The sequence below is a fragment of the Plecotus auritus genome (genome assembly GCF_963455305.1).
Source record: "Plecotus auritus genome assembly, chromosome: 15".
NCBI lineage: Eukaryota > Metazoa > Chordata > Mammalia > Chiroptera > Vespertilionidae > Plecotus > Plecotus auritus.
In genome coordinates, this window is record NC_137781.1 from 1,871,898 (window position 1) to 1,973,319 (window position 101,422).

At 62.6% G+C, this 101,422-nt stretch overlaps 4 protein-coding genes across 6 annotated transcripts; 2 read left to right on the plus strand and 2 right to left on the minus strand.

Moving 5' to 3' along the window:
* Positions 1–7,297: 7,297 nt before the first annotated feature.
* SH2D7 (SH2 domain containing 7) lies at positions 7,298–17,106 on the plus strand (the record flags this gene model as incomplete). The annotated part of the gene is made up of 6 exons (XM_080651688.1): positions 7,298–7,473; positions 8,539–8,628; positions 10,155–10,320; positions 11,590–11,763; positions 12,213–12,884; positions 16,507–17,106. 6 exons carry the CDS (start codon positions 7,298–7,300, stop codon positions 16,555–16,557), a joined length of 1,329 nt encoding a protein of 442 aa, XP_080507814.1. The 3' UTR covers positions 16,558–17,106.
* Positions 17,107–18,093: 987 nt separating this feature from the next.
* CIB2 (calcium and integrin binding family member 2) lies at positions 18,094–34,593 on the minus strand. The gene is made up of 6 exons (XM_080651528.1): positions 34,464–34,593; positions 30,611–30,645; positions 27,086–27,197; positions 20,660–20,807; positions 19,622–19,817; positions 18,094–18,934 (listed from the first exon to the last, which is right to left on the minus strand). The coding sequence occupies exons 1-6, from the start codon at positions 34,512–34,514 to the stop codon at positions 18,913–18,915; spliced, it is 564 nt and encodes a 187-aa protein (XP_080507654.1). The 5' UTR covers positions 34,515–34,593; the 3' UTR covers positions 18,094–18,912.
* A 4,760-nt stretch (positions 34,594–39,353) lies between these two features.
* Positions 39,354–57,162, plus strand: IDH3A (isocitrate dehydrogenase (NAD(+)) 3 catalytic subunit alpha). 2 transcript variants are annotated; one of them, XM_080651779.1, is made up of 11 exons: positions 39,354–39,480; positions 42,295–42,357; positions 45,130–45,213; positions 46,688–46,802; positions 48,375–48,562; positions 48,883–49,016; positions 50,208–50,310; positions 50,402–50,466; positions 53,149–53,233; positions 53,639–53,791; positions 55,926–57,162. In XM_080651779.1, the coding sequence occupies exons 1-11, from the start codon at positions 39,454–39,456 to the stop codon at positions 56,007–56,009; spliced, it is 1,101 nt and encodes a 366-aa protein (XP_080507905.1). In that variant the 5' UTR covers positions 39,354–39,453; the 3' UTR covers positions 56,010–57,162. The 2 variants fall into 2 exon arrangements, with proteins under 2 accessions (XP_080507905.1, XP_080507906.1); XM_080651780.1 differs by having other exon boundaries at positions 39,357–39,480; positions 42,295–42,333.
* A 232-nt stretch (positions 57,163–57,394) lies between these two features.
* Positions 57,395–90,556, minus strand: ACSBG1 (acyl-CoA synthetase bubblegum family member 1). Of its 2 annotated transcripts, XM_080651795.1 has the most exons (15): positions 80,460–80,578; positions 76,820–76,918; positions 76,138–76,238; positions 70,062–70,288; positions 69,630–69,718; positions 69,263–69,383; positions 65,764–65,844; positions 65,520–65,669; positions 65,138–65,314; positions 63,803–63,984; positions 61,845–62,075; positions 61,005–61,222; positions 59,962–60,101; positions 59,349–59,595; positions 57,395–57,899 (listed from the first exon to the last, which is right to left on the minus strand). In XM_080651795.1, exons 1-15 carry the CDS (start codon positions 80,507–80,509, stop codon positions 57,823–57,825), a joined length of 2,190 nt encoding a protein of 729 aa, XP_080507921.1. In that variant the 5' UTR covers positions 80,510–80,578; the 3' UTR covers positions 57,395–57,822. The 2 variants fall into 2 exon arrangements, with proteins under 2 accessions (XP_080507921.1, XP_080507922.1); XM_080651796.1 differs by lacking the exons at positions 76,820–76,918; positions 80,460–80,578 and adding an exon at positions 90,281–90,556.
* Between the last annotated feature and the right edge of the window lie 10,866 nt (positions 90,557–101,422).

Below are 101,422 nucleotides of genomic sequence, written 5' to 3' on the forward strand. Positions count from 1 at the left end.
CAGGTGAGGTCTGGGTAGGCCACTCCGTGCTCGCTGCCCTCTTGTGCGGCCCTGTTGCACCTCTACCTGGGAGTGGGTATATGGGGGTGCGCAGGGCTCGGAGTCCACCAGGGTGTCCCAACACCTTGGGCACAAAAGTGTTTTAGAAAAATACATTTATTTATTTTGTATTGGCTTCGGTGAGGAAGGGAGAGGGAGAGGGGGATAGAAATGTCCATGATGAGAGAGAATCATCAATCAGCTGCCTCCTGCACGCCCCCCACTGGGGATGGAGCCCACAACCGGGGTATGAGCCCTGACCTCTGGTTCCTAGGTTGATGCTCAACCACTGAGCCGCCTTGGCTGGGCTCCACGTGTTTGCTTTTTAAAAGTTAACCCTCACTAGTGTGGCTCAGTGGATAGAGCCTCGGCCTGTGGACTGAAGGGTCCCGGGTTCGATTCCGGTCAAGGGCATGTACCTTGGTTGCGGGCACATCCCCAGTGGGGGGTGTGCAGGAGGCAGCTGATCGATGTTTCTCTCTCATCGATGTTTCTAACTCTCTCTCCCTCTCCCTTCCTCTCTGTAAAAAATCAATAAAGTATATTTAAGATAAAAAAAAGTGAGCGCTGACTATCCGAGAGAGCCACCACCTGCCTCCCCAAGCAGAGGGAGAGCGGGTACCTTCCTGGGGAAGGAAGGTCTCTTAGGTGAAACGCCAGCGTCCTGTGGCCAGGAACCCGCTGTATACCGCCCGCCTGGGTCCCGCCTGGGCCCCGTGAGGGTGCGCTGGGTGCCAGAGGGCCAGCCCTGCACGGCCACTGCTCACATGAGCCCCTGCCCCCTCGGCCTCCAGAAAACCCAGTGACCAGAAGGAAACGGCCAACCGGGGAGGAAGTGGCTGCGTTTGCTGAAAAGGGGAAATTTGGGCTGCCGACTTGCTTTTCGCATTTCCTGCCCTCATAGAGGGGTGCGTGTGAGGGGCATGGACTGGGCCCTGGAGGCCAGCGGAGGGTTCCACGTGAAGGGAGGGGCTGTGTGATCCCCAGTTTCCTCGCCTGTAGAATGGCACAGTGATAGCACTGACCTCCGGGAGCTGTGGTGAGGCGTAGACGAGATGATAAGTGCAGGGTATTTGGCGCAGCCCGTAATGTCCCGTAAGGCCTCCGTCCCGTAGCCAATTCCTCCACCACACACACACAGCCCCAGCCCTGCTCCCTGCCTCTGCCTGCTGTGGGTGATGTCCAAACTCAGACAGGGACTGGACACCTGGCTCTTGCTCCAAGAAGCTCTCAGCCCCCGCCCGGCAAGGCTCGGTGGTTGAGCGTCGACCTAGGAACCAGGAGGTCACAGTTCGATTCCCGGTCAGGGCACATGCCCTGGTTGTGGGCTCGATCCCCAATAGGAGGCATGCAGGAGGCAGTTGATCCACGATTCTCTCTCCTCATTGATGTTTCTCTCTCTCTCTTTCTCTCTCTCTCTCTTCTCCCTTTCTCTCTGAAATCAATTAAAAAAAAATATATATATATATATATATATATATATATATATATATATATATATATATATATATACATACACACTAGAGGCCCGGTGCACAAAATTCATGCATGGGTAGGGTCCCTAGGCCTGGCTGGCGATCAGGGCCCATCTGTGGGGCGACCAGCGGGTTAATTGGGGCCCCCCCACTGGCACCCGCCTTGGCTGGCCTGGGGCCTGCGGACTGGGGGCAGCTCCTGCATTGAGCGTCTGCCTCCTGGTGGCCAGTGTGCATCATAGCAACCGGTTGTTCCACCGTTCAGTCGATTTGCATATTAGCCTTTTATTATATAGGATTAGAGGCCCGGTGCACGATATTCGTGCGAGAATAGGCCTCCCTTCCCCTGGCTTCACTCCCAGACGCCCGGGAGCCGGCCAGTCCTCGCTTCTGTCCGGAACACCTCTCCTGTAGCTGCCTCCACTGCCCGCCTTCCCCTCATAGCAGGAGTCCTGCCCCTCCCGGCCGCTCCACACCTGTGTATGCAAATTAACCCCATCTTTAGTGTGTTAATTTGCATACTCACTCTGATTGGCTGTGGGCATAGCGGAGTGATGGTTAATTTGCATGTTTCTCTTTTATTAGGTAAGATATACTGTATATATCAGGGGTCCTCAAACTACGGCCCGCGGGCCACATGCGGCCCGCCGAGGACATGGATCCGGCCCGCCGGGTGCTGCTGCCTGTCCTGCTTAGCAGCTGACGCATCCCGGGCCCGCAGTGCGCATAGGAATTTGTTCATAGTTTTTTTTTTAAACTATAGTCCGGCCCTCCCACGGTCTGAGGGACAGTGAACTGGCCCCCTGTTTAAAAAGTTTGAGGACCCCTGGTGTGTGTGTGTGTGTGTGTGTGTGTGTGTGTATATATATATATATATATATATATTTTTTTTTTTTTTTTTTTTTAAGAGAAGCTCTCAGCCTAGGCAGGTGATGGAGCTTCAGAGAGAGGAGCCCACCAGGGGCCCTCTTGGCGGGAAGGCACAGAGCCAGCTCCCAGGAGGCCTCATTTCCCTACCAAAGTGGCAGGCAAATAGATGCACCTCGGGGTTCTCTTTCCTAGAGTTCAGGCATCAGAGGTGCTGACCAGGCTCCCAGCCCGGGGGCCGGGGGGCAGGGGACCAGGGCTGGGACAGGCGGGGGCCTGGGCGCCCCTGGGCGCTGAGGGGTGGAGGGTTGGCCGTCAGTTCCTCTGCACGCTGCGGGGTTCTTGTGCGTCCAGCTGCCCGGACCTCCACACCGTGTTCAGAGAGGATGGAACTTTTATGATTTTAAATTTATTTTTAAATATATTTTTATGGGTTTCAGAGAGGAGGGGAGAGGGAGAGAGAGAGAGAGAAACATCCACGATGAGAGAGAATCATGGATCGGCTGCCTCCTGCACGTCCCCCACAGGGGATCCAGCCCGAAACCCGGGCATGTGCCCTTGACCGGGAATTGAACCCTGACCTCCTGGTTCCTAGGTCAGTGCCCAACTATTGAGCCACACTGGCCGGACTGATGGAAGTTTTTTGTTTTGTTTTGTTTTTAAATATTTTTATTGATTTCAGAGAGGAAGGGAGAGGGAGAGAGATAGAAACATCCACGAGGAGAGAGAATCATGGATCAGCTGCCTCCTGCACGCCCCCCACTGGGGATCGAGCCCGCAACCCAGGCATGTTCCCTTGACCGGAATCGAACCCGGGACCCTTCAGTCCACAGGCCGACCCTCTATCCACTGAGCCACACCAGCTAGGGCTGATGGAAGTTTTATGAAGACGAAATGAAGCTGCTGCCGTATTCCATGGTGTAGACGGTTACGTATTCATTTATTCATTTCCATTTTGTGCTTTTCTCGTTTTAGATTTTGGAGCCGGTGTGGGGCGTGCAGGAGGCAGCCGGTCGATGATTCTCTCTCATCATGGATGTTTCTCTCTCCCTCTCCCTCTCCCTTCCTCTCTGAAATCAATCAACATATATTAAAAACAAAACAAACTCTAGCCGGTGTGGCTCAATGAATAGGGCATCGGCCTGTGGACTGAAGGGTCCCGGGTTCGATTCCAGTCAAGGGCACCTGCCCGGGTGGTGGGCTCGATCCCCAGGAGGGGGCGTGCAGGAGGCAGCTGGTCCATGATTCTCTCTCCTCATGGATGTTTCTCTCTCTCTCTCTCTCCCTCTCCCTTCCTCTCTGACATCAATAAACATATATTTAAAAAAAACAAAAACCAATAACAACAAGTGGCTGACGACATGACCTGCGAGCGTCTTTCTGGGTGACCTTTTTCGGGGTTTCTCCCGCGAGGGGGGGCCAGACGCAGCACCCACAGGAGAAGGTAACGTTCGGAGGATCCGTGACCATCCCCTGGTCTTGCGGGAGGAGCATGACCTTGAGAGAGGACGGCCCAGGACAAGGAAGTTTCGAGGCGACAGACGGAAACTTAGAATTCTGGGGACTTCCCAGCCCCGGGCTGACGTGGAGCGGGGCTGAGTGTACGGCACGTGCTCGGTGACTCCCAGCCGCTGTCCCCAACCCCCAGAGCCTACGGGGTGGAGGGGGGGTCCTTTCTCTCCGCTCTGTTTTTGTTTGTTTTTTAATATATTTTTATTGATTTCAGAGAGGAAGGGAGAGGGAGAGAGAGAGAGAAACATCCATGAGGAGAGAGGCCTGGCTGGCATGGCTCAGTGGTTGTGCATCGACCTAGGAACCAGGAAGGAGGTCAGGGTTCGATTCCCGGTCAGGGCACAGGCCCGGGTTGCGGCCTCGATCCCCAGTGGGGGGCGTGCAGGAGGCAGCCGGTCGATGATTCTCTCTCATCATGGATGTCTCTCTCTCTCTCTCTCCCTCTCCCTTCCTCTCTGACATCAATAAAAAATATATTTTTTATTTTTTTATTTTTATTAAATATATTCTTTATTGATGTCAAAGAGGAAGGGAGAGGAAGAGAGAGATAGAAACATCTATGATGAGAGAGAATCATGGATCGGCTGCCTCCTGCACGCCCCCCGCTGGGGATCGAGCCCGCAACCCGGGCATGTGACCTTGACTGGGAATCGAACCCGGGACCCTTCAGTCTGCAGGCTGACACTCTATCCACTGAGACACACCGGCCAGGGCGGAAAAAAAAAATATTTTTTTAAAAAGATGATGATCCCTCGCTGGTTTGACTCAGTGGATAGCGTGTCGGCCTGCAGACTGAAGGGTCCCGGGTTCGATTCTGGTCTAAGGGCACAGGCCCGGGTTGCAGGCTCCAGTGGGGGGCATGCAGGAGGCAGCTGATCCCTGATTCTCTCTCATCATTGATGTTTTCTCTCTCTCTCCCTCCCTCTCCCTTCCTCTCTGAAATCAATAAAAATATATTTTTTTAAAAAAGATGGTGAGAGAGAATCTGGATGGGTTGCCTCCTGCACGCCCCCCACTGGGGATCGAGCCCGCAACCCAGGCCTGTGCCCTGAGCGGGAATCGAACCCTGACCTCCTGGTTCCTAGGTCGACGCTCAACCACGGAGCCGCGCTGGCCGGACCCCCTTCCGTTTTCACAAATGAAACAGCCACAGTGAGGTTACTGCCTCACGGAAGGCCACGGAAGGCCACGGAAGGCCACGGAGCCAGCAGATGGGATGATTCTAAACCCATTTATCAGACTGCAGCGCCCCCCAGAGGCCACCCAGGGGGGGGGGAGGAGCTGAACAGAGGATGCAGAGGGGACTCAGTCAACCCGCAGACCTTCAGGGAGCTCAGGAGATGCCCCAGATCAGGGCCTCACCCGCCCCCCTCCACCCCCTCCACCCCCCCCCCTCCACTCCCCTCCTGCCCCATGTCTTTTTTTTTTTTTTTTTAATATATTTTATTGATTTTTTACAGAGAGGAAGGGAGAGGGATAGAGAGCTAGAAACATCGATGAGAGAGAAACATCCATCAGCTGCCTCCTGCACACCTCCCACTGGGGATGTGCCCGCAACCAAGGTACATGCCCTTGACCGGAATCGAACCCGGGACCCTTCAGTCCGCAGGCCGACGCTCTATCCACTGAGCCACACCGGCCAGGGCCCGCCCCACGTCTTCTGAGGGTAAACACAGACCCCTCTCCGGGCCTGCCTTAGGCATCCCCATCGTCACCCAGGCCCCAGGTTGTCCAGGCCCTGCCCCCTCTCCGGGACACAAAGCCTTTGCTTCCAATGCAAATGCCCGGGTTGCCTCTGAAAAGCCTCTGCCTCAGAGGGAGGTGAGAAGCGAAGGCGAAGGCGTCATGGAAAATGATGGAGGTGGAGACCATCTCTCCGCATTTGAATACTTCCAGGCCTCAAGGTCGGCAGCGGCCCCACTCACCCAGAACGGCTCGGAATCGCGGTTCTATTTTTATTTTATTTTTCCATTGATTTTTAGAGAGAGTCGTAGGGCGGGAGAGGGAAAGAGAGGGAGAGAGAGAGAGGGAATCCATCAGTGAGGAGAGAGCATCATGGATCGTCTGCCTCCTGCACGCCCGCCTCCCCCCCACGGGGGATCCAGCCTGCCACCCGGGCAGGTGCCCTGACCGGGAATTGAACCCTGACCTCCTGGTTCATAAGTCGACGCTCAGCCCCTGAGTCACACCCGCCAGGCCTTAGCCCCTCATTCTTTTTTAAACACATTTTATTGATTTTTCACAGAGAGGAAGGGAGAGGGAGAGAGAGTTAGAAACATCGATGAGAGAGAAACATCCATCAGCTGCCTCCTGCACACCTCCCACTGGGGATGTGCCCACAACCAAGGTACATGCCCTTGACCGGAATCGAACCCGGGACCCTTCCGTCCGCAGGCCGACGCTCTATCCACTGAGCCACACCGGCTGGGCCTTAGCCCCTCATTCTTAAACATTATGCGGTCAAATGTGGTCCCCATAATGACCCTCGAATCTAGACGATACATTGTGAGTGGAAAGTGGAATTAATCAGCCCAGAACTGTACCACAATGCAGGCGGACTTCATTCAGGGCTGGTCTTTATTTTATTTTTTAAATATATTTTTTATTGATATTTTACAGAGAGGACGGGAGAGGGAGAGAGAGTCAGAAACATCAATGAGAGAGAAACATCCATCAGCTGCCTCCTGCACACCTCCCACTGGGGATGTGCCCGCAACCAAGGTCCATGCCCTTGACCGGAATCGAACCTGGGACCCTTCAGTCCGCAGGCCGATGCTCTATCCACTGAGCCACACCGGTTAGGGCAGGGCTATTTTATTTTTTAAAAAATATATTTGTATTGATTTCAGAGAAGAAGGGAGAGGGAGAGAGAGAAAAACATCCATGAGGAGAGAGAATCATGGATCGGCTGCCTCCTGCCCCCCTCTCCCCCCACGGGGGATGGAGCCTGCAACCCGGGCCTGTGCCCTGACCGGGAATCGAACCCGGACCTCCTGGTTCCTAGGTCGACGCTCAGCCACAGAGCCAAGCCGGCCGGGCCGTGCATGGAAGTTAAACCCCCTGCTTTGTCCCAGCGGCCTTGCTGTGGACATCCCTCAGGGCTGGTCTTGAGCTGAGAGAAAGGCTGAAGGTTAAGGAAAGAGGTCAAGGCCGGCGGGTGGGGGGGCAGCTCACCTGCTGGGTGCCACTCGGGGATCCCCTCCCCTCCCTCTCTGGGTGCAGGGGCGACCCTCCCCCAGTGTCTGCAGCCAGCCACGCCCCCCCCCCCCCCAGAGGTGACAATGGGCCCCTGTGTGTGGCTGGTGGTTGGGGCGGCGTGGACTCGGGGACGCAGGCAAATGAGCTGGGGTGCACGCAGATATAGGGGCTCCTGGGCTCTGCTCCCGCCTCCGAGCTCTGCCAGCATGCAGGGCAGCCCGGAGCCGCTCGGCGGGGGGCGGGGGCCCGCGGGGCCGGGGAACAGCCAGGCGGGGGCCGAGCTGCGGGAGCTGGCCCTGAGGTGGTTCATGGAGACGCAGGCCCCCCTCGTTCTGCAGGACGGGGCCCTGCCCCCTTGGTTCCACGGATTCATCACCCGCAAGTAAGGGCAGGCGCCCCCATCCCCCCCCACACACCCCGTCTACATGTCCCAACCTGGCTCCCAGCCCTTTGGGGAGGAAGAGATGGTCTGATCTGGGGCCTTTAGGACAAAGCTGGTTCCCACTTTCTCCCTGGGCTGGGCAGGGACCCGGGGGGCTGTGGGCAGGCGAGCAGACATGGGGCGGGGGGGGCACCCCGTTCCCTGGGGCATCGGCTCCACTCTGCACACAGACTGGGTCCCGGACGGGCAGCAGGGCCAGGATGGCTCTAAAGAACTTGATGAGCCTGGCCGGTGTGGCTCAGCGGTTACGAGTCGACCTAGGAACCAGGAGGTCAGGGTTTGGTTCCCGATCAGGGCACAGGCCCGGGTGGCGGGCTCGATCCCCAGTGGGGGGCGTGCAGGAGGCGGCCGATCCGTGATTCTCTCCCATCATTGGTGTTTCTCTCTCTCTCCCTCTCCCTTCCTCTCTGACATCCATAAAAATATGTGTTTGTTTTTTTCTTTTAAACTGGATGAACACCCGGGGGCTGAGCGTTGTTAGCCACGAGGCGACAGCCTTTTTTTTTTTTTTTAAATGTATTTTATTGATATTTCACAGAGAGGAAGGGAGAGGGAGAGAGAGTTAGAAACATCGATGAGAGAGAAACATCGATCAGCTGCCTCCTCCACACCTCCCACTGGGGATGTGCCCGCAACCAAGGTACATGCCCTTGACCGGAATCGAACCCGGGACCTTTCAGTCCACAGGCTGACGCTCTATCCACTGAGCCAAACCGGTTTTGGCGCGACAGCCTTTTTAAGCAGGGACTGTCCCAGGAAAACCTGGGGGGCCCAGGCACCCCAGACACAAAGGCCAAGTCCAGCCGGCGTGGCTCAGGGGTTGAGCATTGACCCATGACCCCACGAATCATGGACCGGCTGCCTCCTGCCCGGTTCGGTGTGCGGTCAGGGCACATGCCCGGGTTGCACAGGCTCGGACGGAGGTGGGGGCCCCCGGGGGCACGGCCAGGGCCCCTCAGCGGCTGGAAGGGCACGGGTCCAGCTCACGGCGTGCCCCCTGGGCAGGCAGGCGGAGCAGCGGCTCAGGGACCAAGCTCTGGGCTCCTTCCTCGTCCGCCTCAGTGACCGGGCCACCGGCTACATCTTGTCCTACAGGTAAGAGAGGAGGTCTGTGTGTGTGGGGGGGAGGTTGGGGGGTGCAGGGGGGAGAAGGGGGAGATGTCCAGGCTCCGGCTCCATTACCAGGCCTTGCAGGTAAGCACAGGCCTGTGGTCCCTCATCCCTCCCTCCCTCCCTGACCACCTAGGATGAAGCCCAGCGGGGAAGGGGTGGGTGGGGACAGGGAGAAGGCCCCCTGGTGGGAGGCGGGAGGTTCGGGGGGAACTCTGAGCCCAGGAGAGAAGGAAGAACAGCAAGATTTCCCCTTTTTCTTTTCTTTCTTTTTTAAAAATATTTTTTTATTGATGTCAGAGAGGAAGGGAGAGCGAGCGAGAGAGAGAAACATCCATGATGAGAGAGAATCACGAATCAGCTGCCTCCTGCACACCCCCCACTGGGGACCGAGCCTGCAACCCGGGCATGTGCCCTGACCGGGAATCGAACCCGGGACCCTTTGGTCCGCAGGCCGACGCTCTATCCACTGAGCCACACTGGTTAGGGCTCTTTTTATTTTTTTAAAATATATTTTTATTGCCCACCCTGACCGGTGTGGCTCAGTGGATAGAGCGTCGGCCTGCGGACTGAAGGGTCCCGGGTTCGATTCCGGTCAAGGGCATGGACCTTGGTTGCGGGCACATCCCCAGTGGGGGGCTTGCAGGAGGCAGCTGATCGATGTTTCTCTCTCATCGATGTTTCTAACTCTCTATCCCTCTCCCTTCCTCTCTGTAAAAAATCAATAAAACATATTTTAACAACAACAACAACAACAACAACAACAAAAAAAAAAATATATATATATATATATATATATATATATATATATATATATATATACTGTATACTTATTTATTTCAGAGGAAGCGGGGGAGAGAGAGAGAAACATCCATGATGAGAGAGAACCATGGATTGGCTGCCTCCTGCACACCCCCCACTGGGGATGGAGCCCGCAACCCTGGGCCTGTGCCCTGATCGGGAATCGAACCCTGACCTCCTGGTTCCTAGGTCAGCCCTCAGCCCCTGAGTTATGCTGGCCGGGCTGACCTCCACTCTAGAAAGACTTTGATATTTGTTTGTGATGGATTTCTCAGTGTTCATTTTGATTTTCTAAAACATTAGATCCTTCGTCTTCCTTTTATTTTATTTTTCCGTGGATTTTTTTTAGAGAGAGTGGAAGGGAGCGGGGGAGAGACAGAGGGAAACACACCCATGGGTGGCCTCCTGCACGCGCCCCGACCAGGGCCCGGGTCGAACCCGGGACCCTCCGGTCCGCAGGCAGGCGCTCTACCCACTGAGCCACACCAGCCCGGGCTTTTGTCACCCTTTAAACGCTGCACCCAGATGAGTGGGTCCCTCCTGCCCCGGGCCCCCCGCCCCCCCCCCCCGCCCTGACCCTCCCGGGGACAGGCTTTGGACCTCCGGGACCCTGGCTCCCGACCCTGCACCTCCACCCACAGGGGACACAGCACCCCGCGGCCCGGCCCGAGGCCCGAGGGGAGGAGTGTCAGCCGCCTGTCCTGTTGCAGGGGCAGCGACCGGTGCCGGCACTTCGTCATCACTCAGCTCCCCGACCGGCGCTACCTGGTCTCGGGGGACACCCGCAGCCACCGCAGCCTGGCCGCGCTCCTGTGCCACCACCAGGGGGCACCGTTCGAGCCCTTTGGGGAGACCCTGGCTGCGGCCTGTCCCCGGGTAGGCGGCGCCCCTCTTCCCCGGGGTGAGGGGGGCGGGCGGGGGGCTGCCCAGGTCTGGGGTGCCCACCACTCTCTCCAGGCCACATACACGCCTTTTCCTCCCTATGTCCTGTCGGTGCGGGCTCTCCGCACCCGCCCATGGCTCCAATTTGTGTGTTTTTTAACATTTTCAATTTTTTATTATTTTTTGCTAATCCTCACCCGAGGATATTTTTCCATTGATTTTTTTTTAAGTTTATCTTTATTTTATTTTTATTTTTTTAAATGAAGGAGGTGGTCTAATGTCTGTCCTTCATGTTTTTTTTTAAATATATATATATATATTAATATATTTTATTGACATTTTACAGAGAGGAAGGAAGAGGGAAAGCGAGTTAGAAACATCGATGAGAGAGAAACATCCATCAGCTGCCTCCTGCACACCTCCCACTGGGGATGTGCCCGCAACCAAGGTGCATGCCCTTGACCGGAATCGAACCCGGGACCCTTCAGTCCGCAGGCCGACGCTCTATCCACTGAGCCACACCGGTCAGGGCTTAAATATATTTTTATTGATTTCAGAGAGGAAGGGAGAGAGAAACATCCATGATGATAGAGAATCACAGGTCGGCTGCCTCCTGCACGCCCCGCACTGGGGATCGAGCCCACCACCCGGCCTGTGCCCTTGACTAGAATCGAACCCGGGTCCTGTCACTCCACAGGCTGAAGCTCTATCCACTGAGCCACACCAGCCAGCACTATTTTATTTTATTTATTAATTAATTAAATTGATTTCAGAGAGGGAGGGAGAGGGAGAGAGAGAAACATCCGTGATGAGAGAGAATCCTGGATCGGCTGCCTCCTGCACAGCCCCCATTGGGGATCGAGCCTGCAACCTGGGCCTGTGCCCTGACCGGGAATCGAGCCCGGGACCCTTCAGTTCATAGGTCGAGGCTCTATCCACTGAGCCACACCGGCCAGGGTCCATTGATGTTTAGAGAGAGTGGGAGGGAAGGGGAGAGACAGAGAGAGAAACATCGATGTGAGAGAGACACATGGATTGGGCTGGGGATCGAGCCTGCTGCCGAGGTCCGTGCCCTTGACCGGAATCGAACCCGGGACCCTTCAGTCCGAGGGCCCGACGCTCTGTCCACGGAGCCACGCTGTGAGGGCCCATGGTCGCTATTTGCAAAGGAGAACCTGAGGCAGCGCCCCCCCCAAGCTCAGGGACTGGGGTGGGGGGCACTCAGGGACCTCAGACACCCCCCTGCCGTGTCCCCGCCCCCAGCCACGGGACGAGGACCCCTACGACGCCACCACCCTGGGCCCCCACGGGGACCCCCCGGGCCAGGGAGACCCACCTGCCGGACCGTCCCCCTGGGGGGGCCCAGACCAGGCCGGCAGCCTCCGCCCCCCGCCCAGACCTCGGGACCCCTTCCTCCACGGGGAGCAGAGCCCAGAGGTGGGTCCCTGGAGCCCAGGGGAGGAGGAGGGAGGCGGGGCGGCGGGCTGGTGCCCTGGCTGCCTCTGTGGCCCCTCATCTCCCCTGAGGCCTTCCCCGGCCCCAGGAACAGAGGGGTGATGCTGAGGGGAGGAAGCAGGGAGTGTGTGTGGGGGGGTGCAAGGGGCTGGGAGGGGGAGCAGGGACCACCCTGGAGGCAGGATGAGCTAGGGTGGGAGGGAAGCCTGGTGGCCCCGACTTTGAGTCACGGTGCAGACTGTGGTCAGGGTCCCGCGTGGCCGCTGGCGGGGTCCCGAGCCCACACGACCAGCCCTGGGTGCAGGTCGGGGAAACTGAGGCCGGGTGGGGTGGGGTGGGGTGGGGTGGGGCGGGGGGGGTCTCTGCTCATCCCGGAGCCTCAGTTTCCCCACTGGCGACCTTTACGGGGTCCTCTGTCCCTCGCTCCCCAGCCCCCCAGCCAGGTGCCCCCCGTCCCCGAGAGGAGGGCCTCGCTTCTGGACCCGTCGGATGGGGGCTCCCCCGACATCGTCTACGCAGAACTGAGGCTGGGCCTGGGCACCGAGGCCACCGGCAGGCCCGGGCCAGGGCCAGCGGGCAGCCAGGCCTGCTCCCCGGACACCGGGGCCCAGAGGCCAGCCTGGGACGGAGGCCAGCACGGGCCCGATGGCCGGGGGCCCCCCCTCGCCGCGGGGACCCCAGCCCCCAGCCCCGTGGCATCTCCGGCTCCCTGGGGCCGCCCCCTGTCACCCGAGGCTCCGGGGCCCTCAGCTGCCCCCTGGAGCCAGCGGTCCCCGCAGCCCAGCCCCCGGGCTCAGCCCTGCTCCCCGGACAGCGCTGCCCACACCTACGCGCTCCTCCGGACGGCGGGCTCCCTGGGGGAGGAGGAGGGGGGTGAGCCGGACCCGGAGGGAGGCAGCGCCTACGAGCAGATCCCAGCCTGCTGGGGGGGGCCCGCCAGGCCCCCGGTTCCCGGGCCGGTGCCTGGGCCGGGTCTCATGCCCGGCAGGCTGTCGGGGCCCACGGACTGGGGCCACCAGGGGATCCCGGGGGCCCCCGAGGCCAGGAGCCCCTGTGAGCAAAGGCCAGCAGCCAAGAGCAAGGATGCCGGGCGGACACATAAGGTGGGCTCCTCCCCCCCTCCCTCCCTCTGTCCCTCTTCTCTCCTCCCTCCCTCCCTCCCTCCCTTCTTTTTCTCTCCTTCCCTCCTTCCTTCCTTCCTTCCCTCCTTCCTTCCTTCCTTCCCTCCTTCCTTCTTTCCTTCCCTCCTTCCTTCCTCCTTCCTTCCCTCCTTCCTTCCTTCTTTCCTTCCCTCCTTCCTTCCTTCCTTCCTTCCTTCCTTCCTTCCTCTTTCCTCCTTCCTTCCTTCCTTCCTTCCTCTTTCCTCCTTCCTTCCCTCCTTCCTTCTTTCCTTCCCTCCTTCCTTCCTCCTTCCTTCCCTCCTTCCTTCCTTCCCTCCTTCCTTCCTTCCCTCCTTCCTTCCTTCTTTCCTTCCCTCCTTCCTTCCTCTTTCCTCCTTCCTTCCTTCCTTCCTTCCTTCCTCCTTCCTTCCTCCTTCCTTCCTCTTTCCTCCTTCCTTCCTTCCTTCCTTCCCTCCTTCCTTCTTTCCTTCCCTCCTTCCTTCCTCCTTCCTTCCCTCCTTCCTTCCTTCCTTCTTTCCTTCCCTCCTTCCTTCCTTCCTTCCTTCCTTCCTTCCTTCCTTCCTTCCTTCCTCTTTCCTCCTTCCTTCCTTCCTCCTTCCTTCCTTCCTCCTTCCTTCCTCCTTCCTTCCTCCTTCCTTCCGTCCTTCCCTCCTCCTTCCTTCCCTCCTCCTTCCTTCCCTCCTCCTTCCTTCCTTCCTTCCTCCTTCCTTTCTTCCTTCCTTCCTCCTTCCTTCCTTCCTCCTTCCTTTCTTCCTTCCTTCCTCCTTCCTTCCTCCTTCCTTCCCTCCTTTCTCCTTCCTTCCTTCCTTCCTTCCTTCCCTCCCTCCCTCCCTCCCTCCCTCCCTCCCTCCCTCCTTCCTTCCTTCCTTCCTTCCTTTCTTCTTCTCCTCACTGGAGGATATTTTCCCATGTATTTTTTTTTTAATTTTTAAATATATTTTTATTGATTTCAGAGAGGAAGGGAGAGGGAGAGAGAGTGTTAGAAACATCCATGATGAGAGAGAATCATGGACCAGCTGCCTCCTGCACACCCCCCTACTGGGGATCGAGCCCACAACCCGGGCATGTGCCCTGACCGGAATCGAACCCGGGACCCTTCAGTCCGCAGGCCGACGCTCTATCCACTGAGCCACACCAGCGGGGGCTCCCATGTATTTTTAGAGAGAGAGTGGGAGGGATGGAGACAGAGAGAGAGAAACGTCGATGTGAGAGAGACACATCCATCGGTTGCCTCCCGCACGCACCCCGACAAGGGACCGGGGATCGAGCCTGCCACGGAGGGACGTGCCCTTGTGACCGGAATCGAACCGGGGACCCTTCAGTCCGCAGGCGCCGACGCGCTATCCGCTGAGCCACACCGGCCAGGGTCTGAGGTCTTTCTCTGGAGCCGACCAACCGGGGCTCCCTGTCCCCACTCTGGGCCGCTCCAGGGGGTCCCAGAGCCCCTGAGAGGCGGAGAAGGGGCTTCCGGCCGGCCGCCGTGTCCCCGGGCGGCCACTCCCTGCCACGTGACGTTGGGCAAGGAGGTTTCCCTGGCAACGAAGGGTGACCAGAGGTAGCAAGACAGATTACAGGAAGCCCAGTTACTCTAAATGCCAGAGAAACTAGTCCTTTTTTAAAATAATTTTTTTTGGCATAAGTGAATTCCTAATCCTGCCATTATTCACTACTTATGTGAAATGTAAATGGGCATTCTGTACTCTTTTTTTTTAATATATTATATTTTATTGATATTTTACAGAGAGGAAGGGAGAGGGATAGAGAGTTAGAAACATCGATGAGAGAGAAACATCGATCCGCTGCCTCCTGCACACCCCCCACTGGGGATGTGCCCGCAACCAAGGTACATGCCCTTGACCGGAATCGAACCCGGGACCCTTCAGTCCGCAGGCCGACGCTCTATCCACTGAGCCACACCGGTTAGGGCTTCTTTTTTTTTTTTTCAATATGTTTTTTATTGATTTTCAGAGAGAGATGAAGAGAGAGGGAGAGAGAGAGAAACATCCATGATGAGAGAGAATCCTGGACCAGCTGCCTCCTGCACGCCCCCCACTGGGGACCGAGCCTGCCACCCGGGCCTGTGCCCTGACCGGGAATCGAACCCTGACCTCCTGGTTCCTAGGTCGACGCTCAACCACGGAGCCACGCCGGCCGGATGGGCTTCCTCATTCAGCAACCCTCCCCTGGGCCCTGCGTCCCCTCATCTACGGGAGGGGTTGTCCCCGGGGGCAGCATGTAGAGCAGCGATTTGCAACCGGGGTGCCCCGGGAATTTTTAAAACACTAGAGGCCCGGTGCACGAATTCGTGCACTGGTGGGGTCCCTCGGCCTGGCCTGTGGGGATCGGGCTGAAACCAGGTCTCCGACATCCCCAGAGGGGTCCTGGGTTGAGAGGGCAGTTCCCGGGTGACGCACCCCGGAATCAAGCTCCCTCCTCTCTGGTTCTGGGTGCGTCACCTGAGAACCGCAGCTGCCAAGGCATTGCAGCTCGGCAGCTCCTTCATGGAGCGTCTGCCCCCTGGTGGACAGCGCACGTCATAGCTACCGGTTGGAGCGTCTGCCCCCCTGGTGGTCATTGTGTGTCATAGCTACCGGCTGGTCAGCCAAGTCTCTTAGGCTTTTATATACACTGAGTGGCCAGATGATGATGATCTCTGAACGCATAGTCATCTGGCCACTCAGTGTACATCCTATATAATAAAAGGCTAATATGCAAATTGTCCCCTCGACCAGGAGTTCGACCAGCAGGCAGGCCAGCCGACCGCCCATGTCCCCTCCCCCTGGCCAGGCTGGCTGGACCACACCCATGCACAAATTCATGCACTGGGCCTCATATATATATATATATATATATATATACACATACATACACTGAGTGGCCAGATTATTATGCGTTCAGAGATCATCATAATCTGGCCACTCAGTGTATATAGATTCTCTACCTATTTAGTCAGGGGCACTGACCTCTTTTCCCTTAAATTATCAAAAAATAAATAAATAAAAAAATAAAAATGACAACAGCTTGCTTGGCTGGCGTGGCCCAGGGGTTGAGACTCGACCTGTGAACCAGGAGGTTGGGGTTCGATTCCCGGTCAGGGCACAGGCCCGGGTTGCGGGCTCCATCCCCAGTGTGGGGCGTGCAGGAGGCAGCCGATCCATGATTCTCTCCTCATGGGTGTTTCTCTCTCCTTCTCCCATCCTCTCTAAAGTCAATAAGAGTGTATTTTTTAAAAATGACAACAGCCAACACCACAAGAGCCATCTGGAGTGAAGGAACCGAAGTCACACCTATTTTGGGGGTCACATTAGCACGCAGTATCCCTTTTGCCGTGCCGCTTCTGAGCCGGGGGACAGAGAAGGTTCAACGTCGCTGGCCCAGAAGGTCATGCCGGGCGGCTCCGCACGCTCAGCACGCGGCCTCCTGAGCCAGGAGAGGGGGGGCCGATCCTGCACCCCGCGCTGGGGGCCGATGGCAGAGCTCCATGGGGGAAGGGCCTGACCCTGCCCCCGGTCCAGCCCAGGCTGTGTGTGACCCTGATGGGGGGGGCCTGGGGGTGCCCTCCCTGTCTGGGACCCCAGACTCAGCATCTCCTCCCTCCTCGCAGCCCCACAAGTCCCGGCGGCTCTTCTTTGCGGACAAGAAGCCCAGACCCTGAGGCCTGGCCTCCGGCTGCCCCGCCTCCGGCCTCCTGGGAGGCCCTCAGCCCCACCCAGCCTGTGAGGGAGCCAGGCTCAGAGACACACCCAGGAGGGACCTGCCAGCCGCCCGCTGCTCCCGGCTACATCCTCTCTCCCAGGGCCTCCCACCCGTCCCGAGAAGGAGACCAGCCCTGGCCAGTGTGGCTCAGTGGCTAGAGCATCGTCCTGTGGACCAAAGGGTCCCGGGTTCGATTCTGGTCAAGGGCACGTACCTGGGTTGCAGGCTCCTCCCCGGCCCGGGCCCTGGTTGGGGCACATGCAGGAGGCAACCCATCGATGTGTCTCTCTCTCCTCCCTTTCTCTCTGAAATCAATAAAGAATACCCTATAGAATAAAGAGGTAATATGCAAATTGATCATCACTCCAACGCAAAAGATGGCCGCCCCCATGTGGACACAAGATGGCCTGCAGGGGAGGGTAGTTGGGGGCGATCAGGCCTGCAGGGGAGGGCAGTTGGGGGCGCTCAGACCTGCATGGAGGGGAGGGCAGTTGGGGGGGACCCAGGCCTGCAGGAGAGGGCAGTTGCGGGGGGACCAGGCCTGCAGGGGAGGGCAGTTGGGGGTGATCAGGCCTGCAGGGAGGGGAGGGCAGTTGGAGGGGACCAGGCCAGCAGGGGAGGGTAGTTGGGGGTGACCAGGCCTGCAGGGGAGGGCAGTTGCGGGGGACAAGGCCTGCAGGGGAGGGCAGTTAGGGGTGACCAGGCCTGCAGGGGAGGGCAGTTAAGGGTGACCAGGCCTGCAGGGGAAGGCAGTTAGGGGCAAACAGGCTGGCAGGGGAGCAGTTAGACATCAATCAGGCTGGCAGGGGAGCAGTTAGGCATCAATCAGGCTGGCAGGGGAGCAGTTAGGCATCAATCAGGCTGGCAGGGGAGCAGTTAGGCATCAAACAGGCTGGCAGGGGAGTGGTTAGGGGTGATCAGGCTGGCAGGGGAGTGGTTAGGGGGTGATTAGGCTGGCAGGGGAGTGGTTAGGGGGTGATCAGGCTGGCAGGCAGAAGCAGTTAGGGGCAATCAGGCAGGCAGGTAGGTGAGCGGTTGGGAGCCAGCAGTCCTGGATTGTGAGAGGGATGTCCGACTGCCCGTGTAGGCCCGATCCCACTGGGGTCCCAGATTGGAGAGGGTGCAGGCCGGGCTGAAGGACACCCCCACCCCATGCACGAATCTTGTGCGCCGGGCCTCTAGTGTTTAAATAAAGAAATGGGCGTTGTCGGGACTGAGCACGGCCACGAGCCGGTGCCTGTCACACGGGGAGCCCCGTCAGTGTCCACGGCAACCGCTGCCGTCAGGAAGGAAACGGACAGGACACGATCCTCATCGAGCGAGCGCCCCGCGTGGGGCTCCCCTGGAGATGGGGGGAGGGTGCGCCCCCCTCCTGCTGACCTAGGCGCTGAACCCCACTCAGGCGGGCAGGCAGGGCCCAGCCTGGAGGTGAGGGGCCGACGGAGGGAGGATGGGGGGTGAGGAGGGAAGCGACGTACAGACCAGACGGCACGGGGACGGGACAGCCTTTTACTCTCAGTTCACAGACTTGTGGGCAGCGCACGCCCGTGAGGACGCCGGGACAGGGCCCTGGGGCCCACGGTTCACACGGCTTCACACGGGAAGGGCAGGGGGGCGGGGAGACCAGACGGGGCGGGCGGCAGCACAGCCCTGGGGTTGGGGAAAGATTGCATAGTTTGTGAAAATCTCATCTTCGCCCGGCCGGCCGGCGTGGCTCCGTGGCTGAGCGTCGACCTAGGAACCAGGAGGTCAGGATTCGATTCCCGGTCAGGGCACAGGCCCGGGTGGCGGGCTCCATCCCCAGTGGGGGGCGTGCAGGAGGCAGCCGATCCGTGATTCTCTCCCATCATCGATGTTTCTCTCTCTCTCTCTCCCCCTCCCTTTCTCTCTGAAATCAATAAAAATATATTTTTAAAAAATTTCGTGCCCTGGGTAGCTAGGGGGTGTGTTTCCAACACGTGGACAGGTCAGCCCCCCCTCCCCACCTCCCGCCTGCCCCCCTCAGGTGCCCGGCCTTCCCTGGGGGTGCGGGGCATTTTGAGGGGGGGACCAGGCACAGGGGCGGTCAGGGGCAGAGGGAGGGCCTGAGAGGGGCCGGCTGGGGGCTGGGCCGGACCACAGGGGCCTGGAGACCCCGGCTCCTCCCGCCCGCCCCTTGCCCGGTGGAGGGTTTTTTGCTGAAAGGGCCGAGGACATGTCGGTGGGGGTCGGCCCCGGAGGCCGCAGCTCCCGTCCTGCGAGCTGGGAGGTCAGAGCTGTGCAGACAGCAGAGGTGGACGGCGGTGGGCGTCGGGCCCGGACCTCGGCCGTGTCCTCAGATCCGCACGTGGAAGGTGCTGGAGAGAGAGAGACGAGGGCGGGAGAGGGTGAGGCCTGGGCTGTGGGGGGAGAGGCCTGGGCTGTGGGGGGAGAGGCCTGGGCTGTGGGGGAGAGGCCTGGGCTGGGGGGGGAGGGTCCTGGGCTGTGGGGGGAGAGGCCTGGGGTTGTGGGGGGAGAGGCCTGGGCTGTGGGGGGAGAGGCCTGGGCTGGTGGGGGGAGAGGCCTGGGCTGTGGGGGGGAGAGGCCTCGGCTTGGGGGGAGAGGACTGGGCTGGGGGGGGAGAGGCCTGGGCTGGTGGGGGGAGAGGACTGGGCTGTGGGGGGAGAGGCCTGGGCTGTGTGGGAGAGGCCTGGGCTGTGGGGGAGAGGCCTGGGTTGGGGGGGAGAGGCCTGGGCTTGGGGGAGAGGCCTGGGCTGTGGGGGAGAGGCCTGGGCTGGAGGAGAGGGGCTGGGGGGGAGAGGCCTGGGCTGTGGGGGGAGAGGCCTGGGCTGTGGGGGAGAGGCCTGGGCTGGAGGAGAGGGGCTGGGGGGGAGAGGCCTGGGCTGTGGGGGGAGAGGCCTGGGCTGTGGGGGAGAGGCACGGGCGGACGCTCTACCCACTGAGACACACTGGCCGGGCGCGGACACCACCGTGGTTATGAGCAGTGGCAGGGCCCCAGCCCAGGGGCCCCGGAGGCGCCCCCCCCCCCCCCCCCCCCCCCGCACCTGAGGAAGTCGGGCGCCTTGGCGATCATGTCCTCGAAGTCGGAGAAGCCCAGCTTGCCGTCGCCGTCCAGGTCGGCCTCCTCGATGACCTTGTCGCACACCAGCACCACCTCGTCCTCCTCCAGCTCCGACTTGGTGAGCCGGGCCAGCGTCATCTCCAGGTCCTCCTTGCAGATGAAGTTGTCCGTGTTGAAGTCTGGGGGGGGGGGGAAGGGGGGGAGGGGGGGCCAGGGTGCGGGGGGAGGGGGTGCTCAGAGGAGAGCGGGCCACGCCGAGCACCGCCCCCGGCCTCTCCGCATACACGCCCGGGACCCCGGGTCCCTGTCCCCAAAGGGGGGTTGGGGGACCAAGGGGCTCGCCCCCGGGCAGCTCTGTACACCCCGTGCGACCCCCCGCAGCCCCACAAACACACACAGCGATGGAGACACGTCCAACGGCCACACCCGAGCCCGGCCAGCGGGGCTCCGTGGCGGAGTGTCCGCCTGGGAACCAGGAGGTCAGGGTTCGGTTCCCGGTCGGGGCACCTGCCCGGTTTGCAGGCTCCGATGCCCAGTGGGGGGCGTGCGGGAGGCAGCTGATCCGTGATTCTCATCATGGATGTTTCTCTCTCTCCCTCCCTCTCCGAAATCAATTTAAAAATAAAAGGTGGCCGGGGACAGGTGGGTCTGTGGGCCTCAGCCCCTCCCTGGGCCTCGGCGTCGCCCCCCTTCCCCGCCCCCCTGAGGACCCCCTGAAGCACCGGTCAGCACCCGTGTCCTGGGCTGGGCGGTGCACAGCGCCCCCTGGTGGCCGGCGGGGACGGGACGGAGGGCTGGGCCGGCCTCACCCTGGCAGCCCCGCCGCCCCCCCGGAGCTCACGGCCCCCCCGGAGCTCACCCCCCCCCCTCCCCCCGGGCTCACCGCCCCCCCCCCAGCTCACGGTCCCCCCCCGGAGCTCGCCACCCACCCGGGAGCTCACGGTCCCCCCGGAGCTCACGCCCCACCCCCCCCGCCCCGAGTCACCGCCCCCCCCAGCTCACGGCCCCCGGGGCTCCTCACCGTAGATCTTGAAGGCGTAGTTGGCCTTGAGGTCGCGGGGCGCCGACTCGCAGAGCACGGAGAACATGTCCACGAAGTCGTCGAAGGTGAGGTTGCCCTCGCCGTCCTCCGAGAAGGACTCCACGATCCGCTCCTTGAAGGGGTTCTCCTGGGGGGGCCACCGTGTCACTGGGGGGGGGTCGCCCGGGAGGACCCCAGGCCGGACAGCTCACAGCCCACGGGACCCTGGAGGGTGGCTGAGCCCCAAGGGCCTCGGTCTCCCCATCACCCCAGGCCTCACTCTCCCATCACCCCCAGACCTCACTCTCCCCATCACCCCCAGGCCTCACTCTCCCCATCACCCCCCCAGGCCTCACTCTCCCCATCACCCCCAGGCCTCACTCTCCCATCACCCCCAGGCCTCACACTCCCATCACCCCCAGGCCTCACTCTCCCATCACCCCCAGGCCTCACTCTCCCCATCACCCCCAGGCCTCACTCTCCCCATCACCCCCCCCAGGCCTCACTCTCCCATCACCCCCAGACCTCACTCTCCCATCACCCCCAGACCTCACTCTCCCCATCACCCCCAGGCCTCACTCTCCCATCACCCCCAGACCTCACTCTATCCAGCACCCCCAGGCCTCAGTCTCCCCAGCACCCCCAGGCCTCACTCTCCCACCACCCCCAGGCTTCACTCTCCCATCACCCCCCGGGCCTCGGTCTAACCATCACCCCCTGGGCCTCGGTCTCCCCATCACCCCCGGGCCTCAGTCCAGGCAGCGTGGCTAGAGCGTGGCAGGTGCACCAGGCCGGTGCCTGGCCGAGCCTCCATGACGTCCCGTCACGTGGTGGCATTCGGGTGAGCACAGGGCGCCCTGCCCCGTGTGGCTCAGCGGTTAGAGCGTCGGCCTGCACACCGAAGGGTCGTGGGTTCGACTCCCAGTCAAGGGCACACGCCCGGGTTGGGGGCTCAATCCCCAGGTGTGGGAGTCTGGGAAGTAACCAATAGATGTGTCTCTCTCACATCAATGTTTCTCTCTCTCCCCCTCCCTTCCACTCTCTCTAAAAAATCAATGGAAAAATATCCTTGGGTGAGGATTAACCAAAAAAAAAACAAAAAAAAGAATGAGGGAGAGATCAACCAAAGGACTTGTATGCACACATATAAGCCCAACCAATGGACACGGACACGGGGTGGGGGGGCGGTGAGGGCATGAGTGGGGGGGATGGGGGGTAACGGGGGGATAAGAACACACATGTAACACCTTAATCAATAAAGAAATTAAAAAAAAAAAAAAGAATGAATGGAGCCTGGCCGGTGTGACTCAGTGGTTGAGCATCGACCTACAAACCAGGAGGTCAGGGTTCGATTCCCGGTCAGGGCACCTGCCTGGGTTGTGGGCTCGATCCCTAGTGTGAGGCGTGCAGGAGGCAGCCGATCCGTGGTTCTCTCTCATCATTGATGTTTCTCTCTCTCACTCCCTTCCTCTCTAAAATCAATAAAAAAAATATACAGAGTGGCCAGATGATGATGATCTCTGAATGCATAATAATCTGGCCACTCAGTATATATATATATACATACATTAGAGGCCCGGTGCATGAATTCGTGCATGGGTGGGGTCCGGCCAGCCTGGCCAGGGGGAGGGGACATGGGCGGTTGGCCGGCCTGCCTGCTGGTCGAACTCCTGGTCGAGGGGACCATTTGCATATTAGCCTTTTATTCTATAGGATGGACACGGAGTGGCCAGATGATTATGTGTTCAGAGATCATCATCATCTGGCCACTCGGTGTGTATATATATTTTTACAAAATCAACGGGAATAAATACCGTTGGGTGAGGATGAACCAAATAAAACCCCGAAAAACAAAAAACAGACAAAAAGGGGTGAGCAGAGGCGAACAGAGCGGTCAGGGCACTTGCCCCAGGTGCTCCCTGGAGGAGGCGCTGGGCGGGCGAGGCCGGGGCAGGCAGGGAGCAGGCCCTGAGCCGTGGAGCCCGCGGGGGTGGGGGGTGGGGGTGGGGGGAGCCTCCTGCCGTGACGTGTGGGGGGGGGACGACACCCTCGAGCGTGGGCAGCCGTCCGCTCAGCCCGGCCGGGCCCGGGAGGCAGCGAAGGGGCAGTGGACGGGCCGAGCAGGAAGACCAGGGAGCCGGTCAGGCCCGGTCCGGCCATCGCCCGGCCGCTGGACCGCTCCCCGCCGGCGCAGGGGCCGCCGAGTCCTTCCTCCGGCCCCGGCCACTCAGGGACAACCTCGTGGCTCCCGCCCGAGTGGCCTCCTCCAGTGACCCCGACCCCGGGCTCCGTGCCCGCTCCAGCCAGGCCGGGCGACTGTCCAGGGCCGCGACGGCCTCACGGTCCCTCGGGTATGAGGTCACAGGCCCCGAGGGGATGCCGTGGGGTGACCCCCCGTCGCGTGTCCCCCTGTGAGGGGCTGTTTGACAAGACCCTGGGCCCCAGGGAGTCTCATGGGTGGAGGGCACTTCGGGGTGAAGGAAACACGGATGAAACTTTTTTTTTTGCTGTTTTCTTAATCCTCACGGGAGGGTATTTTTCTTTTCTGTTTTCTGTGGTTTTTTTTAAAAATGTATTTTATTGATTTTTTACAGAGAGGAAGGGAGAGGGATGAAGAGTTAGAAACATCCATCAGCTGCCTCCTGCACGCCCCCCACTGGGGATGTGTCCGCAACCAAGGTACATGCCCTTGACCGGAATCGAACCCGGGACCCTTCAGTCCTCAGGCCGATGCACTATCCACTGAACCACACCGGTCAGGGCTCCTTTTCTGTTTTAAATGAAGCTTTTAATAGAATTTTATTGATTTCAGAGAGGAAGGGAGAGGGAGAGGGAGAGAGAGAGAGAGAGAGAGAGAGAAACATCCAGGATGAGAAGAAATCATGGATCGGCTGCCTCCTGCACGCCCCCTCCTGGGGACGGAGCCCACAACCCGGGCCAGTGCCCTGATCGGGAATCGAACCCTGACCTCCTGATTCCTAGGTGGACGCTCAATTACGGAGGCATGCCAGCCGGGTAGGATATGTTTCCACTGATTTTTTATTTTATTTATTTATTTAAAAAATATATTTTATTGATTTTTACAGAGAGGAAGGGAGAGGGAGAGAGAGTTAGAAACATCAATGAGAGAGAAACATCGATCAGCTGCCTCCTGCATGCCCCCCACTGGGGATGTGCCCGCAACCAAGGTACATGCCCTTGACCGGAATCGAACCTGGGACCCTTCCGTCCGCAGGCCGATGCTCTATCCACTGAGCCACACCGGCTAGAGCCATTGATTAATTTTTTTAGAGAGTGGAAGAAACAGAGAGAGAGAGAGAAACATCGATGGGTCGCCTCCCACACAGCCCCCGACCAGGGCCCGGGATCGAACCTGCTACCGAGGGATGTGCCCTTGACCGGAATCGAACCCGGGACCCTTCCGTCCGCGGGCCGACGCTCTATCCACGGAGCCACACGGGCCGGGGCTGGGTGACACTTTTATGTCAAACACAGACGTGGTCTGAGGACCAGAGGCATCGGCCCCGCCCCGGAGCTGGTTAGGAAAACGCAACCTTGGCCCTGACCGGGTGGCTAGGTGGTTAGAAAGTTGGCCCTCAGGCCTGAGGCCACGTATCTGGGCTGCGGGCTTGATCTCCCAGCCCCGCCGGGGCACGTGCGGGAGGCAACTAATCAATGTGTGTGTATGTGTGTGTGTGTGTGCGTGTGTGTGTCTGTCTGCCTGCCTCCCTCTTTCTGTCTCTCACCCTCCCTTCTGCTCTCTCTAAAAAAATCGATGGACCTGCCGAAACCGGTTTGACTCAGTGGATAGAGCGTCGGCCTGCGGACTGAAGGGTCCCGGGTTCGATTCCGGTTAAGGGCATGTACCTTGGTTGTGGGCACATCCCCAGTGGTGGGTGTGCAGGAGGCAGCTGATCGATGTTTCTCTCTCATCGATGTTTCTAACTCTCTATGCCTCTCCCTTTCTCTCTGTAAACAATCAATAAAATATATTTTTTTTTAAAATCGATGGACCTAAGAAACTAGAAACACCCATCAGAAAGGATATATGCACCCCTATGTTCACAGCAGCACAATGTACAACAGCTAAGATTTGGAAACAGCCTAGGTGCCCGTCAGCAGATGACTGGATCAGAAAACTATGGTACATCTACACAATGGAATACTATGCTGCCATAAAAAAAAAGGAATTATTACCATTTGTAGGCACCTGGATGGAACTGGAGAACATGATGCTGAGTGAAATAAGCCAGTCAATGAAAGAAAAATACCACATGATCCCACTCATTTGGGGATAATGAAAAACATTATAAACTGATGAACAAAAAGATAGATACAGAGGCAGTAAAGCATCAAACAGACTATCCAATTACAGCGGGAAGGTTAGGGAGAGGCGGGGGAAATAAGAGATCAACCGAAGGACTTGTATGCATGCATAGAAAAGTAACCAACGGATGCAAAACATTGGGGGGCGAGGGCATGTATGGGAGTGGGGTGGGGGGGCAATGGTAAGATATGTACACATATAACACCTTAATTTAAAAAAATGTAAAAAATAATAATAATAAAAAAAAATAAAGGAAGAAAAAAAAATCGATGGAAAAAACACCCTCGGACGAGGATGAACAAAAAGAAACAAACAGGAACCACACCCGTGGGGCTCCCCGACCGACCTCCTGAACCCGAGCGGGCGTTTTCACACGATCCATCCCCACGTGGGGCTTCCTTGGAAGTTAAAAACCTGGAAGTGACGCGTCGGAGGACCATGCAGCGAGAGGCCGCAGCCAGACGAGGAGGGGAGAGAGAAAAAGTATGGAAAAAAGCAGACGCGGCCCGGCCGGCGTGGCTCGGGCGGGGGGGGGGGGGGGGAGCGTCGACCTAGGAACCAGGAGGTCAGGGTTCGATTCCCGGTCAAGGGCACAGGCCCGGGTGGCGGGCTGGATCCCCAGGAGGGGGGCGTGCAGGAGGCAGCCGATCGATGATGCTCTCTCCTCATGGATGTTTCTCTCTCGCTCCCTCTCCCTTCCTCTCTGAGATCAATTTAAATATATTTAAAAAATAGCCCTGGTCGGTGTGGCTCAGTGGATAGAGCGTCGGCCTGCGGACTGAAGGGTCCCGGGTTCGATTCTGGTCAAGGGCATGGACCTTGGTTGCGGGCACATCCCCAGTGGGGGGTGTGCAGGAGGCAGCGGATGGATGTTTCTCTCTCATCGATGTTTCTAACTCTCTATCCCTCTCCTTCCTCTCTGTAAAATATCAATAAAATATATTAAAAAAATAAAAAATCAATGGAAAAATATCATTAGGGGAGGATTAAAAAAATAAAATAAAATAAAAATAAAACGAAAAAGCAGACGGAAGGGCTGTCAAGCACGGCCGACCGGCCACGGAACGCAGGGGCGGGCGGGTGAGTGCGGCCCCGAGCAGCCTTCCGGAGCCCCCCACGCGGCTCGCTGACTCGCAGGGCAGTGAGGAAACTGAGGCAGAGGGAGGCGACGCGTGGAGCCCCCCAGAGGGGCAGGGTCCCTGTGCCCAGCCCGCCTGTCCCCCCTTCCTGCTGCCCCCCCATGCTTCCCCTGCTCCACCCGAGGCAACGGCCCCCTTCACCTACCCTGTCCCCCCCCCCCGCCCGCCCGCCCCCCTGATGCTTCCCCTGCTCCACCCGAGGCAGCGGCCCCCCTCACCTACCTGTCCCCCTCTCACCCGCCCGCCCCCCTGATGCTCCCCCTGCTCCACCCGAGGCAGCGGCCCCCCTCACCTACCCTGTCCCCCCGCCCGCCCGCCCCCCTGATGCTCCCCCTGCTCCACCCGAGGCAGCGGCCCCCCTCACCTACCTGTCCCCCTCTCACCCGCCCGCCCCCCTGATGCTCCCCCTGCTCCACCCGAGGCAGCGGCCCCCCTCACCTACCCTGTCCCCCCGCCCGCCCGCCCCCCTGATGCTCCCCCTGCTCCACCCGAGGCAGCGGCCCCCCTCACCTACCCTGTCCCCCCCCCCCGCCCGCCCGCCCCCCCCGATGCTCCCCCTGCTCCACCCGAGGCAGCGGCCCCCCCTCACCTACCCTGTCCCCCCCCTGCCCCCCCGATGCTCCCCCTGCTCCACCCGAGGCAGCGGCCCCCCTCACCTACCCTGTCCCCCCGCCGCCCGCCCGCCCCCCCCATGCTCCCCCTGCTCCACCCGAGGCAGCGGCCCCCCTCACCTACCCTGTCCCCCCCCCTCCCGCCCGCCCCCCTGATGCTCCCCCTGCTCCACCCGAGGCAGCGGCCCCCCTCACCTACCCTGTCCCCCCCCCTCCCGCCCGCCCCCCTGATGCTCCCCTGCTCCACCTGAGGCAGCGGCCCCCCCTCACCTACCCTGTCCCCCCTCCCGCCCGCCCGCCCCCCTGATGCTCCCCCTGCTCCACCCGAGGCAGCGGCCCCCCCACCTACCCGGAGCTCCGGCATCTGGATGATGAGGCTCATGGGCACGTGGACGATGGGGCTCTTCCTGTAGTCCATGGGCACCAGGTTGGGGGCCAGCTCGTAGAACCGTGCGTGCAGCCTGCGGGGGGGAGGGGAGAGGGGGCGCTGCAGGGGGGGGACCCAGTCCCCAGGCCCCGCACGGGCCCCCGGTGGTTTCGCAATAGAAACTCAAAAGCTTTAAAAGTCTATCCCTCGCCTGACCGGTGTGGCTCAGTGGATAGAGCGTCGGCCTGCGGACGGAAGGGTCCCGGGTTCGATTCCGGTCGGGGGTGTGTACCTTGGTTGCGGGCACATCCCCAGTGGGAGGTGTGCAGGAGGCAGCTGATGGATGTTTCTCTCTCATCGTGTTTCTAACTCTCTCTCCCTCTCTCTTCCTCTCTGTAAAAAACCAATAAAATATATTATAAAAAAAAAATCAATGGGAAAATATCCTCGGTGGAGGATTTGAAAAAAAAAGGGGTGTGTGCGTGTGTGACATCTGTAATACTTTCAACAATAAAAGATAAAAATTTTTAAAAAATATTTTATTGATTTTTTACAGAGAGGAAGGGAGAGGGATAGAGAGTTAGAAACATCGATGAGAGAGAAACATCCATCAGCTGCCTCCTGCACACCTCCCACTGGGGATGTGCCCGCAACCAAGGTACATGCCCTTGACCGGAATCGAACCCGGGACCCTTCAGTCCGCAGGCCCATGCTCTATCCACTGAGCCACACCGGCCAGGGCAAAAAGATAAAATTTTAAAAATGAAAAGTTTGGAAAACATAAGCGACGATAAAGTCACCCCCAGGCAAAGACCCCGGGCTGCTTGCCGGGGTGGGAGTGGGGGGCCCTGTGTGTGCCGGCTGATGATGGGGTGCAGCCTCACTGGGGGGCGCTGAGCTCTGGCCTATAGGAACAAAGGTGGCTTGATGGGGGGCTGCCCACTTGGGGTCAGTGGGGGAGGAAGGGCTGTGGCCAGGGAGCAACCAGATCCAGCTGGCGGTGGGGTGGGGGAGGGGAGGGGGGAGCCGGCCGATGATGGTTATCTGGGGGCCTGACGCAGGATCACTGAGCTGGGCCCCAGGCTGCAAAGGAAACCTGCAGCTCACCTTTCCTTCCTGCCGCCTGGTCAGTGCTCAGTGCAGCTCAGACCCCCTCTGGGTCGGGTGGGAGGGGTGGAGGGAGGCTGGGAGGGGGGGAGGGAGGTAGGAGGGGGTGGAGGGAGGCTGGGAGGGGGTGGAGGGTGGTGGGTGGGGGTGGAGGGGTGGAGGGAGGCGGGAGAGGGTGGAGGGAGGCTGGGAGGGGGTGGAGGGAGGCTGGGAGGGGTGGAGGGAGGCTGGGAGGAGTGGAGGGAGGTGGGAGGGAGGTGTATTTAAAAAAATAAAAATAGCCCTGGCCTGTGTGGCTCAGTGGATAGAGCATCAGCCTACGGACTGAAGGGTCCCGGGTTCGATTCCGGTCAAGGGCACATGCCTGGGTAGCGGGCTCGGTCCCCAGTGGGGGGCGTGCAGGAGGCAGCCGATCCATGATTCTCTCTCATCATGGATGTTTCTCTCTCTCTTTCCCTCTCCCTTCCTCTCTGAGATCGATAAAGATATATTTAAAAAAATAAAACAAAAATAAAATAAAATAAAAATAGCCCTGGCCGGTGTTGCTCAGTGGATAGAGCCGTGGTCGGCAAACCGCGGCTCGCGAGCCAAATGCGGCTCTTTGGCCCCTTGAGTGTGGCTCTTCCACAAAATACCACGGCCTGGGCGAGGCTATTTTGAAGAAATGGCGTTAGAAGAAGTTTAAGTTTAAAAAATGTGGCTCTCCAAAGAAATGTCAATCGTTGTCCTGTTGATATTTGGCTCTGGGGACGAATGAGTTTGCCGACCGCTGGGATAGAGCGTCAGCCTGCGGACGGAAGGGTCCCGGGTTCGATTCTGGTCAAGGGCACGGACCTTGGTGGCAGGCTCCTCCCCGGCCCGGGCCCTGGTTGGACGGGGCGCGTGCAGGAGGCAACCCATCGCTGTGTCTCTCTCCCATCGATGTTTCTCTCTTTCCCTCTCTCTTCCACTCTCTCTAAAAATCAATGGGAAAATAATCCTCGGCGAGGATTGAAAAAATAAAATAACAACCTGGGCATGTCCCTGGTTCGATTCCGGTCAAGGGCATGTACCTTGGTTACGTGCACAAACAGAAAGGTGGGTGGGGCCGAGGGAGGTGGGAGGGGGTGGAGGGAGGCAGGAGGAGGTGGGAGGGTGGTGAGAGGGGGTGCAGGTGGAGGGAAGTGGGAGGCGGGAGGGGGTGAGGGTGGAGGGGGTGGGAGGGGGTGAGGGTGGAGGGTGGTGGGTGGGGGTGGAGGGAGGCGGTTGAGGGTGGAGGAGGAGGGTGGTGAGAGGGGGTGGAGGAGGAGGGGGTGGAGGGAGGCAGGAGGAGGAGGAGGGTGGGAGGGGGTGAGGGTGGAGGGAGGCAGGAGGGGGTGGGAGGGTGGTGAGAGGGGGTGGAGGAGGAGGGTGGTGAGGGGGGTGGAGGAGGAGGGTGGTGAGAGGGGGTGGAGGTGGAGGGGGGTGGGAGGGGGTGGGAGGGTGGAGGGAGGCAGGAGGGGTGGCAGCCCTGAGTGGCCCCTGGGAGCAGGTCTGAGGCCTCTGGGTCTGGGACCCATTTATCAAACTCCACACCCAGCTGTTCCTGCCTCTCAGCAATGCTCTGAGGGTGGATCACGGTCCCCATTTTATTTTATTTTTTAAATACATTTTTATTGATGTCAGAGAAGAAGGGAGAGGGAGAGAGAGAGATAGAAACATCAATGATGAGAATCACTGATCGGCTGCCTCCTGCACGCCCCCCACTGGGGATGGAGCCTGCCACCCGGGCCTGTGCCCTGACCGGAATCGAACCCTGACCTCCTGGTTCCTAGGTCGACGCTCAGCCACGGAGCCACGCGGCCGGGCCTGGTCCCCGAAGCATCGGAGGCTCAGATCTCACCCAAGGCCCCGAGCTGGGAGACGGGAGCAGAGCCCAGGAGACAATGCCAAGGCCTTGGCCCCCGCCCTGCCTTCCGAGGAGGTGGACGTGGGGGGCCCGTGCCCGCCTCCAGGGAACGTGATCCTTCCTGGGCCCCTGCGGCACCGCGTGCCACCCGATCCCTCCCGCCGGGGCCGGGTTTCCTGGCATTCGGTGCCTCCCGCTCGCCGTCTGGTCCCGGGGCTCTGAGGCTCCCTCCCCTTCATCTCTCCTGTTCTAGGCCCAGCCTCCCCACCCCCACAGAAAGCGGGATCGAGCCCACAACCCGGACATGTGCCCTTTGACCGGAATCGAACCCGGGACCCTTCTGTCCGCAGGCCACACCGGCCAGGGCCGGGGTGGGAAGTTCTTGGGTTCACGCCACACTTGGCTTCCGACAGTGACAGGCCCTCCCCCGCGCGGCTCAGGGCTCAGGCTGTGTGACCGACCAGCCCACACGGGGTCCCAGGCCCTGCCCCCCTCGGTCCCGGGTCCGAGGGGTGAGCGGAAGCCACACTCACTTGAGGATGTCCTTCTTATTGAAGAAGGTGCAGTCCTGTAGAGAAAACACACACACGGTCAATTGAGTATTCCTGGCATCCCCTTCCTCAGGACCCCCACCCCCACCACGACGGCCCGGACAGCGCTGGGGCCCGAAGAGTCAGACCCCCCAGCCCACTGGGGCTCGCAGCCTAGCGGGTCCGCGGACCTCCTCCTGACCCAGGGGCCTGCGTGCAGGACGAGGGCTGTGCGGGAGAGCGTGGAGGGGCGGAGGGGGGTGCCGCGGGTCTGAGGGGCCGGAGGGGCGCCCTGTGGGATCGGAGGGGCAGCGGCTGGGACACAGCTCAGGCGTGGGGACGAATGGGGCCACCCCCACAGCGCAGCCCCTGAGCAGGGAGCCTGGGGGAGCTGGGTGTCTGAGGGGCAAGCTGGGTGTCTGAGGGGCAAGCTGGGTGTCTGAGGGGCAAGCTGGGTGTCTGAGGGGCAGCTGGGTGTCTGAGGGGCAGCTGGGTGTCTGAGGGGCAGCTGGGTGTCTGAGGGGCAAGCTGGGTGTCTGAGGGGCAAGCTGGGTGTCTGAGGGGCAGCTGGGTGTCTGAGGGGCAAGCTGGGTGTCTGAGGGGCAGCTGAAACCACAGGAATCCACAAGGTCACACTGGGAAGGTGACAGGGAGGAACTGGTGGCAACTGGACAGGAGAAGGGCACCCACTATTTTCTTTTTTAAAAAAATATATTTTATTGCTTTTTTTTACAGAGAGGAAGGGAGAGGGATAGAGAGCTAGAAACATCGATGAGAGAGAAACGTCGATCAGCTGCCTCCTGCACACCTCCCACTGGGGATGTGCCCGCAACCAAGGTCCATGCCCTTGACCGGAATCGAACCCGGGACCTTCAGTCCACAGGCCGACGCTCTATCCACTGAGCCACACCGGTTAGGGCACATCCACTATTTTCTTAATTTTTTTTTTTTTTGTTAATCCTCACCGAGGATATTTTCCCATTGATTCTTAGAGAGAATGGAAGAGAGAGAGGGAGAGGCAGAGAGAAACATCGATGGGAGAGAGACACATCGATGGGTTGCCTCCTGCACACGCCCCAACCAGGGCCCGGGCCGGGGAGGAGCCTGCCACTGAGGTCTGTGTCCTTGACCGGAATCGAACCCGGGACCCTTCGGTCCGCAGGCCGACGCTCTATCCACTGAGCCACACCGGCCGGGGCGACAGCGGTTTTAAAAGCCACCCAGGTGCTTGCTAAGTGCGGCCCAAGCGGAGGAGCAGGCCACACTGTCCGTGATCACCAGGGGCCTGGTCGGAGGGGCATCTGAATATCCAATGTTGCTTAATCCCTGCCCCCCTCCCCCCACCCCTCCCCCCCCCACCCCCCGCAGCCTGTGGGGGCAGGCACTGTCTCCCCAGTTACAGATGGGAAAAGGGAGGTTCCGCAAACAGCCACTCCTTGTCCAGGGAAAAAGCCGGGGGCGTGGTGATGCTTATGGTTTCTGTTGAAAGGACGAGAAAGGAGACCCGGCCGGCGTGGCTCAGGGGCTGAGCGTCCACCTAGGAACCAGGAGGTCACGGTTCGATGCCCGGGTGGCGGGCTCGATCCCCAGTGTGGGGGCGTGCAGGAGGCAGCCGATCCATGATTCTCTCTCATCACGGATGCTTCTATCTCTCTCTCCCTCTCCCTTTCTCTCTGAAATCAATAAAAATATATATTAAAAAAAAAAAAAAAAGGAAGAGAAAGAAGGGAGAGAAGGGGCAGGTAGGAAGGGGCGGGTGAGAAAAGGAAGGGATTGTGGCAGACGGGGTGGGAGGCTGGAGGGGCCGCCGGGAGGGGTGGGCAAGGGAGTAGGGAGGTAGCCTTTTAGCTTCATGAGACTTGGGAGGCCTGGCCAGGGCCCGGGCCGGGGTCACAGAGCAGGGATCCCCGGGGAGGGGGACGGGGGGGCGGGAGCTGAGTTACAAGACTTTTTCTTCCCAGAACGGGTGGTGGCCGGACATCAGAGGTGGAACCCCCATGGTCGGCAAGCCTGGGGTCTGGGGGAGGCAGCCAGCAAGATTTCATTCATTCATTCATTTATTTTAAAGTCCTTTTTAAAACATGTATTTTTTTTATTGATCTCAGAGACGAAGGGAGAGGGAGAGAGAGAGAAACATCCATGATGAGAGAGAGCCATGGATCGGCTGCCTCCTGCACGCCCCCCACCGGGGATCCAGCCCACAACCCCGGCCTGTGCCTTTGACCGGGAATCGAACTGTGACCTCCTGGTTCGTAATTCGACGCTCAACCCCTGAGCCACGCCGGCCGGGCCAGCCATGTTTTAGAGCCGTGGTGGGCAAACGGCGGCTCGCGAGCCCCATGCGGCTCTTTGGCCCCTTGAGTGTGGCTCTTCCACAAAATACCACGGCCTGGGGCGAGTCTATTCTGAAGAAGTGGCGTTAGAAGAAGTTTAAGTTTTAAAAAAATGTGGCTCTCCAAAGACATGTCCGTCGTTGTCCTGTCGATATTGGGCTCCGTGGACGGATGAGTTTGCCGACCGCTGCTGTAGGGTGTGAGGGGTCTGGGGCTGGATTTGGAAAGAAGCCTGAACCTGAGGGATCACGGGCACCGGGGGACTGGGAGGGGGACAGGAAACCCTCACAGTGACCCCCACTTGTGGAGGGAGCGGCTACAATGTGGGGTCACCCAGGGACCCCCTGGCTGGCCCGTGGCCGGCTGGAGAGTCCGAGGGAGGGACACGGGAGGCTCAGGTTTCCCGGCTCTCATTTCTCGGGTCGGCGGGGTCCAGCCAACACAGGGACTGGCTCCAAAGGGTAACCCAACGCCAGGCCGGTCTGAGCGGGAACCCGGGCTCTCCCCCGCCCCCCCCCCCACCCACGGGGCCACTCTTCACCCCTCAGCATGGCCTGCCTGCTCACCGGTGCCCATCGGTGCCACGTCTAAGCACCCTCCACCCGGAACGCCTTCCCCACAGGCCTCCCACTCCCACGGGTGCCCCCACTAGAGGCGAGGTGTGTCATTCCAGAAGGACCACCCACAGCCCCCACCCCCAACAAAAAGAGTGATTCCCATCCCGTGGGAGCCCCACCAGGCAGGGTCCCTGAATGGCTCCGCAGCCTCAGTTTACCCATCTGTGACATGGGCCCAGTCACCCACCAGACTGTGATCAAAGGCCTGGGACACAGCAGGTGCTGCATGAATGTGGGTCCCCCATTCCTTGTCAGGGCCTGGGGGAGGGGGGAGCTGGGAAATCTGTTCTTCACACGGGGGGGCTCCCGGGAGGAGGGGCCAGGGCCGCCCCAGGCAGAGGACCCACATTTCAAACCCCCAAGCCCCACACGGAAATACATATTCCCGACGATGAGGGCTGGCGGCGGTGGAGACCCTGCTGGCGTCATGTCCCCACAGCTCAGGGCACGCAGGTGACACCCCAGTCAGGTCGGGAGGAGGCCCCTGGAGGGGGAGGCACCCCAGAGCATGGGCATCTGCAGCATGGGCAGGTTTTGCATGGGTGGGAGGGTCCTGGGGCGCCCCCAGCCCCCGAGGGAGGGGACCTGAAGGTCTAAGGGGCCGACAGGGGGGGGACCCTGGCAGGCTGGCACCTGCCTGGCCTTCTCGCTCCATCATTTCCACGCTGGGCCAGGGGAAGGGCCCCAGGAGAAGCAAGACTCCCCAACGCACCACCTCCATCGGGGGGCCGCTGTCCCTGCCTCCCCACCCAGGCAGGACCCCGCTCGGCTCCACTTTGGAGGCTCCGAGGAGTCCCGGCCCTTCCAAGGTCACGCCTGGGGCGAAGGCAGAGGCCGGGGCGGGGGGGGGGGGGACCGGAGGGGACCGGCGGCGACGGGCAGGCGAGGGCAGCGGCGCGGGCTCACCTGGTAGTTGTCCAGCTGCTCCTCCGTGAAGATGGTCTGCTTGTTCCCCATGGTGCGCGGCCACCGGGCGCCGCCTCCCTCCGCGGCCGCCCGGCTCCTGGCGCATCCCGCCGCGCCGTCCCCTGGAGGGGCGTGGCCGGCCGAGGGGCGGGGCGTGTCTGGAGGACGGGCGGGGCCAGGTGGCGGGAGGGGCGGGGCTTAGCAGCAGGGCGTGGCCGGAGGGCGGGTGGAGTCCGGCGAAGGGGCGGAGCCTGCTGGCGAGTGGGAGGGGTCAAACTGCAGGGCGGGGTCTGTCGCGGGGCGTGGCCTCAGGGCGGGGCACGGTCTGAGGACAGACGAGGTCAAATGAGGGGCGGGGTCGGACGCGGGGCGTGGCCTCTGGCGCGGATCACGATATGGGCGTGGCCTTAGGGTGGGGCGTGGTCTGAGGTCGGGGCGGAAGGAGGGCTCCGCCTGGGGAGTCGACCGCCGGAAGAGGGCGCTGCTGGCAGGTCCGGCGCCGGCTCTGCGCAGGAGTGGGCGGGGCGAACCCGGCACTTCCGGGCGGGGGTGTCTGCGGGGCTGGTGTACACACTTTCGAGAGGTGCAGGGGGACAAGTTGGGGGACCTGGCGCCCCTGGCCATGCGGCGGGGGGAGCCCTGACCTGTGGGCGCAACCCAGGGCAGGCCCTTCTCCGGTCCCTCGTGAAGAAGGAAGGGTCAGTGCAGTTGACTCCTGAGGGGCCCCCCCACACTTGACACCATTTATTTTTTATTATTATTATTTTTAAAAAATTTTTATTGATTTCAGAGAGGAAGGGAGAAGGAGAGGGGGAGATAGAAACATCCATGATGAGAGAGAATCATGGATCAGCTTCCTCCTGCACGCCCCCACTGGGGATCGAGCCCGCAACCCGGGCATGTACCCTTGGTGGGAATTGAACCCGGGACCCTTCAGTCCACAGGTCGACGCTCTATCCACCGAGCCACACCGGGCAGGGCTAGACTGGACACCATTTAAAGGGCTTACTGTGTCCGGAGACTTACTGTGACAAAGGCCAGGGCGATTTCTGTGGCTTTTAAGCAAATGACATCACCGCCTCGTGCCTCTTGGGGGTCAGCCCACGTGTTCTTTCTCACCGGGGGACAGCCACTCTTGCCGCCTTAGCGCCACCTCGCAGATGAGTTCACTGCTCAGTGCAGTACCTTTGCCCAGGGTCCCACAGCCCATTCCTATTCAAGAACTGCCTATCATGGTGGGAAGATTTAACCGTCTTGTTGCCCAGTCCATAGAGTCCCACTCCAGCCTGCACTCCTTAGTTCCCCAAGCCTGTCATTCCTACTTCCCCATGAAGTCATCTTTGTCCTTCTACCCTATACACCGAGTGGCCAGATGATGATCTCTGAACGCGTAATCATCTGGCCACTCAGTGTCTATCCTATAGAATAAAAGGCTAATATGCAAATGGTCCCCTCGACCAGGAGTTCGACCAGCAGGCAGGCCGGCCGACCGCCCATGTCCCCTCCCCCTGGCCAGGCTGGCCAGATCCTACCCATGCACGAATTCATACACCGGGCCTCTGATATATATAAATATGTACACACACACACACAGTGGCCAGATTATTATGCGTTCAGAGATCATCATCATCTGGCCACTCCGTGTGTAAGCAGCTGGCTTAGGGGGGGTTGCAGAGCAGATTTTTGCGGATCACCCCTCCCCCGCCACCAGCAAGATTGGAATAAATGCTCACATAGGATTCAACCCCGTCTCTGCTGAATTGGCTCAAGGAGTGGCAGGCAGCCCGGACCCACTGGTTGTCCGTTTACAGCTGTGACTCAAAGGTCACCTCCCCGCCCTTCGTTTATATCGGACATGTCCGGGTAAGGGCCTCAGTCACGGGAAAGAGGGGTCAGGGTGTGTGACCAGGAATCCAGAAATGGTGCAGTTTTAGAGCAGAGACAGGCCTCTGGAAGACTCCCCCCGTCTGCACCTCCCCGTTTCTCCCGCGTTGGTAGGAGAAATCGAAACCTCTCCAAACCACACACAATTGCTTTTACACAAGGACTCCTTCTTCCCACCTGCGATTCCACACGCCTGTGAACAGGCCGGCCTTGTGTGCAGAGCCTGCTCTGGCACATTCTTTTCCAATTGCTAACCTCTGTTCACGTGCATTCCAAGCCGTCCAGGTAGAAAAGCCAGAATTTCTGCTGAGGACCTGAGTTTTCAGTTCTGGGAGTCCCTCCTCCCACAGGTGAGAAATAGAAGCGCCAACCTGACTAGACAATTCCCACAAAAACACCTCTTTTTAAAATATATATATATTTTATTGATTTTTCACAGAGAGGGAGAGAGAGGGATAGAGAGTTAGAAACATCCATCAGCTGCCTCCTGCACACCTCCCACTGGGGATGTGCCCGCAACCAAGGTACATGCCCTTGATCGGAATCGAACCTGGGACCCTTCAGTCCGCAGGCCGACGCTCTATCCACTGAGCCACACCGGTTAGGGACACAAACCCTTTTTATTTTTAATTTTTTATTTTTATTGATTTCAGAGAGGAAGGGAGAAGGAGAGGGAGAGATAGAAACATCAATGATGAGAATCACTGATTATCGGCTGTCTCCTGCATGCCTCCCACTGGGGATCGAGCCAGCAACCCTGGCATGTGCCCTTGACCGGAATCGAACCCAGGACCCTTCAGTCCGAAGGCCAACACGAGTCTATCCACTGAGCCAAACCGGCTAGGCCAGTGGTCGGCAAACTGTGGCTCGCGGGCCCGCTCTGTTGACTAATGAGTTTGCCGACCACTGACCTAGACTCTGGATTCCAATAATCACAGGCTGTTGTTGTTCCTTGTGATTAAGCCCCTATCCCAGTGGTCGGCAAACTCATTAGCCAACAGAGCGGCAAACCGCGGCTCTCGAGCCGCATGTGGCTCGCGAGCCGCAGTTTGCCGACCACTGGCCTAGCCGGTTTGGCTCAGTGGATACAGTGTTGGCCTTTGGACTGAAGGGTCCTGGGTTCGATTCGCATGTGTCTCGCGAGCCGCAGTTTGCCGACCACTGGGCTAGGGCAACAAACCCCTTTTGATGGCTATTGCCCTGAAAGAGGCCCGCCCTCTCTCTTGAACGGATGCAACAACGCTGTGAGGACCAAGGGGTACAGTTGCCATGTTACCGATGAGGAACCCTGGGCTCAGAGAGGCAAAGTGATTTGCCCAGCGCCACCCAGCTGGGAAGCAGCAAAGCAAGGCTCCATCGCATTCTCTGATTCCCAATCACGTCACGCTCGGTGGCTCCCAGGTGTCGGCTGTAGTCCCTGAAAAAGAAAGCGTGTCTATTTGCTTGCAAGAAGGGCGGGCGGAGGGAAGAGAAGCTTGGATGATATGCTCCGTGCCCATTTACTGGAAGTTATTCCACCAACGCCTCTTTAAAAAAAAAAAAATATATATATATATATATATATATATTTTATTGATTTTTTACAGAGAGGAAGGGAGAGGGATAGAGAGAAACATCGATGAGAGAGAAACACCGATCAGCTGCCTCTTGCACACCCCCCACTGGGGATGTGCCCGCAACCAAGGTACATGCCCTTGACCGGAATCGAACCCGGGACCCTTCAATCCCCAGGCCGACGCTCTATCCACTGAGCCACACCGGCTTCGGTACCACCAACGCCTCTTACGTCTATAGAGTTTGGTGTCCTGATCCCATTTCTCAGATGAAGCAGTCTCAGAAGGTCACACGGCCCCTAATAGGTGGATTTAGATCTGGGCCCCTGTGTAGGGCAGGGGGACCTGTGGTTACCTCTACAGGCATGGAGAATACAGCGCAGCACACAACAAAAGTCCTGCTCTCCTGGAATTTACTCCTCGGGGAGGAGACAAACAGCCAATAAATAAGTGAAATGTGAGAGGTGCTAAGGAGAAATAAAGCAGGGAAGGGGATAGACAGTAGGGAGGAGGTGCTGCTGTTTACTAGTAGAATAGTGGCCCCAGCCCTAGCCAGTGTGGCTCAGTGGATAGAGTGTCAGCCTGCGTACTGTTAGAGGTCCCGGGTTCGATTCTAGCCAAGGGCACATGCCCAGGCAGGTTGTGGGCTTGATCCCCTGTGGCGGGTGTGCCGGAGGCAGCCGATCCATGATTCTCTCAATCATCATTGATGTTTCTATCTCTCTCTCCCTTTCCCTTTCTCTCTGAAATAAATAAAAATATATATAAAAAATAAAATAAAATAGGGGCCCTAGCCTTTGGTTCAGTGGAAGGGTCCTGGGTTCGATTCTGGTCAAGGACACGTACCTCGGTTGCAGGCTTGATCCCCAGTAGGGGGGTGTGCAGGAGGCAACCCATCCATGTGTCTCTCTCACATCGATATTTCTCTGTCTCTCCCGCTCTCCAAAAATCAATGGAACCCCTAGCCAGTTTGGCTCAGTGGATAGAGCATCGGTCTGGGGACTGAAGGGTCCCAGGTTCGATTCCTGGTCAAGGGCACATGCCTGGATTGCTGGTTCGATCCCCAGTAGGGGGCGTGCTGAAGGCTGCCGATCCATGATTCTCTCTCATCATTGATGTTTCTCTCTCTCCCTCTCCCTCTCCCTTCCTCTCTGAAATCAATGAAAATATATTAAAAAAAATAAAAATCAATGGAAAAATATCCTCGGGTGAGGATTTAAAAAAAAAAAAAGGTTACAAAAAAAAAATTAAAAAAAGGAGCGATCAGCATGCGGAAGGCACAGCGCCAGGATCCTACCTCAATGGTGAGTCAATGAATGAAGGAGGAGTCGGGGCAGCCCGCGGGGACGCCCCGAACTGAACTGCGCAGCTTCCGGGTCGCCGCGGCGTACGTCACCGTGAGACGAGCCTGGCGATTGGCCAAGAGGAGGCGCGGAGCATCCCCAGGGGCGGGCTCGGGGGGGCGGGGCTTCCAGGGGGCGGGGCCCGGCGCGAGCTGGGCGACTGCGCACTCGAGGCGCCCGTGCTGTCGCCGCGGTGAGAGGAGAGACGCGATGGCGGGGCCCGCGTGGATGTCCAAGGTGAGCGCGGGGCGGCGGGCGGCGGCCGCGCGGGGCGGCGGGCCCGAGGCAGCGGGGGCTCCGTGGCGCGCGCGGCGTGTGGGCAACCCGCGCCCGGGATGGCCGCGCTGGAGGAGGGAGGGGATGCCCAGGGCGACGGAGGGAGGGGCGCGGCCCTGCTCCCGCCGGTCCCCCCCAGGCCGGAGCCCAGGTCCTGCGTCGAGCCGGACGGGCCGAGGCTGGGCCCGCTCCGCGCTGGCTGACGGCCGGGCCCCCGCGGTCCGCTGGGCGAGGCCGGGTCACCTCGCGGGCCGCGGGCGCTGGGCAGGCGAGGCGAGGTCCCGTGGGGGAACCCCGGGCCGCTTCCTGCCAGGTCTCCCTGCCCCCCAGCCCGGCTCTCCCGGGTCTGCCCCTGCGGCTGTGTCCCCTCCGAAGGGCGCCCTACACCTTGGAGTTGCCACCTGGACCCTCGGAGGGGGAAAAGCCAGCAGCTCCCCACCTTTTTTGGGGGGAGAACCCGCGACCTGGAGCTTGGGCGCTCCTGACAGCTGGGATGCCTGGGCTGGGCTGGGCTCCTGGGTGGCGCTCGCTAACCCTCGCCGTTAGAGGTCATCCTCAAGGTCACGCAGGAAGTCGGTGTCAGAAGGCGAGAGGATCCCAGGCTCCCCCGGCGTCTGGGGTGTTCCCAGTTCTCAGTCCCATTCTGCCTGCTCTGGGGCCAAGGTCACCCCCCAGATTACAGGCACCAGGAAGGTCAGGCCCTCCTCGGGTCTCCTGGGGCCGGGCACCAGCAGTCCCCTAGAAATCTGACCTGAAAAACTTCATTAAAAAATATATATATATATATGTGTGTGTGTGTATATATATATATATATATATGTATATATTTTATATTGAGTTTTTACAGAGAGGAAGGGAGAGGGAGAGAGAGCTAGAAACATCGATGAGAGAGAAACATCGATCAGCTGCCTCCTGCACACCTCCCACTGGGGATGTGCCCGCAACCAAGGTCCATGCCCTTGACCGGAATCGAACCCGGGACCCTTGAGTCCGCAGGCCGACGCTCTATCCACTGAGCCACACCGGTCAGGGCAAACTTCATTTTTTTTTCCTGTGGAATTTGATACTCTTTCTCCTTTGTGGTGAGTGTAAAGTGATGTCCACATGCCCTTATTTTTTAAAAAAATTTTTATTTCTTGGTGAAAAAAAAGCTCGACACTTGGAACGTAGGAGGCTTAGGTTTAAATCCTGGCACGGCCACGCATGGGCTGTGTGACCCCGAACCAATGACCGACCATCTCTGAGCCATCACAGAGCTGATTGAGGCTTCAATAAAAGATCGTGGCCCTCACCGGTGTGGCTCTGTGGATAGAGCGCCGGCCTGCGGACTCAAGGGTCCCGGGTTCGATTCCGGTCAAGGGCATGTACCTTGGTTGCGGGCACATCCCCAGTGGGAGGTGTGCAGGAGGCAGCTGATCGATGTTTCTCTCTCATCGATGTTTCTGACTCTCTATCCCTCTCCCTTTCTCTGTAAAAAATCAATAAAAAATATATATTTATAAAAAAAAAAAAGAGAGATCGTGGGGGTGCCCAGGCCCTGCCTACGGAAGGCGTGGGTATCCGCAGGTTTCTTTTGCGGTCGCCACGCAGACCACGGTCTGTCACGGTGTTACCGTGTGACCGCGTTAGACCTGCGTGTGTGTGTGTGTGACGGTAGCTGTCATGTCACACGTGTCACTAAGCAGAAGTCAATCCCTTAAGCGCGGAGCTTACACTTCATACCTGACGGCTGTGGCAGGCGGTGCAGGCGGCCTGCAGACGCGGGATCACGGAGGGACCACGGCTGGTCAAGTGCTGGTCGGCGTGTGTCGCCTTTGGCGTGGGTCTGCAGGAAAACACGCCACGCACGCGTGGATGCTGAGCGTGTGTTGGGTTGGGGAATCAGAAGACAGGGCTCCTCTCTGACCCGGACTTCCCCCGGTGACCTTTGACCGTCATTTGACCTCTGCGGGGCTAGTTTTTCCCCTTTAGGGATTGGAGCAGAAGGTGCCTCGGAGATGGGTCATTTGGGGAAGACCCAAATGTGTTTTTTTAAAAAATATGTTTTATAGATTTTTTTTTTTTTTTTTTTTTTTTTTTTACAGAGAGGAAGGGAGAGGGATAGAGAGTTAGAAACATCGATGAGAGAGAAACATCCATCAGCTGCCTCCTGCACACTCCCCACTGGGGATGTGCCCGCAACCAAGGTACATGCCCTTGACCGGAATCGAACCCCGGACCCTTCAGTCCGCAGGCCGACGCTCTATCCACTGAGCCACACCAGTCAGGCACCAAATGTTTGACCTGAAAACTTAGTTCTGTTCTGCCTTCGACATCTCTCGACAAACTTACGTCCATGAAATTGGCTCCAGCGTGTACAGAGCTTTAAGTCCTCAGAGCCGACGGTAACGCGAATGTGTAGGTTTCCGGATCTGAGGCAGCTTGCCACGTGGAACGGATACGTGAGAAAATATTGCTCGGAAGTTCCCGCTTTTTTTTTTTTAATCCTCACACAATATTTTTTCCCCATTGATTTTTAGAGAGAGTAGGAGAGGGAGAGACAGAGAGAAACACCGATGTGAGAGAGACACATCGATGGGTTGCCTCCTGCACGCCCCCGACCAGGGCCAGGAGCCTGCAACCGAGTTACGCACCCATGACCGGAATCGAACCCGGGACCCTTCCGTCGCAGGCCGACGCTCTACCCACTGAGCCAGATTGGCTAGGGCCATCTTTGCTTCTTAATACACGGGGTTTAATTCTGTGCATGACATTTCTTTGTTGATATTAATATAGGTCTCTCGGCTGCTGGGGGCATTCCACAACCCAAAACAGGTGACCAGAGGTTTTGCTGGTGGCGTGAGTATAATTATGTCTTTTATTTTTTTTCCTTTTAGAAGTTTCTCAAGAAAGATGCTCTAACACATCAAATAGCCCTTTACCTCCATTTCTTTAAAATTAGGGCAAATTGGGCCATACTTACACCGTATCTTAAAATGCTGGGCTAACGTGCAGAAACCTATTAGGTCGCATCTAAAAGAATTATATTACAGCCGGCCATGTCAGTCTGTCACACTGATATCTGAAGGAGCCTTGTTAAAAATAGATGGATTTCTCCCTTGAGCCTGTTCCTTCATTTCACAGCCTCCTTTTGTGAGACAGGTGGTTGTTTTTTTCCCAAACCCAGTGCGAGTGGAGAACACGTTGTTGAGAAGCTTCAAAACCTGCTTTGCATTTTTACGTTGTGAGCTTCCCTAAGAGCGGCAGGCGGGTCGCCACGCGGGGACGGACGCCTCGGACGTCTGTCAAGTCCGGAGGCGTCTGCTGTCCTTCGCTGGTGGATCCTCTGTCTCTCATGAGATCTGCTGCCTTTCCCGTCCCCGTCCCCGGCGCCAGAGTGCTGTGCCGTCAAAGGCGGACGCCGCAGTTTCAGAGCACGCTGAGCCTGTGGGTCACTGGCCTCCCAGGCGCGGGGGATTGAGCCTTCCTGCAGAATCCGGTTGGGTTTCCCCATTCCTCTGCTCCCAGATCACATCCTGGTCCATGAGGCATCTGTAAGACCACAGTACATTTTCCCACCGATTTACTTTCTTTTTTGAATATATTGATTTTAGAGAGCAAGGGAGAGGGAGAGATAGAAACATCCATGATGAGAGAGAATCATTGATCGGCTGCCTCCTGCACGTCCCCTACTGGGGATCGAGCCCACAACCCGAGCATGTGCCCTTGGCTGGAATCGAACCCGGGACCTTTCAGTCCGCAGGCCGACGCTCTATCCACTGAGCCACACCAGCCAGGGCCGGTTTACTCTCTGAACTGTGGCATAAAGCAGTTTTATTTTCGGTGGCCTGAGGACATTGATCGGACGTGTTGGGAGAACAGGAAGCAGTAGCCAGGGGTTGCGGGCTGTGGCTGCTCCTCGAGGCTGCGGGCAGCGAGGCGAGCATTTCAGACGCGTTGCTGGGAGCTAACGACGTGGCCGTTGCACTCTGCTGTTACTGAATTTCCAGCCTCTCCGTTAAAAAAAAATAAAAAAAATTAGCCTGGTGGGCGGGGGCTGTATCTGAAAGCAATATGAAGAGAAACGAATTTTGTTAAAAAGTATTCCTGATTTCAGAGAGGAAGGGAGAGAGAGAGGAAGATTGAAACATCAGTGATGAGAGAGAATCATTGATTGATTGTCTCCTGCACGCCCCCCACTAGGGATCGAGCCTGCAACCCAGGCATGTGCCCTTGGCTGGAATCGAACCTGGGACCCCTCCGTCCGCAGGCCGATGCTCCATCAACAGCCAACCAGGCCAGGGCTAGAAATGAATCTTATTTATTTTTTAAAATATATTTTATTGATTTTTTACAGAGAGAAAGGGAGAGGGATAGAGAGCTAGAAACATCGATGAGAGAGAAACATCGATCAGCTGCCTCCTGCACACTCCCCACTGGGGATGTGCCCGCAACCAAGGTACATGCCCTTGACCGGAATCGAACCCGGGACCCTTGAGTCCGCAGGCCGACGCTCTATCCACTGAGCCAACTCGGCCGGGGTAGACACGAATCTTTTAAAAGATTTCTGCAGTTTGTGCAGAACAGTGGAACCAGTCCCCTGCTCAGGGAGTGTCCCTGGGAGGCAGAAGTCCAGGGAAACTTGAGTCGGGGTTTTTTTTTTTTTTTTTTTTTTAAGTAGCAACAGGTGACGGGACCCGGGGAAGGCCAGGGAGCTTGTCTGGGCCAGACCTCCCGGTCGGGGAGAGTCCCCGCGTGACGACGGATCGTTTTCAGATGGAGAGAGAGGGTCAGCTGTTCTCTTAATGGATTTAAATCCCACGTCATGTTCCCTGACACGTTTGTATTTCTACGTTTGAAATGCTGGCTTCCTTTGTTTGAAGCCTTTGCATTAAATCGCTGACGCTACTTTACAAATACACGTGTCCCTCCGAAGGGTGTGATCACGGGAACTACTCCCACTGGTGACAAGTTTACTTCCGTGACGTTCCTCATGAAGGAGCCAGTTTTTAAAGGAACTCGGGAAGGCGGAGACCCTCTCTGACGTGGAGCCTCAGAGTGACAGGCAGACCCCGGGGGCGTTCCGAGTGCCGGGAAGTCTCACGGGTCGTTTTTTTTGTTTGTTTGTTTTTTTAAATATATTTTATTGATGTCAGAGAGGAAGGGAGAGGGAGAGAGAGATAGAAACATTCATGATGAGAGAGAATCATGGATCGGCCGCCTCCTGCACGCCCCCTACTGGGGATCGAGCCCGCAACCTGGGCATGTGCCCTGATTGGGAATCGAACCCGGGACCCTTCAGTCCACAGGCCGGCGCTCTATCCACTGGGCCACACCGGCCAGGGCTCCCGAGTAGTTTTAGTTTATTTTTGTTGCATCTAAAGAGCATCGTGGAGTTCCTTGCACAGCCTCTTGACTCCGGGGCAGAAATAGCGGGGTCTCTGGTGTCTCACCTCTGATGGCCCAGGGCCCAGGGCGAAGGTCTGTTTTCTTAACGGCCTTTGGGTCTTCTTGAGGCCCCGCCCCCCCCCCCCAAAGTGGGTTTGTCAACGATTTCTTTTTTAAACCTTCAAAAACCGATTCTTACTGACTCCTTGATGGTTTCTTTTTTTGATGGTGTCTTCCATTCAGGTTCAGACAGTGACTTTAATTCCAGGAGATGGCATTGGCCCGGAAATTTCCGCCTCCGTGATGAAGATTTTTGACGCCGCCAAAGTAAGTGGACTTTAAAAACCCCTTTCATTTGTAGACGAGCTTCTGAGCCAGGCGGACGGAGCCTGTGACCTCTCGGGACGAACTGTTCGCAGCTGTAGGACGTGGGGATGGTCTGTCGTGGATCTTCACAACTTGAACTTGAACGTCGGTGTTCGCTGCTGCGCTTGAAGCTGCCGCCCTGGCTTCCGTCCTGTGGGAGAGGATTCGTGGGTCTCTGACCCCTGCCCGGGCGGGAGGTCTCCCAGTCCTACTGTCTGCCGCCTCTTGCCTTCCTGCCCACGAGAATACAGTTGATAATTCTTTTTTTTTAAAATATACTTCATTGATTTTTTACAGAGAGGGAGGGAGAGGAATAGAGAGTTAGAAACATCGATGAGAGAGAAACATCGATCAGCTGCCTCCTGCACGCCCCCTACTGGGGATGTGCCCGCAACCAAGGTCCATGCCCTTGACCGGACTCGAACCTGGGACCCCTCAGTCCGCAGGCCGACGCTCTATCCACTGAGCCACACCGGCCAGGGCAGGTGGATGTTGTTAAGTCCTTTTGTTGTGGGAGGTAGGGAACTTGGACTTAGTTTGACCCGCTGCCCTGCGGCTGCTGTGTGTAGCTGCCCGCTGATAGGCTGTGAGATTCAGTCTGGATGGAGGTCCCTGTGCACGAGCACGTCTCGCTCCGACCTCACGCCTAGTCCACACCCCACACGGAGGGTGTGAGGGCAGGGAAGGATGATGCTAAGACGGTTACCTTCTTAGGTCACGTAACGCATCTTGCACTTTTCCCAAACAGCTTCCTGAGAGACGCCCAGGCCGTACAGTCCACCCCTTTAAAGCGTCCACTCCAGGGGGTTTTCGTACGTTCACGGAGTTGTGCAATCTTCACACCATCTAATTTTAGAACATTTCCATCGCCCGAAAAGAAACCCCATACTCATTAGCAGTCACCCCCCTCCCCCCGGCCCTCTCCCCCTCCCCCGGCCGGTCACCAGCCCACGCGACCACTCAGCTACTTGTCTCCACGGATTTGCCACCTCTGTAGGTCTCCCACGTGTAGGATCTGTTACGGGGTCCCCGTGGCTGGCCTGTGTCTCTCACAGTGTTCTCGGGCTCCGGCCTGGACCGGCTGTCCTCGGCATTCCCGTGAGCCATGCTGCTCCACTCCTGATGGCGTTCTAATTATAGCACGTGACGAGTGTGAGGGACGGGAGTGGGCAGGTGGCCGCTGGGCGTGGGACTGGAGCCCGCCCCGGGCCTGTGCCCTGAGCGGGAAGCGAACCGTGGCCTCCGGGTTCCCAGGTCCACGCTCCACCCTGAGCCACGCCGGCCGGGCCTGACGTCGCTTCCCGCAGGCCGGGCACTCCTGGGCCTTCGTGGAGTGTGCTCACCGGCCGCGTCCGGAGGGGCAGTGTGTTGGGAACTGGGGGGCGGCCGCTCACGCTCGTCTTTCCCGCTGCCCGCTCGGCGGCGTGGCCCGCAGGCGCCCATTCAGTGGGAGGAGCGGAGCGTCACTGCCATTCAGGGGCCCGGCGGGAAGTGGATGATCCCTCCGGAAGCCAAGGAGTCCATGGACAAGAACAAGATGGGCCTGAAAGGTAGGCGCACGCACGCGGGCGGAGGCGGGCGGGTGTGGGTGCGGGTGCGGGTGCTGCTCCCGCGGGCACGGTTTGGAAGTTCCGCATCGACGCTAAACAGAGCCGCCCGAGGCAGCGGCACACTCGGAGCGCGGGCCGCGTTGTTCACGGTGGGACCGGGTTTCCCAGTGGAAACGGCGCGTTTACTGGCTTGTGTCAAATGAGAGTACGTTTATCTGGACCAAGCCTTATCTTTCACCTACTTACTACATTTTTTAAAAATACATTTTTATTGATTTCAGAGAGGAAGGGAGAGGGAGAGATAGAAACATCCATGATGAGAGAATCCTGGATCAGCTGCCTCCTGCACGCCCCCCACTGGGAACCCACAACCCAGGTCCATGCCCTTGACCGGAATCGAACCCGCGACCCTTCAGTCCGCAGGCCGACGCTCTATCCACTGAGCCACGCCGGTCAGGGCCATTTTTATTATTTTAGTTAACACACGCTTAAGGTCACGATTCAAAACCTGGGCCCGAGACGGGCTTTTCGTCCAGACCATCGCGTGAGGAGCGCATCTCCGCCGCCTCCTGCCGGGGCCTGGGCAGTCCCTGCTCCCTCCGGCTCTTCAAAGAGAACTGGGTTTTCTCTCCGTTTCTAAGGGACCGACACAGAGCCGCGAGGGTTAGGTCACGCCACGCTCGGTCCTCCGTCAGGAGGTGCTCAGTGAACGTTCTAGAAAGCTTCCCTGTGGAGGGAGATGCCGTCCTTCCTCTGACTCTGTGGGACAGGTGGAGTCAGGTGGAACCGCATGCAAGGACCCCAGATGGGGCGGCGGGGGACAGCGGGAGGGGACGCGGGAGGGTTGCCCGGGTGACGGCTGGCGTGACTCGCCCCCGATGGAGAGGACGCCCCACTCGGAAGCTTGCAGGTGACTCGCTCGCTCTCGGGTGACTGTGCCCCGGTTCACGAAGCAGCATGTCCGCCGTGTCGCACGGCCACTGGGCACGGGGCCCTGAGTACAGTTCGGAGGGGAGACTTAAACAACCTGGGATTTCTTCTTCTTCTTTTTAAATATTTTTATTGATTTCAGAGAGGAAGGGAGAGGGAGAGAGAGAAACATCCATGATGAGAGAGAATCACGGATCGGCCGCCTCCTGCACACCCCCCACTGGGGATGGAGCCCACAACCCAGGCATGTGGCCTGACCGGGAATCGAACCAGCGACCTCTTGGTTCCTGGGTCGATACTCAACCACCAGCCGGGCCAAAGTGGGATTTCAAGTAAAATACTAGGCACTTGTGTTTATAAAGGAGAGGGGAGCCCTGACCGGTGTGGTTCAGTGGATGGAGCATTGGCCTGCGGACTGAAGGGCCCCAGGTTCGATTCCGGTCAAGGGCATGTACCTTGGTTGCGGGCACATCCCCAGTAGGAGGTGTGCAGGAGGCAGCTGATCGATGTTTCTCTCTCATCGATGTTTCTAACTCTCTATCCCTCTCCCTTCCTCTCTGTAAAAAATCAATAAAATATATTTTAAAAAAAAAGAGGGGGGGGGGGATCCGGTTGTCATCTGGGGGTTCTTCTTCACCGCAGGCCCTTTAAAGACCCCGATAGCCGCTGGCCACCCGTCCATGAATTTACTGCTGCGTAAGACCTTCGACCTTTACGCGAACGTCCGGCCCTGCGTCTCGATCGAGGGCTATAAGACCCCTTACAACGACGTGAACATCGTCACCATTCGCGAGAACACGGAGGGCGAGTACAGCGGCATCGAGCACGTGGTACGTCCTTCCCTCCCAAGCTTGGTATTCCCGCTTGGGCTGCCCCCGTGCGCCTGGCCGCCGTTCCGGTTCCCAGTGAGGACATCCGGAGGTCCTTCCCCTTGGCCTCTGCGGTGTGGGCGTTGGCCTTGGCCCTGGGAACATGCCCTGTTCGGAGGTCACCTGCCTCAGTTTTCCCCATCCGTGCAATGGGTCCACGCGAGCCCCACTGCCGCCCGCGGTTGCTGGCGCTGTGAGCCCGCCCCTCGCTGCGCTGACCCGGGCAGCTGCCTGGCCCGACGCGGCCGCCCCCCCTCCAGCACCGCAGGCCTGTCTTCCAGATCGTGGACGGCGTCGTGCAGAGCATCAAGCTCATCACCGAGCAGGCGAGCAAGCGCATCGCGGAGTTCGCCTTCGAGTACGCCCGCAACAACCACCGCAGCAACGTCACCGCCGTGCACAAAGCCAACATCATGTGAGCCCGGCGGCGTGCGGGGGGGGGGAGGGGCCTTCCCCAGCGGGTCACTGGTTCCTGTCACCGCGGTGCACAAAGCCAACATCATGTGAGCCCGGGCGGCGTGGGGGAGGGGGAGGGGCCCTTCCCCCAGCGGGTCACTGGTTCCTGGGGGCTCTGAGACCGCCTGCGCCGGGGCCAGGTCTCCCCTCCTTCACGTGCCTCACCGGGGGATGGCTGGAGCAGATTGGGGGGCAGGAACGCAGGTCCTGGGAGGTGAGGAGGGGCTGAGAGATACCGGGCGCTCCGGCGTCGGGGACCCCCGCGGAACGGGCCCCGAGAGTTTCTGGACGGACACGTGCTCGGGCGTGAGCCAGCCTCGCTCCCAGTGCTGGTGCTGTCGGTGGATTGTTCTCGCCGTGTCCCTTCTCCTCGGCCCCGCTGTCCGGGCCGCCGTGAGTCCGGTACAGGCTCCTCCGTGGGAGAGTGCTGGGCGGGCGAACAGTCAAACCGCGCCAGCCCCGGAGCAGTTAGCCTCGTAGAGCAGTTTGCACTTTATCAGTAGGTGTTTCTCAGTTCTTCCTGCTGCTGCTGCCTGAAACGTACTGTCACCGCCACCGCCGCGGCCCACCTGGGCTTCTGGGACCCAATTTCTTTTCTTTTTTTAAATATATTTTATTGATTTGTAAGGGAGAGGGATAGAGAGTTAGAAACATCGATGAGAGAGAAACATCGACCAGCTGCCTCCTGCACACCCCCCACTGGGGATGTGCCCGCAACCAAGGTGCATGCCCTTGACCGGAATTGAACCCGGGACCCTTCCGTCCGCAGGCCGACGCTCTATCCACTGAGCCAAACCTGTTAGGGCCCAATTTCTTTTCTTTTTTTAAAATTTACTTTATTATTATTATTTTTACATATTTTTGTTGATTTCAGAAAGGAAGGGAGAGAGAGCTAGAAACATCAATGATGAGAGAGAATCATTGATTGGCTGCCTCCTGCACACCCCCTACTGGGGATCGCGAACCTAGGCACGTGCCCTTGACCGGAATCGAACCCGGGACCTTTCAGTCCACAGGCCGATGCTCTATCCACGGAGCCACACCAGCCAGGGCTGCGACTCCCTTTCTTGAACTCGCTTTACGTCTCTGATTCGACGCTTTTCTTTCCGCGAGTGTCTGCTTTCAGCAGCTTCTGTTTGATTCAACACAGGCGCATGTCCGACGGGCTTTTTCTGCAGAAATGCCGGGAGGTGGCAGAGAACTGCAAGGACATTAAGTTCAACGAGATGTACCTGGACACGGTGTGTCTGAACGTAAGTGCGCGCTCACGCAGCTCGGAGCGCTGGCGGGTGGGGTGTGCGCGGGCGGTTTGACGGCTAAACGCACAAGACGTGTTTCTTGCAGATGGTCCAGGACCCGTCCCAATTTGACGTCCTGGTTATGCCGAACTTGTACGGAGACATCCTGAGGTACGTGGCTGCCCGCCTGGCCGGAGGGGCTTCGTGAACGCCCGGAGCGGTGCTCGCTGGGAGCTGGGCGTCGAGCGGTGACCTCGGGTGGTGGTGCCCACGCACACAGTGGGCTCCTTCACGCCTGGGCCGTGCGGGCCGGGCCACTGCTCCCTGGTCGCGAGCTCCGGCTTCGCCGTCTCCACAGGGGTCGCTGGCTGGCTGGGTGGGTGGGTGGTCATTTTTATAGGTTTTTGGTGACTTCGGACGTAATTTCCGACTAGCAGGGAGGTGGCGAGCGAGGTCCACAGAATTCCCGTGTCCTCGGCACCACGGGTCACCTTGTGCGCGTTTCCTGTGCTGCTCCCTCTGCACGCTCACACGCATGAGGTTGGCCACGCGGTGACTTTGAGTCCCTCCTCCGCACACGCATCGGCTGGTGTGTGTTGGCGTAGCTTCCCCTTCCCCGGGTGTGTCTGTGCCTCTCAGCCAGGACTGTCTTCACCCGGTGGCCGTGTCCGTCACCTCCGTCACGGGGGCCTACCCTGGGCGGGCGTCGCTGTGAGCGGCCACTCGCTGTGGCACAGCCCTGTGCTCCGGGCTCCTCCCGACTCCCCAACTAGTCCTGGGCCGTTTCTCGGTGGGGCCCTGTGCTCCGGGCTCTCCTAACTAGTCCTGGGCCGTTTCTCCGTGGGGCCCTGTGCTCCGGGCTCTCCTAACTAGTCCTGGGCCGTTTCTCCATAGGGCTCTGTGCTCCTGACCCTCCTAACTAGTCCTGGGCCGTTTCTCCATGGGGCCCCGTGCTCCAGGCTCTCCTAACTAGTCCTGGGCCGTTTCCCCACGGGGCCCTGTGCTCCTGACCCTCCTAACTAGTCCTGGGCCGTTTCTCCACGGGGCTCTGTGCTCCCGACTCTCCTAACTAGTCCTGGGCCGTTTCCCCACGGGGCCCTGTGCTCCGGGCTCTCCTAACTAGTCCTGGGCCGTTTCTCCACGGGGCTCTGTGCTCCCGACTCTCCTAACTAGTCCTGGGCCGTTTCCCCACGGGGCCCTGTGCTCCGGGCTCTCCTAACTAGTCCTGGGCCGTTTCTCCACGGGGCTCTGTGCTCCCGACTCTCCTAACTAGTCCTGGGCCGTTTCCCCACGGGGCCCTGTGCTCCGGGCTCTCCTAACTAGTCCTGGGCCGTTTCTCCGTGGGGCCCTGTGCTCCGGGCTCTCCTAACTAGTCCTGGGCCGTTTCTCCACAGGGCTCTGTGCTCCTGACCCTCCTAACTAGTCCTGGGCCGTTTCTCCACGGGGCCCCGTGCTCCGGGCTCTCCTAACTAGTCCTGGGCTGTTTCTCCATGGGGCCCCGTGCTCCGGGCTCTCCTAACTAGTCCTGGGCCGTTTCCCCACGGGGCCCTGTGCTCCGGGCTCTCCTAACTAGTCCTGGGCCGTTTCTCCGTGGGGCCCTGTGCTCCGGGCTCTCCTAACTAGTCCTGGGCCGTTTCTCCACAGGGCTCTGTGCTCCTGACCCTCCTAACTAGTCCTGGGCCGTTTCTCCACGGGGCCCCGTGCTCCGGGCTCTCCTAACTAGTCCTGGGCCGTTTCTCCATGGGGCCCTGTGCTCCGGGCTCTCCTAACTAGTCCTGGGCCGTTTCCCCACGGGGCCCTGTGCTCCTGACCCTCCTAACTAGTCCTGGGCCGTTTCTCCACGGGGCCCTGTGCTCCTGACCCTCCTAACTAGTCCTGGGCCGTTTCTCCATGGGGCCCTGTGCTCCTGACTCTCCTAACTAGTCCTTGGCCGTTTCTCCATGGGGCCCTGTGCTCCTGACCCTCCTAACTAGTCCTTGGCCGTTTCTCCATGGGGCCCTGTGCTCCGGGCTCTCCTAACTAGTCCTGGGCCGTTTCCCCACGGGGCCCTGTGCTCCGGGCTCTCCTAACTAGTCCTGGGCCGTTTCTCCATGGGCCCCGTGCTCCGGGCTCTCCTAACTAGTCCTGGGCCGTTTCTCCACGGGGCCCTGTGCTCCTGACCCTCCTAACTAGTCCTGGGCCGTTTCTTCATGGGCCCCGTGCTCCGGGCTCTCCTAACTAGTCCTGGGCCGTTTCTCCACGGGGCCCTGTGCTCCTGACCCTCCTAACCAGTCCTGGGCCGTTTCTCCACGGGGCCCTGTGCTCCAGGTTCTCCTAACTAGTCCTGGGCCGTTTCTTCATGGGCCCCGTGCTCCGGGCTCTCCTAACTAGTCCTGGGCCGTTTCTCCACGGGGCCCTGTGCTCCTGACCCTCCTAACCAGTCCTGGGCCGTTTCTCCACGGGGCCCTGTGCTCCTGACCCTCCTAACTAGTCCTGGGCCGTTTCTTCATGGGCCCTGTGCTCCTGACCCTCCTAACTAGTCCTGGGCCGTTTCTCCACGGGGCCCTGTGCTCCTGACCCTCCTAACTAGTCCTGGGCCGTTTCTCCACGGGGCCCTGTGCTCCTGACCCTCCTAACCAGTCCTGGGCCGTTTCTCCACGGGGCCCTGTGCTCCAGGTTCTCCTAACTAGTCCTGGGCCGTTTCTCCACGGGGCCCTGTGCTCCTGACCCTCCTAACTAGTCCGGGCCGGCTGTGTCCGTGGAGCCTGGTCCTTCTGGTGGAGGAGGGTGGGAGAGTGTTGAAGGCTGAAGACGAGGTGCTGGGGGAGATGTTTTGTTTTTCAAACCGACGCCCGACGTCCTTTCTGCCCCCAGCGACCTGTGTGCGGGACTGATCGGAGGTCTCGGCGTGACACCAAGTGGCAACATTGGCGCCAACGGGGTGGCGATCTTCGAGTCGGTAAGGACCCTGCTGACGCCCCAAGCCGAATGCGGTCCGACAGCGTGAGGCCGGGAGGGGGACCTGTATGATAGGTGTGAACTCGGTTTTCTCGTGGTTGAAGGCAGTGATGCTTTGTGCAGGCTGTTACATACGCTCGGTGTATTCATTCGTGTCCCAGCTTTGTACGCTTACTACTCATCCTTCCTCGGTTAAAACACTTCAGCGGAAGGTGACAAAGGTGGTTAGTCCGTGGTTTTGCAATTAAAAAAAAAAGTTACTCTCGCCCTTCCATTTGTGCGGCTTTATTTCTAGGCCTTGGTCTGATGAGGTGGGAGCGGCCGCTGCCCAGGGTCTCCCCCGGGTGCGGCCCCGGCGGAGGCTGCCCGCCCTGCCCTGACTGTGCCGCCCCCCGCCCCCTCGCAGGTCCACGGGACGGCCCCGGACATCGCGGGCAAGGACATGGCCAACCCCACGGCCCTGCTGCTCAGCGCGGTGATGATGCTGCGCCACATGGGGATGTTCGACCACGCCGGGCGCATCGAGGCCGCCTGCTTTGCGACTATTAAGGGAGGCAAGGTACCGTCCGCGTCGCCCGCGTGCGTGTCCTCCGTGGGGTTCACCTGGGGGGAGCAGGTGGTGGCGCCCCTCGGCCCAGAGGACTGACGCAGCACGGCTTCTCCTCGAGGTCCCTGGCCGACTCCGGGTGTGCGTGCATCCGTGCCTTCGCTGAGGGCGGGGCCGTGTGTTTCGCAGGGGAGGGCTGAGGCGCTGAGAGCCGTGGGAGAGCAGAGGCTGGGAGGTGGAGCCGGCGCAGGCCCGGGTGGCCCCTTGGTGGCGATGGGATCTTGCTCAAGGCGTTACTTTTTCTACGCGGCCTTTTTCTCCTCCCAACGAAAAGCTACCGTGTATGTTATATGGTATGAAAAAGAACACACTGAGGAATGAGATAAGGTCTCGGGCCTCCAGGAGCTCCGAAGCGAGCGGTAGGTAGAGGCAGATGTGTCTACGACACGGTATTACGCGTCATGCCACGTGCATCAGAAACATCTACCTAAGCCAAAACCGGTTTGGCTCAGTGGATAGAGCGTCGGCCTGTGGACTGAAGGGTCCCGGGTTCGATTCCGGTCAAGGGCACGTAACTTGGCTGCGGGCACATCCCCAGTAGGAGGTGTGCAAGAGGCAGCTGATCGATGTCTCTCTCTCATCGATGTTTCTAACTCTCTATCCCTCTTCCTTCCTCTCTGTGAAATATCAATAAAATATATTTAAAAAAAAAAAAAAGAAACATCTACCTAATAAAAGAGAAAGATGCAAATTGGCCGTACATTTGCGACACCCACCAGCCAATCAGGAGTGAGTATGCAAATTAACACAACAAAGATGACAGGTTAATTTGCATGCACAGGCGCTGAGTGGCCAGGGGTTGGGACAGGCAGGACACTTGCATCATTGCCATGGCAACGACGCAGGCGTTCCGCACCGCCCCAGCAGCTCCGGGCAGCGTGGGAAGGCGGAAAGGTGGCTCCGGGCGGAGCGAAGGCGGTGCCGGCAGCCAGGGGAAGGCAGGCCCATTCTTGTGCGAGTCTTCGTGCGTCGGGCCTCTAGTAGAAGTATGAACGACTGACGTTAACGGGGTGCTTGCAGTTTACGTAAAGCTGTGTGAGAGCACGCACCTCAGCACACTGCTCTGTGAGGTGGGTCCTACAATGAACCCATTCTATAGATGAGGAAACTGAGGCACAGAGATCACGCCATCTGTCTAAGGCCTCAGGTCCACACGGCAGAGCTGGGCCACGCCCGGTCCGGCTCTTGCCCGGGAGTGTCACCGTTTCCGTGAGCGCTGGTGGCCACGGAGGGGATAGAGCACCCTGCACGCGGGCGGAGAACGGAGCGGGGATGGCCTCGCCGGCTGGGCCTTCAGGCTGCTCCGTCCTCTGAGGCCTCTTCCTTCCTAAAGCGAGTAAAACGCGCCTCGTGCCAGGCTGACCGTTGGGAAGTGGCTGTAAGCTCGCTCACTCCGCCGTGCAGCATCGCCACGCCCATCTCCGGGCCTTTCCGCGTCCCGGTGAGACTGCCTCACACCGCCGTCCGTGGCGGCTTTGGGGCACGTGGCTCCGTTTTCAGGGTTGGCGCCTTTAAAAACAGCCCTGTAATCGGAAATCACTTCTCACGGCCGAAGGCAAGAAGCCCGGACTTTGTGGACCTGTTCTTCTCAGCCGGGCAGTCCGGCTGGAGGGCGTGGGGCTTTGCTTTTTCCATTCTGACGCTGCTGCGTCTGTGAGTTCAACCGACGGAGCCGCAGAGAGCAGAGCACAGTAGGCCTGCTGGTTAGAGCACAGGGAGGTCCGTGTGGGCGTGGCCAGGGGAGGGGCCATAGAAAGCAGCGGCTGTGTGATTGACATGCTACCTGAGTCTGTTTCCCAGCCTCCAAACAGATCCAAATGTCTTTGAAGTTTCTTAAACGGCAGGAACTCCCCAGGGGAGGCACGAGTCCCTGGTTTAGATGGGAGTGTCCATCCTCACTCAGGGTTTCCTCGGGGCCTGTCCTCCTGGTGGGCGGGCGGGCGTGGCGGGCGCCGTGGGCGTTGGGAGGACCTGGGCCGAGGAGAGCAGCCGGTCCTCGCTCAGCCGGACTCAGCGGTGCCACCAGCAGGCCTCTCCTTGCTCCGGCTCCGTGCGACCCGTCTCTGTTTTGCTTTCCCTTCCGCAGAGCTTGACCAAGGACCTGGGAGGCAATGCCAAGTGCTCGGACTTCACAGACGAAATCTGCCAGCGAGTGAAGGACTTAGAGTAAGGCTCCCGCCGGCGTGTCCGCACCAGCCACTCCTAACGCCGCCACGTCAGCCGCCTGCGCGCACGCCCCGTGTGCACTGGGCCCCTGTCCCCGATCGAGCCCACTCCTGTCGGCCTTTTAACCTGAGCAGAGGATGCAGGCGACGCCCGAGGTCTGCTCCCAGGACGTCCCCAGTGCGTGTCTGGTTTATCGATGTCTATTTGGTACATCTTTTTTGTAAACTCTAAGCGGACTGTGTCATTTGCCATTGTTAACCATTTTACACTCCAGTTAAAACAGTTTTTCCTCAGCTGTAAATACGATACAGAATTAATCAGAACACACCTAACTTTCTGAAGAAAACGTTTTCCTTAGCTTATGAGAAATACCATAGAAATAAAACAGAATACTGACGTAAGAGCGCAGGACGACATTCTTATGACATGAGCGGGCCCAGGAGACATCTAGGGAGGTCCGCGTCACACGGTGACTGGTCTGTTTACGAGCGGAAGATGAAGACGGGGGGCCTTTCCCGTGAAGGACTGAGGGGGAGGAAGGACGTCGGAGCCACGAAGTGACGAGCTGTCACCGTTGGTGGACAGACACAGGTAATACGTTGGCACCGGGACCCAGATGTGGCGCTGGCTCGTACTGGTTACCCGAGATTCCTCTCCTGAGCCTGTCACGAAGGGCAGGGCCTGGACACGCCGAGCATCGCGGGGAACCGCTCTGAGCTGCCCGATGCGTCCGACGTGGCGCTGACCGTGTGCGGCCACACTCCCGAGCAGTGCCACTCCCCGCCGGTCCCGCTGAGAGGCCTGACCACGCTATTAACTTCATCTTTCCATGCCACCCCCTTCCCCAGCACCGCCCCCAGGAGGCGAGGTCGCAGGGCAGCCCGACACCCCTGCGCCTGCACGGTGTTTCCAAACTCTGATACCGAGTCACGTCTCATCGACAGGCCGCCGCGCGCCCCTGCCCCTCGTAGCCACGCAGCCCTGTGCCTGGCGGGAGGCACCCAGGTCCCGGGTTCCCTGATGACACCCCCGTCTGGGTGCTTCCAGGCTGGTCCCAACTCACGCCCTCCCCCGTATTTGCTGTGTAAGCCGCTGCTTCTGCTTTTCTGGCTGTGAATGCCTCGCTCACGCTCATGAATAAAGAGTTCCCGAGCTGACTGTGTGCTCTCTCCCTCTCCCCCTCCCTCTCCCGCTCCTGCTCCCTCGGGACCTGGGGTGCTGGTGCGGCCCGGGGAGTGGCCGCTCTGCTGGGGCCCTGAGCGGCTGGCGCGGCCCCTCTGCTACGCGGGCACCGGGGGCCACTCGTGCCCGCTGTACGCAGTCCTGGGGGCTAAAGACCCTCCGCCCCGACTGCTTCCGCCTGCTCAGCCGACACAACAATCGCCAGGTCCTGCTGACGGTTAAGAAGTTTAATGTCCAAGTCACACGTTAAGGGCACAGGCGGCAGCTGTAGAGGGGGCGGCCGTGAGGGCGAGCGTGGGGAGCCCTGGGCGGGAGTGATGGGCTGGCCGCCCGGCAGGTTCCAGAGGGAGGGGGAGGGAGGGAGTGACAGCGAGGCTTCCCCTGCACACGCGGAACAGAAGCCCCCCCACCCCCCCGCCAGCTGCTATTGGCCCTTCAGTGCTGGAAGGGGAGCTGGTCTGTCACCCGAACACGCAGCAACGTGGGAAACTAGAACTACGCACACGGGAAGCTTCTCGGGACGGCCAGCCGCGTGGCCCGCGGCCCGCGAAGGTGGGTGCCGGGCCTCACAGCCGGCCAGCAGCCCCGCCCGGCCGCAGAGCAGGGGGCAGGAGGCGCTGGGGGCCCCGGCACCTTCACTCCAGGTAGAAGGAGTCGATGATGTCCTTGTACTTCTCCAGCACTGCCGGCCGCTTCAGTTTCATCGTGGGGCCTACAAGGGGAAGGGGAGAAGCACGTGTGAGGAATCGGAGGCGTGTGGTCAGGATCCAGAGTCGCGGGTCCTGTACCCGGAATGAAGCCACACCGCCCGGGAGCCGGCCCCCGAGCCGGCCCCCGAGCTGGTCCCCGAGCCGGCCCCCGAGCAGGCCCCCGAGCCGGCCCCCGAGCTGGTCCCCGAGCCGGCCCCCGAAGCCGGCCCCCGAGCCGGCCCCCGAGCCGGCCTCTGAGCCGGCCCCCGAGCCGGCCCCCGAGCTGGCCCCCGAGCCGGCCCCCGAAGCCGGCCCCCGAGCTGGCTCCCGAGCCGGCCGAGTGACCTGCTCCCCACGCAGCGGCAGCCCGTCACTCCAGGGAGCGGCCACGAGACCTTTCCTTTCTGCACGTCACAGTGCAAGCACGTCCAGGCCCCTGACCCCTGACCCCTGACCTGCACCCATCTCTGACCTCCGTGCACTTGAATAAATGACCAAACGAAGACTACAGGTCCTCCTGGCTCACGGGCCTGTGTCTGGGGCAACCACGGAGAGGCCCCCGGTCTGTCCCACACCCCGAGGGGGCATAGAGGTGGCCCTGCAGGTGGCCCTGCCCGCTGACACTTCTGGAACCTCAGGAGAGTCCGCAGCCAGCACCACCCACGAGCTGCCGGCCCGCAGAATGCCGACCAGTGCCTGCACCCCAAGCGGCTGAGTTCTAGGTGACGCGTTGCACAGCAGCGACGAATGTGCCCACCCTGCCCGCACGGGACATGATGCTCTGCCCCCCGAGATGGGGAGGGGGCGCCTGCCGAGAGGCCTCCGCCACCACCGGGCGTGGCTGGGAGGGCGCACCCAGAGCAGGTGGACATGGCCGACTCGTGTCCCGGGAGCCGGACGTCCCCTCTGTGCTCGGTCACGCGGGGCGGTGTCACCGGAGCCACCAGACCGAGTCATTTCTGGGGACGGCTCAGCGAGGACGTCTGTCTGGTGGCCGCGCTCAGTGCTGGGCCAGACGGACAGACGGCCAGACGCGCTCCAGCCCGAGGTCCGAGGGCATCTCACAGAGGCGGCCCCGCCCGCTCCGCGCCCTGAAACGCCCCGGGACGCTGCCCCCCCGCCCCCCCCCGGAGGCCGGGCCACGGGTCCTTCCGGTTCTGAGGGCCGCGTCCCGAGGGCCTTCACCCCGACCTGCCACGTGGGCTCACTGTAGGTTTCGGGGTCTCACCCACGGGAGGCAGGTGGCCCCTGGTGATCTCAGGGGACAGCGGTCCCACAGCCGCCGCCGTCGGATGTGACGGGTTCAAACTAACGAGCTCGCGCCCAGACCTCGTCCCTGTGGCGGGCTCCCCCGCGGCCAGGCACCGAGCAGTGTCCCCCACGTGCAGGAGGTGGGCGCTGGCCACCCCCGCGCCGCCGGGGACCCCCGCTTCCCGCCCCTGGAACGGGGGAATAAAAGCAGAGCAGCCTACCCAGCTCTCCGCCCGAAATGGAGAAGTCCCGCTCGAGAATCGCCCACTTCTGGATGTGGTAGGGCCGGGCGGCCGCGTTCCCGTTCACCCTCTGGATGCCCTCCTCGATGGCCCGGTACACGGCCTCGTCCTTCCGGCCCACGATCTCCGACACCCGGGTGGCCCTGCTGCCCACCCGCTGGCAGAACTCCACCGCCTGCTCCGTCAGCGCGTCCGTCGGGTCGCAGGTGTCCGGGTCCAGCGTGCACTGCAAACCACAGACCGTCAGCCCGCGCCTCGCCCCGCCGGCCCGGAGGAGTCGCTGCTGGAGCCGGGAGGCGGGTCCTGTGAGCTGCGGTGTGGGGGGGCGGCTGCCTCCCCCCCCCCCCCGGGTGGAAGGAGCAGAGGTCTGAGCTCAGAGCTCAGAGACCTTAGAGCAGGGCCTGCAGCTCCCGCCCCCTCCAGCAGCCGGAGCCGCGCCTGCTGAGCGGTGGGCTGGCCGGTGGCTGGGGACAGGGAGGCTGTCCCAAGAGCGGGCTGCCACCCGCACCCCCGGGGGGCAGAGGACGTCCCTGGGGCACGGCTGCCCGTTCCGAGCCCGGTCCCGACCCAGCGTGCGTGGGCGTGGACCCACCTTCAAGGTCAGCAGCATGGACAGGAACTTCCTCTGGTCCCCGATCAGCATGGCGCTGCTGACGAGCGGCAGCTCCATCTTCACCGCCTCCTCGATGGGCACCGGCGGCACGTTCTCCCCGCCCGCCGTGATGATCAGTTCTGGGGGGGGGCGAGGCCGGGCCCGGCTGAACCAGGACTCCCCGGAGCCCCTCTGACCCTCCCCCCTCGTACGTCACCCCTCCCTGCCTCTCTGAGCGGCACCTTCACCCCTGCAGGCACAGTGCCACCTGCTGTGTGTGGGCAGCTCACTTCACCCCCCCCCCTCCGCAGGCCCTGACGGGGGGGGGGGGGCAGCCTTCCCATTTCACCGACCAGGAGACCGAGGCACAGCGCGGCTCAGGGGCTTGCGCGGCCGCGGGCAGAGCTGCCTTCAGCGCAGCGCCGTCCAGAGCCCGTGCCCTGGCCCAGGCGTGCCCACTCGGCCCTCGGGACGCCTCCTCCCTTCTCCCCACGGCCCACCGGCTCTGCCAGGACCAGCTCCGCTGCCTCCAGCAGCCGGGCCCGCCTCTCCCCGTCTCTAATGCTTCTGGGAGCTTTCCCTGCCCCGCGGCAGGTCCCCCCGTCTTTGAGTGTGCACGGGGGCCTGTGCAGGGGCCAGCGTGGGGCCTGCCAGTCTGTCTGTCTGTCCTCGGAGGTGGCTTCCTTCCTTAATAACGACCCTCGATCCCCTCGGCGACGCAGTCCCCCTGCCCCCGTCCTGCACAGGTCAGCGCAGGCGAGCTGGCCCCACGCTGACCCCGGGCCTCGGGCAAATGGAAAAACGCTAACGTTTGCGTCTTCAGGGGTTCTGCAGAGACGCCCCGCTCGCCGCCTACCAGCTGGGCGTCCCCAGACGCGTTCCTAACCTCTCTGGCTTCCTCATTAGCGATAAAACGCTGCCCATCACGGCGGTGGCTCTCGCGGTGGCCCCCCCACCCCTCACACCTTTGAGACGCCCCGCGATGGAGAGGAAGCCGGGGGTGTGAATGGTGGTGGCCTGGCCCCCCCTCCCGCCCCCCACACCTTTGAGACGCCCCGTGATGTAGAGAAAGCCGTCGCCGTCCAGGCGGCCGAGGTCCCCGCTGTGCAGCCAGCCGTCGGCGTCGATGGCCTCCCGCGTCTTGTCCTCCATGTTCAGGTAGCCCATGAAGACGGTGCGGCCCCACATGCAGATCTCGCCAATGCCCTCCGCGTCCTGGTTCACCAGCTTCGCCCGGCAGCCGGGGACCACCTTACCGGAGCTGGGGGGCAGGGGAGGGGTGCAGGGGCAGAGGCCTGGTCAGAGGGAGCCAGTCCTCCAAGCCCGGGGAGCAGCCCCCGAGGGCCCTGGGATCCCCAACCTCTCAGTCCTCACCGAGGGCCGGAAGGTATCCCTCCCAGGCCTCTTGTACTCTGCCAGGGGCCGGCGCTGAGAAGCAGGGCCAAGGGAAGGTTTTAGGTGAATGAATGAATGAATGAATGAATGTGAACGTCCCGGATGGGACGGCTCAGGCTCTGGGACAGCCGAGCGGGGACCGGGAGGCAGTTAAGCCCGAGACATGACCTTCACTCACGTCTCAGCACTGACTGTCCTCTCTGCCCACCAGAGGCCGGCCCTGCCCCAGCCCCCACCCGGGTGGCGCCTGGGCCCGCAGCGATGCAGGGGCACCCAACACTGTGTGGGTACAAAGAGAACGCCTCCCCGGAGCCCTGCTCTCCACCACAGACCAGGGAACACGGCCAGGACCAGCTCCCTGGAACAGGGGCCTGGCGGGGGCTAGGCCCTGAGGACCCCACAGCCCAGGGCCGGAGCTCCGAGCCCCCCAGGCAGCAGGGGGCCCCGGCGGTGTGAGCGGGGTGGGTGCGGGCACCGCCCACTCGTACCTGTACAGCCGGAAGTTGCAGGGGCTGGACATGAAGTGGGGGCCCGAGGTCTCGCTGAGGCCGTAGCCCGAGTACAGGCGGATGTTGAGGCCCAGGAAGAAGCGCTGGGTCTCGGCGGCCATGGGGGCGGCTCCGTAGAAGCTCTTCTGACACTTGGCCAAGCCCAGCGCCTGGCGGACCTTGGCCAGCACCAGGTGGTCCGCCAGCCTGGCCGCGAAGGGCTTCAGGTCGCTGCGGGGGGAGGGCGCAGGCCCACAGAGGAAACAACACACACGCACTCTCACTAAAGGGCCGGACACTCAGCCCTGGCCGGGGGCTCAGTTAGAACAGCCTCCGGATGCGCCCGAACTCGGGCTGGGCCCTGGTCGGGGCACAGACGGGGATCACCCAACGAATGCATCAGCAACCCGACGTTTCCTTCTCCCTCCCACTCTCTACGTCACAAAAGAGCCCTGGCTGGTGTGGCTCAGTGGATAGAGCGTCAGCCTGCGGACGGAAGCGTCCCCGGTTTGATTCCGGTCAAGGGCACATGCTCCATCCCCAGTAGGGGGACATGCAGGAGGCAGCCGATCCATGATTCTCTCTCATCATGGATGTTTCTCTCCCTCTCCCTGCCTTTCTGAAATCAATAAAAATATATTAAAAGTAAATAAAAGTCACAAAATAAACCTTCAAGAGAAAGGGTGGGTGTTCATTGGGCCACACTGGCCCGGCCTGTTCTTCCCTGACTGCTTGGCACGGACGCCGAATCCATCACTGGACAGTTTACGTACTGGCCCTGCCCATGAACATGCGTGCACGCATAGCGGCAGACACGTCTCGAGCCAGGACACAGATGGAGCTGGGTACAGGCACCCAGGCGACCAGGAGTACACACGTGCACAGACTGGGAGCGGTCACGCCTGGACACCCCTGGACAGACGTGTGGGAAAGCCCGTAACTGCGCCGACTTGCACGTCCGCTTCACGCCTGTGCATACCACGCGCAGGTGCAGACACGTGCACACGTCTCATGAGAGGGACACCAGCCGTGGAAGTATTTCACCCGGTCCCCACCCTCGCAGCACCGTGTGGGGGTTAAAAAGCAACTGCGAGGTCACGGGGGGGGGGGGGGGGGGGGGGGGCCATGTGCGGCCGGGAGGCTGGGAAAGCCTACCCCCGGCGCCCCTTCTCCCAGGAGGGAGTGCGTCCAAAGGGGGCGACCCCTGTGGGGACTGGGAGGGGGCGGGGCCTGGGGGAGGGCGGGACCCCTGTGGGGCCTGGGAGGGGGCGGGACCCCTGTGGGGCCTGGGAGAGGGCAGGGCCCCCTGTGGGCCTGGGAGAGGGCGGGGCCTCCTGCGGGGCCTGGGAGAGGGCGGGGCCTCCTGTGGGGCCTGGGAGGGGGCGGGGCCTCCTGTGGGCATGGGAGAGGGCGGGGCCTGGGAGAGGGTGGGGCCCCCTGTGGGGCCTGGGAGAGGGCAGGGCCCCCTGTGGGCCTGTGAGAGGGCGGGGCCTCCTGTGGGGCCTGGGAGAGGGCGGGGCCTCCTGTGGGGCCTGGGAGGGGGCGGGGCCTCCTGTGGGCATGGGAGAGGGCGGGGCCTGGGAGAGGGCGGGACCCCTGTGGGGCCTGGGGGAGGGCGGGGCCTTGGAGAGGGTGGGGCCCCCTGTGGGGCCTGGGAGAGGGCGGGGCCTGGGGGAGGGCGGGGCCTCCTGTGGGGCCTGGGAGGGGGCGGGGCCTCCTGTGGGCATGGGAGAGGGTGGGGCCTGGGAGAGGGCGGGGCCTCCTGTGGGGCCTGGGAGAGGACGGGGCCTGGGAGAGGGCAGGGCCTGAGAGAGGGCGGGGCCTGGGGAGGGCGGGGCCTCCTGTGGGGCCTGGGAGAGGGCGGGGCCTGGGAGAGGGCGGGGCTCTGCACAGGCTCCCAGCACAGACAGGCGGCGTGGGGGGGACCGCACACGGGGCTGTGACCCCGCCCTCCGTACCTGCTGGGGCAGGTGAGGTTGTGCTCCAGCATCACCGACATGGCCCACAGGAGCACCTTGCGCCGGATGAAGCCAGACTGAGCCACCACCTCCTGGATGCGCTCCATGATCTTCTCCCACACCCGGGGCACCCCCATGTGCGACGTGGGCTCCACCTCCCGCAGCGTGTCCACCAGGCTCCCCTGCTCGCCGCAGAGAGAGGCCGCTGGTCAGAGCCGGCGCGGCAGGAGGCCCGGCGCCAGGGTCAGCGCGCACCCAGCTCAGGCACCTGCTCCCGCGCACAGGCGCCCACGCACCCGCCCGCGTGGGGCTCAGGCCGTGGGTGCGGCTGCCCTTTCCTCCAACAGAACCTGATGCTGCTCAGAGGCCACTCCTGGTCTGACTCAGAGGCCACATCCGCCCCCTAAGGGGGGCAGGGGTCGACATGTGACCCCACCTGGGCCAATGAGAGGCCGCCGGGAGCCGCCTGGGGCTGGGGAAGTCCTGGTGCTGAAAGACAGGCCCAGAGCCCTGGCCGGTGTGGCTCAGTGGATAGAGCGTCGGCCTGCAGGCGGGAGGGTCCCGGGTTCGATTCCGGTCAAGGGCATGGACCTTGGTTGTGGGCACATCCCCAGTAGGAGGCGTGCAGGAGGCAGCTGATCGATGTTTCTCTCTCATCATTGATGTTTCTAGCTCTCTCTCCCTCTCCCTTCCTCTCTGAAATCAATAAAAGTATATTTAAAACAAAAAAAGAGCCAAAACCGGTGTGGCTCAGTGGATAGAGCGTCGGCCTGCGGACTGAAGGGTCCCGGGTTCGATTCCGGTCAAGGGCACGTACTTTGGTTGCGGGCACATCCCCAGTAGGGGGTGTGCAGGAGGCAGCTGATCGATGTTTCTCTCTCATCGATGTTTCTAACTCTCTATCCCTCTCCCTTCCTCTCTGTAAAAAATCAATAAAATATATTAAAAAAAAAAAAAAAAAAGAATATAGCGAGGCCAGGCCGAGAGGGAGCAGGAGAGAAACTCAGCTCAGGTGCCTCACGGGCTCGGGTGACGGAGCGGAGCAGGGGAAAGCGGGTGGGCAGAGAACAGGTAGCGGACGAGGCAGGCGCGGGGCGGGGCGGGGCACGTGCGACCATTTGCGAGCCCTCTGAGGATGCTCCTCGGCCGTGGCCCACAGAACTACTGGCTGGACTTCCCCGCACAGAACGTCACCAGTGTCCCTCCTCGGCTGACCGCAGGGAAAGGATCCTGACGGGCACAGGATGGGGAGCCGGGGCAGCCCCAAACGCACGCACGCCCGGGGCCCGTGAGCACACATCCGGGGACCCCCATGCGGGCAGAGGGCAGGCTGACCTTCAGGGCGTCGGGCTGGGCGAAGCAGACCTGGGCCCCCCACTGGATGCCCGTCCACAGGTCGTAGATCTGGGCGGCGATGTGGCTGAGGGGCAGGTAGCTGACCACCACCTCCTGCTGGACCTCGGCGGGCTGGATGCTGCCGGCCTGGCTGCCGTACCGAGCCGTCCAGGTGATCTGAGGGCGATGGGGGGGCCCGCAGGTCAACACGCCACCCTGGAGGTGCTCACCCCTGGAGTGTTTGCCCCCCCCCACCCCGGGCATCTCTGCAGGAAGCCCCCATGGGCAGCCCCCCCGCCCCTCTGTGCTGGGTTCAGTGTGGACCACAGACAGAGTCCGTCCCACGCGTCCTGTGCCCAGCCCGCCCCGGGGCGCGGCCTACGTTGTCCTGACTCAGCATCACGCCCTTGGGGCTGCCGGTGGTGCCCGACGTGTAGACCAGCGCGCAGCACTGGTTGGGGTGCTGGGTGCTGAGGACGGAGTCCAGGTCCTCCTCGGGCACCTGGCCCCCCAGCTCCATGAGCTCCTCCATCTGTGCGGTGGGAGAGAGCGGGCGCCGGGTCAGCGGGCGGCCCCGACGGCCCCCCCCAGCCCCCCGCCCCGGGCGCCCAGGCCTCTGCCCGTACCGTGTACACCTTGGCCACCTTCCCCACAGGAGGGTCCCCGTACGTCACCACGGCCTTCAGCTGGGGCAGGTCGTGCCAGATCTGCGTGACAGAGACACAGAGTTCCACGGAGAACAGGAAGGTCGCCTTCTGGGAGGGGCCCGTCGCTGGGGGCCCGTCGGCGGGCAGAGGCTCCGTGCGAAAGGTCACTGAGGCTCCCCAGCCTCTGACCCAGCAGGACAGGGCCCCCCAGGAAGCTTGCCCTTCGGAAGGACGCGAGTGGGTGGGGGGGCAGGCGGGGGTGGGGAGGACTGCCCCCCGCACAGCCAGGCCGAGAGGGAGCAGGAGAGAAACTCAGCTCGGGTGCCTCACGGGCTCGGGTGACGGAGCCGAGCGGGGGAACGCGGGTGGGCAGGAGACAACAGGGATGTCGATGGCAACGTGGAACCCCACCCACCTTGCTGACATCGTTAACAGGACGCGCATTCCAGCCCACAGCGCCCACCCGGCAGAATGCGTCCTTTCCGACCCGCACGGGCCCTTCCCCGAGGCACAGGCTGGCCTCCCAGACGCGCGGCCTGCGGGTCTGGTCCGGACCACCGCGGCCAGGCCAGCCGTCAGCTTGGTGCTGCGGGGGGCCTTGCCTTCCATTTGTAAAAAAACACAACCTTGGCCGATCCGCGTGGCTCAGGGGCTGAGCGTCGACCTAGGACCCAGGAGGTCAGGGTTCGATTCCCGGTCAGGGCCCATGCCGGGGTGGCGGGCTCGGTCCCCAGTGGGGGGCGTGCAGGAGGCAGCTGATCCATGATCCTCTCTCGTCACTGATGTATCTCTCTCTCTCTCTCTCTCTCTCTCCCTTCCTCTCTGAAATCAATAAAAACATTAAAAAAACAAAAACACAACCTGGGTGAGGCTCGATCAGACAAACTATTCCTGCCCGTGGTCGGCAAACTGCGGCTCTCGAGCCACAGGCGGCTCCTTGGCCCCTTGAGTGTGGCTCTTCCACAAAAGACCACGGCCTGGGTGAGTCTATTTGGAAGAAGTGGCGTTAGAAGAAGTTTAAGTTTAAAAAAATGTGGCTCTCCAAAGACATTGCCATCGTTGTCCTGTTGAGATTTGGCTCTGTGGACGGATGAGTTTGCCGACCGCTGCTGTACACCGTGAGGCTGACGGCCACCCCCACCTGCTCTGCACCGAGGGGTGTTTCCGGTGGCACAGAGACCCCTTGAGGACAGAAAAGAAAGCGAAGGAGAAGAGGCCGTTGCTCATGAAATAATTGATTCAGGCAAAGGTCGTGAGCCGGGGAAGGCCGCCGGGATGTCACGTGGACGAGCTCGTGGCACCGGGACCCACGGGGAACTGCAGTATCTCCACCGGCCCTCAGCTGCCCTCAGCTGCCCTCAGCTGCCCTCACCTGCCCTCAGCTGCCCTCAGCTGCCCTCACCTGCCCTCACCGGCCCTCACCTGCCCTCACCTGCCCGGCGAGGTGGTGCAAGGTGAGGGCAACAGCACCACCTGCAGGGCATGTCCTGAAACGCACGGCCCACGTGATCTGAGGGCACGGCTGGCAGAGAACTGCGGGTGTGGGAGGCTGGTGACCCAGATTCTGGAGGCTCTCACCCACAAGCCCCTGTCGGGGGAAGGGGCGTGGGTGCTGGATGGGGCCTGCGGGGCCCACACCCTGAGTTTCTGAGGCAATGGGTCTGGGATGGGGCCTGAGGACCCACGTTTCTTTTTATTTTTTTATTTTTATTGATTTCAGAGAGGGAAGGTGAGGGAGAGAGAGAGAGAAACATCCATGATGAGAGAGAATCACGGACTGGCTGCCTCCTGCACGCCCCCGTACTGGGGAATGGAGCCCGCAACCCGGGCATGTGCCCTTGACGGGGAATCGAACCGGGGACCCTTCAGTCCGCAGGCCGATGCTCTACCCACTGAGCCACACCGGCCGGGGCAGGGGGACCCCCATTTCTAACCAGCTCCCAGGTGAGATACCGAGGCTGCGGGTCGGGACCACACGGGTCTGTGGCTGGAGGAGCAGTAGGGGCTCTGATTTGAATTCAGACCCTGGGAGACACCGGGGTGGGCTGAGGTGCTGATCGCAACGCCGACGGAGCGAGACTCCGGGTGCCTCACGCGGAAAGGGTTTTGCTGGTTGGACGTGACACCGTTACTGTGGTTATTTACGCAAAGCGTCCCTTTTCCGAGATGCACGTTGGCATTTTCAGGGATGCAAAGGGCGCCGTCGGAGGTCTGCCTGCACGTATTTCAGCACAAAGTGTGCACGGGTGAGGGGGCGTGACGAGATGTCGCGCCTGGCTATTCGCCGGGGGATCCGCACACCCGGGCCCCCCCCGCCCCCCGCCCCCCGCTCGCCTCTGTGCTCCTCCGGAAACTTCCGTAACAGCTTTAATCCGGGCGATTACCAGGCGCGGCATTGCCTGATCCTGGGCCTCAGCTTCAGCTGCCCATGGGCCTGGGAGGGGGCACGTGGGTTACAGCTACCTCGGTGAGGGGTGCTGTCTCCCTGAGGGATGGAACACGACCTCCTGGGGGCCCCTGAAGCTCTTACAGCCCCCCGCCCCGGGATCGGAGGGGAGCACGTGGGAGGAAGCCAGGCCCCGCTGAGCTCGGGGTGCCTGGCGGGCCAGGGACCTGCCAGCACCCTCTGACTCTGTCCCTCATCCGTGCCGTGAGGGGCCTGGGGCTTCGGGGGACGGGGGAACGGGAAGGGGGGCTCCCAGCGCAGTTCCTTCTCGGCCGAATCATCCACCCCCCAGTCTCCTCGCCCCGTCCCCAGCACCGATCCAAGCCAGACAGACGGACACTCGGAACAGAAGGCCCTGAAGCACGGGGTCCCGAAGGGGCAGTGAGGGGCCAGGGCCCCAGGCGGGAAGGCAGTCCCCTCGCTGGGTCAGGGAGCCCATGGTGAGTGTTGACAGTAAAAAAAAAAAAAAAACATAAACACCAGGTCCCTGTGCCCGTGAAGAGAGGGTCTCAGCTCATCGTCAAACAGACCAGAACCCTGAGGCCGGGTGCTGGTGCCTCGCACACGTGTGGGGCACGTGGACAGGGCCCGTCAGCGCGGCCTGACACGCATGAGGAAGCAGCACCCCTCCAGGAGAGACCTGCTGGCTCAAGAGGCTCCCAGCTCCTGCCGTGTCCTCGTCCGCAGACGCCTCGACGCAGCCTCCCTGCGGCCCCCTCACCCTGTCCCTGGGAGTGAGACTTGAGGGCCCAGGGTGTCAGGGCCCTGTTGCCACCCACGGGGCACACGACCCTTCCCCGGGCACGGGAACCCAGCTCGCGGGGCCTGGCCCTGAAGTCACAGAGGCGGCTGGCTGAGAGCTGTAGCTCGCTTCTCTCTGGCCTCAGTATTCCGATCTGGCAAATGGGTCTGCGAGTGCACGGGGGTGACTGAGGACGAAGGGGACTCTGCAAGGGGGGGGGGGGGTGGGAAGTTCTCTGCAAGCTAGACGTCCCCGAGGACCCCCAGTCTCCACCCCCTTCTCCCCCAAACCTTCAAGATCTTCTCCAGCTGCTTCTGTGCGTCGACCACGATGATGTTGGCACGGCAGTCCTGGGCGATGTACTGGCAGGCCTCGGGGGAGCTGGTGGTGTAGATGCCGGTGACGATGCCTCTGCAGGAGACCGGAGGCCTGTGTCCACGCAGGCCCGACAGCCCGCCTCTGCCCAGCCCCAGCCCCAGCCCCACGGAGCTCCTCGGCCAGAGGGGCGGGGATCCCACAGACGCTCGCACAGCTGCCCAGGCAGAGGGGCCCCGGGAGAGGTGGGGTGTTGGAGAGGGGTGGGGGCCTCTAAAAAGAAGTGACCGCCTTCTCTTCCCGCCCTGCCCACCTCCCGCCCCGGGGCTCTGCGCCGCTCACCCAGCAAACACCGTGCCCACGGCCGAGAAGAACCACTCCGGGGAGTTGAAGCCGAGGATGGCCACACTGTGCGCACGCTCCAGGCCGAGCTCCAGGCGGGACAGACAAACAGCCAGGTCAGCCGACGGGCAAGGGCCTCCCGTGGCCGTCAGGACCCCTCCGAGACCTCAGAGCCCAGGCCGCATGCCGGAGCAGGCCTGGGGCCCGTCCCCCAGCCTCCTGCTGACCCTCCGCCCGGCACCCGCCTCCCAGCCCTTGGTTTGAATGTGACCACACACGCAAAGCCCCTATCAGGTGCCTGCGCCGTGAGGGCTCGGTGCACGGGCCACCCTGTGTGGGCCCAGGTGTCGGTCATCGGGGAGAGGCCGTGGGGCCCAGCGCGGGCGGGAGGGAGCCCGGGGAGGGGAGGTGGGGTCTCCCTCGGGGCCTCACCTTCAGGAAGCCCTTGGCCGCCCGGCGGGCCTGCAGGTAGTACTGTGCGTAGGTGATGCGCTCCCAGGAGCCCTGGCGCTTGAAGCCCAGCGCGGGGAGGTGCCCGTACTGGTCCAGGGCCCTGCAGAACATCTGGTGCACCGTGTAGGCGCGCTGCTGCTGCGGGCAGCTGGGGTCCAGGCGCAGGCGGACCCGCCCGTCGGCCCGCGTCGTCCACAGCGCCTCCTCTGCAGGGTGGGGAGAGCGCAGCTGGGGTCCCCTGGCCCCGGGCTGTCCCCCAGCCACCCCGGTCCTCGCCCTCTGGTCCCAACGACGCCTTGGGCACTGACCCTGGGGCTGGCAGGCAAGCCGGGGGGGCTGCCTGGAGGAGGAGGCCGACAGACACGGAAGAGGGAGCAGCTGCGGGGAGGTGGCCTTGACCCGTCCACCAGCTGCAAAGCCTTTTCTCAGAAGAAGTCTCTCACGTTCACACTGACCATCTTTTTTTTAAAAAAACCACAGCACAGCACCTCCTGGTTCTGAGGAACCAAAGCGGTTCAGAAGGGATGGGCTATGCAGGGGGCAGGCCCTCCTGCGCCCGCCCCCCTCCAGGCCACCACACGGACATGGCGTGCGTCCGCCCGGCCGACAGAAACGCACACACGGGGCGCCCGGGTTCATCCGGCGGCCGTTGCTTTCTTCTCATCCCAAGCGGGGAAGGATCACGTTTCCGGCTGTGTCAGCTGAGGGCAGCAACCCCAAAGCCCTCGGGGCCAGCTGGGGAGCGCCCCCACGTCCTCATCAATAATGGAGGATGATCAATAATGCAAGAGGCGCAGCGACCCAGGGCGTCCGTCCGTGCGGCCGGCGGCGGCACGGGCCTCGGGCTCGCTCTCGGGCCCTGGAGACAAGCCTCGTCTTTCTGCTTCTGAGACGGACCAGGAACGGTGCCAGGGCGGGTGGGAGGCCAGGGGCGGACAGCACAGGCCTCTGGGGAAATGAGAGTCCCCTGCGACCCGGGTGTTTATTTGTAACCACCTGGTTTTTAAAATGCTGGCTCACACTTAAAAAAAAAAGTATGATGTGCCCTGGCCGGTGTGGCTCAGTGGATAGAGCGCCGGGCTGCAGGACTGAAGGGTCCCGGGTTCGATTCCGGTCAAGGGCACGTGCACGGGTTGCGGGCTCGATCCCCAGTAGGGAGTGTGCAGGAGGCAGCCAATCCAGGATTCTCTCTCATCATGGATGTTTCTATCTCTCCCTCTCCTTCTCCCTTCCTCTCTGAAATCAATAAACACATATTAGAAAAAAAAAAGAAGTATGATGTGGAAAGAAAAAAAACAAGAAAAAAAAATATTCCGTGGACCAAGTCAAACACAGCCGTGCGCCAAAGCCTGCGTCTTGGCCTTGTGTGGGTGTGCGTCTCCCTCGCGATGGGTGGGTGTGGGCAGGACGCCGCGGCCTGGCCTCACCGTTCACTCCACTTCCCCCGACACTCAGATCCAGCCCCCAGCCGCCTCCCGGGCTCCCCGAAGGACAGGTTTCCACAGGTGGCTTCAGGGGTCAGAAGAGACCATTTACACCGAGTGGCCAGATGATGGTGATCTCTGAACGCATAGTCACCTGGCCACTCAGTGTCTATCCTATAGAATAAAAGGCTAATATGAAAATGGTCCCCTCGACGAGGAGTTCGACCAGCAGGCAGGCTGGCCAACCGCCCATGTCCCCTCCCCCTGGCCAGGCTGGCCGGACCCCACCCATGCATGAATTCATGCACCGGGCCTCTAATACACACACACACACACACACTGAGTGGCCAGATGATGATGATCTCTGAACGCATAGTCATCTGGCCACTCAGTGTATGTCCTATATCATAAAAGGCTAATATGCAAATTGTCCCCTCAACCAGGAGTTCGACCAGCAGGCAGGCCGGCCAACCGCCCATGTTTTTTCCCCCGGACCAGGCTGGCTGGACCCCACCCATGCACAAATTCATGCACCGGGCCTCTAATATATATATATATATATATATATATATATATATATATATATACACACACACACTCTGAGTGGCCAGATTACTACGCGTTCAGAGATCATCATCATCTGGCCACTCCGTGTACCTCTGACACACGTTCTGGACAGAGCTCCTTCATCTCATTCCTTCTGTCCCATGATGGACCCCCCGAGGCTGCAGGCCCTGAAGGCAGAGCCAATGGCTCCCGGGTCCTGAGAGCAGGGCCCAGCCCAGGGCAGAGGTCAGGGGCCTGCGGGGAAGGACATGTGAGCCTCTCTCCCCCCTCACCCAGGAGGGCTGGACCGAAGGACCGCGTGTCCAGGGACCAGACCGCGGCCTCCCCCACCCCCAAGTCCTCCCAGGCTGACACCCGTCCTGCCTGCCCCAGGCCCTGCCTGCCCTGTCCTGTGGCACGAGTCCACTCCGCCCAGGCTCAGGGCCTCCGCCTCGTGCCCGGGGCCAAGCCCCCGTGGGCGTGGGAGCTGCGAGGGCAGCGAGGTGGGGCTTTCCCAAGGCCCCGCGTGCACTTTCTGCCCTCCCTCCCTCCGCCCCTCCCTCCCGCTGCCAGGCCTGCCTTATCAATCGCCCATTATGTGGGCGCCCGGCCTGGCGGGGAGGCAGGCAGCTGAGCTCTGGGGCCCTGGGAGAGAGGTGGCCAGGCAGAGAGAAGGCCCTCGGAGGGCGGAGGGCGGAGGGCGGAGGGCGGCGGGGAGCCGGGTGCTTGCTGTGCCCCATGGGAAAGGCCTGGGCTCTGGGGACGGGGGCAGATGTCTCGCCCCGGCGCCTGGTCCTGGCCGCAGGGCCAGGAGGGTCCCTGTGTGGACACGGCCTGGGCCAGGCTCTCCGGGAGGAAGGAGGAAGGCCCCGTGGCCTCGGCACAGGAGAGACGAGGACAAGGCCGGCCTGGCCGGAACAGCCTGTCCGGACCTTGCACGGTGGAACGGGGTGTACCGGCTCCAAGGCTGTGGCGTCCAGGGACCCCCAGCTGCTGGCCTCCCAGCTGCTCCCCGGAGGGTCAGAACTCTGCGTTCCGGCCCTAGGCAGTGACCCTGGGCACAGCCCGCCCCCCCGGGGCCCGCGTCCCCAGCTGAATTCCGCCGGGTGGGCCACGGTTTCAGCTTTCTGTCCTAACCCCGGGCCTGGACCCCCGGCGGGGAGCTGAGCTGGCCCCACCGCCGGCGAGGACAGGGCCTGGGAGGGAGGCCGGGGCGCCCACACCTGCTCTGTGTGCACAGGCGGGGGTCCTGAGGGGCAGGCAGGTGAGGACCCCCGCAGAGCCTGAACGTCTGGGCGACAGGGTGTCCCCCCCCCGCCCCTCCCCCTGCCAGGCCCCGGGACCTTGCGAGCTCTCTTCACTGCCCGCACCCCCTCAGGCGCCTGGGCTGCAGCCATGTCCTCCTGGGCACGAGCTGGGCCTCCTGACCTCTGCCCTGCATCCAGCATCCTGGCCCAGGCCCAGAGAGTGACCGGACAGAACTGGACGTTCTGATAGGAAAAGGTTTCTACCAGATCCCCGAGCCCCGCTTTCTCTGGCAGGGGCGGCGGGGGCGGGGGGGGGCAGGAGGGCCCCGTGCCCACTTCTCAGGAGAGGAGGCCTTTCCCACCTGCTCCGTCCCCTCCCCCGGAAGCTGCCCTGACAGTGGGGCTCTCCCTGCCCCCCCAGCCTCGGGCTGTGAAGTGCCCCAGGACCAGGGGAGTGCCCGCTCCTCCCAGCCAAACCCCACCAAGCCCCGTGCCCTTGACGTGTGCGTTCGGGAAGGCAGAAGCGAGGGCAGAGCCGGCCGGCACATCCCTTACCTCACTGGGCTGCGGGCCAAGCTGGGCCGAGCTCCCAGTAGGGTGGGAGTGATCGGGAGACGGGAGACGGGAGACGGGTGGGGAAGGCCTGCAGACCTCCCGGCCCAGGCCCAGCAGCTGCTCTGCCCCATCCCCGCCCCGTGCCAGCTGGGCTCATGCTCAGCCTGGAAGGTCCCAGCAGCGGTCGGCAAACTCATTCGTCCACAGAGCCAAATACCAACAGGACAACGACGGAAATTTCTTTGGAGAGCCACATTTTTTAAACTTAAACTTCTTCTAACGCCACTTCTTCAACATAGACCCGCCCAGGCCGTGGTATTTTGTGGAAGAGCCACACTCAAGGGGCCAAAGAGCCGCATGTGGCTCGCGAGCTGCGGTTTGCCGACCACGGGTCTAGAGAGGAATGGGTGCCCCGGGCCCGCTCGAGGCTGCCTGGGAGGGAGGGGTGTCAGATTCTGGCCATCCTGGGGAGAGTGGTCACCTGGAGCCAGAGCTCAGGACCCTCGAGCTCCCGGGCCCTCGGAGACCTGGGGGCATGCGTCCGTTATTAGGCAGGGCCTGGGGGGACCCCAATCCAGGCATCTAGGTCCCCCAGAGGCAGCGTGGCCACGAGGAGACCCCCCTCGGAGGAGCTGCCTGTACTGAGAAACCCCTGACCCTCTGAGCTTGGGGTGCGATCAAATGAGAATGATGAAGAGCCCCCCCCACATTCCTCCCAGCGCTGCAGGGCGGTCAGGGACAGCCGAGAGGGGCTCCTGGGCCTGGGGCTGGGGTGCGGGCCCCTCCACGCTTCTCTGGGGCTCAGGGGACGCTGAGCTCCCCCCACACTGGCTCCCTTCCTGCCCGAGTGGCCACCACGGGGCCAGGACTCCGAGCGCCAGGGCTTTGCGTGTGCCAGGCCCTGGAGCCCCGGCCACCGAGTGCCGGAAGGAGCCAGCAGCCTGCGGAACCGAGCCAGGGCGCGGGCGGGCCTGCCAGAGGTGACAGCGAGCGTCAGGAGGTGCCCGGGCCCTGGAGGGGGACGTGGGCGGCCTCCTCCCCGCCTGACCCTTCCCCCCCCCCCCCCGCGGAAACCAGCCGGTCCTCCTGGGCCCAGCCCCTGCCTTATCTCTGGGGGCCGACGGGCGTGACAGGGGTGCCCACGTGGGAAGCCACCCCTCAGGCCGGGCCACCGAGACCTCGAGACCTCGGCCGGGAGAGCGCAGCCTGTCTGACAGCAGCTCAAGCCCCACAGGCAGGGGCGGGGGTGGGGGGGCACGTGGTCTCCAGGGAGCCAGGTGGCCTGGGTCACCCCTTACGCCCCTGACTCCTGACAGCAGGCCCCTCACGACAATGGGCCCGCTCCCACGTTCCGGCCGCCGTGCTGGGACAGAGCACAGGATCCTGCTGTCCTGTCCCCTCTGCGCCCGGGGGGAAGAGGCCTCGGAACGCGGCCCGGCCGCTGCCCCTTCCTCCTGCCCCGGTTCTGGCCTTAAGTTTAAACCCTGGGCACCGGCCTCCCAGCTGGCCACCCCCCACCCCCCACGCCCAAACCCGTCGAACGGTGAGGCCATGCCAGGCGTGCACGGGTCGCAGGGCACGCTGCAAAGCGCACGGCCAGTTCCAACGCTGCCCGGCACTCAGCGCCCACTCCCGGACCAGCTCCCACCCCAGGGAGCGGGGGCGGCTGAAGGTCGCTGCCCAGCTGCTCCGAGCGAGCGGCCTGACGCTGGGAGGTTCGCAGCTGGAGGAGACCTGGCACCTGGGGGAGCTCTTCTCCCCGACCCCCAGGTGGCAGGCGGGCGACGGAGGACAGTGTGTGTGTGTGGGGGGGGCAGAGGCAGTGACCCCGGGCCGTGCCGTCCCCATTCCCTGAGCTCCTGCTGTTGCTACAACATCACGGTGCAGCCAAGGAAAGCCAGTGAGGTGGGAAGGTCAGGGAGAGAGCAGGTGACTCAGTCGCCAGAGCCAGCCCTGCCTGCGGCCTGCCCCTCGCCCCAGTGCCCTGCTGGCAGTGCCAGGGCCTCGCTCACCGCGCCGCCTCGGGCCTCAGCCCCGCCCCAGTGAGCTTCCGGCTCTGCCCAGGCCTCAGCTGCCCATCCCTGCCTCTCCCCTTCCTCAGCTTCTAGAAGACACCTTCTCCCACTACCTCCATCACGCTGGCCATGGGAGGGTGTGGTGGGGAGTCCCCCTCCCCGCCCCCACGGCCTGCCCTGTGGCTCCCTGTCCTCGCTCCCCCCCGCCCCCCAGCACAGCTGGGTTCTGCATCCAGCAGCCCCGCCCGCCCGCCTGGCCCAGGCTCACCTGCGGAGGTCGGCTGAGCATCGTTTGCCTGCTCCGGGGACGAGAGGTCGAGAGCGTGGCTTCGGGACTCTTTGGAGAGTGTGTGCCCGTCAGTCAGGGAGCTGGAGGGCAGGGAACAATGGTTAGCACCGGCAGGCACGCATCCGGGCCGTCTGGTCCTGCTCCGCGCCTCTCGGGGGGGGGGGGGGGGGGCGTCGGCGGACCAGACCCCCGGGAGCGGCAGGGTCTGTGCCACCCCACCCGGCCTGTCCCTGCAGGTTCCCAGGGCTCAGCCGGAGGAGAACCCGCTGGCCCTGCTGTGCTGTGTGACTCTGGGCAAACTCCCCGCCCTTCACCCCCTCCGCGTTCCTGGGCTCTCAGGGGTCCCAGCAGGCCCAGTGGGGCCGGTGGGTGGCCCTGTCTCCACCCACAGAGAGAGCATGGGACCTGGAGGCCTGGAGGCCTGGTGGCACAGCCCCGGTGGTGACTGGGCCTCCCTGCACCTGGCCCACCGCGACGGGGCCCACCCAGCCTCTGTGGGCGAGCAGGTGGGGACTTCGGCCTCTGCGGCCGCACAAGCCCAGGACGCTCTGGGTCAGCGTGTGAACAGCCCCCGGGAGCTGGGGGCTCCAGAGACACCAGTCTGTCCGTCTTTCACGGGGGGCGGGGGGAGCCCCCCCTTCCCAGGCAGCGGGCCAGTTACCTGCTTCTCGCATGCGGCCTCGCGCCTCGCAGGGACCACGCGTGCAAACTAAGTTTGCAGACACACCTGGGCCCGCCGGGCGGCCGTCTGCTTAAGAACCTGAGGTGAGTTTTGAAGCAGAAGACACCAGGAGGTTATGGAGGGAGAAGGGAGAGGGAGGGAGAGGGGGCCGGGCGGGGGGCTTGGTGCTGCCCTGCTGTTGCTATGGAGACCGGCGGAGGAGATGCTGCGGGAAGGACAGGGAGGAGGACCAGGCCCGTTTCTGGGGGAGGCCTACGGTGCCGGCGGGGGCGGGGGGGCGGGGCGCGGAGGGTCTGACCGCGTGGGGACAAAGCTGCCAAAGAGCCGAGTGCGGGGCTCAGCCAGCTGTGGGCCTGGGGGGACGTGCACGTCCTGGGCTGTGAGCGTCGGGGTGCCATGTCCGCGCCCCATCTCTGCCCGTCCTCAGGACCGGCTGGCCGCAGGGCCACCCCGGGGCTGAAAGCGACCGGCCTTTGAAGTCAGCAGCTGGTCAGCCAATTAGCGGAGGCCGCGGCCTGTCATCACCGTCTCCTTCCCCTTCCGCACACACACACACACACACACACACACACACACGCCTGTCTTTAACCGCCCCCCCGCCCCCCCCCCCGCCCCCGCAATCAGAAGGGACAGGCAGCGTGTCTCCCTCTCCCAGTCTGCGCAGCTCCACAAGGACCAAGTGAACACAGAGCCGCCCGAGGACGCCGAGGCCCAGCACCTCGCCCGGACGGGAGCCTTGCTTGCTGATGGGGAGACGGCTGCTGGCACCGCGCCCCCCCCGCCCCCCGTCCTGTGGCTCAGACACGGCCGCTGCCCCGCCCCTGCCTCCCCTGCCCGCCCTCAATGGCAGGCGAACCCCGGCCCCTGGCTGTACCGGGTGCGACAAGAACACCTCACACACCCCAACGATGGCCCACGGGGTCTCCCCCAGCCTTTGCCGCGTGCCTCATGGAGAGAAGGGCGCACCCCCCCTCCCCAGGGGGCCCGCCCCCCCAGCCTTTCCCTCGAGGCCCTGCAGTGGGGTGCCACCACGCCCATCCTCGCTGACCGCCCTGGGACTTCCGGCTCACACAGGGTCAGCACCCGCTACAGACCGGCCGCCGGGCCCCTCACCCCGAGGCCCCTGCCCAGCTGGCCGCTGCCCACGCGTCAGCACGGGGCGCCGCTGGTGGCGTCCCCATTCGTAAACCCTCCCGCGTCACTAATGGTCAGCTCCTCGTGCTGGCCCCGCATCGGCCTCCTGCTTTGCACCCTGCCGGGAACCGATTCCAGCATGTCATAATTACAAGAGTTTCGTCAAAAGGTTGGTGAAGCCCTGACCTGTTTGGCTCAGTGGATAGAGCGTCGGCCTGTGGACTGAAGGGTCCCGGGTTCGATTCCGGTCAAGGGCATGGACCTTGGTTGCGGGCACATCCCCAGTAGGGGGTGTGCAGGAGGCAGCTGATGGATGTTTCTCTCTCATCGATGTTTCTAACTCTCTATCCCTCTCCCTTCCTCTCTGTAAAAAATCAATAAAATATATTTTAAAAAATAAAAAAGGTTGGTGAAGTTTGGGGGGCTCAACAAGGGCTGAGCCACATATGTGATTTCCTGTTGGAACGGCTAAACGGCACTTCCCCCAAACCTGACTGTCTGCTGCCAGACAGCTCAGGGCATCTTAATCTGCATGTCATTGCCTCCTGTGGGCCAAACCCCTGAACAGCTGTAGGCTATTCCCCAATCTGAAGATGCTTCTGTAAGCCCTATTTGAAGTGTATTATCTCCACCTTAGGACAAATTGTGTTAATAAAAAGCAAGGGGTCCTGAGACATGGAGAAACTTTAGCTCAGCCGTGGGCAAACTACGGCCCGCGGGCCGGATCCGGCTGTTCTATCTGGTTCTCTTGGTCTCCCCTCCGCTCCTTTACTTTGAATTTACATTAGTTCACACAAACCCTCCATCCATGCTTTTGTTCCGGCCCTCCGGTCCAGTTTAAGAACCCATGGTGGCCCTCGAGTCAGAAAGTTTGCCCACCCCTGCTTTAGCTCCTTTAGCTGAAGCTCCTCTGACCCCCAATGCCTGATTTCAAAACTATCTTTCGTCCTTGGACTCCTTCTTGAATCTACGCGAAGCCCCTTTCTCCAGGTCGCTGAACCCCTTTGTAAAGCTGGGACGAGAACCCCGGCAGCAGCCGGCCGGCCGGGAAATGAGACGGCCACGCTGGACGGCCACGCCCACGGGGACTGCAGGTTCCCCCACGGAGGACCTGCCTCCTCCGTGGCGCCCGGGACGTTTCCCTCCGAGAGAGAGAGAGAGAGAGAGAGAGAGAGAGAGAGGCACCTGTGTTTGGGGGCAGGCCCTACTGTCCCGACGCCCGAGAGGAGCACTGGGGCCTCTCCGAGTCCTGCCGCTGTCCGGGGGCACCTGGCCGGTACATCGGCCCGGCAGGTGGGGTGTGCCTCTAGTCACCGTGGTCACGACCTGTCAGTGGGACGGGCCCAGGAGGGCTGCCTCTCAGGACGTGGAGAGCCTCCTGAACAGAGTGCAGCGCCCGGAGGCAGGCGGCTGCCTGGGCACGAGTCCCCGCCGTCCCGGACGACAGGGACCCAGGAGGCGGCCCTGCCTTTGCCGTCCCCTCCGTGGGAGGAAGAAGGTCCCAAAGGGTCGCCTTGCTGAGGGCAGGGTCTGCGCCCGCCCAGCGCGCACACGAACAAGCCTCCCAGCACCGGCCCGCAGCAGCAGCAGCAGCAGCACGGGGAGCAAGCACACACCGGCAGGGCCTGTTTGGGCACATCCGCGGAGCGGAGGGGCGTGGGAGGCCGAGGCGTCGGCAGGCAGCCTGCACGCTCCCTCTCCCCGAGCCGGCTGTGGGGGATGGGCCTCTCCTTACCGGAGGAGCTGATGGGAACCGCTGGAGAAGACAGAACCTGCCAAGCCTCCTTCAGCCCCTCCTCCAGGAAGCCCTCCTGGATTACCCCCAGCACCCTGTCGCCCTGGGACACTCAGGTTTGGCCTTTGAAGGGCACCTGTGGCCGGGAAGCTCCCTGAGAGCAGGGCCGGGCCTGCCTCCGCTCAGTCCTCTGCCCTGAGCCATCGCTGGGGTGGGGGGGGGGTGCCGAGGGGGGGGCTCGGTCACATGGCTGGATCGAACCTTCTCGAGTCCCCACGATGTGTGTGGCCCGTCGTCAAGGGACGGCCTTTTCCCACGTGAACCCCTCAGGGATGGGAACCCATCTCCCGTTTTATTTCTGCGGCCCTTTCTTCCCGTCCGGCCCTCAGTGGCCAGGCCACGGCTCCGTATGCAGTAGGCGCCCCATAAATGCTTTCTCGCAACCACACACGGCGTGGAGGCTCGCCGTCGGCGGCCTGCCCCGGGCTCACAAGGCCGACTGGCCGTGCGACGTGGGCAAGTCACGGTACCCCTCCGGGCCTTCCGTGTCCTGCCTGCATGTACAGCGATCGTGGGGGCACACCACCCACAAAAACGCTGAGGGGCAGAGTCAGCCCTCGGGGTCCCCCGGCGGACTCCCGCGGGCCTTTGGGAAAGCGCGTAGAAGGAAATGCTCCGGGGAGACGAGGAGGGGACCGAGTGGGCGAGGGTCAGGCGCCGCCCGGCCCGCCGAGGGGCCTGGTTCCTTACGCGGTCCTCAGGATGGAGCGGGCGCCCCTGAGCAGGAGAACCTCGGGCATGGTCCCTGGGGGTGGCGCCCCCCTCGGGCTGCCTGGGCGAGAGCCTCAGAGAGCTTGTCCTGGAGTCCCCCGGGGCAGCTGCATCAGCCCCAGAGAGGCCCGGTGCCAGCAGGCCGCCCTGCAACAGAGACACAGCGTGAGTCACGGCCCGCGGGGCCCGCCGCCGCCGTCGCCCTCCTTCCTGCCGTGACTCACCAGGCCGGCACCTGTCATTTGCTTCCTCCCGAGCCCACAGGCCTCGCAGGAGGGAGCGGCTTGGGCTCCCGTCTCTGTTCCCCAGGCCCCACTGGCTGCCAGGACTCCCCGCACCACTGGCTGCCCCCCCCGCACCCCACCTCCCCACCCCGTGACCAGCTCCAGGTCCTGCCTTCTCTGCTTGAGGGCAGTTGGAGGGGGACCTGTCCCCCCTGCACGATGGAGACTCTTTCCAATGAGGGGGTGTGTTGCCCCATTCTCCCCAGTCCTGAGGACCGAGCAGGGAGAAAGCATGCCCCGCCTGGGCTCGGCTCTCCGCGGCGGCTGCTGGCACGGGCCTCTCCTGTCCCCCGCAGGGGACCCCAGCCCCTCCTTTCTCCGTCTGCACGCTGTGTCACCTCCACGCTCAGCCCCGCTGGCCCGAGGACCCCACAGGGGACTCAGGGGCGTGCCAGGGCCTGGCTGCCCCGGGCGCTCACCTTCCTCGGTGCGGCCAGCAGGCTCGGGGCTCGGCACCCCCTGTGCTCGCGGCTCTGGCTCCGAGTGTGGGAGCTGCAGGGCCCGTTCCCCGGGGTTCTAGGTGAGGAGACAGTGGGCTGGGCGAGAAGGGGACCCACCCCAGATGCCTGGGGCTGCCGGGGAGGTGTGGCTCCCGATACCTCTGACCCACCTGGCACGGCCCCGCTGCCCACCTGCGGGCCTTGCCCAAGAGGGACCTGCTGGTGCGGCTGGGAGAGGCTGGCTGTCGGCCCTGGCAGAGCCGCGGGAGGACGGTCGCTGCCACGGGGCCTCCACCTGGAGCCGCCCGGGAGCTGGGCCCCGGGAGCTGGGCCGAAACTGGCCTTTTCCTCGCTAACTGCACGCACCGCGCCCGCTCCGCGCATCCTCGCACCGGCAACCCAGTGTGGGTTTAGGGACCGGCCCGTTCCCCAGACGAGGCGGCAGCCCCGAGACCGGAGGCTTGTCCGTGCCGCACGCCAGCCAGAGGCCGCCGGCCGGCGAGGCCCAGGCCCCGGGGCGGCTCTGAGACCGGGACGCCGCGCACGCCACATCTGTCCCATGTTTGCGTCGTAAAACTCAGCCAACCGTGTCACCCACGCCCCCGGGGAGCCCCTGCCATGGTAACAGACGTCCCTGCACCGCGCCCTTTGCCCCGGTGCTCCCCCGTGTCCCCCCACTTCCTCCCTCCGTGCAGGGTTGTGGCATGAGGCCTGCATCCCCAAAAACCAGGGCCCTGCTTCCTGGAGCCCTCCTCCCGGCCCCCCCTCCCGAGGCCCCAGCCCCAACTCCAAACCCCCCACCGCCTCTGGGTGAGGAGCTGGACGAGGTGCAGCGAGGGGACCCGCCCCCCACTCAGATGGCAGACGGCACCCCGATGGCTACACGAAGGTCCATGCCAAGACACCAACTTCCAGAAAGTTCTGCCTTCACCAGATGCCAGTTCCTTCAAGGCGTCTTTTCCCACGGCCACCTCAGGACACCCTGAAACAGGACCTGGGGTGCTGGCCTGAGCCTTCTATGGGCTACGAGCCCCTTTGAGAACCTGCTGGGAGCCCCTTCACCCCATCCGTGACCCCAGACGCTCGCTCTCTGGCTGTTTGGGGTCCGAGGATTTGGGAGCCGTGAACAGCCCCACCCCGGCAAACGCCATGAGCAGTGCTGACCCGCCTCTGCCCCCCGCCCCCCCGCTCCTGTGAGGGCTGAGCCGTGAGGTTAAGGACCGAGTGGGCGCTGGGGAGAGGAGGTGGCAGACGTGTCCTCACGGGCGGGGGCGGGGGGGGGAGGGCTGGCAGGAACCGGTGCCCAGACCTCTCAGCCCCTCCTGGCAGCTGGACGACCAAGCTGGAGGCAGCGCTTCCAGACGGAGGCGGAGGCCGGGCAGACCGGCTTGTTCCAGGATCGGGAGGGCCCGGGACAGGTGTCACCCTCCCTCTCCACCCCCTGCAGGTGCCACGGGCTGCCCTGCCCCACGGGCGCCTCCTCCTCCAGGAAGCCCTCCGGGAGGGACCCCAGGCCCTCGTGCTTCTTCCTGGAGCTGCCCTGGCCAAGCCCCCCAGAGCACTTAGCATTTAGAGACACACACACACACGACTGTGCACCCTGCAATACAAGTCCCCCGTCCGTTCCCAGGGGGAATACCTCTCCTGCCTCAGGACCAGGGTCCTCGATCAGCACGTCCCTGTGCAGACGGGCAGGGGGCAGGGGCAGGGGCAGGGGACAGGAGGTGGAGGGCAGGGGCAGGGGGCAGGGGCAGGGACAGGGGGCAGGAGGTGGGGGCAGGAACCGGGGGCAGGGGGCAGGGGCAGGGATCAGGGGCTGGGGGCGGAGGGCAGGGGGCAGGGGCAGGGACCAGGAGCAGGGGGTAGAGGGCAGGGGACAGGTGGTGGAGGGCAGGGGGCAGGGGGCAGGCACAGCGGGCAGGGGGCAGGGACAGGGGGCAGGGGGCAGGGGCAGAGGGCAGAGGGTAGAGGGCAGGGGCAGGGGGCAGGGACCAGGGGTAGGGGGCAGGGACAGGGGGCAGGGGGTGGAGGTGGGCACAGGAGCCTGGTCCCTGCCTCCCAGGCTCCGAGGTGATGGGTCTGATGGCCACTAAATGAAAGACGCGTTCCCGATCCCTGTGGGACCATCAGTCCCAGGCGAGGGCAGGGGCAGGGGCAGGGACCAGGAGCAGGGGGCAGGGGGCAGGAGGTGGAGGGCAGGGGCAGGGGGCAGGGGGCAGGGGCAGGGGTCAGGGGGCAGGAGGTAAGAGGGCAGGGGCAGGGACCAGGAGCAGGGGGCAGGGGGCAGGGGGCAGGGGGCAGGGGTCGGGGGGCAGGAGGTAAGAGGGCAGGGGCAGGGGGCAGGAGGTAGAGGGCAGGGGGCAGGGGGCAGGGGGCAGGGGGCAGGGGTCGGGGGGCAGGAGGTAAGAGGGCAGGGGCAGGGGGCAGGAGGTAGAGGGCAGGGGGCAGGGGGTGGAGGGCAGGGGCAGGGGCAGGGGATGGGGGGCAGGAGGTAGAGGGCAGGGGCAGGGGGTGGAGGGCAGGAGGTGGAGGGCAGGGGCAGGGGTCAGGGGTCAGGGTCAGGGGTCAGGGGGCAGGGGCAGGGGTCAGGGGTCAGGGCCAGAAACGACATTGAAGGGAGCAAGCCGGCCGGGGGGAGGCGGGATTGCTTCATGGAGCGGCGGGCGAAGCGAGCGCCCCGGGCGGTGGGCGGTGGGGACCGCTGTGCGGAGGGACACGGACCCAAGGCCTGGGTGACAGGCCAGGTGTGGCCCTCCCCAGCCTCGGTCCCGGCTCACGAGGGGCTGGGCCGAGGCAGAGATCTGGGGACCCGGGGCTCTGGGCAGGAGGGCGGCTGGATCCGCCAGAAGGCCCGCGGCCGTCCCTGAGCCGAGCCCAAGCCCCAGTGGGAGTGGAGCCTCAGCCCCCAGGGCTTCCCTCGGCCCTGCGGGGGGCGGGGGCGGGGCCGCCGCCAGCTCCCTTCTGACCCAGTTGGCAGCGCCCGACGTCCCCCCCCCCCCCCCCCCCGCTGAAGCCGCGTCCCGTCCTGCAGCCCGAGTGACAGGCAGCAAGCAAGCGGGTGATGGCCCAGAGGGCGTTCCCTGGGGGCGGGCCACCTGGGCCACCTTGCGCAGGCCCCGTCCCGCCTGGGACTCAGACGGAGGGCGTCCGTGTTCTCTGGGGCCGGGGCTGGCATCCCGCAGCCCTGGGCAGGAACGGGGGGGGGCGGGGGGGGCAGGGCAAACGGCAGGGCAGGAAGTCACACTCACAGCCGGCAGCGGCCACTGTGTGCCCGCAATGCCGTCCACACTCGATCCTCCCCACAGCCCCGCGATGGAGCTCCTGTCCTTCGTGTCCCCATTTTACAGACCGGCGACCTGAGGTGCAGAGAGATTAGGTAACTCGTGCAAGTCCCTGTGGGGAGCCGAGCGGAGATACGGACTCGGGCAGGCGGGCGTCAGAGTCTATGCCCCGAGCTCGCAGGCGGCACCCAGCGGTCTCAGGGCCACCGAGCGGGGGGTGGGGGGGGGACGAGGGGGGGGACGCCGCGAGCAGGCGGAAGGGGCGGCCAGGCCCGCGGGGTGGTGGTCCCAGAGGATTCTGATGGAGCTGAACATCCCCGTCCCCTCACGACGCCGCAGCCACCCCCACGCACGGCACCGCGGAGCGCTCACATGTGTACATGTGTGTGACGTTCTGGGCAACCGAACCCGCTGTGCGGCCCGACACGGGGCGGGACAGCACATACAACTGACTGTGCCCGGCGCGTCACGGCTGACAGTGACCAACAGCGATGGACGTGCCACAGGTCCGTGTGTGTTCCACGCCGTTTCCCTCGTTCCGCTAGAGCCGTGGTCGGCAAACGGCGGCTCGCGGGCCACAGGCGGCTCTCTGGCCCCTTGAGTGTGGCTCTTCCCCAAAATACCACGGCCTGGGCGGGTCTATGTTGAAGAAGTGGCGTTAGAAGAAGTTTAAGTTTAAAACATGTGGCTCTCCAGAGAAATGTCCATCGTTGTGCTGTTGGTGTTTGGCTGTGTGGACGAATGAGTTTGCCGACCACTGGGCCAGAGCGTCCTCTTTCTGCTGCTAACGGACAGGTCGGCTGCGAACAGTCCCTACGCGGGCCGGCAGCAGCCTCGCACCCCCCCCCCGGCCCCCCCGCCCCGGTCGCATCACGCCCTGGTGCTGATGTCACGCCGCTGTTCTGGCCGGGCGCACAGTCAGAGGCGCGGGCGGGCGGGGGGGTGCTGGGGGGGCTACCTAGGTTGGAGCTGAGTCAGTGCCAGGCTGCCCCCCCCGCCCGCCGCGATGACCCACCCACAGCCGGCAGTCCCCCGTGTGTCATCACCAGGCGTCACCACGCGTGCGGGAACGTGGACTGAGCGATGCGTCCCGGCTCTGAGGGTCCTGGCCTCCTGCCTCCAGGCCCCCCCACGGCGCCCCCACTGCCGGACTCACCTCCCCAGCCGGCTCCCCCGGCTCTGCGGCCTCCCGGCCCAGCTCCCCGCTGCTCCTCCTCTGCCCGCTGTCTGCACGCCTGGCTGCCCTCACCTGGCCACACCAGCCTACCCAGACCTGGGAGCTGGCCCGGCCCCAGCCTGTCCTGCCTAATGGGCACAGGCTACTCCTGCACACCCACCCCCTCAGGCCACACGGCGCCCTGCCTGCCACCCGGCCACCGGGCACCGCGCTTCCCAACGCAGGGTGAGCCGCCCCCCCTCCGCTCCAGGTCCCTGCAAGCCCTTCCTCCATCCAGCCTGGGCTCCCTCCGGCTCAGAGGCAGGGTCTCCCCTGGGCCCACGATGGGCACCCCTGAGGGATGGCCAGGTCACAGCCACGGCCTCAAAGGGCTCAGACCGGTGCCAGTTCCCGCCCAGCTGGTTCCGCCTCTCCTGGCCTGGCCCCTTCCCGCTTGGCACGGCCCCAGCCCCTCGGCCCAGCCCTGCACGGCCCCTGTCCCTCATCCCAGCCCTGCACTGCCCCTGTCCCTCAGCCCAGCCCTGCACGGCCCCTGTCCCTCAGCCCAGCCCTGCACGGCCCCTGTCCCTCAGCCCAGCCCTGCACGGCCCCTGTCCCTCAGCCCCGCACGGCCCCTGTCCCTCAGCCCAGCACGGCCCCTGTCCCTCAGCCCAGCCCAGCACGGCCCCTGCCCCTCAGCCCTGTACGGCCCCTGTCCCTCAGCCCTGCACGGCCCCAGCCCCTCAGCCCTGCACGGCCCCTGCCCCTCAGCCCTGCACGGCCCCTGTCCCTCAGCCCTGCACGGCCCCAGCCCCTCAGCCCAGCACGGCCCCTGCCCCTCAGCCCAGCCCAGCACGGCCCCTGCCCCTCAGCCCTGTACGGCCCCTGTGCCTCAGCCCTGCACGGCCCCAGCCCCTCAGCCCAGCACGGCCCCTGTCCCTCAGCCCAGCCCAGCACGGCCCCTGCCCCTCAGCCCTGCATGGCGCCTGTCCCTCAGCCCTGCACGGCCCCTGTCCCTCAGCCCAGCACGGCCCCTGTCCCTCAGCCCTGCACGGCCCCTGTCCCTGTCCCTCAGCCCTGCACGGTCCCTGTCCCTCAGCCCTGCACGGTCCCTGTCCCTCAGCCCTGCACGGCCCCAGCCCCTCAGCCCTGCACGGCCCCAGCCCCTCAGCCCTGCACGGCCCCAGCCCCTCAGCCCTGCACGGCCCCTGTCCCTCAGCCCAGCACGGCCCCTGTCCCTCAGCCCTGCACGGCCCCTGTCCCTGTCCCTCAGCCCTGCACGGCCCCTGTCCCTGTCCCTCAGCCCTGCACGGCCCCTGTCCCTCAGCCCTGCACGGCCCCTGTCCCTCAGCCCTGCACGGCCCCAGCCCCTCAGCCCTGCACGGCCCCTGTCCCTCAGCCCTGCACGGCCCCAGCTCCTCAGCCCTGCACGGCCCCTGTCCCTGTCCCTCAGCCCTGCACGGTCCCTGTCCCTCAGCCCTGCACGGCGCCTGTCCCTCAGCCCTGCACGGCCCCTGTCCCTCAGCCCTGCACGGTCCCTGCCCCTCAGCCCTGCACGGCCCCAGCCCCTCAGCCCTGCACGGCCCCAGCCCCTCAGCCCTGCACGGCCCCAGCCCCTCAGCCCTGCACGGCCCCTGTCCCTCAGCCCTGCACGGCCCCTGTCCCTCAGCCCTGCACGGCCCCTGTCCCTCAGCCCAGCCCTGCAGGGTCCCTGTCCCTCAGCCCTGCACGGCCCCTGTCCCTCAGCCCTGCACGGCGAGGCGCAGAGGGCAGCTCAGTGGGGCTTGGTCTCCCACCCCACCTCCTCTCTCCCCCGAAGCACCGGGAAGGCAAGGGGAAAGGAAGGGCACCTCTCAGGCCCCCCTACCCGGCAGCAGCAGTGTGGCCACTCGGCCAGGACAGGGGGGCAGCCTTGTGTGGAGCCGGCGGGAGGGGCAGAGCGCAGCTGTCACCACCCCTGACTTTAGGACATTAGAAACAAGGGCTCCCAGCCCTTTCCTCACAGGAGGGCTGACAGCAGGCGGGACCCCCCCCCCCCAAGGGGACAGATGGGGAGACTGAGGCTGAGAGCAGGCGGGGCCCTCCCTCCCATTGGACAGATGGGAGACTGAGGCTGACAGCAGGCGGGACCCTCCCTCCCATTGGACAGATGGGAGACTGAGGCTGACAGCAGGCGGGACCCTCCCTCCCATTGGACAGATGGGAGACTGAGGCTGACAGCAGGCGGGACCCTCCCTCCCATTGGACAGATGGGAGACTGAGGCTGACAGCAGGCGGGACCCTCCCTCCCATTGGACAGATGGGAAGACTGAGGCTGACAGCAGGCGGGACCCTCCCTCCCATTGGACAGATGGGGGGACTGAGGTGAGAGCAGGGGGGACCCTCCCTCCCATTGGACAGATGGGAGACTGAGGTGAGAGCAGGCGGGACCCTCCCTCCCATTGGACAGATGGGAGACTGAGGTGAGAGCAGGAGGGACCCCCCCTCCCATTGGACAGATGGGGGGACTGAGGCTGACAGCAGGCGGGACCCTCCCTCCCATTGGACAGATGGGGGGACTGAGGTGAGAGCAGGCGGGACCCTCCCTCCCATTGGACAGATGGGAGACTGAGGCTGAGAGCAGGCGGGACCCTCCCTCCCATTGGACAGATGGGAGACTGAGGCTGAGAGCAGGCGGGACCCTCCCTCCCATTGGACAGATGGGAGACTGAGGCTGAGAGCAGGCGGGACCCTCCCTCCCATTGGACAGATGGGGGACTGAGGCTGACAGCAGGCGGGACCCTCCCTCCCATTGGACAGATGGGAGACTGAGGCTGAGAGCAGGCGGGACCCTCCCTCCCATTGGACAGATGGGAGACTGAGGTGAGAGCAGGCGGGACCCTCCTTACCATTGGACAGATGGGAGACTGAGGCTGAGAGCAGGCGGGACCCTCCCTCCCATTGGACAGATGGGGGGACTGAGGCTGAGAGCAGGCGGGACCCTCCTTACCATTGGACAGATGGGGGACTGAGGTGAGAGCAGGCGGGACCCCCCCCCCCATTGGACAGATGGGGGCACTGAGGTGAGAGCAGGTGGGACCCTCCCTCCCATTGGACAGATGGGAGACTGAGGTGAGAGCAGGCGGGACCCTCCCTCCCATTGGACAGATGGGGGACTGAGGTGAGAGCAGGCGGGACCCCCCCCCCATTGGACAGATGGGGGCACTGAGGTGAGAGCAGGTGGGACCCTCCCTCCCATTGGACAGATGGGAGACTGAGGTGAGAGCAGGCGGGACCCTCCCCACGGGGACCGATGGGACACTGAGGGGAGAGGGTGTCTCGCCCAGGTCGTGGACAAGGCCTGCTGTCTCCGTCTGCACCGAGGGGGGGACGGGCTCAGAGTCCCTGCGCGGCGAGCAGAGGGCCGGCCTCAGCCGGGGTCCAGCCGCTCCCTCGGCCTCCCCTCCCTGCACCAGGCGGGCTCTGCCTTCTGTGGGTCTGACCGGCCCCGACCTCCGGGAGCCACGTGCCCCGCTTCCCCAGGGCGGCCCGGCTCTCACCACCCCCCCCCCCACCCCCCGTCACCGTGGGCCGAGGCAGGGACCTCCAACACGGGCTCCTGACCCCACTCTGGCCTCCCTGGCGGGCAGGGAGCCTGAGAGCCAGCAGCCCTTGTTTCTCACGGTGCAGGCCGAGCCCGTGAGCACCTCCCGCACCCCAGCACCCCCGTGGGGAGGGAGGACCCGCAGCTTCACCCAGCGTGCCGCTGTCCCGGGAGGGGCGGGCCCCGTGCTCCTGAGGCCCGGCGTGAGGCCCCCGCTTCCAGGACAGTCGGAGGCACATTCCCTCCGATGCTTTTGCTCCGTCCTTCCTCCCTGCCCCTCACCCGCCCCGTCAGCACAGCGGCCACCACGCCGTGGCTCACGCACCGGCTCGGCCCGCAGCCCTCGGTCCTCCCCCACTCCGCGCTGCGCCCCCAGACCCTCCTGTCCCCGAGTTCCCTGTCCTCCTCCGTGTCTTCGCACCCTCGCAACGCTGCTCCCCCTGCCCGCACGCCCTCCCTCGCCTCTCCCCCTGCCAACGCCCGGACCCCCCAAGGCCCGTGTCAGGGGCCCGTCCTGGGCTCTGGGGCCCAGGGTCTGCCTGCTCCCTGCTCCAGGCTGGGGAGCCCTGGGCCCGGGTCCCACCTTCTCAGGGTGCCCACACCCTGGACGGCCAGGGCCTAGGCCCGCTTCCGGCTGCGGCTCAGCAGGACTGCACGCGGGCGGACAGGGAGGCGGGAGCCCAGACGGACAGCGACCCGCCAAGGTCACACCGCGGGCCGGAGCCAGACCCTCCGGCTCGCCCCGTCCTGCCGTCCTTGACTCCACATGCCGGACGAGACGGGGACACGCTCCGTGACCAGAAAAGGCCTCCTCTTTCCGGCCGCAGCCCCCGCCTGTGAGCCGTCCCGTGGAGGCCCTGGGCCACGCAGAGGCGTGCACGCGGACCGGCACTCCGCACAGCACCCGCCCGGCCAGGATCATCCCACCCAGACCCGCTTCTGGCCCAGAGACACAGGCTGGGGGCGGGGTGGGGGGGCGCAGGGCAGGTGCCCAGGCCACACAGCACAGCTACTCCCTGACCCCAGGCTCCGGAGGCCCGGCCGCCGCCCACGTACCTGGCCCCCAGGTTCTCCTGGGTGGTCCCCAAGCCTGGGTCCGGCCGGCGGTCCTGGGGGGCCTCTCGGCTGTCCGGCATGCTGGGGTCCCGGGGGGCAGCGGCGTCCGGCTCCAGAGCTGCGTGGGTCCGCCTCGGGCACTGCTGCGGAGGCTCGGTCTGGCGCTGCGCGGGGCTGGCCTTGAGTGGGCATTGGGGGCGGGCAGGGGGCGGGGAGCCCCCGGAGCGGCCCACAGAGGCCGTTTCCTCTCTTTTTGGAAGCTCACAACGCTCCTCAGTGGCGGAGTTGTCGGGGCTGAAACTTTCCTTTTCTTGGTGGTTTTGTTCCACTCGAGACAAGGAGAATTTCAATGAGGGCAGTGTTCTTTCTGATGCAAATCCACTCCCCCTCTCCCAGGAAGCTCTGCCAGTCCTCCTCACCGCTGAGCCGCACCACCGGCCCTGGGGGCTCTCCCCCACCCTCACCCTGCAGCCCTGCTCCCCCCACCCTCACCCCGCAGCCCTGCTCCCCCCACCCTCACCCTGCAGCCCTGCTCCCCCACCCTCACCCTGCAGCCCTGCTCCCCCCACCCTCACCCCGCAGCCCTGCTCCCCCCACCCTCACCCCACAGCCCTGCTCCCCCCACCCTCACCCCTCACCCTGCAGCCCTGCTCCCCCACCCTCACCCTGCAGCCCTGCTCCCCCCACCCTCACCCTGCAGTCTGGGCCCTGCTCCCCCACCCTCACCCTGCAGCCCTGCTCCCCCCACCCTCACCCTGCAGCCCTGCTCCCCCACCCTCACCCTGCAGCCTGGGCCCTGCTCCCCCACCCTCACCCCGCAGCCCTGCTCCCCCCACCCTCACCCTGCAGCCCTGCTCCCCCACCCTCACCCCGCAGCCCTGCTCCCCCCACCCTCACCCTGCAGCCCTGCTCCCCCCACCCTCACCCTGCAGTCTGGGCCCTGCTCCCCCACCCTCACCCTGCAGTCTGGGCCCTGCTCCCCCACCCTCACCCTGCAGCCTGGGCCCTGCTCCCCCAACCCTCACCCTGCAGCCTGGGCCCTGCTCCCCCCACCCTCACCCTGCAGCCTGGGCCCTGCTCCCCCCACCCTCACCCTGGGCCCTGCTCCCCCCACCCTCACCCTGCAGCCTGGGCCCTGCTCCCCCCACCCTCACCCTGCAGCCTGGGCCCTGCTCCCCCCACCCTCACCCTGGGCCCTGCTCCCCCCACCCTCACCCTGGGCCCTGCTCCCCCCACCCTCACCCTGCAGCGGTCCCTGGACGGGGCCCACCTCTCCCAGGCCCCCGCTGGCGGCTGGCCTCCAGGAGACAGTCCCACACTGAGAACGGTCAGGTGCAGAGCAGGGCCCTGGAGCAGACCTGAGAAGGGAGACCCGGGAGGGGCCGTCCAGGGCCCCCGGACGCACGCAGGCGCCGTCTGCCCTTCAGTGACGGGGGAGGGCAGTGCTGGTGGTGGGTGTGCCGGCCCCAGACACAGAGGGGGGCCGGGAGGCAGCGGAATCCCCTCTAACACTGCCTGTCCTCGGTCCCTGGGCACGGGACAGAGACCCAGCCTGGGGCCTTCACACCACAGGACCTGGTCCTCACCGGCCGGCCGGGGCGGAGGCCGCTTCCTCCCGAGGCGCAGGCTCAGGGCAGGCCCGCGTTCTGGTGCAGACGCTCACTCCCACCTCTGCCGCCACCTTCATGGGCCGCCATCCCTGTCACGTCTTCACCAACGACAGCTGTGAAGACCCAGCTTCCAAGTAAGGTGACACCCAGGCTCTGGCTGGACGTGATGTCGGGGGGACGTGATTCGACCCAGAATAACCTGTACACAGAAGGCAATGGAGGGGAGTCCCACGTCTCCAAAGGGGACAGCGGGGGGGCTGCGTGGGGGACAGGGCTGCCGGCTGGAACCAGAGGGGCTCTGGGAGCACACGGTGTGGCAAGGCGGGGCCCAGCCCGCGGCCCGCTCTCCAGAGACAGCCATGGACGGCACAGGTGTTCCCGCCCGGAGACTGGGCACCCCTGGAGTCACAGGTGCCGTGTGGTGGGTACACGCGTGTGGTGCATGCACGTGTGTGTTGCATGCACATGTATGTGTGATGCGTGCACACGTGTGTGGTGCATGCACGTGTTGCACGCACGTTTTTGTGTGTTGCGTGCACATGTGTTGCGTGAACGTTTGTATTGCGTGCATGTGTTTGTGTTGCATGCATGTGTTGCGTGCATGTGTGTGTTGCGTGCACGTGTGTTGTGTGCACATGTGTGTTGTGTGCACACGTTTGTGGGGTGCGTGCATGTGTGTGCACGTGTGTGTGCATGTCCCAGGGGAGGGCTCCAGGCCTTGGCAGATCCTCAGGTCTGCTGGTGAGGGAGGAGGCACGGGAAGGGAAGCCCAGGCTGCAAATTATAGACCTGGTTGAACTCCTGCCTCTCCTGCGTGTTTGTCTCTTGTTTTTTAGAACTGCCAGTTTTTGTTACTGTTTTCATACACAGCAGGTCCTCGGGTCACGGGGGAGATCCGTTCCTACGGCGCGATGTGACGCGATTTTCGCCGGGAGTCGGAACCCACCTACATAAGCGCCTACGTCACTCACACGGGGCAGAGACACAGCAGTGATGACGTGAAACAGTAAAAGAAGTTTAAAAGGAAGGTAATTCCTGACCTTTACTTGTGGTAAATAAATAGTAACAAACATGAAGCACATGTGCACAGACGTCGAAAGGAGGGAACTTTTTTTTTAAATAAATAAACTAGAGGCCCGATGCACGAAGATTCATGCAAGAATGGGCCTTCCTTCCCCTGGCTGCCGGCACCGTCTTCGCTCTGGCCCAGAGCCGCCTTTCCGCCTTCCCACGCTGCCCAGAGGCCGGGAGCGGCTGGGGCAGTGCGGAACACCCCCAGTGCCTGCATATGCAAATTAATCCGCCATTTTTTTTGTTGGGTTAATTTGCATACTCACTCCTGATTGGCTGGTGGGTGTCGCAAAGGTACTGTCCATTTGCATCTTTCTCTTTTATTAGCGTAGATGGGAGATGGTGATGAAACGACATACATCCAGTCCAATGTAACCTGAGAACTGCCTATATTTTTATTGATTTCAGAGAGGAAGGGAGAAGGAGAGAGAAACATCCATGATGAGAGAGAATCATGGATCGGCTGCCTCCCCCACGCCCCCCACTGGGGATGGAGCCCACAACTCAGGCACGTGCCCTGACTGGACTAGAACCCGGGACCCTTCAGTCCGCAGGCTGGCGCTCTAGCCACTGAGCCCCCGGCCAGGGCTCCCCTGGGTATTTGCCAGTGGCCTGGACGAGGGCCTCCACCTCTCCTGAGCTCCGCCACGTGCGGTGGGTCGGTGATCACGGCTGCTCGGGGGCGTGGGTGCGGAGCCAGCGAGGACTGGGAGGTGCCCGGCATGCAGCGGGTCGCGGGCGTCCTCGGGGCTGCTCTGGGGGGGGGGGTGCCCTGGTTTTTGGTACTTGTCTGCCTCTGTCCTTCCCGGCGGGCCATGTGCCCTCCGCCGGTTCACAGGAAGAGGAACGAAGACTCCCAGGGCGGCTGGCCTGGGCCTGTGGGCGGTGGGGACACGCCGAGCCTGTTTTTCCTCTCCTGGAGATTAGACGGGAGATGGAAGTGGGCGAGCAGGGAAAGGAGAACAGGGCATGTGGGGCGGGGCCGAGCAGTCCTTGAACCGGAGGGGAGGGGCTGGAGGGACAGGGTGTGCTGTGGCCCGAGCGAGCGAGCGCCCTGAGCCATGGGGTCCTGGGCCCCCTGCGCAGGGAGGAGGCCGTCAAGGCCCCACACACCTGAGCCTGAGAGCGCCCGCTGCCACACCGGCCAGAGAGCGGCGGCCCCGCTCCCTCCGTGGGCAGCAGGCCCCTGACCTCGGCGCCCGTCTCCTGCCCCCGCACCAGCCACACGGGCTGCACCGCTCCTCTGTGTGGGCTGCCCCTCGGCCCGGGAGGCACCCCCCCCATCCATCAGCCAACTCCCCTTCACCCCGACATCCCCCGCAGTGAGGCCTCCCCTGACCACCCATGTGGACCCACGCCCTCCCCCCACCCCCGCGAGGGTCACTGGCTCAGCTGTGGGCCCCGGCCACCAGGGCACCATCAGCAGCTCCTTGTGGAGGTGTCTGCAAGCCAGCAAGGGGCTCCGTGTAACGGGCAGTGGGGCCCGGACGACGATTCAACCTGCAGACAGGCCGTTCGGTTAATGACGGGGAGAAAGGGTGGTTAGGAACACCCAGAAAATAACTTGCACAAGGAGGGACGTGGGGGACGGTCAGCGACGAGCTGGAAGAAGATAGAGCCTCCGAGTCCTCAGCGCGAGGCGTGCTCTCTTGGGCCCCCACCCACGGGGAAGGAGGCCACCCACGGGGAAGGAGGCCGCCCGCGGGGACAGAGACCACCCACGGGGACGGAGACCACCCACGGGGAAGGAGGCCGCCTGCGGGGGGTGGGGAGGGGGGAAGGAGGCCACCCACGGGGAAGGAGACCACCCACGGGGACGGAGACCACCCACGGGGACGGAGACCACCCACGGGGACGGAGACCACCCGCGGGGGCGTGGGGGGGGGAAGGAGGCCGCCCAGCACAGCACGGGCCTCGCTCGCTCATTGGCTCCCAACCTGACCATCAGAAGCAGTTTTCCGATCAGTCTCTGAACGCCCTTCACCACATCTGCCCCTGGGACTGGACATCATTTAATCGTTGTCGTCACCTCAACGCCCTTTTAAAAATTTAACATTGAACCCGGTCGGCGTGGCTCAGTGGTTGAGTGCCGACCTATGAACCAAGGTCACGGTGTGATCCCTGCCCCAGGGCACAGGCCTGGGTTGCGGGCTCGATCCCCGGTGGGGAGCGGGCAGGAGGCAGCCGATCAAGGGTTTTCTCTCATCGTCGATGTTTCTACCTCTCTCCCCCTCTCCTTTCCTCTCTCCGGAATCAATGAAAAAACTAAAAAAAAAATGTTCAAAAATTAAAAATTGTGGCCTTGGCCGGGTAACTTAGTTGGTTAGAGCATCATTCAATATGTCAAGGTTGTGGGTTCGATCCCCGGTCAGGGCACACACATGAATCAACCAATGAGTGCATAAATGGGTGCATAAATAAATAAATGGATTATTTATTTATTCTCTATCTAAAATAAATAAATAAATCCTAAAAATTGTTTTGACTCTCATTTCATCCTAAGTAATTAGATTTGTGACACCACAGATCGAAGGGCTCGTGATATATACGCATACCTACCTACGGTAGATATTTCCCGACACGTTAAAATTAATACAAAGCCGTTCTTTAAATGCCCATGTACCGCCCGGCCGGCGTGGCTCAGTGGTTGAGCGTCAACCTATGAACCAGGAGGTCAGGGTTCAATTCCCGGTCAAGGGCACCTGCCCAGGTTGCCGGCTCAATCCCCAGGCGGGGGGCGTGCAGGAGGCAGGTGATCCATGATTCTCTCTCATCATTGAAGTTTCTCTCTCTCTCCCTCTCCCTTCCTCTCTGAAATCAATAAAAATATATTTAAAAAAAAAATAGCCCAGACTGGTTTGGCTCAGTGGATAGAGCGTCGGCCTGCGGACTGAAGGGTCCCGGGTTCGATTCCGGTCAAGGGCATGGACCTTGGTTTGCAGGCACATCCCCAGTGGGGGGTGTGCAGGAGGCAGCTGATGGATGTTTCTCTCTCATCGATGTTTCTAACTCTCTATCCCTCTTCCTTCCTCTCTGTAAGAAAATCAATAAAATATATTAAAAAAAAAAAAAAAGGTGCCTCGGGCCGGGGCCGGAGAGAACCGCTGTGCGTTTTCAGCTCCAGAGCTCCTGGCCAGCGTTCGTGTTGCTCTGTGTGTGTGAGATCACTTGTACTTATTTTTTTCAATGTCAGAGGGCTGCAGCCTTGGGCTCTAGCGAAGGCCTCCTGGCCCAGGCCCAGGGCTCAGGCGGGACGACGGGCCTCTGGTGGCCCCTGGTGGCCGTCTCTTTCCTTCTGCCTCCCGTGTGTGCCGGTCCCAGAGGCCCAGCGGGGAGGCCCCGGGCGCCCGGGCTGCCTCCCTGTCCTCTCGGGCCCCTTCTGAACTGGATGGGTGGGACCCGGGTCCAGGATCAGAGCTGAGCCTCCCCCGCCCCGGGACGCAGATTCTCGGCGATTCGGCCACCAGGACGGCTCTCCTGCGGGCGGGGGCCGAGGAAGCAGCACATGGAGGGTTCCAGGGAGTGGGCACAGGGCTGGGAGCCGGTGGCGTGCCCCCAGCACCAGGCCCTTTGGGGCAGGCGGTTCGGGCAGCAGAGGAGGAGGCAGCGCCCTCTGCAGGAGGTACCCTCCTCCCGCCCGTGGATCTGCATCGAGGGCCGCGTGGCCTGCGTGCATTCGGAGGGCACGGGCAGAGTGGAGCACCAGGTGCGGGGTCAGCTCAGGGACCCAGGCCAAGCCCCCCCTGCTTCTCGAGTCTCCGTTTCCTCCTCTGTAACTGGGGAGTCTTGGTCTCCAGGTGTCGGGAGCGGCTCTAGGGTCAAGCCTCGGACTGACCTGTAGGCAGAGCCACAAACAAGTCCCAGCGGGGAGGGCACAGCCCTCTTAGGGTAATTGAGCTTGACCTTACGGCCCCCTAGGTTCTTCCTGGGCAGCTGATGGGCCGTGGGAGGTGCAGCAAGTGCTGCCAAAACAGGTGAAACTCACAAGAACACTGTAACCATGGTGACCACTGCCTTGTTTACCTCTGACTACAAAATAAAGGCTCAGCGTGACGTCTGGATCCCTCTCTGCGGCCTCAGCCAGGCACCGGAGATCCACCAAGCCCCAGCTTACTCCCTTTGTCTTTTCTTCGATCCTTCGCCGCCCTCCCTCCGGCCGCCAAACCCTTGTCCGAGCTGGCCCGGCGCAGCCAGGGGCAGAAACCCTAACTGAAACCAGCTCAGCAAGAAGGACCAACAGCTCACACGCCCCAGGGCAAGGGTAACAACGGAAGGTGGAGGGTGAGGGGAGCGGACGGGGACCGGCTCACCTGGACAGACTCCCACCTCTCCCCGCCTCGTCCTCACGCTACACCGGCCCCTCCTGTGCAGGCACCGAGCGGGAAGGCTGGGGTCGGCTCCCGCCTGCCCCCTCAGCAGAGCCCGGCGTGTCTAGCCATCCTGTGTGACACTGCAGAGACCGCGTTCTCTCGTGAACAGCGGGCAGCCCAGCGGTGCTCTCGTGCCCGTCTCTGCTCTCCTCCCTCCCCCTCAGCTCCTTTCCCCTCTGCCTTCCTTTCCTCCCGCTCCCTTCCCCCTCGCTTTTGGGCCGGGGACCCTCACCCAGCAGAGCCTCGGGGCATGTGCTTGCTGTGGGCCTTTGGGGAAACCTGGGAGCAGACAGGCGGTGCGGCCTTGGACACATGGCTAACGTCTCTGGGCGTCCATTTCCTCACCTGTGGGCGGAGCTCTGACAGTCTGTACCCCACTGGGTGCAGTGAGCTAGACACACAGGAAGCCCGCTTTCACTGAGAGCCAGTGGGACACTTTTATTACTGGGACCCCAGAGAGCTCTGGGTTGGGACGGGGCGGGTCCCCATGAAGCTGGGGGATGGGCTGCGGCTGGGGACCCCCAACATTAGGGAGCTCCAGCGGGGGTGGGGGGGCCTGGCCTGAGTCTGGGGACATCTCCGCGGCTGCCTGGGCTGGGTGCCCTCCGCCAGGGGATGGTGGGACCTGGGGAAGGGGAACGTGGACAGCCACCCAACGCCTCGGTGCTGGCGAGAGGCCCGGCAGAGGAGTCGGGGCCGGGGCGGGCCGGGGCCCTCGGTGCCAGTGGAGCCGCTCCCCCCAGGTCCTGCTCCTTCATGCCCGCAGGCACAGCCGTCCCCCCAGGTCCTGCTCCTTCGTGCCCGCGGGCACAGCCGTCCCCCCAGGTCCTGCTCCTTCGTGCCCGCGGGCACAGCCGTCCCCCCAGGTCCTGCTCCTTCGTGCCCGCGGGCACAGCCGTCCCCCCAGGTCCTGCTCCTTCGTGCCCGCGGGCACAGCCGCTCCCCCCAGGTCCTGCTCCTTCGTGCCCGCGGGCACAGCCGCTCCCCCCAGGTCCTGCTCCTTCGTGCCCGCGGGCACAGCCGTCCCCCCAGGTCCTGCTCCTTCGTGCCCGCGGGCACAGCACAGCGGGAAGCAGCAGCGCCCAGAACAGCTCACACTCAGGCGTGAGGGCTGCTTCCCGCCTCGCGGTGCTGGGAGCCTGGCCTCTGAGACGGGGGAGGGGGGACGTGCCCAGGGCCGCTCCAGGTGTCCCCGGCCACTGCCTCACCTGTCCTCACCCGGGTGACCCTGTCGTGCCGGCGGACGTGGGGGGGGGTGTGCCGAGCCCCACAGCGAGCACTTACCAGGTAGATGGGGCGGGCGCCGGGCTGCCCGCTGCGAGGGGGCAGGCGCTCACGGGAGGACGGGGGTGGGTGGCGGGCGCCCTGACCTGGAACGGGACCCCGTGGAACCCCCAGGGCCGCGGTCACGGCTGAAGGAGGCGTGTGTTCCCTACGTTGCCACGCAGGCTGAGAACAGGAACTCCACAGACCACTCTTGGCCGGGAGGACTTCGGAGCCCGTTCTTTTCGGGGGCTCCCTGAGGCGGAACCAGATAGACTGACCCCCCCCCCCCCGCCCCCCAGAAGGCACAGGGGTCCCCCGGGAGAGCCCTGGCCTGGCAGATTGGGAACAGGTGGGCTGAGGTCCGACCACACGCTCGGGCAGATCATCCAGGCCCGTGTGGCCACGCGTCCATCTCTGGGGACCACCCCACGCGGCCACATCTGAGGAGGTCACAGCCCAGCTGGGAGACGGGACCGCTCCTACGTCAGGCGCCCGCTGTGCCAGCAGGCTCTGCGCTGAAGCTCGTACGCTCCCCCACACGATCCCACGTGACCACCGTGACCGTCACCTACAGGTGGGGACACACAGGGAGTGTTGTAGTGTACCCCCATCTTACAAAGGACGCCTCAAGCAGTCAAATTATGTGCCGAAACCGGTTTGGCTCAGTGGATAGAGCGTCGGCCTGCGGATTGGAAGGTCCCGGGTTTGATTCCGGTCAGGGGCATGTACCTTGGTTGTGGGCACATCCCCAGTGGGAGGTGTGCAGGAGGCAGCTGATGGATGTTTCTCTCTCATCGATGTTTCTAGCTCTCTCTCCCTCTCCCTTCCTCTCTGTGAAATATCAATAAAATATATTTAAAAAAAAAAAAAAAAGAAGAAGTCGAATTATGGAGTCATTTATTAAAAGCCGGCGGCATACGAGGGAGCCGTTCAGCACTCCAGACCTCGCAGCCCGAACAGCTCGCCACGTCTGGCGTATACTGGCAGACTGTCACAAAGGTATCGATTACATCTTTGGGTCTGGAATGAGGAACCTGGTTCGTGCAAAGCAGTTACAGAAGCGAAATGGAGCAAGTTCGTTATCTGAAGTATCTATGAATCAACAGAAGCACGTTACCTGGGGCCACCGGGGCAATTTAGGATAATTGTGCTGTCCTGGCTCCCAGAGGAATGTGCTTCGATGACCAGGGAGATCACAACCCATGGGACATTCAAACCACCATCCATGGAGTATTGGGACAGCATGCATAAGTTCAGGAAGTCAGAACAACTTCCTGTTGTTTTAGCAAACAGGTAAGTACAGAAGCCCAGCAGCAGTTCCTGCCTGAGACGGTTGCTACCACACTTCAGGAGCAGAGGACAGCGCCCCGCCCGCAGCGCCAGCTGCCAGAGCTCCCCGTGGCACGCAGCAGAGGCCCCTCGGGGGTCGGAGGCGGCTCGTGGTGACGGTGGCTTTTCGGTGAAGGAGGGGAGCTTGGGGGTAACACTCCTAGAAACATGGGGGTGGGAGGCAGAAATGTGCCGGGCATGCAGAGCACCCGAGGAGAGCACGGGGGCCGGGCGAGGACTGACCGGGGGGAGGACTGACCAGGGCGAGGACTGACCGGGGGGAGGACTGACCGGGGGGTGGGGGGAGGACTGACCGGGGGGAGGACTGACCGGGGAGGACTGACCGGGGGGAGGACTGACCGGGGGGAGGACTGACCGGGGGGTGGGGGGAGGACTGACCGGGGGGAGGACTGACCGGGGGGAGGACTGACCGGGGGGTGGGGGGAGGACTGACCGGGGAGGACTGACCGGGGAGGACTGCCCGGGGGGGGGACTGACCAGGGGGAGGACTGACCGGGGAGGACTGACCGGGGGGAGGACTGACCGGGGGGAGGACTGACCGGGGGAGGAGGACTGACCGGGGGAGGAGGACTGACCTGGGGGAGGACTGACCTGGGGGAGGACTGACCGGGGGAGGAGGACTGACCGGGGAGGACTGACCAGGGGGTGGGAGGAGGACTGACCGGGGAGGACTGACCTGGAGGAGGACTGACCGGGGGGAGGACTGACCGGGGGGAGGACTGACCGGGGGGAGGACTGACCGGGAGGAGACGCAGGTTCGCAGCTCTGAGGAGCTGAGGCTCTGGGGCTCCTGGCTGGCAGAGCGACGGCCCCCGACGACGTCCGTGTCCTGCCACCACCGACCGACCGGGGATGGCCTACTCACCGCCAAGAGGGACTGGGCAGGCGTGACCACGCTGAGGGCCTTGAGAGGTGACGATGACCCGGGGTCACCCAGTGGGGCCAACGTCACCGCAGGGTTCCTTATACGGGAGGCGGAGGGTCACAGCGCCTACAGGAGAGGCGGTGATGGACACAAAGAGAGAGAGGGAGGGAGGGAGGGAGGGGGAGAGAGAGGGAGGGAGAGAGGGAGAGGGGGGGAGAGAGAGGGAGAGGGAGGGAGAGAGAGGGGGAGCGCCCTAGAAGCTGGAGGAGGAAGGAAACGGGCTTCCCCTCCAGTCCGGGAGGCGGGCAGCCCCGTGAGATGGAGGTTCCGGCCTCAGACCTGGGAGGGAATAAACGCGGCGCCTGAAGCCACTAAGTTCCTGGCGTTGCTCACAGCAGCCGCGGGAAAAGGGAAAAGGATCCGGGGCTGGGGGGGGCCACAGCGGGGGGCGCTGGGACTCCTGGCTCCCCACCTGCGGGGCCTCTCAGGAAGCCAGGTTCAATCCCGCACTCGCAGGGTGTCCCCCAAAAGGCACACGCGCTTTAGCCGCAGGTTCTATTACATTCCCATAAACACGTCCTTTATAATCACCCAACATGTGCATGCCTTC

Excerpts from the sequence above, each read along its gene's own strand:
- CIB2 (XM_080651528.1), bottom strand. The coding sequence starts at position 34,514 with ATGGGGAACAAGCAGACCATCTTCACGGAGGAGCAGCTGGACAACTAC. Across the intron at positions 30,646-34,463 it reads AGCAGCTGGACAACTACCAG|GACTGCACCTTCTTCAATAA; the intron begins GTGAGCCCGCGC and ends TTTTCTCTACAG. Across the intron at positions 18,935-19,621 it reads AAGGCGCCCGACTTCCTCAG|CACCTTCCACGTGCGGATCT; the intron begins GTGCGGGGGGGG and ends CTCTCTCTCCAG.
- IDH3A (XM_080651779.1), top strand. The coding sequence starts at position 39,454 with ATGGCGGGGCCCGCGTGGATGTCCAAG. Across the intron at positions 45,214-46,687 it reads AGATTTTTGACGCCGCCAAA|GCGCCCATTCAGTGGGAGGA; the intron begins GTAAGTGGACTT and ends CGTGGCCCGCAG. Across the intron at positions 50,311-50,401 it reads TGGACACGGTGTGTCTGAAC|ATGGTCCAGGACCCGTCCCA; the intron begins GTAAGTGCGCGC and ends TGTTTCTTGCAG.
- ACSBG1 (XM_080651795.1), bottom strand. The coding sequence starts at position 80,509 with ATGCCCGAGGTTCTCCTGCTCAGGGGCGCCCGCTCCATCCTGAGGACC. Across the intron at positions 60,102-61,004 it reads CATCACGGGGCGTCTCAAAG|AACTGATCATCACGGCGGGC; the intron begins GTGTGGGGGGCG and ends GCCCCCCCCCAG. Across the intron at positions 59,596-59,961 it reads CCATGCTGCTGACCTTGAAG|TGCACGCTGGACCCGGACAC; the intron begins GTGGGTCCACGC and ends TGTGGTTTGCAG.